General features: G+C 48.6%; 1 long non-coding RNA gene across 4 annotated transcripts; it reads left to right on the top strand.

Annotated features, from left to right (window-relative positions):
* Positions 1 to 59,001: 59,001 nt before the first annotated feature.
* On the top strand, positions 59,002 to 125,137 carry LOC138247281 (uncharacterized). 4 transcript variants are annotated; one of them, XR_011194407.1, is made up of 4 exons: positions 59,009 to 59,066; positions 74,463 to 74,647; positions 83,821 to 83,873; positions 124,948 to 125,137. It is a non-coding gene; the product is annotated as an uncharacterized lncRNA (long non-coding RNA). The 4 variants fall into 4 exon arrangements; XR_011194405.1 differs by lacking the exon at positions 83,821 to 83,873 and having other exon boundaries at positions 59,002 to 59,066; positions 74,475 to 74,647; positions 124,948 to 125,129; XR_011194406.1 differs by lacking the exon at positions 83,821 to 83,873 and having other exon boundaries at positions 74,469 to 74,647; positions 124,948 to 125,130.
* The last annotated feature ends 19,042 nt before the right edge of the window (positions 125,138 to 144,179 follow it).

Raw genomic sequence — 144,179 nt, 5'->3', positions numbered from 1 at the left:
TTTGTGATACTAATCATTGCCTATGATAAAGAACACTCAGTGCTTGTCACACACTAATTTCAAAATATGAATCAAAGGTCTGTTATTTCCATGTTCAATTGTAACTGTGATGTAACAATGATGACACCAATTACATATGAAAGTGAGATTTAATGCTACATGTACGAAAGAATTGTTTTGCGACTTGCAATTTGCGAGTTACAAAACCTTATGTTGAACAGTGTCAATGACAATGTTTGCAATTCGCAAGGGGGTCGCAAATGCCCTACCTCATGAATATTCATGAGGTAGGTTGCAATTTGCGACCCCCTTGGAAATGGCTGCCCTCACTGGGATGGTGGCCTGCTGGACACAGCAGACCACCATGTCTGTGACTGCTTTTAAATAAAGCAGTTTTTAAAAAAAAATGCAGCCCGTTTCCCTTAAAGGGAAATGAGATGCATTTCAAAAACAAAAAAATGTAATGTTTTCGTTTCATTTTTTCAGAGCAGGCAGTGGTCCGTAGGACCACTACCTGCTCGGAAAAACTTGTTTTTACTGCAATTCACCAAGGGGAAGGGGTCCCATTGGGACCCCTTCCCGTTTGCGAATGGGTTAGCACCAGTGTGACACTGGTGCTAACTGCAATTGTTTTACGACCGCATTCGCGGTCACAAAACAATCATACATGGGACTGCGACTCGCAATTAGGAAGGGAACACCCCTTCCTAATTGCGACTCGCAATCCCTTTTTGCCATTTGGTAAATAGTTTACCGAATCGCAAAAATTAGTTTCAACATACCAAAGTGCATTTTGCATGTCGCAAACGGCACGTTTCACTATTTGCGATGTGCAAAATGCTACGTACGTGTAGCCCTTAGTATATTAACCCTATGCTCTCAGTGTGGTTAAAACACTGAACTGTGTTCTTTACAATACTTACACGCTGCCCTGATGAAATCTAAATACTTAAGAATTGATTTTCATTCTTTATCGCCTGCTATATATCTATGATTGTGACTGTGTTTTAGAAAGTCTCATCAAGACCCAACGAGCAAGAAATACTCTGAGTTTCTGTAACACTTTAGGTAGGTCTCTCAGTAGGGTCACATTGACTTGGGAACAAGGTGAGAATACATGTAGATAGCATAGAAGGCTAAACACTGTATCTGGTTGCAGGTTCCATACTGTTTCTTGAAGATCCCTAGACAGAGGGGAGAGCCATCAAAAGCGGGAAAGGGAACTCTGGCAGGTACACCTAGTTTGTGGGAATCGCTGAAGAGTAGTTTTAGTATATCGGTTACATGAAAAGTGTTCTTTGACTAATGTTTAATTCTTCATAGGAGATATCTGCTCTTCATAGACCACTGCTAGTCATCCTGATTCTGCCAGGCGACATCCGTGTTTCTCTCTTGCATTCATCCCCTTTCCCTTGGAACTTTCCCATTTAGCACACGTAGAAGTAATTGGGAGGCACGCAACGTCTAGGTGGAGTTGGGAATAAGCAACTTAGGTCAGTGTTGTGTCTCTGTGGGATGAACAGGTTAGTGCTTGACAGTACAGAAAGCCCCCGTTTGATTTCCTGCCCGGAAACAATGGAGGTCACCCTAAGCCAATTTGACACACATGTTAGGAAACTTACAATGCGAAATCCATATTCTTTCACAACCATTGGATGCTCTGCAGGCCACTTCCACAGTCCAAACAACTTCTTTTTTGGAGCCAAATCAAAGCAAGCCCCGGAGAACGCAAAGTTGCAACAGTTCTTCGAGGGGCTGGTCAAGAACAGTCACCAAGTAATGCCCCAGTAATCCAGGTCACTATGTCACCTCCGGTACCATTAGCCACTCCAGAGCATTATGCAGGGGATCCTGCATAAATCAAGATATTTTTTAATCAATACCACCTTCATGTTTTATGCCAACCAGACTCATCTCCTGATGAGCAGTCTAAGGTGGCATTTGTCCTCTCGTATCTGGCCGGTACAGCTGCTTCATGGTCCATTCCTTTTGTAGTGCGGGATGACCCGTTATTATAAAACTATCAGACCTTTAAAGCAGAAATAAAAAAAATGTTTCACAAGCATACATTTATGCAATTAGTAGACTCAGAACTGCTTAATCTAAAACAGGGGAATAAAGACTTGCTGACGTATATCTGTGCAGTTAATAGATTGATGGCTGACTCGGAATGGCCGCAAGAAAAGAGGGGATCCTTGTTTTATAGAGGGTTGAAAGATGAACTGAAGGACCTATTAGTGCAAGTGGTAAATCCGTCTGACCCTTGTGAAGAGCTAATTGATTTAGTGGTTCAACTGGATCATCGTTTATCAGAGAGGCAGAGCGACAAAGGTCAAACTAGACACAAGTAAAGGCACAAACAAAAGCGAACCAATGCAAATTGTTACGATTAGAGGCCCACTTACTAAGGAAGAATGATAACGAAGACATGACCAAAAGTTGTGTTTGTATTATAGGAAAAAAGTCACTTTTTGAAGGACTGTACGGTCAAGCCCAAAAAACAGTCTATAGGGGCCAAGAGCTCTGAAAAAGAAAAGTTTGAGGGAAACTAAAACACCCGACTATGATGGAGACTGGTTGTTCGGGTGTAGAAATACCAGAAGTCTTCCACTTTTTGGCTCAAACTAGCTCCCAAGAGAATTACACCATTTATACATAGAGGTGCAGGTGGAATGAGTCTCTTCATATCATCCAGTTTCTCTCAAGCTCCTGGTGGATTCAGGGGCCACCGGAAATTTTAGGGACATTGCAATTGCTGAGAAGCTAGGAATTCCACTTCTGCCTAAGATCAGTCCAGATGTGGTTAAGAGTATCGATGGTAGTCCCTTATCTTCTGGTCCAGTCACGAAAACTACTTGTGAGGTGACAATCTACCTTTTCTCTAATCATAGTGAAACCATTCAATTCATTCTGATATGTGCGCCCCAATTCAAAGTCATACTGGGCATCCCATGGCTTCAAAAACATAACTCCATTATAAACTGGGTTACACAGAATGTTACCTTGCAGTCCCAATTCTGTAAAAACCACTGATGGGTGGAGGCTCCACCTGGTAAAGGTTTACAACAAGTATGGGGGATGCAGAAAAAGGGGAACACAAGTTTCCCTCAGAATGTCAAGATTTTGTAAGAGTCTGGGAGGGTGACGATTGGAAAACAGATTTACGGCCCAAATTTGCTTTGTACGAATATCTTGTCATGCCTTTCGGACTCTGCAATACCCCTTCCGCCTTCTAATATTTTATCAACAAAGCCCTAAATGACTTCATCGATCAGTGTGCTGTCAACTATATTGACAATATTTTAATTTATTCCAATACCTACGAAGAACATGTCACCCATGTCAAAGCCATTTTACGAGCCTTACGCCAACATTACCTCTTCGCAAAGCTAGAAAAGTGTAGTTTTCATGTTCAAGAAGTGGCGTTCCTCAGGTATATTCTAACCTTAAAAGGGGTACAGATGGACCCAAAAAGGTTGAAGCTATTGCTCAGTGGAAAGCCCTGCGAAGTGTCAGAGAAGTACAAAGCTTCCTGGGCTTTGCCAACTTCTATAGGCATTTCATTGATCACTTTTCCAACATTGTTGCTCCCATTACTAAAAGACTCTGTAAAGGAATAAAGATTCAGTGGGGAGAAAAGGCGGCTAAGGCCTTCCACCAATTAAAAGACAAGTTTAGTACAGCTTGCATTTTACAACACTCAGACCTTACTCAGTTGTTTGTGGTTGAGGCAGACAACCCTCAAGTAGCGGTGGGTGGGGTCTTGTCTCTACACGCTCACTGGACCGGGGAGCTCCACCCAGTGGCTTACTTTTCCCACAAATTGAATCCAGCCGAGACAAATTATTCAATAGCAGATCGCGAGTTACTATCAATAAAAAAGCCTTTGAGGAATGGAGACATTGGCCCTCATTATGACTTTGGCGGTAAATCCCACTTGCCGCCGCGGTGACGGATGCCAACGTACCGTCACGGAGGCGAACATCCATTCGCCATATTATGACAAACACACACTAAACCGACAGAAAACTGCCACAAACACATAACCTCCAGACCAAAGGTTAGTGTTAAACTGTCGGTACCAACACCCATACCGTTACGACAACAAAACAACGCCCTCCACATTATAATCCACAAATCACCACAGTGGACTTTCACTGGTGGTAAACCATTGGCGGTATACACCAGCGCGGTCAGAATGGCCACCCAAATATATAACAACAAAACATTGCCCAATACTAAAAACACACACCTGACACTGATACACATACTACACCCACCCACCCACAGCACTATAAAACACACACCCACATTACCCACAACCCTTTCTGAACATGAAAAATATCCAAGAGATAGTCACGCAAATCATAGACACAACTACACACACACCACAAACACCCATTCATCCGTCACGCACCCCACACCCCACCATATTACTCAACGCCCACGGCACAACACACACCACACAACACCCATGTCCCCACAAAGGCACCCCCGTTTCACTGATGAGGAGTTGCGGGTCATGGTGGAGGAAGTAGTCAGGGCAGAGCCACAGCTGTTTGGAGCACAGGTACAGCAAATCTCCATTGCAAGGAAGATGGAGCTATGCCGGAGAATCGTGGACCGGGTGAACACCGTGGGACAGCATCCACGAACAAGGGACGACATCAGGAAGAGGTGGAATGACCTACGGGGAAGGTACATTACATGGCAGCAAGGTACCAGCTCACCATCCAGAAGACTGGAGGTGAACCCCCACCTCCTCCCCCACAGCTCACAGCATGGGAGGAGCAAGTCTTGGCAATACTGCATCCTGAGGGACTCACTGGAGTTGCCAGAGGACTGGACACTGGTGAGTCAATATTTACTACCTATCCCCCCACATACTTGCATGCCACAATCACACCTCACCCTGACACCCATCACCCCACTCCATTCCCCCCCACAGTGCACCACCACAATATAATAACTTAAATGCCAAGCCCTGCATTCCATACCCACTGCATGAACATCCCTCCCAGCCCTGCATGTACATCCACCACCAACGCATACACAGCATGGAGAACAAACAATCCCACAATACATTACCATATACAAAGGTGGCAGGGCAACTGCAACGATATAGGGGAAGCTAGGGATGTAGAATATATCACAGGCATGTAGCATAAGGCACCATTTACATCCCCACAGGTGCCCTAGCCAATCCCAGCGGCGATAAGGTTCCACGGCTACCCAGTCCCCCACCAGAAGATGTCCCCAGTGATGACAATAACTCTGGACTACTGGAACTGGATGAACTCCCTGGCCCATTAGGGACCACTGGTCATTTGGATACTCCAGTCCACACCCAGTCCACCACAGAACCTCCCCCATCAGTATCCAACACCACAGCAGCCACCCAACATCCCCACACCTCTGTCCCCAGGACACGTCAATCAGCAGTGTGCCCATCTGTACAGGGACCCCAGTCCACACCTCACAGACAAGATAATCAGGGTCCTGGGGTCAGTGGCAGTGGGCACACCATTTAGGGGACACAGGCAGACAGGGAAACGCAGAGGACAGCTGTGCCGTAGGGGTAGGACAGGCCCAGGGAACCGACTGCTCAGGAGGCACTCACCAATGTCCTGGGGGCTTACCAACAATCCCAGGACAAGATGGGTCAGGTGATAGACATCATGCAGGAGAACCAGCGGCTGCAGGAGGAACACCACCAGGAGATCAGGAAAGAATTGCGGGCCCTCAACACCACCATGGTCTCTATAGCAGGGGTGCTGGGTGATATGGCCAACATAATGCACACAGCACAGCACCAGCGGGCCATACCACTAGCCAGTCAACTGAACAGCCCTCCACATCTGCTGCAGCTAGTGGACAGGAGGCCCTGGCACAGGACCCACAGGCCACCAGCACCCCTCCCCCTGCAGAAGGTGAACCACTCCGCAAACGTTTCCTGTGTCCCAGACAGACCCAGAGACACTTGCCAAGACCACGACCACCACCAGGAAATGAGACCCTCCTGAATGTCCTCCTTGTGTTCCACTCTGTCACCTTGTCCACTTTAAACTGCCATTGCCCCCCTTCATATAGCCCCTTGGACACTGGACCTGTGCTACAAACAGACTGGACCAATATCCCAGACATATCTCTATCATCACCCCATTCCATTGCACTATTCCTTCTATATTTTTCAATTCAATAAACACCTTTGAAAACAATTTGAGTAATAGTACTTTATGTGACAAAAAATGTGCAATAATTTTAACTTTCATCTTGTGCAATTGTCCTGAACTTTGTGATTCCATCTAAAAAATGGCCTGTAGCAGTTTGTAGTCATCACATAAGTACACAGTTGTAACCACACCAACATCTGCAAAATGGGAAGGCATAGGTGACAGTCAGTTGTGATGCTAAAGAAATGACTGCCATCATGCTACAGCCACACAGAAAAATAAATAATCAGAGGAATGGTCAGTTCCACTGTCTTACCTGTGTGCCATTGAAGTACTGCCATATGACTGATGTCCTGTTTTCCACATCCTGATCCTCTGCCTCCTCATTCTCACTGTCCTCAGGGACCACTGCTGCCACAGGAGCATTTTCAGCCTTCTCCTCCTGCAGATAGGGCACATGTCATCTGATGGCCAGGTTGTGCAACATGCAGCATACAACAACTATCTGGCAGACCTTCTCAGGGGAGGAGCAAAGGGATCCACCATCAGATGGAGGCATCTGAACCTGGCCTTCAAGAGACCGGAGGTTCTCTCAATTATTCTCCTGGTTTGCCCATGAGCATCACTATACCTATTCTTAGCCCCTGTCCTGGCATTCCTTCCAGGGGTAAAGAGCCACAACAGGCTTGGGTAGCCAGATTCACCTGCAAGAAGTAAGGGACAAACATTAGCCTTGCACAATGGTATGGGGGATGACTCCTGAAGCCAGACATTGACGTTCATTGGGTGGAGACTCATGCTCACCTATTAGCCACACCCTATGCTTCTGTAGTTGTTCCATCACATATGGGATGATGCTATTCCTCAAGAAGAAGGCGTCATGAACCAACCCAGTATACTTGGCAGTGACGTGGGAGATGTACTGGTCAGTCAGGCACACCATTTGCACATTGAGTAAGTGGAAACTCTTCTGACTCCTGAACACCTGTTCATTGGCCCGGTGGGGGGACAAATGCTGTATGTGTTCCATCAATGGCCCCAATAACATTTGGAATATGTCCCATTGCATAGAAACCAGCCTTCACATTGGCCAAATCATCCACTTAGGTGAAAGCGATGAAGCTGCACATGTGTTTGAGCAGGACAGCCAAAAAATTGCCAGCACTATTGAGAACATTGGCTGTGACATCCCTGCAGCCAAGCCCACTGTCACTTGGAAAGAGCCAGTTGCCAGGAAATGAAGCACTGGTACGACCTGCACAAGAGGGGGAATCCCAATGGGTTGACGGATATCGGATATCAGATATCAGATCAGGCTCCAATTGTGCACACAGCTCTGTGATTGTGGCTCTGTCCAGTCTAAGGGTGAGTATAATGTGCCTGTCCTCCAGTGTAGCCAAGTCCAAAAGGGGTCTGTACACAGGGGTTTGCCTCCTCCTCCTATTTCTCCGCAATGTTAGGTACATAAGGGACACAAGAGTGAGAAGGGAGTGACAAACTGAACAATGGAAGCACCACTTCATTGTACATTGACCATGTATGTAACTGGACTATGTAAATGGCGATGTATGAACAATTGACAGCAATGACGCAGTTTTCAATTTGAGAATGTTGAACTGCACCATAAAATGGTGACAGCCTGTCCTGTATCTAGGGACAGGTGGAAGTGATGTAACTCTACCGGCCTTGGGCGTCATGGTGGGACGCGGTCTTGCACCGCTGTGCTAATCCTCATTGGCTAAAATGGGGCTCTATGGAGTACTGTGTCCAATGAGCTTCACCGGGGGCGGTGACGGTGTACACCGCCGCAGATGTGACTGCCATTTTCTGACTGAAACCTCACTTGATTCCTGACTTTCCACAGGACAACACCTCCACTGCGTGTGTTGCTGTGACCTGAGACTGGAGCCTTCCATGGCCCGTGTGACAAGGGAAAGGGCCCCTGCCTTCACTTCAGAGGAGTTGGAGCGCTTGGTGAATGGGGTCCTACCACTGTATGGACAGCTGTATGGGCCTCCAGACCAACAGGTGAGTACACCATGGGGACGATGCATGCAAACAAGGTTGCATGGAGATATGTGTGCGCTGGCAGTGTGTAATTTGGGTGGGGGCTATGGCTGGTGGTAGTGCACATGCAGGGCTCCGGGTGATGTGTGTGCCATTTGAGGGGAAATGGTTTTTGTGGGCTATATGTGTGACAGGCTGGATTGTATGGTTAATGGTGTCCTCCTGTCTGTGTTTCCTCTGCAGGCCAGTGCCCATCAAAAGAAGGGATTGTGGCGTGACATCGCCAAGGACTTGTGGACCCTGGGGGTCTATAGCAGGTGGAGCACCCACTGCAGGAAATGGTGGGAGGACCTGAGACGCTGGGCCCAGAAGACCGCAGAGGCCCAGATGGGATGGCCTCCCAACGAGGGAGGAGTGCCTGTTGGAACCTGACCCCCTGATGTCCTGCATACTGGCGGTGGCCTACCCAGAGCTGGATGGGCGCTTGAGGGCAGCACAGCAGCTAGAAGGGGGTGAATACAGCGTGTGTAACACCCATCGTTGTTGCCTGGCATAGGATGCTGATGGTGGGCTTCAGTCAGTGGGTGCCCCTTAATGCCAGCTCATACATTGCTGCGTGGTCCAGCTCAGGGTAAATGGGTGAATAGCAAAATCTTGTTAGCTGGCTAGGTGGCATTCCATGTCAGACAGGGCTTAGTAGGTCCCAGGAGGGGTGCAGATGGCAGTGGTTGGCTCTCATCTTGCTGTGGTACCTCCCCAATGGGATGCCAGTGTGGTGCATACTGCTCAATCTTGGTTCCTGTGTGTGATGGTAATGTGTATGCCATCTGTGGTGTTGGTGCTGTAATTGACCCAGTGCTCCCTTTCTCTCTCTCCCCCTATTTTCTTCTGTCATTCTGTCCATGTGTGAATAAGCATCATCTGGCGGAGGAGCAGTAGAACCGGCGAGTTAGGGAGCGGCAGCCTGCGGGACCCAGGAAGCAGAGTCCAACGAAGCCGATGGGACCAGTGGGACAGAGGGCAAGAGGAGCACCTCGGCGGGGACAGGAGGTGACAACATTGACTCTGAATCCTCCTCTGATGGGAGCTCCCTGGTGGTGGCGGACACCTCTAGAACCACCCCAGCTACAGGTACAGCCACCTTCCCCCCATACCATCACCGTCCTCCCAGTAGCCTCCCACCCAGTTGGCCGTGCCCGCTCACCCAGGAGGGTGGGCATCTCCTTCACCCCAGGCACCTCAGACCCTGCCCCAGTGAGCCCTGCTGCCCTCAGTGAGGAGGCTATTGACCTTCTGAGATCCATCTCTGTAGGGCAGTCAACCATAGTGAATGCCATCCAGGGGATGGCATTCCAGATGCAGCAATGCAGTGCCTACCTGCAGGGTATCCACAGTGGGCTGGCGGCCCTACGGAGATCGTTTAAGGCTCTGGCCTCCTCTCTGATGGCAGCTAGTGTCCCTGGTCCTACCGTCCCCCCTCCAACTGCCACTTCCCAGTCCCAGTCTCCTCAACCCCAACCCATCCCATACACACATACAGACAAGCATGCACACAAAACATCACACAAGAGTGGCAAAGACTAGCACTGGCAGCAAACTTCAAGCCACAAATACTCACACAAACAACAGACAGTTGCACACACGACAACATCCACTGCGGCCACTGTCTCCCACTCCTCCTCCTCCTCCCTCACAGTCACATCCGCACTCACACCTGTATGCACTGCATCAACAGGCACCACCACCATCACCACATCATGCAGCACACCCACCTCACTTACAGACACCTCTACAACATCCTTCCACATGTCCTGTTTGTCCTCTCCCAACCTGTCTGCCCCCCTCCTAAGAGACACAACAGCCATTCACCTCACACACTGTCCATACACCTGCACCAACGTCCAGCAAATGTACACCCCCTACAACCACTCCTTCTGCCTCCACTCCCATCCCTCCTTCCACATCCCGCCCCAATGTCCCTAAGAAGCGTTTCCTTGCCTATCTTGACCTCTTCCCTCCCCCACTCTCCCCCGTCCTGCCCGTGAGTGCAGGGTCTCAACGACCCAGCCCAGCACCTCAGCCAAACAGTCTGCTACTGCTCCCACCAAAAAATCTGCAGCTGCCACTAAGGGGTCCCTGAATGTGACTGCAGCCACTCCTAGTAAGTCCACACCTCCACCTCAGAAAGGGAGGACTAGTGTGTCGAAACCTAAGGGACAGAGTACGGAGTCAGTGGAGGCACCTCTTAGACCTGGAGGCAAGGACACAAGTCACATGACAAAGGCCAAGGGGGCTTGTCACAAGAGGGAACACAAGGACCCCCTCCACCACCAAAGAAAGCCAAGGATACCCCTCTACCACCAAAGAAAGCCAAGGAGTTCTCTCCACCACCAAAGAAAGCCAAGGAGCCCCCTCCACCAGCAGAGGAACCCAAAGAGACCCCTCCACCAGCTGAGGGTAAGGAGACCTTCTACCAGCAGAGGGCAAGGAGACCCCGCCACCAACAGAGGAACTCAAAGAGACCTCTCCACCAGCTGAAGGTAAGGAGCCCCCTCCACTATCAGAGAAATCCAAATAGATCACTCCACCAGCTGAGGGTGAGAAGCCCTCTCCACCAGCAGAGGAACAGAAAGAGACCCCTTCACCAGCTGAGGGCATGTAGACCACCCTCCAGAGACTGTGGCCTTTCACTCCCCTCCAGAGACTGGTGGGCAAGGAGCCCCCTCCAGAACCAGAGGGCATGAAACCAACTCAAGCTGAGGTGCCCCCAACCCACCTTTTCCCTGAGGTGCCTGCCCATTTCCAACATGATGCCCGTGAACAGTGGAGTCCAGATGTTGTCAGGAGTCAAGTTGGGGCTTGGACTATGCCCTGTGACCATGTGGCCTTTGGAACTTTGGGATGTCCAGTGGCCCAATCTGTACATTGCTGTCTGCATTTTGATGTCATGATTCATTATGGTGGCTATTGGCAGCAAATTACAGTGTTCATACTTCTGAATTGTAGTCCTTGCTTTTTTTGCTCGTGGGTCCTGTGACAGTCGTTTTACTCTGCAGCAGGTTCTGTGTATGGTGTGTGTGTGTGTGTGTGTATGGTGTGTGTTGTGCGTGTGTGTGTCACTCCCCATTTCCTCCCTCCCTCCCTTGTGTGCTAGACAGCTGTACTCACCGTCGTCGTCTTTGTCGGCGTTGGTGCTCCAGGACGGCCATGGCGTGGTAGAGCATTGGGAAGACTTGGAGTTCCAGTTCCATGGTGGCCACAGAGCCCTCTGTGCCCCTGATGGTGACTCTTTTGTTTTCTGTACTGTGTTTCTGCCATGCTTTTGATGGCCCCGGAAATCCTGGCGGTTTATTACGTCATAATATATTGGTTCAGTACCTTGACTTCCGCCTGGCTGTATGTGGCTACCGCATGGGCAGTGGTGTTAACACCCTGGTGGTTGGTGTGATACATTGGCTGTCTATGGGAGCTATCATCGCCATGGTCATAATTTGGCGGTAATTACTGCCAGGCTGTTGGCGGTATTACTGCCACTTTAACAGTGGCGGTCAGTACACCACCAAGGTCATAATGAGGGCCATTACCTCCTAGGGAGTTTACATACAGTCACCATTCTGACAGATCATAGGAATTTACAATTCTTTAAAACCTCATGCGCTTTATCTGCCCGACAGTTGAGGTGGGCCCAATTTTTCAGTGATAATGATTTTCTGATCCAGTTCCAACCAGGTCATAAGAATGGAAAAGCAGACGCACTTTCTAGACTAACCCAGTCCACTAATGAACAAGTGGAAGAATCAGCTTTTATTATCTCTTCAGACAAAATTAGGGGGGGCATTATCCTTGATTCAGACTTTTTTTTACAAGAGGTGCAACTACAGCAGGAAAGTACTGCAGCCATAGAAACCCTGCAACACCACACTATAGATGTCACATGAGAAGTTAAATTTTGTAGCGCAGAAGTTATATCTATCCACAAAAAAATTACAATACAAAGAGTATGAATGGTGACATGCTGGTAAGCTTGCTGGTCACCCTTGGGAAAAAAATACCCTAGACATCCTCCAACGACATTTTTGGCGGCCATCCATATCCAAAGACCCAAATGCTTATGTTGCAAACTGAGCTCAAGAGAAAAGTTTGCACCAAGCTCCTGCTGGTCTTTTGCAACCCTTGCCTACGCCACCTGCAACCTGGCACACTGTATCATTAGACTTCGTGGTAGAATTACCAAAATCCCAGGCTGGGTTTACTACTGTTCTAGTAGTAGTAGATCATTTGACCAAAATTGAGCACTTTGGGGCTGATTCCGACCCTGGCGGGCCGGGGACAGCGGGAGCACCGCCAACAGGCTGGCGGTGCTCCCTTGGGCATTCTAACCACGGCGGTACAGCCGCGGTCAGAAACGGAAAACCGGCAGTGTACCGCCGGTTTTCCGCTGCCCATGGGAATCCTCCATGGCGGCACAGCTTGCTGCGCCGCCATGGGGATTCCGACCCCCATACCGCCATCCTGTTCCTGGCGGTTTTGGCCGCCAGGAACAGGATGGCGGTATGGGGTGTCGTGGGGCCCCTGGGGGCCCCTGCAGTGCCCATGCCAATGGCATGGGCACTGCAGGGGCCCCCGTAACAGGGCCCCACTGGGAATTTCAGTGTCTGCATAGCAGACACTGAAATTCATTACGGGTGCAACTGCACCCGTCGCACCCTTTCCACTCCGCCGGCTCCATTCGGAGCCGGCATCCTCGTGGAAAGGGGTTTCCCGCTGGGCGGGCGGGCGGCCTTCTGGCAGTCGCCCGCCTGCCCAGCAGGAAACACAGAATAACCGCGGCGGTCTTCTGACCACGCATCGGTATTCTGGCGGCTCCCGCCGGCACCGCGGTTACCGAGGCCGGCGGGAGTCAGAATGACCCCCCTTATCTCTCTAAAAACCTTACCTTCAGCCTTACAATTAGCCCACGTTTTCTTACAATCTATAGTTTGTTTCCAAGGGATTCCTTCGGTGGTAGTTTCCGATCAAGAGCCACAATTTGTATCCAAATTTTGGAAATACCTTTGCCAGATATTAGATATGGCTATCCACCTATCGTCCCGTCAACACCCACAATCAGATGGACAGACTGAGTCAACCAGTGTATAGAGCGATATTTACGTTGTCATCTTCTAAGCTCTGAAGTGAATATTCAGAAATTTAGCTGTGACTTAAAAAAAAAGTATGGTCTCCCATGCTTGCTTTTGATTTTGCCCTGTGTGGGTCAGGTCCTGGGACATTCACAAATTATAGGAGTGGGCACAGCGGACCACCTCCTAGGGATTATCAAAGCCCTGGTGACCACCACACAGCATGCCCCTGTCCCGAGTGCACCCCTGTGCCCCAAGGACTGCCACCTCCCTGGGGCAAAGCCATCTTAAAGTATGGGGGGCCCATGCAGCAACCCTTGCGCCCCAGGGACCGCCACCTCCCTGGGGCAATGAACTATTATGTATGCATGGGCCGGTGCTGCCCCACTCCACCCCCAGAGACGGCCTCCTCCCTGGGGCAATGAACTGTAATGTATGCAAGTGGGGCTGCAGATCTGCAGTTCCACCTTGAAAAGTTATCTGATGAAGATGCTCGAGGAATAAATACCACTGCCAAAGTTACAGACACACAAGGTCACTGAAGACATTACCACAGTGTCCTTTCACCAGCTGTAGTGTAAGAAATGCACTATACATATACCCAATGAGGTAGCACTTACTAATTAGCCAGTAGAAAGTACTCCAGTTGGGTAGAAGACATTCTGCTCAAAATGGTGGCTTCTTCTTGGATAAATACGCAGGGCAGGATTCATTCTGCCATGATGCTCATTTCACAGAAATCAGACCTCAACAGAAAGCACATACAGATATAAATAAATCAGGTGTCCAAGTTCAAGGTCCACTTCTGTGATGTACTAATCATCCTAATGTCTCTGCATGGTAAAGGCAAAGCAATTGTTTTTTCTCTACATTTCACATTGAAAAGTTATCTGTAAAACTTGATTGAAGCTTTTTACATACTTGCTTTTTTCGAGTCAATATCTCATGTGGTGACTGTGACGAGTGGGTTCTTTACACAGGGTTGGGTGGTTATAGGGGGTTGGCTGCAAGGCCTGGCCGCAAGGGGGGGTTGGGTTAATGTAAAGTAATTAAAATTACTTTATGTTAAAAAACCATAGAGGTTCGCTGAAAAAAACAAATGTTACAGGTATGTTACTGTTAGGAACTAGATTTTTTTTTTAAAACATAGAAATTCACTAAAAAACCCAAAGGTTACAAGAACGGTATAGTAAGGCTCACATTTTAAACGTACAAAGCGATAGAAATTCACCTTTTATAGTTAGGAGTTATTTCAAGTAACAATAATTTGTGCCTTAAGGTTTCTATGTTTTTGTATGTTTAAAATGTGAGACTAACTATAACGTCCCTGTAACCTTTGTTTTTTTAAATATATATATTACCTACTGGCAGTCACCAATAGGTAGGTATAGTTAGGACCATGTTTCCATATAAAAAGTGCATTTTGACTTGCCTATATCTTTGGCAGCGTTTGACAAACCTGAACACAATTTACCAAAATACGTGTACTGGTGATTCTGGTTGTGCATGGAAAGTTTGGGGGTGATCCGTAAAGCAGGGTCCGAGATAAAAGGGGGGGGGGGGGGGTTTAAAAAACATTTCCCATGTTAATTCCCATAGGACCTTTGAACATGACAACAGTCCAAACCACTGGATGGAATTACACCAAATTTGCCAGGAAGGTAGCTATTGGTTCAAAGATGTGCTTTTGGTTGTTTGTAACATTGCAATAAAATTGTGAATATCAGTGACAACAAAAAAACAATTGGACATGGTCCCCGGGGCTGATAATTGAAATCAAAAATGTGATAAAGGATCTAGGTGGAATTACCCTGACCTCATGGACAAGATATAAGGCTCTTTGTGGGTGAAATTATAACTTAATAATGATTTTTTTTCATTTGTGAATGTCGTAACTCTCATCACTGGCTCACTGTGTAACACTGCAACAAATTTGCGATTATCGGCAGCAACAAAAAAAATTGAAAGAGGTACTCATAGTCTAATAGATTCACTCAGAGATGTAGTTAGAAACCTATGTACCCATTCACTCACCCAGTTAGAGACTCACACACCCACTCACAGACCCACTCAGACCCTTGCACACATTCACAGATCCACTCAGACACTGATGCACCCACTTACAGACCCACTCAGAGTCTCCTGCACCCATTCATACACCCACTCAGACCCTCACGCAGCCATTCACAGACCTACTCAGACCCTCATGTACCCACTCACAGACCCACTCAGACCCTCATGTACTCACTGACAGACCCACTCACATACTAATGCACTCACTCACATACCCACCCAGAGCCTTTCACACCCCTTCACAGATCCACTCAGGCTCCGATGCACCCACTACCAATCAATCAATCAACATTCATAAAGAGCAACTTATCACCCGGGCGTCTCAAGGTGCAAGGCACTCACAGACCCACTCAGTCTCATACACCCACTCACAAACCGAGTCAGATCTTCTGAGACCATCATACAGCCACTCACCCACCCACTCACACACTGATGCATTCACTCACAGACACACAAAACCTCATGCACCCACTCACAGACCCAGCCAGATACTGATGCACCCACTTCTAGACCTGTCAGATACTGAGGGACCCACTCACAGACCCACTCAGACACTCATGCACACACTCACAGACCCACTGAGACCCTCATGCACACACTCACAGACCTACTCAGAATGTTAAGCACCCACTCACAGACCCAATCAGATCCTCTTGGAACCACTCACATACTGACTCATACCATTACACACCCACTCTCAGACCCACCCACACACTGTTGCACTCACTTAAGGGCCCACTGAGACACTGATGCAGCTACTCACAGAATAACTGAGACACTCATGTATGCACTCAGAGACTCCCTTAGACTAACTTTATCATACTCACTGAAAGACGTTGAGAGAGAGTTATGTAGTGAATGAGAGAGCCACTCAAAGTTTATTACATGCAGTGACATGCACAGTCAGAGAGTTGTAAATGAGTTTAGAGAGTCATTTTGAAGATGACCTTTATAGCCTAGTGAAGAAAATATTTTTTATATATATATATAGTTTAACATTTTGAATGGGCTGATGTGTATTGAAAGCATGCGTTTGTTTTGCGTATCTGTGAGTATATCATGAAAATCAGGACGTCCTCGCGAATTATTAAAAAAATTAAGAAAATATTTCTACAGGCAATGAACAATATTTTTGGGCAATAGGGTGGCCCTGAGAAGAGCCTTTGTGTTCATTATAAGTATGTGATAGCTAGATGTAAGACAGGAAGCAGAGTTTCACATTGGACAGAAAAACTCTGTTACCTTCATCTGTGAAGTGAACACAGTCACTTCTATATATACCATGCAGATTGTTATTGTAGCCACAGCTCATGTTATGGTCTCCGAGGAATGCAGGAACAGTTTTATTAATATGTTTCCTGGCTTTGTCAATCTGTAGACAGAATTGAGTTGACCACTTTCACTTCTACCTTTAGCATATGGTGGAGTACACCAAGACAGTGTGAGGGAAAAGTTTCATTAACTTAGCAAAGGTAGCCTTCATTAGGATTTCCAGTCCTACCCCAGTCAGTGTCAGTGTGTCCAGGTCATTACCACCACAGTGCACAATCATGAGGTCAGGGGGTTGGCAATCTCTAATACTTTTAACCAAAGGTAGCAATTGATGCCACTTTTACCCTCTCTGGATAATCCAATTATTGTCCAGATTAAGCAAACCCAAGTCCCTGTTAATGTCACTCTTTCTAGCAGCCTCCCTAGCCCAAAACACATAGCTGTGCCCAACAAGCCACACTCAAACCATTTTGAAGTGAAGCAGTAGTAGCAGTGAGGAGAAGGTTGTAGCTGACTGGTGCAGTTTTTAAAATGGGATGCAGTTAAAAAGGAGGTATTCTTCTGTTTTAAGAAAAAACGTCATTTCACTGGATGACGTGAATATGCAGGTGACTGAATATAGGTTGTGTCAAGAAAGGATTACTAACTAGTTCTATGATTGCCTCTGGTAAAAATAACAGATTGTAAGAGAGACTTGGATATGGTTTTGATTGTGTACAGTAAAGCACACCTGCTGCATCTCGTTTTGTAACTTGTATGCCCCTTCTGGAATATGCTAAGAACTTGTGACTACCTGATTGTAGTGGGTTTGTATGGAAACGGTGCTAAGAGTATTTTGGGGGAAGGGTGTTAAACAGAGACTTCTGTCTTTCTAAAAATTAAAAAGGCTTTCTACTCATTATTCTTTAAAAAGTAATTAATTTCCTAGAGAGGGTTACCTAATAAAGTATGCTATAGTCTTGAAGTCAGAAATCTACCAAGCTAAATCTGTTTTTGGATACCCGATTTTTCATCTCGATGATCGCAAGCAACTCATGATTATGGATAAAAAGCCTAACATAATGGGCTTCTTTAGAAAAGTGCATGAATGGATTAAGACATACTAACCATTCAGAAATGGACTTTCAAAAGTGAAATGTGAAAGGTATGTTTTTATTTGCTCACATCTGCAGTATCAGACAGTGCAAAGTTGGAAAGTTTGCTATTTGTAAGAGTGCTTACCAATTCTTATGCTTAGTTTTCACAATTCCTGAGACTATTGAATCTATGCAATAAGAGCAAAAAAAGTATTTAGGCAACAAACTCAATTTTCAGGTATGTGAATGACATTTAATTATGAGGAAAAAAATATTGCAAAGATATATTTCTATATGAGATGGTAAAAACAGAGTATGAAACGTATAGTTCCACATTGAAAGTAGCTGAGATGATCTATGAGTGGTAGTGTGAGTGGTTTTATAGATTTATTGATAGGTCACACACTTTTTCTAAGGTGCAGAGTAGCTGTGTGAGACGTTGGTTTATAATATGTTGTCATGGAACTGTATATTTTAAATGTGCTGTTTTACTGCATGCTCTAATTGATGGGAAAAAAGTGAAGACTAAGGCCCTCATTACAAGTTTGGCGGGTGAAGGAGGTGGCTCGCCAAACTCTTCCCGCCTTCAGGCTGCCTGTGCGGCCTGAACCCCACAGACCCTATGTAAGGAAATGGCTCCCTGTTGCAGTTACCCCCCACTTTTTGCCTGGTACTGATGCTGACTTGACTGAGAAGTGTGCTGGGACCCTGCTAACCAGGCCCCAGCACCAGTGTTCTTTTACCAAAAATGTACCACTGTCTCCACAATTGGCACAACCCTGGCACCCAGGTAAGTCCCTTGTAACTGGTACCCCTGGTACCAAGGGCCCTGATGCCAGGGAAGGTCTCTAAGGGCTGCAGCATGTCTTATGCCACCCTAGGGACCCCTCACTCAGCACAGACACACTGCTTGCTAGCTTGTGTGTGTTGGTGGGGAGAAAATGACTAAGTCGACATGGCACTCCCCTCAGGGTGCCATGCCAACCTCACACTGCCTATGGCATAGGTAAGTCACCCCTCTAACAGGCCTTACAGCCCTAAGGCAGGGTGCACTATACCACAGGTGAGGGCATAGGTGCATGAGCACTATGCCCCTACAGTGTCTAAGCAAAACCTTAGACATTGTAAGTGCAGGGTAGCCATAAGAGTATATGGTCTGGGAGTCTGTCAAACACGAACTCCACAGCTCCATAATGGCTACACTGAATACTGGGAAGTTTGGTATCAAACTTCTCAGAATAATAAACCCACACTGATGCCAGTGTTGGATTCATTAAAAAATGCACACAGAAGGCATCTTAGAGATGCCCCCTGTATTTTACCCAATTGTTCAGTGCAGGACTGACTGTTCTGTGCCAGCCTGCTGCTGAGAGACGAGTTTCTGACCCCATGTGGTGAGGGCCTTTGTGCTCTCTGAGGACAGAAACAAAAGCCTGCTCTGGGTGGAGGTGCTTAACACCTTCCCCCTGCAGGAACTGTAACACCTAGCAGTGAGCCTCAAAGGCTCAGGCTTTGTGTTACAATGCCCCAGGGCACTCCAGCTAGTGGAGATGCCCGCCCCCTGGACACAGTCCCCACTTATGGCGGCAAGTCCAAGGGAGATAATGAGAAAAACAAGGAGGAGTCACTGGCCAGTCAGGACAGCCCCTAAGGTGTCCTGAGCTGAGGTGACTCTGACTTTTAGAAATCCTCCATTTTGCAGATGGAGGATTCCCCCAATAGGATTAGGGATGTGCCCCCCTCCCCTCAGGGAGGAGGCACAAAGAGGGTGTAGCCACCCTAAAGGACAGTAGCCATTGACTACTGCCCTCCCTGACCTAAACACACCCCTAAATTCTGTATTTAGGGGCTCCCCTGAACTAGGAACTCAGATTCCTGCAACCTAAGAAGAAGAGGACTGCTAAGCTGAAAAACCCTGCAGAGAAGACGGAGACGCCAACTGCTTTGGACCCAGCTCTGCCGGCCTGTCTCCCCCCTTCTGAAGAAACTGCTCCAGCGACGCTCTCCCCAGGGACCAGCGACCTCTGAATCCTCAGAGGACTGCCCTGCTCTAGAAGGACCAAGAAACTCCCGAGAACAGCGGCCCTGTTCACCAAAGACTGCAACTTTGTTTCCAAAGAAGCAACTTCAAGACAACTGCGTTTTCCGCCGGAAGCGTGAGACTTGCAACTCTGCACCCACCGCCCCCGGCTCGACTTGTGGAGAAACAACACTTCAGGGAGGACTCCCCGGCGACTACGAGACCGTGAGTAGCCAGAGTTGCCCCCCCTGAGCCCCCACAGCAACGCCTGCAGAGGGAATCCCGAGGCTCCCCCAACCCCGACTGCCTGACTCTCAGATCCCGACGCCTGGAAAAGACCCTGCACCCGCAGCCCCCAGGACCTGAAGGATCGTAACTCCAGTGCAGGAGTGACCCCCAGGGGGCCCTCTCCCTTGCCCAGGTGGTGGCTACCCCGAGGAGCCCCCCCCTTGCCTGCCTGCATCGCTGAAGAGGCCCCTTGGTCTCCCATTGATCTACATTGAAAACCCGACGTGTGTTTGCACACCGCACCCGGCCGCCCCCGGGCTGCTGAGGGTGTACTTTCTTTGCTAACTTGTGTCCCTCCCGGTGCCCTACAAAACCCCCCTGGTCTGCCCTCCGAAGACACGGGTACCTACATGCTGGCAGACTGGAACCGGGGCACCCCCTTCTCCATTGAAGCCTATGTGTTTTGGGCACCACTTTGAACTCTGCACCTGACCGGCCCTGAGCTGCTGGTGTGGTAACTTTGGGGTTGCTCTGAACCCCCAACGGTGGGCTACCTTGGACCCAAATTTGAACCCCGTAGGTGGTTTACTTACCTGCAAGAACTAACAATAACTTACCTCCCCTAGGAACTGTGAAAATTGCACTGTCTAGTTTTAAAATAGCTATATGTGTTTTATTTGAAAAGTATATATGCTATTGTGATTATTCAAAGTTCCTAAAGTGCTTACCTGCAATACCTTTCATGCAAAGTATTACATGTAGAATTTGAACCTGTGGTTCTTAAAATAAACTAAGAAAATATATTTTTCTATACAAAAACCTATTGGTCTGGAATTGTCTCTGAGTGTGTGTTCCTCATTTATTGCCTGTGTGTATGTACAACAAATGCTTAACACTACTCCTTTGATAAGCCTACTGCTCGACCACACTACCACAAAATAGAGCATTAGTATTATCCCTTTTTGACACTATCTTACCTCTAAGGGGAACCCTTGGACTCTGTGCATACTATTCCTTACTTTGAAATAGTGCTTTTTTAGCCAACTTCCTACACCCTATTAGAAGTTCACTGCAGGGCTGGCAGGCAGAAACAGTGTTTACTCTCTCTGGCCCTGCGGTGAACAGGGTCTTAACATTGACGCCGGCTCCTAATAGACCTGGCGCCAATGTGGCGGTGCGGCGGGTGCAGCAGCACCCGTCGCACATTCCACTGCCCGTAATTTGGGCAATGGAATGCACAATGGGGCTGTGCATGGGGGTCCCTGCACTGCCCATGCCAAGTGTATGGGCAGTGCAGGGGTCCCCAGGGGCACCCCAACACCCCCATTCCGCCAGCCTTTCCATGGCAGTGTAAAACGCCATGGAAAGGCTGCTGGTCTGTGGACCCGTAATCCCCAGGACGGCGCTGCAAGCAGCCCTGCCCTGGAAGATGAAAACCACTGGGTCCGCCACCACAAGTCTGACGGTCATGCGACCGCCAGACTCGTAATAAGGGCCTTAGTCTTAAACTTAAACTTCACAACGTATTACAAGATATGACAGATTTACATGTGTCTACATGATGTGCTGACGGCAAAGAATGTATTGTATTTCATATAATTCTGGGACTTGTTGTCCTATTTGTTCCATTTTAAAAGAGGTCTACAACACTCAGGATTGAAAGGAAAATAAATAAATTTACTGCAGGTGTAAATGAAGCATTATTCTGTGAAAGTTGACAGGCATGTATTAGATATCTGTTATGGTAGGTGTTGAAAAATGATTGGGTAGTTTTCTATGTGCTTAGATGGTAAGATGTTCTTTAAAGAAATACCGAGTGAGATGTGTAGTACAAGGCTGTAGGTGTAGTTAAACATGCAGGGCCCAATTCACAAAAGTAAACTTAGACCAAAAGTCTAAACTTAGACCAAAAGTGTAAATTTAGACCTAAAGTCTAACTTTACTCATAATAAAGATAAACTTTGGTCTAAGTTTACACTTTTGGTCTAAGTTTACTTAGAAACTAAAAGTCTAAACTGAGACCAAAAGTCTAACTTTACTAATAGTAAAGTTAGACTTTTGGTCTAAGTTTAGACCAAAAGTGTAAACTTAGACCAAAAGTCTAACTTTTCTATGAGTAAAGTTAGACTTTTGGTCTAAGTTTACACTTTTGGCCAAAACCTAGATTTTTGGTCGAAGTTTACCTTCGTGAATCAGGCCAGCAGTCTATAAACATGGCTCAGGTCTACTAGTGCAGATGGTGTTTATGGTCTTACACTGCCAGGTTGTCATGTAAAAGCTATTTGTGAAGTATCGAATATGTTTTAGTAGATATTACTCATTTCTGAGACATACTATATATGTTATAAAGTATGGTGGTTTGAGCTGAAAATATGCAAGATTGTTTTTTGAGATAAATAAAGTATTCATGCACTTACTGGGCCCTAGGCAAAGTACTCTATAGCGTATGACACCCAAAAAGTAAGTGACGTGCATGTTGATAAAAAAGATAAAGCCATTATGAGAGGAAGTCCAACAGAAAGATTAATGCATTCAGGCATGTACTCAAAGACTATTGGCCTTTACCCATGCCCCCTACCTTCTCCCCCGCTGCCATTCCCGCCGTTTCTGCCAGCTCGCTTTCCCCACCCTCCCTCCTCCCACTTCGCCCCTCCCATCCCAGGACCTTCTTAATGGCGGTTACTGTTCAAACCCACTGAGACGGTCCTGTGCCAACTCCCCCGCTGCCCAAATGTCGCTGCCAGCCTCTTCCTACTCTGCTGAGTAGGTGCAGGGTGCTGCAGGGCAGTTTGCTGCCTTTTTCTGTCTGTTTTTGGCTTCTTTTCGCTTTAGTCTGTGCCCCCTGCTGCCTTTCCCACCTTTTCAGGTCATTCTCTTTACCCACCTGCCCTCCTCTCAGTGTGCCCCTCCCACCCAGGACCTGCTTAATGGCAGTCGAGGTGCAACCAGACAGCGGGTGCACCTGGCAGGGGAGCCAAAAGCAAGCCCATCTGTGCCCATCCATGCCGAGACTGCACCCAGAGCAAGGAAACCTGGCTCTCCCACCATCCGTTGATACTCTACTGTCGAACTCTGGGCCCTGGCATCTGCGTCTCCTCCCCCTGGATCACAGTCGGACCCTTCTCATGCCTCCAATGCCACTTCCCCTGCAACACCAAAACCCTCCCAACCCTCATGCTGCCACCTTCTAAGCCAGAGAAACAACTCGTTCCTGCTGCTCAACGCATGATCCCTTTGCAAAGATACCATAGAAATATGGGATAGCGCATCCACACACAGACCAGACCTGATGTTCATCACAGAGATCTGGCTCACGCCCGCCTCGGCCCCTGACATTACCTCCACCATCCCGCAAGGATTCAAACTGATCCACAAAGACCACCACAACAAGCACGTAGGAGGCATCGTCATCATACATAAGGACAACCTCCTGTGCACAACCTTCAAAAAGAGGTGTCATACCTCATGGAACACCTAAACTTCCTAATCCAAATTGTCACCAAAACTACCATCAGGGAAACTCGTGTAGAGACCCCCAGACCCTCGCCCTGCGTTCTGCAGAGACATCACTGACCTCATCGCCCCCTAGTCATCAACTCTACTGACTTCCTATTCCTAGGAGACATGAATTTCAACCTAGATGATCCCAGTGATCACAAAACCACCTATCTCCTGGACAAACTAAGCAAGATCGGACTCAAGCAACCACTCACCAGCCCCACACACCACGGGCCACTCCCTGGACCCATTTTCACAACCAGCGAAAAAATAAAGTTCAGCCACACAACAGAGCTCTCGTGGACTGACCACCACCTGGTACACTTCGCCATTACCAGCAGACCGGGACTGTCCAACAGACCCCCACCTTCCCCTCCGCTTAAATGGGGAAAAGTCACAGAGACCCAATGGACCACCACCCTCCAGGCCAGCAAATCCATCCTCTCCTGCAACCTCAAAAAAGACACAGGCAATCTTTCCAAACGAATCACTGAAAACACGATCCAACTCACTCAGGCTCTCTGTGATTTACTAGCCGACTACTTCCACGACAAAATCACAGCCATCTACAGAAACTCTCTCTCCCAACCCACCAGCATCAAACACCTATTGACACTGTCTGAGGACTCCACCAGCCATCTCATCACAAACTGGAAGTCGCTTTCTATCCAGGAAACAGCCACCCTAATGACCTCAACCCACTTCGACTCAACTAACGACCCCTGCCCACATTACATCTTCAACCTGGGCCGGAAGAAAATCAGCAGCATCCTCTCTCCCATCTTAAATGCCTCCATCAGGACTGCCACCATCCCGAGGCATGGAAACAAGCAGAGGCCAAGCCACTCCTAAAGAAACCCTACGTAGAGCCCAGCAAACTCAAAAATTACCATCCCATCTCTCTGCTTCCTTTCCAAGCCAAGGTCCTGGAAAATGTCATCAACAAACAGCTCTCTGAACACTTGGAGAAACAGAACCTTCTTGACTCCTCACAATGCAGTTTCCGATCCAACCACGGCACCCGAGACAGACTTTCTCGCCGCAACGGATGACATCAGGTTGCACCTCGACCACAGAGAGAAAGCAGCCCTGATCCTCCTAGACCTCTCCACCGCATTCAACACCATCTCCCATTTCACTCTCACCACCCAACTCCGACACATCGGGATCCGATGGAACACCCACAAATGGATCCACACCTTCATTACAGACCGCACTTAGAGGGTCCGCCTTCCCACCCTTTACCTCTGAACCTAAGAGCAACATATGCGGCCTCCCCCAGGGATCCTCTCTCAGCCCACACTCTTCAACATTTATGTGACGCCGGTGGCCAAGATGGTTTGTGCCAGTGGACTCAAACTCATCTCTTACGCCAGTGATACCCAACTAATACTCTCTCATTGCTCAAGACAATGCCATCCCCAAAGACAACTTCAGCAGTGCCACAATACACGTCGCCGATTGGATGAAATCCAGCTGCTTGAAACTGAACATGGACAAGGCGGAAGTGATCATCTTCAGAAACAACCGCTCCCCAAGGGACGACTCCAAGTGGCCCTCCATGCTTGGACAACCCCCGTCACTGACTGACTATGCCCGCAACCTTGGGATCATCATTGACAGCAAACTCACCTTCAAACAACAGATAAACACAGTGGCCTCCGTCAGCTTCCACAATCTCTGCAGGCTACTGAAGATCTTCAAATGGATCCCCATCAAAACCATAAAGAACGTCACTCAAGCCACTATCACCAGCAGACTTGACTACAGAACCCACCCTGCGTCGGACTCCCCACCCAGCTCATCCACTGCCTCCAGACCATCTAGAACGCAGTAGCATGAATCATTCTAAACCTTCCTAGAAGAATACTCATCACTTCCCACCTCAAAGGTCTACACTGGCTGCTAGTGCGCAAAAGATGCAAATTAAAAATTCTCACTATTGCCTACAAATCCCTTCAAAACATCGGACCCAAGCTAATCAACTGCAGACTCTCCTTTCACTAGCCAACCAGGGAGCTCTGCTTGACAACTCTCACCCATGTCCCGATAGTCTGACACAGCTGCTGCAGAGGGCGTTCCTTCTCCTACCTAGCTGCCAAGGACTGGAACGACCCCACCTTTGCACCACGCACACTCAATTCAAGACATGGCTCTTTGAGGAGTAGCTCAGACACACAACGACAACCATAAGAGCCTGGATAGCCCCAGAGGTGATAAGCTGCACTTTACAAATACTATGATTGATTGAATGATTGTTTTATGTACGCAGCACCACAAAAGGCAATTGCAGTCATGCTGGCATACCCCTCTATTATGTAACAGAGGCACTGAGATTTTTGTTCACCCACTTACATACAGATTTACAGAGCCATACAGGTGCTAAAACACACACTCTCATACTGGTGCATGCATTAAAACATCTCACAAGACTACTACAGGTGGACATCTACATTCAATGGCTTGTGTAGGCAAGTACTGACACAATCTTGTCATCTATACAGACAAATACCTCTTTAATCATGGGTGAGGCCTACTAGTACAGAGCTTGTGTGTGCTCTATCAGTTGTCAGTGATATAGGCCTGTAAAACCCTTTGAGAAGTCTCAAACTCATGTTTTAGAGCAAATATCTCACTAGTGTGATATGCTGTAGGTATGCCATCAATCATGCTTCAATGTGTTTAAGTTGTTAAGAAATGTACTTTTCAGTTTCAGAAATGTATTAATGCCCTCGGACTTTCTTAAGCCAAGCACTACATAGAGTACGTTACTCACAAAGAACTGATATTCATATTTCCAAAGCATGGATTCGCTGTCTCAGGCACTCAGAGGGTGATAGAGAGACTTTTATCTTCACTCATATACTCAGAAAATACTTTCATATGCAGCACTATCAACCCCAACTGCAGAAGCACTCCATGCCCATGTATTCACTAACACAGGCACTGAGGTGTTTATTTAGTCACTTACGTGACATTTACAGAGTGATACAGGTACCACAAAAGATAGTCACTTACTGGTAGATAAACTAAAACATCTTGTGCTGCTAATACAGGTAGACACTAACATGCCCTCACATGTCTTGGCAAGTAGTGACCAATCTTTTCATGTATCCAGACAAATACTGCTTTAATGATGGGTAAGGGCTACTGGTAAAGCGTATGTGTGTGCTCTATCACTCACTACTCAAATTATCCTGTAAAAGCCTTTTGTCAATTCTTAAACTCACGTTTAGTGTAAATCTATGAAGTGTGTGATGAGCTGTAGGTATACCATAAAGTATGGTCCAATGTGCTTAAATGAGTAAGAAATGTAGTTTTCAGTTTTACAAGCTTACTTGTGCTGTTGCAGACCCCTAAGCCAAGGAGTACTTACAGTATACCACTCACCAAGCAAGTGATATTCATGTTTCCAAAACATGAATCCTGTGTCTTAGCCACTGACGTAGGGACAGAGACTTCTATATTCACTCATATATTCGGTAAGTATTTATACATTCAGGACTATCAAAGGCAATTGCAGACACAATCATATACCACTGTATTCTTAAGACAGGCTGTGATGTATTTGTTCAGCCAATTACATACAGATTGACAGAGCGATAGAAGTACTAAAACAGACAGTCATATACTTGCAGATGAACTGAAACATCTGATGTAACTATAGATAGACACCTACATTTACTCAGATATATATAGGCAAGTAGTGACACAATCTACTCATATATCCAGACAAATACTATTTTAATCATGGTTGAGGCCTAATAGTGTGGACTCTATTTGTGCTCTGTGAATGGCCACTGAAGCTAGCCTGTGAAACCTCTTTATCATGTCTCAAACGTACAATTCAGTGCAAATAACTCACTTGTGTGGTATGCTGTGAGTTTAGCATCAACCATGGTGCAATATGCTTAAGTGATTTAGAAATGTACTTTTCAGTTTTAGAAATTTACTCATGCACTTGTAGACCCCTAGGCCAATCACTACATACAGTATACCACTCACTAAGGAACTGACATTCATGTTTCCAAAGCATGGGTCCTGTGTCTCTGCTAGTGACTGACAGAGCAACAGAGAGTCTTCTATATTCACTTCAGCTGTTTATGCTCTGTCACTGCCTAACTCAAGGTGGCCTGTAAAAGTCGTTTTAGGGAGGAACAGTCATAAGTATAAATTTCATAATTATTAGAATGATGTTATTGGTATTACAATAAGAGAACTGACTACATTGGCACATTCCTATTGAAAAAGTTTATTGTGAAAGTATTTAATTAAAACAAAAAATTTACTTTTTTCTAATTGTTTTCAGGTATCAATTTTTTCTTAACTACCAGCAGTTACAATGCCATTAAAAAGTCAGAGAATAAAGAAACAGAGACAACAATACCATCTCCTCAAAACTGAGAAACAAAAGCAACATGCAGAAACGTGAGAGAAAAAAGAGCTGCTGGTGAGAGAAAAAATATATTTCTTATAATAGTATGTGGTCAACTTGAAAGACAGAAAAATGAACTACATAAGAAACAAAGTTTTACATCAATTAAGAAAGGAGTAAAAGTACATGATATGACATGTAAAAAATCCTACAACGAGGAAATAAGAGTTAGAATGTTCCATTGCAGAGTAAGCTTTTTCTTTTGATTGTAAACTGGATGAAAACACTAGACAAAATAGTATTGAGTATGAGAAGAAAAAGCCAAAACGAGACTTATAAACAAAAAACATTTTTGCAAGTTTTTAAAGGTGAATGGAGACATACTTCTAGTACTGAGCCCTTGTTCAATGAAGAGAGATACTTGCAAGTGAACAGACTAGTGCATGCAGTTGATGAATCTGGACGTGGTTATGAGATAAAAGATGGTTCTCCTATTGAGAAAGAGGTAATGGTACCTAGAAATGTAGAGGAAGACATAGCTGAAGAGGTACAGTGGTACAGTGAAGGAATAGAGATGCCTCTTCATAAAAGTGGAATTGTAGCAGCATTTGTAGTATTCACCAGCAATCAATTGACTTAGTGAGAAATTTTATATGTATCTTTCCACTCAAAAGTCTTAAACAAAAGATTACCAATTTGCAAGGATTAGAGTAAAAAGATATAGCTAGAGTTATTAGATGTTAGTAAACTAAAAAGAGCAACAATATATCTAGTACAAAATAACTCACTACCATCAAGAGGTCAAATTGAAAAGGTGGGTCGATCAAGAACAGAACAAATTTATGAACACTACAGTATTCATCCTTTACATTCTAAAGAGATTATTGGAGATGCAAATGATCTGTTTCAAATGAAAGAAGAAAAGGGATCTCCATTAAGTGTCTGTGAGAAAAGCTTAGAAGCCTGTTGTTTTCCACATCTGTTTCCTACTGGAGTAGGCAGTAAGTATGATGACCAGCCTGTACAAATACCAGCAGCTGAATACAGATCACCTAGACTATATTTAGAGGGCCCTAGATTTCGCCAGTGTAGTCCCTGTATATTTCACCTACTATTTAAGAGCGACTTGTCTGGCTTATCTTATGCAGTAAATCACATTCTCAAAAGGAGTAAATCTTCAGAATTTGTCAGTAAGAGAATCTTTTGAGAAAGTTCATGGAAAAGATGAAAACCTAGAATACAACTTGATTAATTTGATGACATGTCAACATGGAACCAACCAGTATTGGTATCGGTGTCATGGTGAGTTGAATTAATTGCATGTTGAAAAACCTAGGAATACTTACTTGGTTTCTCACACTAAGTTACGCTGAGTATGCAAGGGATGACCTGTTTGAATTTTTACGAGAAGCAAACTCAAACATAAGAAATATCAATCTGAAGACACCAGCAGAACCCAGATCATTGGACCCTGCAAATGTCTCCATATATTTTAACCATGGATTTCAAGCACTGATTGTTTTATATCTGGAAACAACTGAACCTTCCTCTTGGCACAGTGACTGATTTGTTTTGACGCAAAGAGTACCAGTCTAGAGGTGTTCCACATATTCACATGCTCCTATGGGTAAAAGATGCCCCAAAGTTTGGAACAGACACTGATGAGTATCTTTTGTCTTTTATAGAACAGTATGTGATGTGTGCCATCCTAAAAGAAACTTCTGATAAGGGACTGAAGCAACAAGTTCTATGATTTCAAAAGCATAGGTATGGTAAATACTGTCAATGAAAAAACAGATCAAAAGCAAAGTTTTACACAAGATGTCATTTTGGATTCCCGCAACTTGTGATTTCAGAAAGAAGAGTGAACAGCTCCTTGTCTGCAGTGAGACACAGCCTGACACGGAAATCACTGAAAAATACGTACAATCTCAGAAGAGCAGAAGCTTTGACATACAAAAATGATTACAGCCCTGTTATTCTGAAGATGTGAAATGCAAATATGGATATGCAGTTTGTTGCAGATAATTCTATTGCTGTTGCTTAATACATGACTTCTTACATAATAAAGTCAGAAAAGACAGAGATGAAAGAAGTCTAGGAGGATATTTCTGCAGAAAAGAGTCTTACCAAGAAATTGTACAGTTTTAGTTTGAAAATGCTTTCCCACACAGAACCTTGATGAATGTGCAGATAGATTGAGCTCTGCAATTTTGTTCTCCAAGTCTAGAGGAATTGTGTGGGTAAGGCTAGGTATGACTATGCAAGTAGTCATAATAGAGCACTGAAGCCTTTCCCAGAATTAGAGTACCTTACAGAATTTGATCCTGACAGTACAGATAGTCTAAAGACTAACATATTGCATACATACTACCGAAGAGTCTTCATCTTCAACCCATGTGTCTTTATGAAATACTTACTCATTACACATATAGAACTAATGTAGATGAAAACGTAGAAGAATTAAAATTTGCAGTCATTGGATGGGACGGTTGTTTGTTAAGACACAACAAAGGAAGTTTAATTAATCACAGGAAGCGTAGTTTCCAAACTCAAGACAGAAGAGAGTTTTTCTACTTGGCACTTTTGCAACTGTTCAAACCATGGTGAGCTGAATCAAATCTACTTGGACACTAAGGGGGTCATTATAACCCTGGCGGTCGGTGTTAAAGCGGCAGTAAGACCGCAAACAGGCCGGCAGTAAAAATTTAGCAATTACAACCGTGGCGGAAACCGGCAACAAAGACAGCCACTTTAACACTCCGACCGCCACGGCGGTACAAACAAACAGCGCGGCGGTCACTGCCAACAGACAGGCAGAGGACAATGTAGCACCCACAGTATCACAACCTACCAATCTGCCACCTTTTCTGGGGCGGATTCACTGCGGATAAAAACACAGCAGAAACAGGATTCCGAAGGGAAAAAGCTCACCTCTACACACCCCACGAGGAACTAGGACACCATGGACCCGTAACTCTAAATTCTCCCTGCAATAGTCTTCCTGCTCCTCTACCAGGAGCACGAACGCCGGCGGCGAAGACCACGGTGAGTACTGCACCTACGACACAAGGGAGTGAAAAAACAGGGACACACACATGCAACACGGAACACCCCCACCCCCACCCTCACCCACCACAACACACACACTAATACAGCATGATACATCACAGTTACACTCCCCAAAAGAATGCAAAGACAATAGAAAATGAGTGTAGCCATTGTAATATAATAAAATCAAGTAGGCAAAAATATATATATGTACACCATTGACAAAATATACACCAAGCATAGTAGTCCGGGTAGTGCTCCAATTAAGTCTGTGGAACACTGGGCTCACACGGTATGGGCGAGGCCCACAGAAGATCCCTGACTATGACGGAGAGAACACTGCAGGGGCATCAGAGAGCAAGAAAACAGGCACCTCAGGGGGAGGGAAAGGGGGGGCACCTCAGCCACTTGAGTGCACAACGCTAAATCCACGAGGGAGCCACATGCCCATTGTTCAATCCTGGGGAGTGCAAAGCCACAGTCTCTCAAGTCTCTACAGTGGGTGGGTTGCCCACTGTTCAATCCTGCAGAGTGCAAAGCCACAGTCTCTCAAGTGGATAACAGTCTCCACAGGGGGCCTTGTGCCCAGAGTGCTTCATCCTGCTAAGAACAGAGGTAGTGGATGGATCTCTCCACTGGTTCTGGAGGGGGCCTTGTGCCCAGAGTGCTTCATCCTGCTAAGGACAGAGGTAGTGAATGGATCTCTCCACTGGTTCTGGAGGGGGCGTGGTGCCCAGAGTGCTTCATCCTGCTAAGGACAGAGGTAGTGGATGGATCTCTCCACTGGTTCTGGAGAGGGCATGGTGCCCAGAGTGCTTCAGCCTGCTAAGGACAGGGGTAGTGGATGGATCTCTCCACTGGTTCTGGAGGGGGCATGGTGCCCAGAGTGCTTCATTCTGCCCGTGACAGACTCAGTAGCGTCAGTGCCCTTGGCGCTCATGGGCCAACGGTGCTTGATACGGCGGGGCCCTGTTCAGCGGTGCTTGAGACGGCAGTGCCCTGTTCCGCGGTGCATGAGACGGTGGTGCCCTGTTCAGCGGTGCTTGGAGCGGCGGGCTCCTTTGCAGTGACTCAGCTGCTGGCAGTCCTTCATGTCCCAACGGGGCTTGTGCTGGTGGTCTTCTCTGTCCCAGCGGGGCTTGTGCTGGCGGTCCTCTCTGTCCTAGCGGGGCTTGTGCTGGCGGTACTCTCTGTCCCAGCGGGGCTTGTGCTGGTGGTCCTCTCTGTCCCAGCGGGGATGACGGCTGTGGCCTCCTGGGCAGCAGGGCTGGTGCTGGCGGTGGCCTCCTGGGCAGATGGGCTGGTGCTGGCGGTGCCCTCCTGGGCAGCAGGGCTGGTGCTGGCAGTGGCCTCCTGGGCAGCTGGGCTGGTGCTGGCAGTGGCCTCCTGGGCAAATGGGCTGGTGCTGGCGGTGGCCTCCTGGGCAGGTGGGCTGGTGCTGGCGGTGCCCTCCTGGGCAGCAGGGCTGGTGCTGGCGGTGGCCTCCTGGGGAGCAGGGCTGGTGACCGTGGCCTCCTGGGCAGCAGGGCTGGTGCTGGCGGTGGCCTGCTGGGCAGATGGGCTGGTGCTGGCAGTGGCCTCCTGGGCAGCAGGGCTGGTGCTGGCGGTGGCCTCCTGGGCAGCAGGGCTGGTGGCGGTGGCCTCCTAGGCAGCGGGGATGATGGTGGTCTTCTCCGTGTTGCTGCTCTTCCCAGACTTGCTGAGTTTCTTGTGCCCCTTCCCCACCTTGGAAGGTGTCGCAACTGACTCCACACTCCCACCTGTGCCCCTGGGAGCGGCTTTGGTGGCTGGAGTCTTCCCCCTCTCTCGCTGGGCACTGGCCAACTTCTGATGCTTCACAGGTGGGGGACTGTCTGTGCTGTGGCTCCGTGCCACACTGGCTGCCCTGGTGGCCGGTGCATTCCAGATTCCGGTGACTACAGGCACCACTGGTCCCGGAGATGTTGTGGCTGAGGTGCTAGTTCGGGACCTAGGAGACGGACGGGGTGGGGGAGGTGTGGGAAAGAGGTCAAGGTTGGATAGGAAAAGTTTTTGGGAGACAATGGGACGGGTAGCTGGAGGGGGTTTGGGAGTGGAGGAAGAGGTTGTGGTTGTAGGAGGTGTTCGTTTGCTGCCTTTGGGTGAAGGTGCATGCGCTGGAGGCTGTCGTGAGGTGGATGGCTGTTGGGTGGGTGTGTTCCTGCGTTTGTGTATCTTGGGAGGGGGCGTCACAGACACACTGGGAGATGACACAGGGGACGTGTGAATGGTAGTTGGGGTGGTGACTGCACGTGAGCGGGGTGTGGTGGTGGGTGTTTTGGTGATGGTAGTAGTGGCTGTAGAGGTAGTGCATGCAGGTGTGAGTGTAGACGAGACTAGGAGGGAGGAGGGAGACGAGGAGGAGGGGGATACAGTGGAGGCAGTGGATGTTGGTGTGTCTGCATGGGTATGATGCTTGCGTGAGTGCCTGTGGGATGTGTGGTGCTTATGTTTGCCTGAGCTTCCGTTGTGTGTTGACGTGTGTGCATGCTGGTCTAGAGGTGTGCTTGGGGTAGGCTGGGGTACAGGGGATTGGGTCTGGGTGGAGGAAGTTGTAGGGGGGAGGCTAGAGACAGGGACAATGGCTGCCATCAGTGCTGAGGCCAGAGTCTGAAAAGCTTGCTGAAGGGCTGCCTGACCCGAATGAATGCCCTCCAGGAATGCATTTGTTTGTTGCAACTGCCTTTCTACACCCTGGATGGCATTCAAAATGGTAGACTGCCCAACAGTGAGGGACCGGAGGAGGTCAATGGCCTCCTCACTGAGGGCAGCAGGGGTGACTAGGGCAGGGCCTGCGGTGCCTGGGGTGAAGGTGATGCCCACCCTCCCGGGTGAGCGGGCACGGGGAAAAGGCTGAGGGGCTGCTTCGAGGGCTGTGCTGGAAGGGGGGGTGGGGGCAGTACCTGTAGATGGGGGTGGCACAGATGTTGCCGCCACCACAAGGGAGCTCCCATCAGAGGACGAGTCCGTGTCGCTGGTCTCAGCTCCTGTCTCCGCCGTGGAGCTCCCCTCGCCCTCTGTCCCACTGGTGAAGTCCGATTTCGTAGTGTGGCCCTCCATGGCCATGTGGGATGCAGCCCCCTCGTGCTCCGGTGCCACTGCTACTCCACCTGATGATGCTAATGCACACAAGAACAGGGAGACCACAAAAAGGGGGGGGGGAACGACAGAAGAAAGACATGACTAAAAGCAAGGTCGCAAATTGTGCAAAGGGTGAGGTCCGGTGTCGCAAATTGCCTGCAGGTGGAACAAAAAAGTTTGAATACCCACTTCCTGGCCCTCGGTGATGACATCAGAACCAGGAAGTCACCAAATAGTACTGGGAGGAGGGAGGGGCACACCCAGCCCAAACTGCAGAGCCACTCCCAGGTGAGAGGAGCTGCAGCAGCAATGGAGAATGAGACACCCAGTGCTGGCAGGAAGAGAAAAATCAAGTTCTCTGACAAGGAGTTGGAGGTACTTACTGAGGAGTGCTGCCTGCACCATGACCAACTATTTGGCGAGGCAGCAATGAGTGTCCCTGACACCCCAAAAAAATAAATATGGCAAGACATCCAGGACAAAATAAATGCCATTGGGGTAAGCCTCCACACCCTGGATGAAATTAGGAAAAGGTGGTATGACCTTCGCTCCAGGACCAAGGAGAGGGTTGCGGAGCACATGAGGGAGATGAAGGGCACTGGAGGAGGCCCATCCACTGTTCCACCACCTACCGGACTGGAAACCATGGTGGAGACAACACTGGAGCCGGAGGCTGTACTGGGCATAGGAGATGTGGACAGTTCGGCGCCTGGAACATCAAAAAGTAAGTACCAAAATATATGTTTTGACACCCACAAATGCACTATACACACAATCCCAGTACACAGCAGCAGGCACCTCCAGACTAGCTCCATTCCAGTCTAGCAGCCTCTAGAATAGTGCATGATGGGCAATGTAGTACAGTATCCCAAATATAGACAAATGTTTATTATGAGGAAAAAAACAGATGTGCAAGACTGACAGTGCATCCCCTATGTCCCACAGGTCTCCCACAAGGCCCCCCCCCATCAGCTCAAACGTGCAGGGAGAGGAACATGGGCCAGCCCCACAGGAGGAGGCTGCCACTGACACAGCAGGGCACTGCAGGACAACAGCACCCATGGAAATGCCACCGGAGTCCATTGACGATCCTGTGCTGGATGTGGAGGCAGCAGTGGTAGCACCAGGGCCATTGCCTACGGAGAGGCACACACAGCCATCAGCAGGGGCAGTGTACAGACGCCACCGCAGAGTGCAGTCTGTGCACAGTGAGGATGTCGCAGATGTTGAGTTTGCAGGGCTTGAGGCATCCTTAGTACAGGTTCAGCGCCTGCAAAATAGACAGTTGAGGTCCATTAACCGGAACATAACAAGACTGCAGACCACTCTGACCCATTGGCTGGCTAATGTGGACAATCAGTTCCAAACAATGAACACACATCTGGGGAACCTGACACAATCCATTGACTTATTTGCCAGGGAACTGGTGGCTGACAGGGCACAGGCACGGCGCAGGTAGCGCAACACTGCAGCCCATTTCGACAGACTTGCAGCATCCATTGGGCGGCTGGCAACGAACACAACCTGCCTGTCAAGGTGCACTGCCAGCCTGCAGATTGAACTGGGTCATTTTGCTAGTGATGTGGCACGGGGAGTTGGCCGCATCAGCCATGCGGTTGATATAATGGAGACGAGACAGGCTGCAAGGTGCACAGGGGTTACCCTGCAGGACAGCGAGGAGGGCTGAACAATCAGCAGTGTTTCTGCCACAGATGCGCGTGTGCTGCGGAGCAGCAGTGTGCGGCAGGGCTCAGGGGACCCACCTGGAGTGATCCATGGTGGCCGCAGTCAGAGAGGGCTGTGAGCCACTGACATGTACTAGTACTGAGGCACATGAAAATAATGTGTCTGATTTGACTGTTTCCAATACCAGACTGTTGCATACTGCACATTTCTAACAACATTATAGTTTAGCAATAAAAAGGATTTGTTTGTTTGACTACACAACTGGGCTATGTGTATCTGACATTAGTGAGTGTGGTCACGGTTGCCACGTACCTGCCAAAGTATTGGGTTTCAATGTGGTTCCGTCTCTGTCTGCCCTCATTTGCGATGCTTCTATCCCCAGGCTGTCGGTGTGGTAGCTCTTGCTCCTCATCCTCTGTGTCTGTGTCTTCATGGGTAAGATGTATCCCACGTCTGGTGGCAATGTTGTGTAGGATGGCACAGGCGGCAACTATCTTGCATGCTGTTTCTGGGGCATACTGGAGTGCTCCTCCACTTTTGTGGAGGCATCAGAATCTTGCCTTTAACAAGCCAAAGGTCCTCTCGACTACAGTTCTGGTCCGCCGATGTGCAATGTTGTATTGCCTCTCGTTCTGATTGCCAGGTGTTAGGTATAGGGTGAGTATCCATGGTCTCAGGGCATATGCACTGTCACCTGTTTGACAAAAGAGGCAAATTTAGCAGGGCATCATAGGGTTACACAGTGACCTGTATGTAAGGCTTCAGAGTGTAGTCACCAATACCTAATAGATATCCTTCTCCAAACTCCCCACGTTCTAGGCGTTGGTGTATCCCACTGTGCCTGAATTTGTATGAGTCATGTGTATTCGCTGGATATTTAGCTACAATGCCAGTAATGACATTATGGGCGTCACATACCACCTGGATGTTTAGTGAGTGGGTACATTTCCTACTGCGGAACACATATTCCAGATTTGCGGGTGGACACATTTGTAGATGTGTCACGTCCACACACCCTATTACATGTGGGAAGTTGGCAATTCTGTAGAAGTCCAACTTGGTGCTGTTCATTTCTGCCTCATTCCTGGAAAGGTATATATATCTGGGCATGTGTGCAAGTATGACATCTAGGAAATGTCTGAAGAATTGTGAGAGGCCACTTGGCGATACCCCACCTGCCACTGCAATCACCCCCTGATAGCTACCCGAGGCCAAGAGGTGCAGTGAGCATAGCACTTGCACATGTGTTGGGATGGCGCTGCCGCGCATTGTCTGTCATTCAAGCTGAGGTTTCAGCAGTTCAATAATCTCACAGCACTGCTCAGTCTATATTTGTCATAAACCTCCTCCTCAGTTTAATGAAATAGTGTCTATCTGGTTCGGTTTATCCTCTCCTGTCTCTGCCTCCTGCTCCTCTGCTGGGCAGCCTGGACTCTCCTCCTCCATGCAATCACGTACAGTTCAGCCATTTTGAGTAGCCCAGATGCCTTCTGGGTCTCCTTTTATACTTTGGTTCTGGTTACCACCTGCTCTGAATCAGTGGTAATCTGGGCGTGCAAAACTGGCTTTTTGCGACTGGCTTTTGCATATGGTTTGCGACTTGCAATTTGCGACTTCCTGATTGCGGGGCGGAAAATCAGTTCACAAATTTTGCGAGTTGGTGCTGGGTCGCATCGCAATTTGGTGATCGGAAATGGGATTTTTGCATCCCTTTTCGGATTTTGCGGGGTCGCAAATAGCGATTCGGGCCATTTGCGACTCCCAAAACTTTGCTACATCTGGCCCTTATTTCTGATTTTGACCCAGGTATAATGATATAAGAACATTTTTTTAAAAATGCTTGTTTAGATTACTATAGTAAATATAGAAAAAACCACTAATTAATGAGTTGCAGTGAGTGCAATGCATAGTAACACGTATTTGTAGTGATCTACTGTGCAGCTTTGTTTTTTTTTTAATCCATAGATTGTTTTTTCCCCACTGTTTGAAGATGATGCTTTAAACAAACCACCATTTACAGTGAAGAACTAAAAAGGTGAGAACACTAAAATAATCAAAATGATACTTATATTGAAGTGTAATATAATCTTACAGTGTAATGACTAGTGGCATATTTGTGCAACTATGATGATTAATTACTAACAAATGTTTATCTTTTTTTTTCTAACAGCAACTGCAGCTGAACGGTGTTAGATGTGTCAAAACATTTTTCATAGCACAGACAAATAGTGCACAAATTCAATGAAGAGTGTTTTTAAATATAAAGTGCTGTTGGAATACTTTTGTATTAGTTTGTTTTGCCTCTTTTCTAGTTCATACCACTACTCACACAGGAATCCCTCTGCCATGGAGCCAGTGACATACATACTCTCTTTTTCATACGGGCAGTCACACAAACATACAAATCACCCATACAGGCTCTCATACAGTTGATAAATCATTAAATCATGCATAGATCACTAATACATTCATTCACTCACCCATACACCACTCATAGAGTTACTGTCTCACTCATACACTGTTGACACAACCTCTTCATCACACATACACATATACTCACTCACTCACTCACCCATTAACAAATTCATGCAAGTATTCAATCAGTTATACACAACTCATGCACTCAGTCAATCACCGACACACCACTAATGCACTCATTCAGTCCTCAATACATGTACTCATACAGCCAGTCAACCACTCATACACTAAGTATGCACTCACTGACTCACTCATACATGCACTCATTCATTTACTCACTCGCCCATAGATACACTCATGCCGTCAGTCACTCATATATGCACTCATATACTCAGGCACTCACTCACACGTCACTAATCCACTCACTAACTTGCCTATACATCCATTTATTCCTCAGGCAGTCACTCACAGACACTCTCATGGACTCTCTCTCTCACCCATACATGCTCTCATGCGCTCTGTCAATTACCCATACACCACATATGCACTATCAATCACCCATACACAAATCATGCACTCACTTACTTGCAGTACATGCACTTATCCAATCAGTCAGTCACATTTATGCTAATCTTGCACTCACCCATACATACACCTATTCAATTCCCCACACACCAGTCATGCACTCACTCACCTACACACACTCAGGCTCACTAACACATGCACTCATACACTCACTCATCTATTTACATGCACTCATGCACCTAGTCACCCATAGATGCACTCATGTACTCAGTCAATCAGCTATACACGACTATTGCTCTCACTCACTCATCTATACACCCACTCACATATCCTCTCACTCACCTATTGAGCCCTATGTGCACCCACTTACTGACCCATACAGGCATTCATGTACTCACTCCGTACATTTACTCATACACTCAGGCACTCAGTCACTCACCCCTGCATGCATTCATGCACTCAGTCAATCACCCATGCAGCACTCATTCACTCACTCACTTCCCCATCCATGCACTCTACACTCTTTCAGTCACCCATGCACCACTCACTCACTCACCCATACATGCACTCATACACTCACTTACTTACCTATACATGTATGCAAACTCTCAGTCAATCAACATACACTGCTCACACACTCACTCACCCATATGCCACGAATGCACTCATTCAATCACCCATACACCACTCATACACCCACTCACACACCCATTCACAAAGTGATACACTCAGCAATCACCCATGCAACACTCATGCACTGTCACTCACCCATCATGCCCTCATGAACTCAGTCAATCACCCATACAGCACTCATGCATTTAGCTAGTCACCCATACAGCACTCATGCACTCAATCACTTGCTTGTACATGAACTCATACACTCAATCACTCACCCATACACACACTCAAATACTCTATTGTTCACCCATGGACCATTCATGCACTCACTCCCTCACCCATACATGCACTCATTTACTCACCTATACATGTACTCATACACTCAATCACCCATACAATAATCATGCACTTATGTACTCACACATACAAACACTCATGCACTCAGTCACTCACCGATACACGGATTCATGCACTCAGTCCATCTCCCATACATCACTCATGCACTCACTCACTTGCCCATACATGCACTCAATCACTCACCCATACATGCCATCATGCACTCTTTCAGTCACCCATGCACCACTCATGCAGTCACTCACTCACCCATGCATGCTCTCATGTACCTACTCACTCACCCATAGAGACATTCATGCACCCACTCACTCACTCATTCATGCACTCAGGCACTAACTTACTCACCTATACATTACCTTATACACTCAGTGAATCACTTATACACTACTCATGCACTTACCTACTCACTCATGCACACACTCATGACCTCAGTCACCCATACACCACTCACACTCTCACTGTCACCAGTACACCACTCATGCACTCAAACACCCATAGACCACTCATACACTCACACATTAATACACACACTAATGCACTGTCACTCACCCATGCAACATTCACGCACTCACGCACTCACCCATACATGCACTCATGTACACAGTCACTTACCTATAGAGCCATTCATGCACCCACTCACTCATCCATACATGCACTCATGCACTCGCTCACCCATACATGCACTCCGTTAATCACCCATACACCACTCATGCAGTCACTCACTAACCAATACATGCACTCATGAACTTAGTTAATCATCCATACATACAGTTATACAATCACTCAGCCAGTTAGTGAGTCATATACTCAATTAATCAAACACCTAATATCTAACGCTATTTTACAATCATACAAACATTTTTTCTTATACACACACACATATATCTCATCTTTTATTAAACCAAGAAAGGTGGTTCTAAAGAGAACCATCCATTTGTTTCTGCTTTTTAGAGCGTTTTTTACATTTTTTGTGATTTTCAGAAGCTTTTGTTAACATTTTTGGTATTTGTTTTAAATAAAATGGCAACTGGACTATAACAAGCTCACTAAACCATCAAAAAACTGGAAATCAATAGGAAGAAACTAAAGAAAGAAAAATCAGCACATGGTTTTTGCAGAATTCTTCATCAGAGTTACAGACTGCTCGCCTGCAGTTAGTATCAATGTCTGCAAGCTGACTATCTAACTCTGGTGGCACAAATTCTTCTACAGATGGTTTTGGTCCACTGGAAAGGGAAGTTTCTCCAGCTCTTTGCTTTCTCACAGCTCTTACATACTCTCATACATCTGCGGCATGCCTTCCAATGGTAAAGCATGCTTGTTGCTGGGCATGAGCATTTTTTACTTGACCCCTTTGATAGTATTTTCTCACATATTGTACATTTCACCAGTTTGGTCACTATCTTCTCTCCTGAAGGGATTACAAAGCATGCCCAAGCAATTGACTTCTTCTTCTGGGGAGGTTCTTCAACTGAAGAAGATTCTTCATCTGGGTGTTCCTCAGACAGCTGAGAGTTACTAGTTGCCATTTTATTAGCCAAAATAATGAACAAAACTTACAGAAAACAGTAGATTCAGCAAAGCCAAAATCAGCTTCCTCTCCCACTGCAGGCTAAAACCAAATGGGAGACAGGGTGTGGTCTTCTCTACAATATAACTAAATTGTTTCTTGTCCAATGAAATCCCTTTATTTTGAGATCATGTGACAATCGCGAACAATTACATAATCGCGATGAACGAAGATGTTGCGATTAGATGGGAAGTAACCAAATAACATCTCTACAAATAAATTACTCACACAACTATTAGTTTCTGTACCACAAAAATACTGATGTGAAAGGTTAGATATGAAATCTGTTTATATGTAGTTTGAACTTTCTGAAAATATGCTGATTAAACAAAAAGAAACCAAATAATACCTTTACTATTGAATAAGTCATAGAATTAATAGCTTCTACAGAAAAACAATGACATACTGATGTGGGAGATTAAGAAGGAAACATGTTTATATATATTGTGAACGTTCCGGAAAGACGCCGAAATAGTCATTAATCGTGACACACTCGCTACTTTTTTTTTAAAGAAAAGAATGATGACATATATATATATATATATATATATATTTAATTAATTCAAAAAAAGTACACCCAATACCAATTACAATCCTACAAACTATAAACTATCATCCCTTAAAAGTAATATAAAATATATTTTTCCAGAGGATTATTGAATCTGTCCCTATTTCTCTCACAGCTGAGTATTGCAGACTCAGATTGAGGTGTGTCTTCTTTATTAGCATTTCTGGTATTGTATTTTACATTCATATGAAGTATATCAACCATGTGCACATTCATCCTGCTGCCCAGAAAAATAATCATTATTTTAAACAATATATAATTTAGTGATACACTTGCTCACTTCTGTATACCTACTGGCTATCTCTGGTAGAGTCACTCACTCACCCTTAAGCCACTCACACACAAACATAAACATCCATACAACCACTCACAGACCCATGTACACACTCATACACCCACTCACTCACTCACCTACTCAGACACTCACACATCCACTCACAAACTCAAAAGACACTCATACACCTATTATTACTCCCACTAAAACACTTATAAACCCACTGACAGACTGTAGGAGGCTGGACTGGCTTGTGGTGAGTACCAAGGGGTACTTACACCTTGCACCAGGCCCAGGTATCCCTTATTAGTGTATAGGGTGTCTAGCAGCTTAGGCTGATAGATAATGGTAGCTTAGCAGAGCAGCTTAGGCTGAACTAGGAGACGAGTGAAGCTCCTACAGTACCACTAGTGTCACTTGCACAATATCATAAGAAAACACAATACACAGATATACTAAAAATAAAGGTACTTTATTTTTATGACAATATGCCAAAGTATCTCAGTGAGTACCCTCAGTATGAGGATAGCAAATATACACAAGATATATGTACACAATACCAAAACTATGCAGTATAGTCTTAGAAAACAGTGCAAACAATGTATAGTTATAATAGGATGCAAAGGGGACACATAGGGATAGGGGCAACACAAACCATATACTCCAAAAGTGGAATGCGAACCACAAATGGACCCCAAACCTATGTGACCTTGTAGAGGGTCGCTGGGACTGTAAGAAAACAGTGCGGGTTAGAAAAATAGCCCACCCCAAGACGCTGAAAAGTGAGTGCAAAGTGCACTAAAGTTCCCCAAAGAGCACAGAAGTCGTGATAGGGGAATTCTGCAGGAAAGACACAAACCAGCAATGCAACAACGATGGATTTCCAGTCGAGGGTACCTGTGGAACAAGGGGACCAAGTCCAAAAGTCACAAGCAAGTCGGAGATGGGCAGGTGCCCAGGAAATGCCAGCTGTGGGTGCAAAGAAGCTGCTACTAGGCAGTAGAAGCTGAGGATTCTGCAGGAACGACAAGGGCTAGAAACTTCCCCTTTGGAGGATGGATGTCCCACGTCGTGAACAGTCGTGCAGAAGTGTTTTCCTGAAGAAAGACTGCCAACAAGCCTTGCTAGCTGCAAATCGTGCAGTTAGGGTTCTTGGATGCTGCTGTGGCTCAGGAGGGACCAGGATGTCCCCAATTGCGTCTGGGGACAGAGGGGGCATCGAGCAAGACAAGGAGCCCCCTCAGAAGCAGGCAGCACCCGCAGAAGTGCTGGAACAGGCACTACGAAGAGGAGTGAAACGGTGCTCACCCGAAGTTGCACAAAGGAGTCCCACGCCGCCGGAGGACAACTTAGAAAGTCGTGCAATGCAGGTTAGAGTGCCATGGACCCAGGCTTGGCTGTGCACAAAGGATTTCCGCTGGAAGTGCACAGAGGCCGGAGTAGCTGCAAAAGACGAGGTTCCCAGCAATGCAGTCTGGCGTGGGGAGGCAAGGACTTACCTCCACCAAACTTGGACTGAAGAGTCACTGGACTGTGGGAGTCACTTGGACAGAGTTGCTGGATTCAAGGGACCTCGCTCGTCGTGCTGAGAGGAGACCCAAGGTACCGGTAATGCAGTTCTTTGGTGCCTGCGGTTGCAGGGGGAAGATTCCGTCGACCCACGGGAGATTTCTTCGGAACTTCTAGTGCAGAGAGGAGGCAGACTACCCCCACAGCATGCACCACCAGGAAAACAGTCGAGAAGGCGGCAGGATCAGCGTTACAGAGTTGCAGTAGTCATCTTAGCTACTTTGTTGCAGTTTTGCAGGCTTCCAGCGCGGTCAGCAGTCGATTCCTTGGCAGAAGGTGAAGAGAGAGATGCAGAGGAACTCTGATGAGCTCTTGCATTCGTTATCTAAGGAATTCCCCAAAGCAGAGACCCTAAATAGCCAGAAAAGAGGGTTTGGCTAGTTAGGAGAGAGGATAGGCTAGCAACACCTGAAGGAGCCTATCAGAAGGAGTCTCTGACGTCACCTGCTGGCCCTGGCCACTCAGAGCAGTCCAGTGTGCCAGCAGCACCTCTGTTTCCAAGATGGCAGAAGTCTGGAGCACACTGGAGGAGCTCTGGGCACCTCCCAGGGGAGGTGCAGGTCAGGGGAGTGGTCACTCCCCTTTCCTTTGTCCAGTTTCGCGCCAGAGCAGGGCTGAGGGGTCCCTGAACCGGTGTAGACTGGCTTATGCAGAAATGGGCACCATCTGTGCCCATGAAAGCATTTCCAGAGGCTGGGGGAGGCTACTCCTCCCCTGCCTTAACACCTTTTTCCAAAGGGAGAGGGTGTAACACCCTCTCTCTGAGGAAGTCCTTTGTTCTGCCTTCCTGGGCCAAGCCTGTCTGGACCCCAGGATGGCAGACACCTGTCTGAGGGGTTGGCAGCAGCAGCAGTGAAACCCCTGAAAAGGCAGTTTGGCAGTACCCGGGTCTGAGCTACAGACCCGTGGGATCATGGGATTGTGCCAACAATGCCAGGATGGCATAGAGGGGGCAATTCCATGATCTTAGACATGTTACATGGCCATATTCGGAGTTACCATTGTGAAGCTACACATAGGTATTGACCTATGTGTAGTGCACGCGTGTAATGGTGTCCCCGCACTCACAAAGTCCGGGGAATTTGCCCTGAACTATGTGGGGGCACCTTGGCTAGTGCCAGGGTACCCACACACTAAGTAACTTTGCACCTAACCTTTACTAAGTAAAGGTTAGACATATAGGTGACTTATAAGTTACTTAAGTGCAGTGAAAATGGCTGTGAAATAATGTGCGCATTATTTCACTCAGGCTGTAGTGGCAGGCCTGTGTAAGAATTGTCAGAGCTCCCTATGGGTGGCAAAAGAAATGCTGCAGCCCATAGGGATCTCCTGGAACCCCAATACCCTGGGTACCTCAGTACCATATACTAGGGAATTATAAGGGTGTTCCAGTATGCCAATGTGAATTGGTGAAATTGGTCACTAGCCTGTTAGTGACAATTTGGAAAGAAATGAGAGAGCATAACCACTGAGGTTCTGGATAGCAGAGCCTCAGTGAGACAGTTAGTCATAACACAGGTAACACATTCAGGCACACTTGTGAGCACTGGGGCCCTGGCTGGCAGGGTCCCAGTGACACATACACTAAACAACATATATACAGTGAAAAATGGGGGTAACATGCCAGGCAAGATGGTACTTTCCTACACAACCCCCCCCCCAAACGAAGGACAATAAGACTAGTCATTACCTGATGGGTCTTCATTGTCTAAGTGGAAATATCTGGAGAGTCCATCTGCATTGGAGTGGGTACTCCCAGGTCTATCTTCCACTATATAGTCCATTCCCTGTAGGGATATGGACCACCTCAACAATTTAGGATTTTCATCTTTCATTTGTTTTAGCCAAAGTAGAGGTTTGTGGTCTGTCTGAACAATGAAGTGAGTGCCAAACAGGTATGGTCTCCACTTCTTCAGTGCCCAGACCACAGCAAAGGCCTCCCTCTCAATGGCAGACCAACGCTTTTCTCTACGGGTCAACCTCCTACTAATAAAAGCAACAGGTTGATCCTGGCCCTCAGAATTAAGTTGTGATAGGACTGCCCCTACTCCTAATTCAGATGCATCAGTTTGGACATAGAATGTTTTAGAGTAACAAGGGCTTTTCAGGACAGGTGCAGAGCACATGGCCTGCTTCAGCTCCTCAAAAGCTTTCTGACAGTTTGCTGTCCATAATACCTTCTTAGGCATTTTCTTTGAAGTGAGGTCATTAAGAGGGGCTGCAATGGAGCCATAGTTCTTTATGAACCTCCTATAGTACCCAGTGAGGCCTAAAAAGTCTCTCACCTGAGTCTGAGTAGTAGGGGGAACCCAATCTATAATAGTTTGGATTTTCCCCTGAAGTGGTGCAATCTGTTCTCCACCAACCAGGTGTCCCAGATAAACCACCTTCCCCTGCCCTATCTGGCACTTTGAAGCGTTGATAGTGAGGCCTGCCTTTTGCAGGGCCTCCAAAACTTTCCATAGGTGGACCAGGTGATCATCCCAGCTGGAGCTAAAGACAGCTATATCGTCCAAATATGCTGCACTGAAAGCCTCCAGCCCTTGCAGGACTGTGTTCACCAGCCTCTGAAAAGTGGCAGGTGCATTTTTCAATCCAAAAGGCATTACTGTGAATTGGTAATGGCCTCCAATGGTTGAAAATGTAGTTTTAGCTTTAGCATCTTCTGATAATTTGATCTGCCAATACCCTGCAGTCAAATCAAAAGTGCTTAGATACTTGGCAGATGCCAGTGTATCTATGAGCTCATCTGCCCTGGGTATAGGGTGAGCATCAGTTTTGGTTACCTGGTTGAGACCTCTGTAGTCTACACAAAACCGCATTTCCTTCTTTCCATCTTTGGAATGAGGTTTTGGTACAAGTACCACAGGAGAAGCCCATGGACTTTCAGAGTGCTCAACCACTCCCAGTTCTAACATTTTCTGCACCTCTTGCTTTATGCAGTCTCTGACATGGTCAGGCTGCCTATAGATCTTACTTTTGACAGGCAAGCTGTCTCCAGTATCTATAGTGTGCTCACACCAAGAAGTGGTACCTGGCACAGTAGAGAAGAGTTCAGAAAACTGACCCAGGAGATTAATGCAGTGGTCTTTCTGCTCAGCAGTGAGACAATCTGCCAGTACAACACCTTCCACCAGAGCATCTTGTTCTGTGGAAGAGAAGAGATCAGGGAGAGGATCACTGTCTTCTTCCTGTCCCTCATCAGTTGCCATGAGCAGGGTGAGATCAGCCCTGTCATAGTAGGGTTTCGGGCGGTTGACATGGAGCACCCTAAGGGGACTCCTGCAGTGCCTAAGTCAACTAAGTAGGTGACTTCACCCTTTTTCTCAACAATTGTGTGGGGTCCACTCCATTTATCTTGGAGACCTCTTGGGGCCACAGGCTCCAAGACCCACACTTTCTGCCCTGGTTGGTACTGAACCAAAACAGCCTTCTGGTCATGCCATTGCTTCTGGAGCTCTTGGCTGGCCTGAAGGTTTTTACTGGCCTTTTTCATGTACTCAGCCATCCTTGATCTGAGGCCAAGTACATAATCCACTATGTCTTGCTTTGGAGCTTTTAAAGGTTGTTCCCAACCCTCCTTAACATGTGTTAGTGGACCTCTCACAGGGTGTCCAAAGAGGAGTTCAAAGGGGCTGAAGCCCACTACTTTCTGGGGTACCTCCCTGTAAGCAAAAAGGAGGCATGGTAAAAGGATATCCCATCTCCTGCGGAGTTTTTCAGGGAGTCCCATAATCATGCCTTTGAGAGTTTTGTTAAATCTCTCCACCAGTCCATTTGTTTGTGGATGATAGGGTGTAGTGAACTTGTATGTCACACCACACTCCTTCCACATGGCCTTTAAGTAGGTAGACATTAAATTGCTTCCCCTGTCTGATACCACCTCTTTTGGGAAGCCCACCCTGGAAAAGATTCCCATGAGGACCTTTGCCACTGCAGGAGCTGTAGTGGTCCTTAGAGGAATTGCTTCAGGATATCTGGTGGCATGGTCCACTACCACCAAGATAAACCTATTGCCTGAAGCAGAAGGAGGGTCAAGGGGGCCAACTATGTCAACCCCTACCCTTTCAAAGGGAACCCCAACCACTGGCAGTGGAATAAGGGGTGCCTTTGGAGTTCCACCTGTTTTGCCACTGGCTTGACAGGTTTCACAGGACTTACAAAAATCTTTTGTGTCCTCAGACATCCTAGGCCAATGAAACAAGGGAACAAGCCTGTCCCAAGTTTTCATTTGCCCCAGATGTCCAGCTAGGGGAATGTCGTGAGCAAGAGTTAGGAGGAACTTTCTGTACTCCTGAGGAATCACCAATCTCCTGGCAGCTCCAGGTTTTGGATCCCTTGCTTCAGTGTACAAGAGGTTGTCCTCCCAGTAAACTCTGTGAGAGTCACTGTCATCCCCATTTGCTTGTTTGACAGCTTGCTGCCTTAGACCCTCTAGTGTGGGACAGGTCTGCTGTGCCACACTCAGCTCCTCCCTGGCAGGCCCCCCTTCACCCAAAAGCTCAGCAGTGTCTGCTTCCAGCTCCTCTGGTGTAGGTTCTGCACAGGGTGGAAATTCTTCTTCCTCAGAAGTAGAATCCACTGTAGAGGGAGGGATAGTAGGTAGTGCTTTACTTCTACTAGCCCTAGCTTTAGGGAGCACTTGGTCCATTGTTCCAGGATCCAAGTCACCCTGTCCTTTTTGCTTTTTGGCCTGAGCCCTGGTCAAAGCAAAAATATGCCCTGGAATGCCCAGCATTGCTGAATGAGCCTCCAACTCCACTTCTGCCCAAGCTGATGTCTCTAAATCATTCCCTAATAGACAGTCTACAGGTAATTCTGAGGCAACCACAACTTTCTTTGGGCCAGTAACCCCCCCCACCCAGTTGAGATTCACAACAGCCATGGGGTGGCTAAGGGTGTTGGTATGAGCATCGGTTACTTGGTACTGGTGACCAAGTAGGTGTTGTTCAGGGTGGACCAGTTTCTCTATTACCATTGTAACACTGGCACCTGTGTCCCTGTAGGCCTGAACCTCAACACCATTTATTAGGGGTAGTTGCTTTAACTTATCCATGTTAAGGGGACAAGCAACCAAGGTGGCTAAATCAATAGCCCCCTCAGAGACTAACACAGCCTCTGTGGTCTCCCTAATCAGAGCAACCCCAACTAAGTTACCAATAGTGAGCTCAGCTACTCCCTTGGATTGGCTATTAGTAGGTTTGCTCCCACCACCACTGCTATTAGGAGGAACACTAGGTGTAGCAGTAGGGGTTGTAGTGGTGGGAGGCTTGGTGCTTTTCTTTGGACAACTGGGATCTGTTGTCCAATGGCCTTTTATTTTACATAAATAGCACCATGGTTTATTTTCTTTGTTTTGATTAGAAGAGGATTTGGGTCCACCACCCCCACTAGAGTGTTTTTGTGGGCCTGATGAAGACTCATTTTTAGATTTGTCCCCACCCTTGTCAGAAGACTTACCATCCTTCTTCTTATTGCCATCTTTGTCACCCCCTGTATGAACTTTTCTGTTCACCCTTGTTCTGACCCATTTGTCTGCCTTCTTTCCCAATTCTTGGGGAGAGGTCAGATCAGAGTCCACCAAGTACTGGTGCAACAAATCAGACACACAATTATTAAGAATATGCTCTCTCAGGACCAAGTTATACAGGATTTCATAATCAGTAACTTTACTGCCATGTAACCACCCCTCCAAGGCCTTCACTGAATGGTCAACAAAATCAACCCAGTCTTGTGAAGACTCCTTTTTAGTCTCTCTGAACTTCATCCTGTACTGTTCAGTGGTTAAGCCATAACCATCCAGGAGTGCATTCTTAAGAACTGTAAAATTATTGGCATCACTTTCTTTCACAGTAAGGAGCCTATCCCTAACCTTTCCACTAAATGATAGCCATAGGATAGCAGCCCACTGCCTTTGAGGGACATCCTGTACAACACAGGCCCTCTCAAGTGCAGCAAACCACTTGTTAATGTCTTCCCCCTTCTTATAAGGGGGAACTATCTTGTGCAGATTCCTAGAATCATGCTCTCTTGCAGGATGACTATTGGGAATACTGCTGCTGCCACCATGGGTTTCTAAACCCAATTTCTGTCTTTCTCTTTCCACTTCTAAGGACTGTCTATCTAAATCCAGCTGTTGCTTCTTGAGCTTCAGTCTGGTTTGTTCCACTCTCAATCTATTGAGCTCCCTTTCTAACATTCTGTCATCAGGGTGGGTGGGAGGGACATTCCTTGAAACAGAAGTATGTTGAGAATGATCAGAAGGAGACCTGTTCCTAACAGAAGGCATCCTAACAGCTTGGTTAACAGAAACATCACTTCTACTATGGTGAGAAGGAATACTCTTGCTATGATGTGAGACCACACGATCAGTATGGTGTGACTCTACATCAGTTCCAACTATGCTAGGCTGTCTGGTTAGGGGCAGGCTAGGAAGTTTCTTTCCTGTATCTTTTTCTAGGGGAGTCCCTGGATCAGATTGTGAAACATTAGCTACTTTTTCAACAGAGTGGGCCCCTTTGGCCTTATCCTGTTCTATAAGCATGTTAACCAACAGTTCTCTGGGGGGATTCTTCTCTACACTTAAACCTCTCTCTATGCAGAGACTCCTTGCTCCTTTCCAGCTAAGGTGATCATAAGCAAGTTTGGACAGATCAACAGTTTGGCCTGTGCCAGACATTTTAGACAGTGTTTAAGTGATAGAAAAAGTGAAGAAAAAGTTTTTCTGAACTTTTGGAATGAAAGACAAATAAAAAAACTTTTTAAACTTTTTAAGAACTTTTAGAAAGTTTAGAGGTACTTTTCAGCACTTAGAAAAGAGTAAAAAGAGGAAATGCAAAACTTTTTGGTTAGGTGTACATACACTGAACTTGTTTTGTATATTTTTCTCTTATGAAAAGTACAGTGACAAAAGTGGTAAGTAGTTGCAAAGTACTTATCCCACCGCTGCACAACCAATGTAGGAGGCTGGACTGGCTTGTGGTGAGTACCAAGGGGTACTTACACCTTGCACCAGGCCCAGGTATCCCTTATTAGTGTATAGGGTGTCTAGCAGCTTAGGCTGATAGATAATGGTAGCTTAGCAGAGCAGCTTAGGCTGAACTAGGAGACGAGTGAAGCTCCTACAGTACCACTAGTGTCACTTGCACAATATCATAAGAAAACACAATACACAGATATACTAAAAATAAAGGTACTTTATTTTTATGACAATATGCCAAAGTATCTCAGTGAGTACCCTCAGTATGAGGATAGCAAATATACACAAGATATATGTACACAACACCAAAACTATGCAGTATAGTCTTAGAAAACAGTGCAAACAATGTATAGTTACAATAGGATGCAATGGGGACACATAGGGATAGGGGCAACACAAACCATATACTCCAAAAGTGGAATGCGAACCACAAATGGACCCCAAACCTATGTGACCTTGTAGAGGGTCGCTGGGACTGTAAGAAAACAGTGAGGGTTAGAAAAATAGCCCACCCCAAGACCCTGAAAAGTGAGTGCAAAGTGCACTAAAGTTCCCCAAAGAGCACAGAAGTCGTGATAGGGGAATTCTGCAGGAAAGACACAAACCAGCAATGCAACAACGATGGATTTCCAGTTGAGGGTACCTGTGGAACAAGAGGACCAAGTCCAAAAGTCACAAGCAAGTCGGAGATGGGCAGGTGCCCAGGAAAAGCCAGCTGTGGGTGCAAAGATGCTGCTACTAGGCAGTAGAAGCTGAGGATTCTGCAGGAACGACAAGGGCTAGAAACTTCCCCTTTGGATGATGGATGTCCCACGTCGTGAAGAGTTGTGCAGAGGTGTTTTCCTGAAGAAAGACTGCCAACAAGCCTTGCTAGCTGCAAATCATACGGTTAGGGATTTTGGATACTGCTGTGGCCCAGGAGGAACCAGGATGTCGCCAATTCCGTCTGGGGACAGAGGGGTCATCGAGCAAGACAAGGAGCCCCCTCAGAAGCAGGCAGCACCCGCAGAAGTGCCGGAACAAGCACTATGAAGAGGAGTGAAATGGTGCTCACCCGAAGCTGCACAAAGGAGTCCCACGCCGCCGGAGGACAACTTAGAAAGCCGTGCAATGCAGGTTAGAGTGCCATGGATCCAGGCTTGGCTGTGCACAAAGGATTTCCGCCGGAAGTGCACAGAGGCCGGAGTAGCTGCAAAAGACGCGGTTCCCAGCAATGCAGTCTGGCATGGGGAGGCAAGGACTTACCTCCACCAAACTTGGACTGAAGAGTCACTGGACTGTGGGAGTCACTTAGACAGAGTTGCTGGATTCAAGGGACCTCGCTCGTCATGCTGAGAGGAGACCCAGGGTACTGGTAATGCAGTTCTTTGGTGCCTGCGGTTGCAGGGGGAAGATTCCGTCGACCCACGGGAGATTTCTTCGGAGCTTCTAGTGCAGAGAGGAGGCAGACTACCCCCACAGCATGCACCACCAGGAAAACAGTCGAGAAGGCGGCAGGATCAGCGTTACAGAGTTGCAGTAGTCATCTTAGCTACTTTGTGGCAGTTTTGCAGGCTTCCAGCGCGGTCAGCAGTCGATTCCTTGGCAGAAGGTGAAGAGAGAGATGCAGAGGAACTCTGATGAGCTCTTGCATTCGTTATCTAAGGAATTCCCCAAAGCAGAGACCCTAAATAGCCAGAAAAGAGGGTTTGGCTAGTTAGGAGAGAGGATAGGCTAGCAACACCTGAAGGAGCCTATCAGAAGGAGTCTCTGATGTCACCTGCTGGCCCTGGCCACTCAGAGCAGTCCAGTGTGCCAGCAGCACCTCTGTTCCCAAGATGGCAGCGGTCTGGAGGAGCTCTGGGCACCTCCCAGGGGAGGTGCAGTTCAGGGGAGTGGTCACTCCCCTTTCCTTTGTCCAGTTTCGCGCCAGAGCAGGGCTGAGGGGTCCCTGAACCGGTGTAGACTGGCTTATGCAGAAATGGGCACCATCTGTGCCCATGAAAGCATTTCCAGAGGCTGGAGGAGGCTACTCCTCCCCTGCCTTAACACCTTTTTCCAAAGAGAGAGGGTGTAACACCCTCTCTCTGAGGAAGTCCTTTGTTCTGCCTTCCTGGGCCAAGCCTGGCTGGACCCCAGGAGGGCAGAAACCTGTCTGAGGGGTTGGCAGCAGCAGCAGCTGCAGTGAAACCCCTGAAAAGGCAGTTTGGCAGTTTGAGCTACAGACCCGTGGGATCATGGGATTGTGCCAACAATGCCAGGATGGCATAGAGGGGGCAATTCCATGATCTTAGACATGTTACATGGCCATATTCGGAGTTACCATTGTGAAGCTACACATAGGTATTGACCTATGTGTAGTGCACGCGTGTAATGGTGTCCCCGCAATCACAAAGTCCGGGGAATTTGCCCTGAACTATGTGGGGGCACCTTGGCTAGTGCCAGGGTGCCCACACACTAAGTAACTTTGCACCGAACCTTTACTAAGTAAAGGTTAGACATATAGGTGACTTCTAAGTTACTTAAGTGCAGTGAAAATGGCTGTGAAATAATGTGTGCATTATTTCACTCAGGCTGCAGCGGCAGGCCTGTGTAAGAATTGTCTGAGCTCCCTATTGGTGGCAAAATAAATGCTGCAGCCCATAGGGATCTCCTGGAACCCCAATACCCTGGGTACCTCAGTACCATATACTAGGGAATTATAAGGGTGTTCCAGTATGCCAATGTGAATTGGTGAAATTGGTCACTAGCCTGTTAGTGACAATTTGGAAAGAAATGAGAGAGCATAACCACTGAGGTTCTGGATAGCAGAGCCTCAGTGAGACAGTTTGTCATAACACAGGTAACACATTCAGGCACACTTATGAGCACTGGGGCCCTGGCTGGCAGGGTCCCAGTGACACATACACTAAAACAACATATATACAGTGAAAAATGGGGGTAACATGCCAGGCAAGATGGTACTTTCCTACACACCGACCCTCTCACACATCCATGTATCCACTCTGAATTCCAGACGGACAATTACACACCCTCTACCAGACCCATACTGCTACTCATACACCCACTCACCTACCTATACAGCTAGTCACACACCCACTCTTTAAAACGCTTTGGGTTGTACTTACTAGATAACATTCTCAAAAAAACTTATAAATTCACTAAAAAAGGTTACAGGGATGTAAGAGTTAGGAAATACAAATAAAAAAACCTTATAAATTCACTGAAAAAACAAAGGTTACAGTAATGTTGTAGTTAGGAAATAAAATTTAGAAAACCTTAGAAATTCACTGGAAAAAACAAAGGTACATTATAGTTAGGAAATATAATTGAAAAAAATCTGAGAAAATCACTGAAAAAAACAAAGGTTACAGGGACGGTATAGCTAGGTTCACATTTCACACATAAAAAACCATAGAAATTCAGCAGGTATAGTTACCTGAGCTAACTATTCCTTGCGTCTGCGTAATGTACTGCTTATTACCTCACATATTACATCACTCATGACATAGTCAGTGACATCACTCATGAAATCTCAAATGATATCATTGATGACATCATCCAGTGAGTGTAAGTGGTTGGATGGCTGTGTGAGTGGGTCCATGGATGAGTTAGTGGTTGAGTCAGTTGCTGTATGGGAGATTGAGTGGATGTATAAGTATCTGTATTGGTGAATGAGTGAGTCTGTGAGTGGCTGCATTGATTGAGTGACTGGTAGTGTGAGTGACTGAAGGACTGTGACCTTCACCATAACACTATAGTTTTTGTTTTATTTTTTCACTTTTCAGCCCTTTACGGGCTATCTGGGACCATGGGAGGGGGGTCCTCCAGGCCTCCCTCGAGGTCCCACTAGAATGTTTTTTTTTTATTATTATTTGCCCTTTACGGGCTATCTGGGACCGCAGGGGAAGCCTTAAAGCCTCCACCCGCTATTCCACCAGAATGTTTTGTTTTATTATCTGTCCTTTACGGGCTATCTGGGATCGTGGGGGGAGCCTCAAGGCCTCCCCCACTGTCCCATTGCTCAAGCAAGCAAGAAGCTACTTTTAATAGCAGCTCCCTGCTTGCTGGAAAAATGTTTTCATCGGTCTTCCCTACACACAGATTAAAACTCTGCTTTCTGACAGCAGGGCCTGTTTGACAGGCCATTTAGTTTGATTGGAGAAACGGTCCCAGTGGCTCAAATGTTGGCTGCAATTTGGAAGAGTTCAGGGTAGAGAGTCCCTGACCCCAAAGGGGGGAATATAAATGGGGTAAAACCATAAAGTGTGTTGTTAAAATGTGTGAAATTAACTTTTTTTGAAGATTTTCAAGATCCGCGGATCCAACCTGGGGGCTCAGCGAGGCCCCAGTTGTAAATCTGCAGTTGGATCCACGGATTTCATGAAACATCAAAAATATATATGTATATATATATATATATATATATATATATATATATATATTGATACACCCACTCAAAGACCCAGACAAACACTGTCACACTCATTCCACACCCAAACACTTTCATAGCATCCTTACACCCAGACACTCTCACACCCACACACACACACTCTTAACACCCACCCACGCACCCAGAGAAACACTCTCATACCCACTCTCACACCCAGAGACACACTCTCACACCCAGACAGACCATCTTACACCCACACTCACACCCAGCCACTACCTCTCACACCCACTCACACACACACTCACACAGTCTTGGCTGGCCACAACTTGACAGGGAAAGTTGTGGCTGTCATTTTGTCGATGTGGGGTTGGGTGATTATAGGGGGTTGGTCGGAGGGCTAGCCTGCACGGCCAAAGTTCGCACAGGCGTGGGTTTGGGTGGTTATAGGGCCTTGGCCAACCCCCACCGGACACAGCTGAAGGACAAGCACAACAGTGGTTGGATTAACATATAGTAATGAAAATTACTTTATGTTAAAAAAAACACAGAAATTCACTGAAAAAATCAAAGATTACAAGGCTGAAGGCTGTGCTTGGGTTTGGGTGGCTACTGGGGATTGGCTACAAGACTAGGCCCTGCAGCCAGGCCCTGTGGCTAACTCTCACTGTTCATGGCTGAAGGCTGGGCATGGCATGGGTTGGGTGGTTACAGGGGCTGGCCACCCTGAGTCCAGGCCCTGCAGCAAATATCTGCTGTGCATGGACGGGTGGTTATAGGGCCTTGGCTGAAGGCCAGGACCTGCAGCCAAACCCCGCCGGGCACGGCAAAAGGCTGTGCATGGCAGGGGTTAGATTAACATATAGTAATTAAAATTACTTTATGTTAAAAAAACACATAGAAATTCGCTGAAAAAAACAAAAGGTGACAGGGACATTAGTGTGGAAAGAGAATGTTAAAAGAACCTAGAAATTCACTTAACAAATCAAAGGCTAAAGGGACCTTAAAGTTAGGGTCTAAATTTACTTGCACAAAACCACAGAAATTATTCAAGTAACTATACATCATACCCTAAGATAACTACAAGTAGTGCCCGCGCCATGCACTGCTAATTACCCCAAATATTACAGCACTCATGACAACGTCGATAACGACATTAAAGATATTGATGAAACATTAGCAGTCAAATTATTGAAGAAAAACTGTGCATGGGGAGTGCGCAAGTTATAGCTACATTAGGGCTGCATATACCCACACAGGCTTGGTGAGTGAGTGTGTGAGTAGATGTATATTTTTTCCATGAAGCTCTGGATCTATGGGTTCCCACCATGAAAAGGCTGGTAAAAAGTCAGTGTTGAGGGCCACAGGGGAGCCCCTGCACTGCCTTTGGCATGGGCAGTGCAGGCCCCCCCGCCAGAACCCTCGGAATGCGCACTAGTCTTTCCTAGAGTGCTGTTGTGCCACAGTGTTGGCCTCAGACAGCCAAGGCCAATGCTGTGGCACTGTTTCCGCTCAAACCAGGCGGAAACGTCGTAATACGACTGGGGGTAGGCCATTGGCATGATGGCAGCCTCCTCCCCGTGGCTTTGGTGGTCAGGTCTTTCCAACCGCCAAAGTCATAGTGAGGCCCTTAATCTCCCTGTGCCTACAAGAAATGTAAGTGTCCTTGTGTAATGTAAATGGTGCTCATGTAAAGTGCTCTATTTAAAATGGGCAAAATAAATATAAGTGCTGCTTGTAGTAATACATTTGACGGTGAACTAACAATAATAGTAGAGGACAGCAACATTTCCTATTAGCAAATGAAAATTGAATCAAAACTGGAACACGAACCGCTCTTGAAATGTGTGAACACACAAAGAAAAATTGAGCTTCCGAATTGCAAAAATGTCAAAACTACACACCTGGGGCTAGTGGCCAACAAAGTATGCCTGTCTGTTTTCTTGGTCTTCAGTAAACTGAATGCTCATGTTTCTCTCATTAGAAGTCACAGGGGAGAATAAAAGCAGGTCTTTGTCAGCTATAAGAGGCAGATAGTCATTGGAGCTGCTACCAAACAAAAACAAAAACAACCTACTGAATGAATTATCTAATTTCTCTGCTTGGTTTGTGTTGGACTTGGCCCTTTTTGCAGGGTCATCCCCAAACAGTGTGCCTCTTTCCTCCAACTCTGACCTCTTGTTGTTGGCTCTAGGACTCTGAGCACTTTATCAATGCTGATCAGTGTTAAAGTGCAGGTGCTCTCCCTTCTAAAGTTGGTATGATTGGCTTACACCTAATTGGCACATTTAATTTACCTGTAAGTCCCTTGTACAGTGGTATCTCTATACTCAGGGCCTGTAAATTAAATGCTACTAGTGGGCCTGCAGCGCTGCTTGTGCCACCCACAGAAGTAGCCTTTCAAACCTGTCTCAGGCCTGGTAGCGCAGGGCCTGCGTGCACAGTTTACTGCTACAGGGACCTGCCATCTAAATGAAATGTATGTAGAAGGCTGGACATGTGCCCAGTTGTGTGGCCTGTCCTGATAGTGACAAACAGCCTATGTGGTTTCTCACAGCTGTGAGTGCTGCCTTGCTCATAGGATTGCATTGGAAATGCCCTGGCTTATGTCTAGGGCAGTGGTTCCCAACCTGTGATCCGGGGACCCCTGGGGGTCCGCAAAGCCTCCTCAGGGGGTCAGCGACTGCTCAGAAAACAAACTAATATTACCTAATTAGGTCCCCAGCTTTCAGTAATGGCTTAGTAGGGGGTCCCTGGATTCCAATAATGATTCAGTGGGGGTCCCTGGGTTCCAGTAATAATAAAGTGGGTGTCCACAAATGTGAAAAGGTTGGGAACCACTGGTCTAGGGGGTATTGTCTAATCTATGAGGGGTACCGTAGACATGTGTGGTATGGTTGTAATGGTAGTGAGAAACGCTGCTTACTGGCGTAGGTGGATTTTTTATTACCATTATAGAAATGCCACTTCTAGAAAGTGAGCATTTCTCTGTGCTTATGACTCTGGTGTTTTGCAGCTTGACTCCAATCCATGTCTGGGACAGAGTGAAAGCTGGGCTTTGTGCATACTGTTTGTACTAGGGAGGGTGGAGGTGTCAGAGCTGCATCTGCATATTGAATGATCTTTCTGGGCTGAGAAGGAGAGGCGGGGTCAGTGTTTAACTTGTAAATAAAAATCTGCTGATGCGCAAAGCCCTTATCTTAAACACGTGGCTGCTACAATTAAATGTGGGAACACGGAACACTTAGGCAGCGTAATCCTGAAGCCATCTAAGGTCTCTTCGATCCATTTAAAGTCACTCCCTGCCCCTTCAGCTCACTTTTACAGCTTTGTGAAAAACTGAGTATAAGTACAGGGGATTTTCCCCATGTTGGAGAGACACTTTTGGATTATTAACTTGGGCACAAAATACTGCTGGAGGGACTCACCAAGAACTGCCTTGGACTGCTGCTGTTGTGCTGACCTGTGGCCTGCTGGGTTACTAGGAGGAACTGCCTGACTGCAATCCATTACGTTGGTCTGTTTGTAGGTCCCTACCGCCCTGTGCTTCCATTCTTGTGGTCTCTAGGGTCTGGGTGCTCTGGCCCCTGCAACTTTTTTTCTTAAAGCACCTGGTGAGCGCTGAGTGTGTTGCTCCAAAGCGCCTGGTGAGCGCTGTTGTGCCTTCCGCTCCACAGTGCAGGAGAAGGAAGGAAGAACCATCAGCCGAGGAGTAACCGAGCGCAGCTGATGCGAGCTCGCCAAAGTGCCCCCAGGGCACAGGAGAGTTTCTGGCAGTGTCCCCGGGGCACAAACAGGAACTGCTTTCCAGAGGATCACAGCCACGGCCAGGCTGAAGAAAGAGGAGCCGGTGTTCTATCTTTAGCCGCTCCCCGTCCGAATCGGGTCGGCTCTATTATGTGTGCATGCGCACAACTGTGCGCATGCGCACCGGCGATTTGGTCAATTTCGCCGTCTGGAACTGCTCCCCTCAACGGGCACTTCGGAAGCGCATGCGCGCTTTGAATTTTTATCGCGGATGACGCGCATGCACATGCGCGTTTTTCATTTTAACGGTCGGCATTGCCAGGGGCACAACAGATTGCGGTCGGAGCAGCAGTACCGCGTTACAGACTCGTCGGAGCGGCGCTACCCCTTCTTTAAGGTCAGTACTCGTGCCGATTATATATTCTATATATATAATCTCGGCTTTCCTCTTTCACTAACTTTCTTTTGTGTCACTGCCCTTCTACTAGTTACCTGTTCCCGAGCTGCGTCACGGCACCTCATTGGGCCGTTAGAAGCAGCTCGGGACGCCGCACGCATTTTGTGAGCACTAAATAAATAAGACACTGCCTTCTTGCCAGGGGGTCTCCTTCCCTGAAGAAATGCAAACGTGGGCAACTGGTAAATCTGCAAACATAAAGGGGATTGAAAACCTGCATTGACTTTAACCAAAGGAGTCACTTGAAGTTTTCTAATAGCAAAGATATTTTCTTTCAGAGAGATACTGTAATGGTGTTCCAAGGTGAGCTGTGGAGTGTGTGGTTTTATTAGACTGTTATAAATAATGTTAGTATTAGGTATAAACTATATATTAATCAAATCTGTATTTGAAAAACACTTTTTTTTAAATTTAACTGGAATGTATTTGCACATTTTGTAGCAGCCTATATTATGATGTAATTGTATTTATATAACATTTACTACCCCCGACGAGGCATCAGTTGCATGTTTAAAACAAGGACTTACACATTCACAGTTCTTTCAGGGACATCCTACCTCATAGTACTAACAGGCATTGGCAAAGCCAATAGGTCTTGTCTACGCAAAAGTTATTGGCTTTGCCAATGTGTTTTGACCAGAGTGGCTGCTGTTTAGCATGGCTATAAGTTAGTGGCATAGTGGCGTGAAGTTCATTTAGAGTACAGTGCAGTGGGGTACTGTGCAGTTGTTTAGAGTGCATTTGCGTAGAGTGCAGTGGCATGGGACAAAGTAGAGTGGAGTAGAGTGGCATACAATAGAGTGGCAGAGTGCAGTAGTGTAGAGTGGTGCAGTGGCATAGAGTGCAGAGTAGACTTGTGTGGCAGAGAGTGCAGTGGCGTAGTGTTGAGTGGTGCAGTGCAGAGTTGATTATAGTGCTGTACAGTGCAGTTGCGTAGAGTGGATTGATGTAGAGTGGCATAGAGTGCAGTAGCGTAGAATGCAGTAGTACAGAGTAAATTGCTGTACAGTGGCGGAGAGTGCAATGTTGCAGAGTAGAAGGTAGTGGTGTACAGTGTAGTTTAGAGTGCAGTGGCATGTGGTAGAGTAGCATAGAGTGGCATACAATAGAGTGGCAGAGAGTGCAGTAATGCAGAGTGGTGCAGTGTCATAGAGTGCAGAGTAGACTTGTTGCAGAGTGCAGTGGCGTAGAGTGGTGCAGTGCAGAGTATAGTGCCTAGAGTGCAGTGGCATAGGATGCAGTGTAGTGGCATAGAGTGCAGTAGTAAAGAATAGTGTGGTGTAGACCTCTGACCTGCTTTAGGTCTAGAGCTCGCCCCCCACGTCCGCAGCACCACCCTGCTGTCTCGTGCCCCTGACCCCCGTCCACGCTGCTGCTAGCGTGTTTGAGGCCCTCCTCCACCCGCAGGCATCCTCCTGCGCCTCATCCCTGGTGTCTAGTGGGCTCTGTTTAAGCTTCACTTGACCCGTGTGCCGCTTTTCGCCGTCCTGTAAGTGTTTTTTCTTTTTGTTTCAGCGCCTTGCCTCCTTGCGCTTCTGCCCCCGATGTGCCCCTTCTGATTGCTGTACCCTGATTGTAATTTGTGCCAGAATTGTATTTTGTGACTGTTTTTGAACTTTTCCTTACTGTTTGTGCCTTGCTTTTTTCCCTGTTTTTTTTGCCCCTTGGGCGCTCCCCCTTGCCGATCTACCCTTGCCGCTGCCTCCCTGCAGCCTGCCCCCCTCGCGCCCCCATTCGCCGCTCCCTCCCGCCCCCCAGCTGATCCTCCCTTCTTAATGGCTGGCGCTGCGCGTCGCGAGTGAGCGACCTCTGACCTGCTTTAGGTCTAGAGCTCGCCCCCCACGTCCGCAGCACCACCCTGCTGTCTCGTGCCCCTGACCCTCGCCCACGCTGCTGCTAACGTGTTCGAGGCCCTCCTCCACCCGCAGGCATCCTCCTGCGCCTCATCCCTGGTGTCTAGTGGGCTCTGTTTAAGCTTCACTTGACCTGTGTACCGCTTTTCGCCGTCCTGTAAGTGTTTGTTTTTTCCTTTTTTTCAGCGCCTTGCCTCCTTGCTCTTCTGCCCCGGTTGTGCCCCTTCTGATTGCTGTACCCCGATTGTAATTTGTGCCAGAATTGTATTTTGTGACTGTGTTTGAACTTTTCCTTACTGTTTGTGCCTTGCTTTTTCCCCTGTTTTTTTCGCCCCTTGGGCGCTCCCCCTTGCGATCTACCCTTGCCGCTGCCTCCCTGCGGCCCCGCCCCCATTCGCCGCTCCCTCCCGCCTCCCAGCTGCTCCTCCCTCCCCCCTCCCTTCTTAATGGCTGGCGCTGCGCGTCGCGAGTGAGCGACCTCTGACCTGCTTTAGGTCTAGAGATCGGCCCCCACGTCCACAGCACCACCCTGCTGTCTAGTGCCCCTGACCCCCGCCCACGCTGCTGCTAGTGTGTTCGAGGCCCTCCTCCACCCGCAGGCATCCTCCTGCGTCTCATCCCTGGTGTCTAGTGTGCTCTGTTTAAGCTTCACTTGACCCGTGTGCCGCTTTTCGCCGTCCTGTAAGTGTTTTTTTCTTTTTTCAGCGCCTTGCCTCCTTGCGCTTCTGCCCCCGTTGTGCCCCTTCTGATTGCTGTACCCCGATTGTAATTTGTGCCAGAATTGTATTTTGTGACTGTTTTTGAACTTATCCTTACTGTTTGTGCCTTGCTTTTTCCCCTGTTTTTTTCGCCCCTTGGGCGCTCCCCCTTGCCGATCTACCCTTGCCACTGCCTCCCTGCGGCCCCGCCCCCATTCACCGTTTCCTCCTGCCCCCCAGCTGCTCCTCCCTCCCTCCCCCCTCCCTTCTTAATGGCTGGCGCTGCGTGTCCGCTCCTGGATTGCGCCCAGCGCCACCCCCCCTGGTCTTCACGCCCGCATCCCCAGCCTTCGCTACTCGGCCAGCGAACTCCTCGCCCTCAACCCTGCCCCATCCACAGCCTGCTTCCAGGCCACCCCGAAGCACACCAAAGGACCCTTCTCCTGCCGCACCTGCAAGTTCACCTGCAACAGAACAACGAAGCCTACAACAACCAACACCAACCACCTGAACTGCATCCTCCTCAACACACGCTCCGCACGAAAGCACGCCATCCAGCTCTGGGACCTGCTCGACACCACCGCCCCAGACGTAGCCTTCCTAACCGAAACCTGGTGGAACGACTCCTTGGCCCCAAACATCGCCATCGCCATCCCTGACGGTTACAAGAGCACCAGAAGAGACCGCACCAATGGAATCGGTAGAGGGATAGCCATCGCCCACAAATCCACCCTCAAGATCCACACCCACACGGAAGACACCCTCAAGACAGCCAAACACCTTCATTTCCAGATCCACACGGACCCCAACACTACCCTCAGAGGAACCCTCATATACCGTCCTCCAGGACCAAGAGCCCCCTTCAGCGACACCATCTCCGACCTCGCAAGCACCCACGCCCTCGCCTCAACAGACTACATCCTCCTGGGAGACCTCAATTTCCACCTGGAGAACAACAATGACGCCAACACCGCATCTCTGACCACCAACCTCTCCAACCTCGGACTCAGACAACTGGTCAACACACCCACCCACATCGCCGGTCACACCCTTGACCCACTCTTCTCTGCAAGCAACCACATCTCTTTCAGCCACACCTCCGAACTCCACTGGACCGACCACCACTGCGTCCATTTCACCTTCAAGAAAAACACCGAACACCACCGCACCCCACTACCACCTCACCGCGCTGGGGAAAAGTCACCATAGAAGAACAACTAACCAGCACCCTCGCCAAAAACCCACCACCCGACCCGGACTCCGCCGCCATCAACCTCCAACAATGGATCCTCAACTGCGCCAACATCCTAGCACCACTCAAGAGACCCACCGTCAACCAAGAAAAGAAAAAACCAGCCTTGTTCACAGACGAACTGATCACCTCCAAACGCAACTGCCAGAAACTCAAGAAAAAATGGATCCTCGAGCGCACACCCGACAGCCTTGCAACCCTCAAGGAAGCCAACCGCGAACACCACCAACTGATCTGACTCGCCAAACGCTCCCACTTCACAGAACGCCTTAACAACAACGCACACGACTGCAAGGAACTTTTCTGCATCGTGAAGGAGCTCTCCAACCCCAACGACGTCCCACCATCCCAGAAACTCTGCGACGATCTCTCCACCTTCTTCTACCAGAAAATCGCAGCCATCCACAACAGCTTCAACACCTCACCTCCCCCTGACCCCCACCCCCAACAACTCCTCCCACGCCGACCGCCTCACCACCTGGACCCACGTAGACATCGCCAAAACCCTAAAGACCATGAACTCCATCCGCTCAGGATCTGCCTCTGACCCCTGCCCACATCACGTCTTCAACAAAGCCGACGTCACCATCGCCCCCCAACTCCGCAAGATCATCAACCTTTCCTTCAACACCGCTACCTTCCCGGACAGCTGGAAGCACGCAGAAATCCAACCCCTCCTCAAGAAACCTACGGCTGACCTCAACGATCTCAAAAACTTCCACCCGATCTCCCTCCTCCCCTTCCCAGCGAAGGTCATCGAGAAGATCGTCAACGCCCAGCTCACCCACTACCTCGAAGACAACTCCATCCTAGACCCCTCCCAATCCGGCTTCAGACGCAACCACAGCACAGAGACTGCACTCCTCGCCGCCACAGATGACATCAGACAACAAATGGACAACGGCGAAACTTCAGCCCTCATCCTCCTAGACCTCTCCGCTGCCTTCGACACGGTATGCCACCGCACCCTACTAAATCGCCTCCACGAAGCCGGTATCCAAGACAAAGCCCTCAACTGGATCTCCTCGTTTCTCTCCGGCAGAACACAGACAGTCCGACTCTCACCCTTCTGCTCTGAAGCCACCAACCTCATCTGCGGCGTCCCCCAAGGCTCCTCGCTCAGCCCAACGCTGTTCAATGTCTACATGGCCCCCCTTGCACAACTGGCCTGTCAGCACAACCTCAGAATCCTCTCCTACGCCGACGACACCTAGCTCGTCCTCTCCCTGACCAAAGATCCTCACATCGCCAAAGCCAACCTCCACGAGGGACTGAAATCCATCGCCGAGTGGATGAGCAACAGCCGCCTGAAACTAAACTCCGACAAGACGGAAGTCCTCATCCTCTGTCGCTCTCCCTCGGCCTGGAACGACTCTTGGTGGCCCACCGCCCTGGGCCCCCCACCCACCCCAGCCAGCCACGCACGAAACCTCGGCTTCATCCTCGACTCCGCTCTCACCATGTCCAAACAGGTCAACGCAGTCTCCTCCTCCTGTTTCAACACCCTCCGCATGCTCCGCAGAATCTTCAAGTGGATTCCAACAGAAACAAGAAAGACGGTGACCCAAGCCCTCGTCAGTAGCAGACTCGACTACGGCAACGCACTTTACACAGGCATCCCAACTAAAGACATCCAACGACTCCAACGCATACAGAACACATTCGCCTACCTGATCCTCGACATACCCCGCCGATGTCACATCTCCCACCACCTGAAGGACCTCCACTGGCTCCCCGTGGACAAGAGGATCACCTTTAAACTCCTCACCCACGCACACTAAGGCACTACACGACACTGGACCCACCTACCTGAACACCAGACTCAACGTCTACGTTCCCTCACGCCAACTCTGCTCTGCCAACCTTGCCCTCGCCATCGTCCCCCGAATCCAGCGCAAGACCTCTGGCGGCAGATCCTTCTCCTACCTCGCCGCCAAGACCTGGAACTCACTCCCGACCTCACTACGCCAGACCCAGGAACTCCTCACCTTCAGGAGACTCCTCAAGACATGGCTCTTCGAACGATAGCAGCTGCCCCCCCCCGCGCCTCGAAACCCTAACGGGTACATAGCGCACTTTATAAATCTAATGATTGATTGATTGATTGATTGATAGAGTGCAGTTTTGTAGTGTCAGTGGAGTGGCACAGAGAACAGTGGTGCAGAGTAAAGGGCAGCGGCATACAGTGCAGTTGTTTAGAGTGCACTGGCGTAGAGTACAGTGGCATGGGACAGAGCAGTGTCATATAATACAGTGGAATAGAGTGTATTGGTGCAGAATGTATTAGTACAGAGTAGAGTGGTGTAGAGTATGGTGGCGACCAGTGCAGTGTTTCTCAAAGATTCTAAAATTAAATGGCCATTTTTCAGAGGATCTATACAATCTTGTATTGTCTGACATCTGCCCCATTACTGTTTCTTTCATGGAAAGAAGAATGACCTTCATTTGTATTACGGACATTTGAGATAAGTAGGTGAGGTACTGGTTAGTTGAGGTACATCATCATACTTAGTATAACTCACATATAGTATAGCTCCCCTGTTAATATAGTTGATGTACAGTTAGCAGCTGAACTTAATTGTGTATGGGCAGTCAATTTCTTCTTTCAGTTAATTGGTTAGTCCAGTCTACTGGTATTTTGTACGAGCATCTATCCTATCTGCTCAGTTTATATTTTTTTCTGTAGGACATATTGTTACAGTGGTTCAAAAATGAGAATCAAATACAATATCTGTATGTATTTTGCGTTTTGCTTATTGTCAAATGTCCTTCTCTTAAGGTTCACCCCCAAATGTTGGCCTTCCTACTCTTTCTCAGACTTTTTCTTGTTGTTGGGCCTCTGAGCACTTTACCACTACTAACCAGTGCTGAAGTGCATGCGCTCTTGCCTTAAAATATGGTGATGTATGCTTAACACAGTTGGCATATTTCATTTACTTATGAGTCCCTAATAAATTGTACTTACCTATGCCCTGGATTTGTAAATTAAAGGCTACTAGTGCGCCCACAGTAATGATTGCGCATCCCAAGTAGTAGGTCAACATAACTTGCTTGTCATTCCAGAGTCTTTGTGTGCAGTTCTAAACTTCCATTTTGATCTGTCAAGTTAAATCTTTCCAGGTTCAAACCTTTATTTTTAAAACATATGTAACCCCTTTAGTGGGCCTGGGACAGATCAAAGGGCAGGGGCAAGTTGGACGTGTATTTTTAATTTTAACCTGTTGTGGTAATACAAAAACTATTACAATTGTCTTTCATCACCGCAAGGCCTAACTTTCACTTAAGCTAACATCAGGGTTACCTTAAAGCAGCCTGTCTAATTTCGAATTGAAAAAAACAAAATTTGGACTTTGGTGTCTATGGACTCGCAATTCAAAATCACAACTTATGGTCAAGTCTAACATTAATTTGTGTGGCTGAAAATGTCACATTAATAAATTTGCCGTTTTATTTTCTTAAATATTTACTGCCTACTGGCATGTCTACATGTTTGGGTGGGTGACGCATCATCTCTTGTGCATTCCCTCCAGACAGGCACACGCCAAGGGAGCTCAGGTGTGACTGGATCATAAATATCCTGATGGCCCACCCTGGGCAGGATGAAATGGTGAAGCTGGCACATCTAAATGGGCTGGCTATTCTTCCCACACATGGATGCGTAATCCCCCTTAGCGAGTCTGCAACTAGTCACTGCACTTCCTGTCCTATTTGCACTTTCTTCAAAGGCCTCTTTTTTAAGTCTCCCCCATTTCAGAGGCACCACTGGGCATAATAATTGGACCTTTTTTTCCCTTTCACTTGCTGCTTTTCTGTCCTTTTCTCGTTTTTTCCCTCTTGTGTTTACCCCGCAATGGTGGTGTCCCAGCATCCCCACCCACCCCATGCAAAGCGCTTCTCCCACCTCCTTATCGCTGGACCACCGCCTCCATACCTCTCTTCCTTAACGACGGCCGCCACGCTAGTGCGCCACAGGGAAGCCTGTTTGTGCATGGACGCCAGCCAGCACCAGGGACCCTGGTTCTCACCCCTTCTGCTGGTTTAACGCAAGCACTCTACGTGCCCTAAACCCCATAAGATCATCAGCATGCCACCAAGCTGACCACATGTACAAACATCGATCATTTTCTTGCTGCGCCTGCTCCAGCATACTCCCAAGTACCACCTCATGATTCCTCACTGCTTCTTAACACATGCTCCCTCATCAAGCATGCACTACAAGTCTGAGACCTCGACTCAGCAGCTCTGGACGTCACCATCTCGCTATGAGTTGGATCACCCCTGCAGCTACCACGGACATTGCCACGGCCATTACGCACAACTACAAAATCATACACAAGGACAGAGCCAACCTTCCTGGAGGTGTCATTGCCATAATCTACTAGAACAACCTCCGCCTTTCATCATCTAGTCACATTCTGTCAACGCATGAGCATCTACATTTCCACATCCTGACCAACCGAAACACCTTCCTACGTGGCACCCTCATCTACAGGCCACCTGCACCTCAACCCCAGTCTTTACAAGACATTGTCAACCTCATTGCCTCTCCAAGCACTCACTTCCTCCTGTTACATCCCACTCTGTGATCTCAATTTACAGCTTGATACCCTCAATGACCCCCAATACATCAAACATCCTGTACGGCCCCACAATTCTCGGCATCAAACAACTAGTCATCGTCCCTACCCACAAACCCCTTCACATCCTCTACGCCATTCTCTCAGCAGGGGACAACCTCACCTTCATCCACACCTCCAAACACTGTTGGCTTGACCAAGTGCATCTACTTAACCCACTCAAACACTGCACGCCACCACATTCCCTAACCCCCTGGCAAACATTGGGGTATAGTCACGGAAGCACAGATCACTAAACGCTGTCAACCACTCCAATGAATCCGCAGGCAAACTAAAGCCCTGACTCTGAATGTGCAGCCAATGTAGCCCCCCTAAGGAAATTGGCATGGAATCTACATAGCAAAACTCCCAAGTGGTTTACGCAAGACCTACATCAATCCAAGCGCGCCTGCAGACGATTGTAATGTAAATGGAGCCTCCGCAAATCCACCAAACCGCACCGCCTGCAAAAATACAACGTACCACCAGAACATACGAGCCACCCAAAAAGCTGCATTTGAAGCATGCCTCAACACCAGCACTCGCAATATCAAAGAGCTCTTCATCCTTGTCAAAGAGTTCACGAACCGCTGGGCAGAAACCTCATCCATCCCTCCCTCCCAAGACCTCCGCAACGATCTTCCCCACCTTCTTTCACTGTAAGAACTGGGACATCTACAAAGGCTTCAGCATACAGAGCCCGCATTCACCGCTCAGCACCATGGACCTTGCTCCCCCACCAGATACGAACTGCTGAACCACCATTACTGTAGAGGACACCCAAAGAATAATGAACTCCATCCACTTGGGAGCACCCTCAGATCCATGCCCTCATCACATCCTCAAGCTTGTCATTCCCATCATTTCACCAGAGCTTTGCTGAACCATCAACCTATCGTTTAAGACTGCCACATTCCCCTCAGACTGTAAACACGCAGAAATCCGCCCGCTACTCAAGAAACCCAAAGCCGACCCTAGGGAGCTGAAGAATTACTGACCCATGTCTCTGCTCACTTTCCCAGCCAAGGTAACGGAAAAAGCCATCAACTAGGAACTCGTAGAGTTCCTCGAGAGACACCGTATCCTAGAACTTTCCCATTTCCGATCTGGAAGCAATCACAGCACCGAAACTGTACTTTTGGCCACCACCAACAACATACGCATCATACTGCACAGCGTAGGCACTGCCGCACTCAACCTTCTAGACCTCTCTACTGCATTCTAGACAGTCTCCCACTTCAGCCTCTGTGACAGGCTGCTCGACGCTGGCATCTGAGACAAAGCCCTGAGCTGGATCTGGTCCTTCCTCACCAGAAGAACACAGAGGGTCAGACTACCACCATTCAAATCAGAACTTAGACACTTGCTGCAGAGTAGCCCAAGGATCCACACACTGCCAGAAGCTTTTTAACCTCTTCATGGCTCGCTCGCTAAGATCATCAAACACGAGGTAAAGATAGTCTCCTACGACAATGACACCCAACTGATCCTCTCCATGTCGGACGACTCTGCTCAAGCCAAGATGCATTTTCCCAATGGGAGGAGAGCAGTCTGCCCTTGGATGGACGTCAGCTGCCTTAAGCTCAACTCAGACAAGAAATGCTTGTGATTGCCTACACCCCATTCTGCCTGGAACGACTCCTGGTGGCCCCCCCACTCATGTTAATGCCCCCGCCCACATTAACCAATTGCGTAACCTGGCCTTTACCCTTGGCTTCTCTATAAATAACACAACAAATTAACGCTGTCTCCTCAACAAGCTTACACACCCTCTGTAGGAAAATGCCTCCTTTTTGCAGTCCACAACCCCCACCTACCCCAAACACTTTTTTCCTGCTATTGATGCTGACTCTACTGAGTACTGAAGTGTGTTGAGATCCTGCTAACCAGGCCCCACCACCAGTGTTCTTTCAGTTAAAATGTACCATTATTTCCCCAAATTGGGACACCCCTCGCACACAGATAAGTCCCTGGTACCGACCTCCAGGACCAAGAGCCCCCTTCAGTGACACCATTTCCGACCTCGCAAGCACCTACGCCCTCGCCTCAACGGACTACATCCTCCTGGGAGATCTCAGCTTCCACCTGGAGAACAACGACGACGCCAACAGCGCATCACTGACCACCAACCTCTCCAACCTCGGACTCAGACAACTGGTCAACACACCCACCCACATCGCCGGTCACACCCTAGACCCACTCTTCACTGCAAGCAACCACATCTCATTCAGCCACACCTCCGAACTCCACTGGACCGACCACCACTGCATCCACTTCACATTCAAGAAAAACACCGAACACCACCGCTCCCCACTACCGGCACACCGCCGCTGGTGAAAAGTCACCGGAGACCAACTAACCAGCACCCTCGCCAAGAACCCACCGTCCGACCCCACCGACCCGGACTCCGCCGCCATCAACCTCCAACAGTGGATCCTCAACTGCGCCAAAACCCTCGCACCACTCAAGAGGCCCACCGTCAACCAAGAAAAGAAAAAAGCAGCCTGGTTCACAGACGAACTGATCATCTTCAAACGCACCTGCCAGAAACTCAAGAAAAAATGGCTTCTCGGGCGCACACCCGACAGCCTCGCAACCCACAAGGAAGCCACCCGCAAGCACCACCAACTTATCCGACTCGCCAAACGCTCCCACTTCACAGAACGCCGGAACAACAACGCACACGACAGCAAGGAACTCTTCTGCATCGTTAAGGAGCTCTCCAAACCCAACGCCAACGACGTCCCACCATCCCAGAAACTCTGCGACGCACTCTCCACCTTTTTCTACCAGAAAATCGCCGCCATCCACGACAGCCTCAACACCACACCTCCGCCAGACCCCACCCCCAACAACTACTCCCACGCCGACCGCCTCACCACCTGGACCCACGTAGATGAAGCCGAAACCCGAAAGACCATGAACTCCATCCACTCAGGATCCCCCTCAGACCCCTGCCCACACCACGTCTACAACAAAGCCGACTCCACCATCGCCCCCCAACTTCGTAAGATCATCAACCTATCCTTCGACACCGCAACCTTTCCGGACAGCTGGAAGCACGCCGATATCCAAGCCCTCCTCAAGAAACCTAAGGCCGACCTCAATGACCTCAAAAACTTCCGCCCGATCTCCCTTCTCCCCTTCCCAGTGAAGGTCATCGAGAAGATCGTCAATGCACAGCTCACCCACTACCTCGAAGACAACTCCACCCTAGACCCCTCTAAATCCGGATTCAGACGCAATCACAGCATTGAGACTACACTCCTTGCCGCCACAGACGACATCAGACAGCAAATAGACAACGGCGAAACTTCAGCCCTCATCCTCCTAGACCTATCCGCCGCCTTCGATACGGTCTGCCACCGCACCCTACTAACTCGTCTCCACGAAGCCGGAATTCAAGACAAAGCCCTCAACTGGATCTCCTCTTTTCTCTCCGGAAGAACCCAGAGAGTCCGACTCTCACCCTTCCGCTCCGAAGCCACCAACCTCATCTGCGGCGTCCCCCAAGGCTCCTCGCTAAGCCCAACGCTGTTCAACGTATACATGGCACCCCTCGCACAGCTGGCCCGTCAGCATAACCTCAGCATCCTCTCCTATGCCGATGACACCCAGCTCATCCTTTCCCTTACTAAAGATCCACACACCGCCAAAGCCAACCTCCACGAGGGACTGAAATCCATTGCCGAATGGATGAGAAACAGCCGCCTGAAATTAAACTCCGATAAGACGGAAGTCCTCATCCTCGGACGCTCCCCCTCGGCCTGGGACGACTCCTGGTGGCCCACCGTACTGGGTCCCCCACCTACTCCTGCCAACCACGCACGCAACCTCGCTTCATCCTCTACTCCGCTCTCACCATGTCCAAACAGGTCAACGCAGTCTCCTTCTCCTGCTTCAACACCCTCTGCATGCTCTGCAGAATCTACAAGTAGATCCCGACGGAAACCAGAAAAACAGTGACTCAGGCCCTTGTCAGTAGCAGACTTGAGTACGGTAACACACTCTACACAGGCATCCCAGCAAAGACATCAAACGACTCCAACGCATCCAGAACGCATCCGCCCTCTTGATCCTCGACATACCCCGCCGATGCCACATCTCCCACCACCTGAAGGACCTCCACTGGCTCCCCGTGGACAAGAGGCTCACCTTTAAACTCCTCACCCACGCGCACAAAGCACTACACGACGCCGGACCCGCCTACCTGAACAACAGACTCAACTTCTACGTCCCCTCCCGCCAACTCTGCTCTGCCAACCTCTCCCTCGCCATCGCTCCCCGAATTCAACGCAAGACCTCCGGCGGCAGATCCTTCTCCTACCTCGCCGCCAAGACCTGGAACTCACTGCCGACCTCCCTGCGCCAGACCCAGGACCTCCTCACCTTCAGGAAACTCCTCAAGACATGGCTCTTCGACCGATAGCAGCTGCTCCCCCCTCCCCCTCCTCAGCGCCTTGAAACCCTAACGGGTACATAGCGCGCTTTATAAATTTAATGATTGATTGGCAAAAGGTACCAGTGGTACCAAGGGCCCTGTGACCAGGGAAGATCCCTAAGGGCTGCAGCATGTGTTGTGCCAACCTAAGGCATCCCTCACCTAACACAGGCACACTGCCATTGCAGTTGGTGTGTGTTGGTGGGGATAATAAGGCAAAGTCGACATGGCATCCCCTTCAGGATGGCATGCACACCAAATACTGCCTTGGCATACGTAAGTCACCCCTCTAGCAGGCCTTAATGCACCCTGCCTTACGGCTTTATTCCACAGGTGAGGGCATAGCTGCATGAGCAATATGCCCCTACAGTGTCAAAGTCCATTCTTAGACATTGTAAATATAGTGTGTCCATATTAAGAACATGGTCTGTGGGTTTGTCAAAACGAACTCCACAGCTCCATAATAGCTACACTGAGCACTGTGAAGTTTGATATCAAACTTCTCCAAATAAGAAACCCACACTGATGCCAGTGCTGGATTTATTACAAAATGCACTCAGGGCATCTTAGAAATGCCCCCTGTATTTTACCCAATCCTTCAATGCAAGACTGACTGGTCTGTGCCAGCCTGCCACAGAGGGACTAGTTTCTGACCTCCTGGCGTGAGAGCCTTTGTGCTCTCTGAGGCCAGAAACCAAGCCTGCACTGGGTGGAGGTGCTTCACACCTCCCCCTGCAGGAACAGTAACACCTAGCAGTGAGCCACAAAGGCTCAGGCTTCGTGTTACACTGCCACAGGGCACTCTGGCTAGTGGAGATGCCCGCCCCCTGGACACAGCCCCAACTTTGGACGGAAAGTCCGGCGGAGATAATGAGAAAAACAAGGATGTGTCACCCCCTCAGCCAGTTCCACCCCTAAGTTGACCAGAGCTGTAGTGACCCCCTCCTCAAGGTCAGTAGCCATTGGCTACTGCCCTCCAGCCCTAACACCCTCCTACACTCAGTATTTATGGGCGACCTTGAACCCAGGATTTCAGATTTCCTGAAAACCTAAAGTACTGCTGACCTCAAAATACCCGTGGAGAAGATGGAGACAACAACTGACTTGGCCCCAGCCCTACCTGCCTGTCTCCAGACTCAAAGAACCTGCAACAGCGACGCATCCTGCGGGACCAGCGACCTCTGCCGACTCGGGGTACTGCCCTTCAACCCAAAGGACCAAAAAACTCTAGTGGATATGGGCTCTGTCAAACAACAAGGAAGAAACCATCTTTAAAGTGACACCCACCTCACTCCTGAAGCGTGAGTCCCCACCACTCTGCACCAACGCCCCCAGCTTGTGTCCAGAGAAACCAACACTGCAGCGTGGACCCCCAGGTGACTCCAACGACGTGGCCACCCTGAGACAATCTCCCTGCATCCCCACGGTGAAGCCTGCAGAGAGAATCCAGAGGCTCCCCCTCACCGCAACTTCCTGGTAACAGAGATCCCAACGCCTGGAAGAAGCACTGCCCCTGCAGCCCCAAGGCCCAAGAGGAACCAACTACCGGTCCAGAAGTGACCAGCAGGCGTCCCTCATCCTAGCCCAGTCGGTGGCTGGTCCAAGAAGAACCCCATGCCCCCTGGGTCCCTCCATTGATTTCTATTCAAAACCTGACACCTACTTTGCACACTGCACCTGGCTGGCCCTGTGCGCCTGTTTGGGACACCCCCCAACCCAGTGCTATACAAAACTCCCCGGGTCTGCTCCCAGAGGACGCAGGTAGTTACCTGCTAGCAGAGTGGAACCGGAGCACCCCTTTTCTCCATAAGCGCCTATGCTACTTTGACCTCTGCACTTGACCGCCCCTGTGTTGCTGGTGCTGGGTGTTTGTGGTTGACTTGAACCCCCAACAGTCGGCTGTCTATGCCCTGGAGACTGAACTTGTAAGTGCTTTACTTACCTGCTAAATTAACTTCTACTTACCTCCTACAGGAACTGTTGAATTTTGCAGTGTCCTCTTTTAAAATAGGTTATTTGCATATTTGCCAGAACTGTGTACCTTACTGTTTTCATTCCAAGTTCTATATTTGCTTATGCCAAGTACCTTACAATTTATGTACTTACTTGAATTCAGAATCTTGTGGTTCTAAAGTAAATTAAGAGAAGAATATTTTTCTATATAAAAAACCTATTGGTCTGGGGTTAAGTCATTGAGCGTGTGTTCATATTTACTGCCCGTGTGTGTACAACAAATGTTCCATTTAATACTTGTCTTTTAATTAAACATCACACGCAAGATAGAACATAGTGTGGCAAAATAATAGTCTTTTTTAGAACTGTAGTCTACAACTGTTTGTGTGGGCTCTTTGTCTCTTACCCACTATTATTCCTCAGTCTAGTGTGGTGACATACAGCCTGCTAGTCAATATGAGTCTTTAAAGTCACAACATAATCTGGCTGAGGTCTATGCGTTTTTGTGCCCTCTGTTATAAAGTTTCAGTTTTAGACACCCACAGGCTCTGCACCAGAAAGTTCAAGCTTGTACACACCATGGAAGATCCACAGGCAGCTATCAAAATGTTCTGCGCTTGTGTGACTAACGCCTCAACATTTGGTGCTGGCAAGGAAGATCAGGCTATGTGGGATCGGCTCTGGATGTGGATCTTCGCAGACTTGACGGTAAAGTGCCTTTGGCTTGGTATTTTTTATTTTTCAGTGCCAAGGTTTGTGCTGACTAACAGAAATGGGAGCGAGTCATTGGGAGGAATGGAGATGGCAAAAGCAACAGCAGTGGTCATCTACGTTTAGAAACCTGCGAAGCTCATGACCTGTTGCTATGTTCATTCAGTGTCTGATGGAGAGCTAATCTTCCTTGCTCCAGCGGGTGTTTCCATCTCTCTTCTGCACAAGCGCAGAGTAGGTTGTCCTACCTCCAGAGATAGGTTGTGGTTCTTTTTCTTTTTCATTTCTTTGTGCACAAAAAAAACTAAAAGGTCCTTTTTTTTCTTTTTTTTTTTTTTGGTGGTCAGTCAACAGCTACCTCCACAAAGACAATTTCTAAATGCACACCCTGGCTGAGGTGTTGTCAGTGCTCAAACAGGATACTTTATAGTAGTGCTGGACCTTCATAATGTTTATTCACACACCCGCATCCTGAATTTTTCACATGTTAACTGTGTTTCAAAGTGAGCAAGTAGCTTTTTAAGTTTACTGTGATCCTCTTTCGTGTCTTCACAAAACTGATGATGGTGGTGTCAGCTCATTGGCGTGGGACTATCGTCATCTTTGAGCACAAACAAAGGTTATCTTTCAGTGTTTCCAGCCTGTTTGCGGGTGCCTGACCGATCTTCCATGTTAGTCACCAGCTGTCGATAGTATTTCAAGCAGCTTGTTTCACTAGCAGCCTAAAAATGTTTTTTTAGAGCACACTGAAATCTTACATTTGTTTTTTGAGATTTTCTCGTGAACGCCATTTGAGCATAATCACTATGGCCCTCATTACAACATTGGCGGTAACACCAAAGGTCAGTGATAAACTTGCGATAATACACCGCCGCGCTCAAAATACACTCTCTTACAAAACACAACCACATTGGACAATTCCAAATACACGCACCTTATACACATACACACACCACTCCCACATCACCCACAAACCCTTACTACCTAAAATATTGACGAAGGCCAGAGAGACAGCACAGCAAAGATGACACCATACAGAGGCACAAAACACCATCACACACACATCCACGCACAAAACACCACACACCCCTAAACATCACCTCAGACATCACCCACACCACCCCATGTTCACCGCAAAGACACCCCAGGTTTTCTGAGGAGGAGCTCAGGGTCATGGTGGATGAAATCATCCGGGTAGAGCCACAGCTATTCGGATCACAAGTGCAGCACACCACCATAGCTAGGAAGATGGAGCTATGGCGCAGAATCGTGGACAGGGTCAGCGCAGTGGGACAGCACCCAAGAACACGGGATAACATCAGTAAGAGGTGGAACGGCCCATGGGGGAAGGTGTGTTCCGTGGTCTCAAGACACCACATCGCGGTTCAGAGGACTGGCGGCGGACCCCCACCTCCTCCCCCACAACTAACATGGGAGGAGCAGGTCTTGGCTATACTGCATCCTGAGGGCCTCACAGGAGTAGCTGGAGGAATTGGTAAGTCAAAGCTTTCACTACTTCATCCCCCACCCTACTTGCATGCAATCACATACCCTCACCCTCACCCCCCATCACTCCAACTCCTCACAGATGTCCCACTATCACAAACCACACATCCCAACACCAGGCCCTTCATGCAACAACAAAGCATGGGTACCCATCATAAATGCATGTCCACTGCACATACCCACACAGACCCCTAAACATCAAGCGCACAAGCTCCTACACAGGAATGCAACCACTGGGGTACAGGGTCACCCACCCATTGCACACCATGGAACACACAGATAAACTATGCCTTTAAACCCCCTGCAGGACCCCTAACCAACGTCACCGGACAGGATGTTCCAGACATGTCCACTCCACCCACAGAAGAGGCCCACATTGATGACAGCAGCTCTGTCCAACTGGATCTAGATGACCAGCCCGGCCTATCTGGGACCTCAGGACAGTCGGTTCCCCTCACACTGGCAGAAGCCACAACAGAGCCTCCCCCCTCTGGAAACACCAGCACCCACCGGGCCCATACCTCTGTCCCCATGACACGTCAAGCAGCAGTGTGTCCACCACTTCAGGGAACTCAGGCTAACCCACCACCCCAAGAACAGCAGGGACTTGGGGGCATTGGCAGTGGGCACATGGTTCAGGGGACAGAGGCCCAGGAACACAGGGGAACTGGGAGGGCTGCTGGGCAACAGGGGGAGGACAGGCCTAGGGAACCCACTCTCCATGAGGCCCTCCAACGTCATGGGAACCTATCACTATTCCCAGGAGACGATGGCAACAGTACTGTCCAAGTTTCAGGAGATCCAGCGGCTGCAGGAGGAACAGTATTTGGGGTTCAGGGAGGAACTCGGATCCATCAATACCACCCTGGGCACCATTGTAGGGAGTGCTGAAGGAACTCGTGAACACCAGGAGGGACACTGTGGCACAACAAGGGGCCCCTGACACTAGCCTGGACGATGAACTGCCCACCGCCGGCGCTAGTAGACAGGAGGCACCGCCACAGGACCTCGACACCAGCACCCCACCCCCTGCAGATGGAGAACCACCCCGCAAGCGGTCCCTGAGATCTAGGACAAAGACAGAGCACGATGCCAAGATCCCCGTCAAGAAATAAGACCACCTTGATTGTCATCCTATTGTCCCACTTTGTCACCCTGTTCAACCACCAACTGCCCCAGCTCCACTTCCTATGTCCCTTTGGACAATGCACCTGTGAAACAAATAGACTGGACTCTGCCATGGACGTTCCTCCATCATCACCCCTGACCATTTTACAGTCCCCTCCACTATTTAGCACTTAAATAAACACACTTAAATCACAAAACAATCTGGAGTCAGTCTGTGATTTCACAAATGTGTATTTGCAATAACTGAGGAAAATAGCAATATCCATTGTATTGTCAGCATACCTATGTCACACAGCTCTAGTCCATGAGGAAACATAGCAGAGGTCACACAGTGGGACCCACATCTGTGAAATCGAAAGGGAAAGTGACAAATCAGGGTCCATACACTGGGTGAAAGTGACAGACCGATGAGAGGTAGAACAAGTGTATCAGATGTAGCAGGCAGTGATGTCGTCTTACCTGTGTCTCACTGGAAGTATTGATGAATCACCTTGTTTCTGTTGTCGATTTCCTGTTCTGCTTCCTCGTCTTCACTATCCACAGGCTCCACAGCTGCCACAAGACCTCCTTCAGGACCATCCTCCTGCAGAAAAGGCAGCTGTCGTCGCAAAGCCAAGTTGTGCAGCATACAGCAGGCCACGATGATCTGGCACACCTTCTTTGGTGCGTAGAATAGGGAAACACCCGTCATGTAGGCACCTAAACCTGGCCTTCAGGAGGCCGAAGGTCTTTCTCTATAACCCTCCTAGTTCGCCCATGTGCCTCATTGTAGCGTTCCTCTGCCCTTGTCCTAGGATTCCTCACTGGGGTCAGTAGCCATGACAGGTTGGGGTAGCCAGAGTCATCTGCAAATGTTGTTACAACTGTTAGACACACACTTACCCTTAGGGGCAACCCCATTCCCAGACACCAAGTCACACTATATAGGGTCCATGTCCTCACTTAATAGCCACACACAGTGCCTCTGGAGTTGCCCCATCACATAAGGGATGCTGCTATTCCTCAGAATGTAAGCGTCATGCGCTGATCCAGGAAACTTGGCATTCACATGGGAGATGTACTGGTCGGCCAAACACACCATCTGCACATTCATTGAATGGTAGCTCTTCCGGTTTCTGTACACCTGTTCACTCCTGCGGGGGGGGCCAAGGCCACATGTGTCCCATCATTGACACCTATGATGTTGGGGATATGTCCCAGGGCATAGAAGTCACCTTTCACTGTAGGCAAATCCTCCATCTGAGGGAGCACAATGTAGCTGTGCATGTGTTTCAGCAGGGCAGACAACACTCTGGACAACACGTTGGAGAACATAGGCTGGGACATCCCAGAGGCTATGGCCACTGTCGTCTGAAAAGACCCACTTGCCAGGAAATGGAGTACTAACAGCACCTGCACTATAGGGGGAGATACCTGTAGGATGGCGGGTAGCTGACATCAGGTCTGGCTCCAACTGGGCACACAGTTCATGGATTGTGGCACGGTCCAGTCTGTAGGTGACAATTACATGTCGCTCTTCCATTGTCAACAGGTCCACCAGCGGTCTGTACACCGGAGGGTGCCGCCATCTCCTCACCTGCCCCAGCAGACGTACTCTGTGGAGGAGAACAGCGAGCAGAGGGTCAGCCAACACTGATGTACGAAAACACAACTTTATTGCACATAGTTTTCAGTCCGATATGTGCCTGTCTTAGTGTGTATGCAAGGCCTAGGTATGTGTGACGCATTTAAACATAATGCCATGTGGCCCCCTGAAATGGCGGCTGCCTGACCTGTAAGGTGGGACAATGGGATATGAGGTAACTGCGCTGGCGTTGTACACCGTCGCAGTTGGCGGTCGAAGACCGCGGCACAATCCTGCATTGGTTAACATTGGGCCCTATGGGTCCCAGGAGCCAATGACGATGTACGCTGGCGGTGACGGTACGCACCGCAGCGGACATGACCGCCATTTTCTATCTGTTCACTCACTTGATACCTGATGTTCAACAGGAGATGACCTACACTGCAAGTGCTGCTGTGACCTCAGTCTGGAAGAGACAATAGCTCATGTGTCTGGGGAAAGGGCCCCTGCCTTCACCACGGAGGAGTTTGAGAAACTAGTGGATGGGGTCCTCCCCCCGTACACGCTGCACTACGTTCCTCCAGACAAACAGGTAAGTACACTGTGAGCATGCTGTATGGGCAATGCCTGTGTGGATGGAAGATGGAAGGGGAGAATTAGGCGTGCATGAAACGACGGTGAGTGTATGTGTGTCATGGCAAGGGTAGGAATGCGGGCCAATGACTGTGACGGTGCGGACGGTTATATCTTCTCCTTTTCCCCTGTCCTGTTCCTGTAGGTCAGCGCCCACCAGAAGAAGGATATTTGGCGTGTCATCGCCAAGGAAGTCAGGACCCTGGGTGTCCACCACAGATGTAGCACCCACTGCCGGAAAAGATGGGAGGACATTCGCCGCTTGAGCAAGAAGACAGCGGAGGCCCAGCTGGGGATGGCCTCCCAACGTGGGGGGGGGGGGTGCCCGTCGCACCATGACACCCCTGATGTTCCAGATCCTGGTGGTGGCGTACCCGGAGTTGGATGGGCGCTTGAGAGCATCACAGCAGCCACAAGGGGGTGAGTACGCTCTCATTCAGCTGATTCAGCGCACATTGGAGGTGTCTGGTTGGGGGAGGTGGGCTGTGGGTACCCCTTGGCCAGGACGAGTTTTGTAGGCATGTTCCCTCCGTAAGGCAGGCTATATGGCACCCCACCAGTGTTAAGAGCCATCTACACCTAGTCAGGCTCCTGTGACTCATGTGTGCAGCAGTCGGGCATAGGCCTTGTACCCCATGTCCCTGTGATTAATTAGGGAACTCTAAGTGCATGGCGTAGTGCAGAGGGCTGCTGTGTCTGTAGTGTCCGCCAACTGTAGCGGTATTGCATGCACTGAACATGTCTTTCTTCTGTCTTCCCCACCTTTTTGTGGTCTACCTGTTCTTGTGTGCATTAGCATCATCAGGCAGAGGAGCAGTGGCACCGGAGCAGGAGGGAGCTGCATCCCACATGGCCCTGGAGGGCGAAACAGCGGACGGCGGGCGAGGGGAGTTCCACAGCAGGGACAGGAGCTGAGACCAGCGACACGGACTCCTCCTCTGATGGGAGCTCCCTTGCGGTGGCGGGCCCCTCTGTGCCCCCTGCATCTACAGGTACAGCCGCCACCCCCCCCCCCCCACCAGCACCGCCCTCACAGTAGCACCTCAGCCCTGCCCCTGTCAGCCCTGCTGCCCTCAGTGAGGAGGCCATTGACCTCCTCAGATCCCTCACTGTTGGGCAGTCTACCATTCTGAATGCTATCCAGGGTGTAGAGAGGCAGTTGCAACAGACAAATGCATACCTGGAGGGCATTCATTCTGGTCAGGCAGCCCAACAGCAAGCTTTTCATACGCTGGCCTCAGCACTGATGGCAGCCATTGTCCCTGTGTCCAGCCTCCCCCCCTCCAACTTCCTCCACCCAGACCTAATTCCCTGTACCTCAGCCTATCCCAAGCACACCATCAGACCAGCATGCACACACCTCAACACACAAGGGTAGCTCTGGCAAACATAAGCACCACACATCCCACAGGCACTCACACAAGCATCATACCCATGCAGACATACCAACATCCACTGCCTCCACTGTGTCCCCCTCCTCCTCGTCTCCCTCATCCCTCCCTGTCACGTCTCCACTCACACCTGCATGCACTACATCTTCAGCCACTACGTCCATCACCACACACCGCTCATGTGCACTCACCACACCACTACCAGTCACACATCCCCAGTTTCCTCTCCCAGTGTGTCTGTGATCCCTCCTCCCAAAGTACACAAACGCAGGCACCCACCCACCCAACACCCATCCACCTCAACAGCCTCCAGCCCATGCACCTTCACCCAAATTCAGCAGATGTACACCTCCTACAACCACTACCTCTTCCTCCACTCCCAAACCCCCTCCATCTACCCTTCCCAGTGTGTCTAAAACTTTTCCTGTCAAACCTTGACCTCTTCCCCCTCACCTCCCCCACCCCTTCCGTCCCCTATGGCACGGCTTTCCAGGTCACAACCCAGCACCTCAGCCACCACATAAACGGGAAAAGTGGTGCCAGCAGTAACCGGCTTATGGAGTGCACCAAGCAGCAAGGCAGCCAGTGTGCCAAGGAGCCAGACCACAGACAGTCCCCCACCTCAGAAACATAAGAAGTTGGCCACAGCCCGGAGGGAGAAGGGCAAAACACCTGCCACCAAGGGCTCTCCCAGGACTACAGTTGGGAGTGTGAAGACAGCTGCGCCACTATCCAAGGTGGGGAAGGGGCACAGAAAGAAAGGGAAGTCGCCGCCAACCTGCACGGCGGACAAGACCGCTTCCCAGGACACCGCCGCCACCAGCACTGCTTCCCAGGACACCGCCGCCACCAGCACGCTCACTGAGCCACCCACCGGCACTGCAGGCCAATGAGCGCCGGAAGTACCGCCGCTACTGAGGCTGCCACTATCACTGCCAGTGGACACGCCACATATGCCAGTGGCACCACCGCAGATATGGCTGCCAACCTCCGTGGTCAGTCATACGGAGCTGGTGGTCAGTTTCAGGGGCCTGGACAGATTCCATGGCCCACCGTGAGTGGAGATTCACATCCACTACCTCTGTCCTTGGCAGGATGAAGCACTCTGGGCACCAAGCCCCCTCCAGAACCAGTGGAGATTCACATCCACTACCTCAGTCCTTGGCAGGATGAAGCACGCTGGGCACAAAGCACCCTCCAGAACCAGTGGAGAAAAGCATCCACTACCTCAGTCCTTGGCAGGATGAAGCACTCTGGGCACAAACCCCCCTCCAGAACCAGTGGAGACTGTTATTCACTTGTGAGACTGTGGCTTTGCACTCCCCAGGATGCATCAGTGGGCAAACCACCCACTGAAAAGACTTGAGACTGTGGCGTTGCACTCCCCAGGATACATCAATGGGCATGGAGCCCCCTCATGGATCTGGCGTTGTGCACTCATCCGGCTGAGGTGCCCCCCCTTCCTTTCCCCCTGAGGTGCCTGTTGTATTTCGATCTGATGACCCTGCAGTGTTCGCTCCGTTTTGATTGGATATCTTGTGTGGGCCTCGCCCATGCATTTTGGGCCCAGTGTTCCACGGACTATGTATGTACAGCACATGGACTTTAATTCTTGGTGTATATATTTGTTAATGGTGTGTATATATATTTATGAGTACTGGATTTTTATTGATCAGAATAGTTACAATCATTTCCATTGTCCTTGCATTCTTCTGGGGGCCTTGGGGGGTGTAACTGTAATGTATCAACATGTATTTGTGTGTGTGTGTGTATGTGTGCTGTAGTGGGTGAGGGTGGGTGTGTTGCGTGTGTGTGTCACTCTTTTCCCTCCCCCCTCCCCTGTGTCGTAGGTGCAATACTCACTGTGGTCTTCGCTGCTGGCGTTCGTGCTCCTGGTAGAGGAGCAGGAAGACAATGGCTGGTAGAATATGGAGTTCCGGCTCCATGGCATCCTGGTTCCTCGTATGGTGTGTAGAGGTGAGCATTTTTCCTTCCAAGTTCTTTTTCCGCCGTGTTTTTGTTCGCGTTGAATCCGCCCCTGAAAAGGTGGCGGATTGGCCTCTAATGATACTGTGGGCGATACATTGTCTTCCGCCTGTCTGTTGGTGGTGACCACCATGCTGTCTGTTTGTACCACTGTGGCAGTCAGAGTGTTAAAGTGGCTGTCTATGTTGGCGGTTTCCGCCACGGTTGTGATTACATTTTTTTTACCGCCGGCCTGTTGGCTGTTTTACCGCCGCTTTAACACCGACCTCCAGGGTTGTAATGAGGACCTATAGGTTTGTTGACGATACAATATTCTTTTTTTCCCGTAATTACTTCTTACATAAGGGTTAACGAGCATCTAATCCTCTCTGTAGCCACACATTTAACTACCATCTATTGAGGCAAGCTGGTTCTCTTTTTCCAAAAGTGTTCACTCTTTCACGTTGGTCTAAATATTGTCCTGACGACTTTTTCTCTACCTCCTCATTCTTACATATATTTGACCCACAGCAGTCATTCATTGTACTAAACAACGCTAAATGGATGATCAGCTTTTATTTGCTTAATTGCTGTGAAAATTAGGCAAGCTGATGAGAGAAGAGGACCATCTCCAACTATCTTTTTCTTCCTATTAAAAGGTGCAATGCCTTAGCGAAGAAGCAGACTTCTGAAGGCTTATGTGCTCCTCCCACCACAGCGGAGGCAGCTACTGTGGAGAGATATTCTTATGGTATCCATTCTCAAAAAAAGAATGTGTGGGTGCAAATTGTCAATCAGAGGAACACATCATTTACCTTTGTTAACGTATATTCATCCATGTGATTTTATTTTTTTACTATTACGATGTTTAGATTTTCTTCAGTTTATATTTATTTTGTTATTGTAAAGAACAATGGATGCTACAAAGTACAACCAGATTCTGAATTTTATATACGCAGTAATGTGTACCCTGATGATCTCAGTAAAATAATGAAGCATGGATTACGGAGACTTTCCAAAAAAATCACCATTGATGGTAAGTTATTTTTCAAATTACTTTGGAATTAGAAAATTGTTATACATTCATACAATTTACTGTACTTGTTTGAATGAAGCTTCATGAATTGGTGATCCTTTCAATTATATTGATCTACCTACTTATGTGTTAACAAATGTTTAGTCTGATTCATTTCATTATATTTTATTTTTTTTAATGATTGTTAGCGCGTGTGTGTGTGTATATATATATATATATATATATATATATATATATATTACGTGCTTTTAATGTATCTCTCGTGCAACATCTGCAGTAAATAGAAATCGCCCTTTAAACGTTCTCATGTTTTTTGGGCAAATTAGGTGAAAAGGTGTTCTTTGTAGGAAAGGGGAAGAAGGCACAAGTTATCGTTGGTGACGAATTGGCAAAACACATTTTTAATAAGTTACATTCTTCACTAATTGGAGGTCACTCCGGAACTAACAAAACTAAAAAGAGTATTGGCAGCCATTTCTAGTGGCCAAACATGACTGATATTGAACAGTGGGTGAGTTATGTGTTGCTAATCTTTCAAAATAACTTCTAGGTAAAACATTTCTTTTCTTTTATGTTTTTATTGAGACATACTTGTAAAGCTAATGTTAGGCAAGTTTTTCATTCCTAATAAAGGTATTTTTGCACACATCAGTCATTTGAGCAATCAGACGCTTTTAAAGGGCGGCTTATCACCCATGGAGGCTCAAATAGCTGTTGCGGACGTGCTGCACACTCTGCGATCCATGTCTTTAGATCCTTTGTGAGCTGGTTCAGTGAGTCTGCATGTCTGAGTTTGAGTGGAAGCGTGTTTGACTGGGCTACAAGGTAAGAAAAGCATCTGCCTTCAGATGTGCTCTTCCTGATTCTGTAGATGGCAGCAAGGGTGGGTTTGGAGGATAAGATCTGCCTGGTGTTCTTTCCCTAACAGGTACCCACAATTGGCACGGCCCTGGCACACAGATATGTCCATTGTAAATGGTACACCTGGTACCAAGGGCCTGTTGCCAAGGAAGGTCTCTAAGGGCTGCAGCATGCCGTATGACACCCTGGATACCCCTCACTCAGCACAGACACACTGCTTGCCAGCTTGCGTGTGCTGGTTGGGAGAAAATGACTAAGTCCACATGGCACTCCCCTCAGGGTGCCATGTCAACCTCACACTGCCTATGGCATAGATAAGTCACCCCTCTAGCAGGCCTTACAGCCCTAAGGCAGGGTGTGCTATGCCACAGGTGAGGGAATAGCTGCATGAGCACTATGCCTCTACGGTGTCTTAGCAAAACCTTGGACATTGTAATTGCAGGTTAGCCATAAGAGTATAACGTCTGGGGGTTTAACAAGCACGAACTCCACAGTTCCATAATGGCTAAACTGAAATATGAGAAGTTTGGTATCCAACTTCTCAGCACAATAAATGCACACTGATGGCAGTGTGGTATTTGTTTTAAAATACACCCAGAGGGCATCTTAGAGAGGGACCCGGAATACCAGTCCGACTCCTAGTGCTAGGCTGACCAGTTTCTGCCAGTCAACACAACCAGACGAGTTTCTGGCAACATGGGGAGAGTACCTTTGTCAATCTGTGGCCAGGAACAAAGACTGTACTGGGTGGATATGCTTCTCACCTCCCCCTGCAGGAACTGTAACACCTGGCGGGGAGCCTCAAAGGCTCATGCCTTTTGTTACAACACCCCAGGGCATCCCAGCTAGTGGAGATGGACTCCCCCCCCACTTTAGGCAGCAAGGCTGGAGGAGATGATGAGGGAAACAAGGAGGAGCCACCCACCAGTCAGGACAGCCCCTAAGGTGCCCTGAGGTGACTCTTAACTTTTATAATTCCTCCATCTTGAGATTGGAAGATGCCCCCAAAAGCAATATGGATGTGCCCCCATCACCTCAGGGTGGAGGCACCAAGAGGGTGTAGCCACCCGCTACTGCCCCAAGACCTAAACACCCCCCTAAATTGAGTATTTAGGGGCGACCTTGAACCCAGGAAATCAGATTCCTGCAACCTGCACAAATAAGTTCTGCTGACCTGAAAGCCCCGCAGAGATCAAGGAAACACCAACTGACTTGGCTCCAGCCCTACCGGCCTGTCCCCAGACTCAAACTGCACAGCGACGCATCTGTCGGGGAACAGCGACCTCTGAGGACACTGCAACATTTTTGCAAGTTTTGAAAGAACTCTCCCTTCCCGCCGGAAGCGTGAGACTTCTCACTCTGCATCCAATGCCCCCACCCCGAGCTCCAGAAAACAAACACCGCAGAGGGGACTCCCAGGCGACTGCGATAACGTGAGTAACCTGAGTTGAATCTTGTGGTTCTAAAATAAATTAAAATATATTTCTGATGGATACAACTACCTGTGGATTCCTCACCTTATGAATTGGATCCTTGCGCCAGCATCCGACAGAAAGTCTTCTTCCTAGCTGTCTACGTCGACGAGGACGTCATAATGGCATGGCTCCACGTGACTCCGTCTGACGTCAACGTGCCAATAATAGGTCCTTGTCGGCGTACTGACATCAGTTTTCCTTTTTTCCGTGCCTTCGACGCCAATGGTTTTTCTTCCTGGCTCGTTGTTAACTGTAACGATTTTTGGTGGTTACAATGTCGCCTCCGAAGAAGTCCGGTTTCAAGCTGTGTAGAGAATGCGGGGGTCGGATGTCAGTGACCGACCCCCACTCGGACTGTATTTGGTGCCTTAGTTCAGAGCATGATGTGGAAGGTTGCTCTTCGTATCAGAGCATGAATCCAAAAGCTCTGAAGGAGCGCGAGGCGAAGCTCTTCTTAGCCAAAGCAAAGAAGAAGGGCCATAAAAAGGATTCCTTCCATGTTTCTCCCAAAAAGCATAAGAAGCAGCGTCATCATGACTCTCGGCGCCGTTCGGAGCGGAGCCGATCGAGGTCTCTATCTTCACGATGCCAGAAGACATGGGAGATGAGTCCTACTGTCACGCCTCAGCAGGAGAGTCCGGAGTTGTCACTGGTCCCTTCAGTTTTTGAGGTCGCTCAAAGTAGCCCTCACTTTTCGCCGGCGCCGAGGGATCCTGATATTCTGCAGGCAAACTATTGGACTTGGGTTAAGTCTTTTGAGTGTGTGTGTTCCTCATTTATTGCCTGTGTGTGTACCACAAATGTTTAACACTACCCTCTGACAAGCCTACTGCTCAACTACACCACCAAAAAATAGAGCATTCAAATTATCTAATTTTCCCACTATCAACCTCTAAGGGGAACCTTTAGACTCAGTGTGCAATATCTCTCACTTTGAGATAGTATATTCAGAGCCAACTTCCTACATACATCAAAATAGAACCTCATATATTGTAAATGTGAGGGTATCACACACATTATTTCCATGAATAGTAGTGAGCTGCTCCCGTGTTACAATAATGGAAAGACCTCCCAATCCCTGAAAATGAGATGTTAAAACTTTTAGAATGTAGACCAGTGTGCCAGTGACCTGGCCAAAGAGCAAAAGGCAGAATGGGAAGGGGAACAGGGTCATAGAGAAGCAATCCCCAGGAGAAAGTAGAGAAGAAAATGAACCTGCAAGGATAAAATAAGGATAAAGGAAGAGTAGGACGGTAGAAGAAAATGGGATAAGGTGAAACCAAGTAAGTCTTGGTTGCCTTGGAACTGAGCAGCCCTATATTTAACAACTTAGGCCAAGGTCATAATACATTCAATGGCAAGATTTTTTTGGCACCACGTGCCATACTCACAAATTCATCTCAACTCCCAGCCCGTCCTCCTTGTGTAACATTGCAACCAATTAACGAACATCACAAAAAAGTCATACTCACACTTGTACTTAGCTGTCCGTCCCTTGCCCCCTCCCAACTTGTTGCCAAGTTTTGATGCAGCTTTAACTGAAGTTCACTGGCTTCCTGGTAAGCTGGTCCCCAGTGCCAGTCTTTCCCCAAAACAAGACATCTGATCCCTTGATCCCAAGTGATAAGGCTCTGTAGCACCCTTCTAAGTCCCATAGTAAGTGTTACCTAGAGTGCCTCGGTACTGCAGAGGGTCGCTAAGAGCTGTACCAGAACTTGTTCTTCTCTAAGGGACCCAGCACTGACTTCATGCAGACTGCTTGACAAGGTGCCACCTAAAAGTGAAAACGCAACATAAATTATGGACTGTGTGCCATGTCCCCAAAACACTGCATGTAATATTTGTAAGTCACCCCTATAGCAGGCCTTATAGCCCTAAGGCAGGGTGCATATTATTATATGCGTGGTCATATCTGCAAGAGAAGATATGCCCCTGCTAGGTCTGTCGTTTCTTAGATATATTAGGTGAACAGGGAATCCATTTTAAATAGATGTGTTGGCCACTGATTAATACGAGTTGCCCAGCTCCATGATGTCTTCAATGAAAATAGGGATGTTGAACCTCTCATGTTTTATAAGCCCTGGCGATGGATTTATTAATGCACGCATCCAGAGTGTACCTTACAGTTTCCTCCTGAAAACATAACAACTGCTTCTGAGCTAACTGACCAGTTCTAGCCAGTTTGCCACCAACAGACTAGAGTGAGATCCAGGGGAGAGATCCTTTGCTCTTTGGAGGTCAGACACAAAGCTTCTCAGGGTGAGGTGTTGGACACCCCTTCCCATGGCATGATCTGCATTCCAAGACAGATCTAGTCTCTGAGAGGGAGATGCCCACCCCCAGACCCCATCTGGCACCTGGATATTCAGGAACATTAGCTATGTAGGAGGCATTTTGCATTTCGAGGCTGGACACACCCCTAGGGTGACCAGCCTGAAATGGACACAGCCTAGGAAATTCTACTTGTGTCTGGTGGAATTTAGGACCTCTGGACATGGTGTTGCCCACTCCCCACAGAAAGTGGTCATCTACAGGGTGTTGTGACTCCAGGGTATGTAGCTGTAGCAAAGTACCCTTATTGTGGCATGGTTACCCCCACTTTTTGCTTGTCAGTATGCTAACCAGGACCCCAGTTACTGTGCACTCCCCCTGAACATTTGTTTGCTATGACTTCATACCTCCCACATTTGCATACTGGTGCCCCCATGTAAGTCCCTAGTATATGGTGCCCAGGGCGGGGAGACACCAGGGGTTCCCCATGGGCTGCAGCATGTTATGCCACCCATGGGGACCTATGTAAAATGTGTTTGCAGGGCTAGCATTGCAGCCTGCATGTAAAGGTGCATGCACCCTTTCACTGAAGATGACTGCACCAGGTCCCTGTTAGTCACTCCTAAGGCAGGGCCTCCTAGCCCAGAGGGCCTGCTGCAAGTACCGATGTCGGAGGGCACCCCTGCATGAGCAGAGATTCCCCCACAGACTCATCTCCATTTTCCTGGACTTCATTAGTGTGGGGATGCCATTTCACACGTGTACTGGACATAGGCATGTTTGTTATCAAACGTTTCCGACTTGTAGTCCAGGAAGGCAGAACAAAATAATTTCCTTTAGGTGACGGAGGCAACACCCTTTGCCTTTGGGTAGAAAAAAGGTGCTAAATGACTTGGGAGGGGTAGCCTCGCCAAGCCACTGGTATGCTTTGATGGCCACCATTGGTGCCATCCTTTCATAAAACCAATCTGCACCAGTTGAGGGACCCCTAATCCCTGCTCTGTCCTGGAACTGAACAATGGAAATGGGAATGACCACTCCCCTGTCTATCACCACCCCAGGGTTGGTGCCCAGAGCTCCTCCAGATGGCCCTTTGATTCTGCCATCTTGACCTTAGGGTGGGCAGAGGCCTCTGGGGGCATCTTAGTGGCCATGTGGTTAGGTGACCAGTTCCCCTTCCAGGGCTATTTAGGGTCTTCCTCATGGGTGGGTTCCCAGATTCGACATGCAAGACTCCAGCAGGAATCATCTGCATCGTTTACTGAAACTTCTGGCCTCTCGAACCGCAGCTGGACTCCACAGGGACCTACAGTCAGCATCTACAGCTACGCCTCTGCTCTCCAACATTGTTTCTCTGGCTTCTTCTAGCAACTGCAACATTTCCCCGGCTGTGCATCATATGAGGGTGGCGAGTCTTCAGTCTGCCCTAAGAAGCAAACTTCCCGTGGAATGAAAGAGTCGCTCCTGTGCATCTGCAGGCATTCTGCTGCAATGATGACCGGCTGCATGGATCTCCTCTTCTATGGAACTGTGTGGATCCTGCATCACAGTTGGTGGTCCTTTGCGTCCTCCCTACTAGCTGTCCAACTTGGGTGAAGGTAGGACCTTCCCTTCTCCATGCATAATGTCTCTTGCAACTGACAAGGCTTGATGGCACTGCCTCCAGGGGAACTTCAGTCTTTGTGTTGCTCCTGTCCACATCACTCTTCCCTGTGACGCTCAGCCCTTTGCATGGTTATTCAGCGACGTGGGACTCCTTTTTAAGTGTCCTGCATGGGCCTCACCGTGACTCCTGTGCTCCTTGCCTGCGAGTCATCTGTGTGGGCTGCATCTTCTTCTTTGGACTCTCCGCACTTCCGAGGGTCGCTACGGACATCCCCTGTGGGTTTAGTTCCCTCTCCCCCTCACTTGGCCTTCCTGGACCCCAACAGCTCCACTGCTAGCAACTGCGATATTTTCCTTTTTCAGGTCATGTATGTGTTTTTTTTCACTCCACAGACTGACTGCAATCCTTCATCCAGCGTGGGACGTCGACCGCATCAGCCAGGAACTCTTCACCTGCCCCAGTGTTGACCGTCTTCTTTCCACCGTCGACCAACTCCTGCATCCACCTAACACCAACACCACACCACCCCCACTCCCCCTGGTCTAGAGTTTTGTCTGCTGTTTTTCAGTGTTCTCAATTGCTTTTTAAGCCTATTCCTGATTGTTACTGTACATGTGTGGTATGTTTACTTACCTACAATTAGAGTATTGCCTAACTAATGTTTGTATTACTCTAATAAAGAGCCTCTATTTTCATAGCACTGAGTGCCTTCTTTCATTTGTGTAAGTGCTGTATGACTACAGTGGTATTGCATGAGAGCTTTGCGTGTCTCCTAAATAAGCCTTGGCTACTTATCCACAGCTACCTTTAGAGAGCCTGGCTTCCTTGACACTGACTCCACTTCACTCATAAGGGATACATGGACCTTGTATAAGGTGATCATACCATAGGTAGTTAGCACACACCAGGCCAGATTCCTACAGTACTCCAGTGATTACTACCCTTCACTCGCAATACCGGTTCCCCTAAATTGACTATTTAGGGGAACCACTGATACAAGATTGTAGGAAGATGGCTCTGGATATGCTATATCAAATTGAGATATAGTCTGTACAGGGATTCACCAGAGTTTAGAGGCAACAAATATGATACTAAAGCTGTTTTGTTGTACTGTGGTCGAGCAGTTAGGCTTATCAGAGGGTAGTGCAAAGCATTTTTTGTACACACAGGTAATAAATGAAGCATGCTCTCAAAGCCCTAATTTCAGGGCAATTCTTTTTAGATACCAAAACTTGTTTTTGTCCATTTATTTCTAGAACCACAAGATTCAATTTGCAAGGAAAGCACATTTACAAGTAAGTATCCAAAATATGTATCAATACCTATTTGTTTTAATTTGGCAATATAAATGGCTTATGTGAATATAGCAAATATGTTTTAAAAGTTGACACACTGCAATTTTCAGGAACAGTTCCGTAGGGAATAAAAGAAAGTACAGTTATGGCGGTAAGTACCAGACCTACAGTTCCATTCTCTGGGGGATATAATACCATGGGTCTGAGTTTGAGTTAGTGCCAAGCACCCTCCACCAGCCACACGGGGCTGGCTTTATGCAGAGGTCAACGTTGCTGCCGGGTTTTACAGTGGGAACCTATGGCGACTGGGGGCACTCAGAATCAGGCCTGCTTCTAGGTAAGAAGCCTGATCATTTGAGGCTCACCACCAGGTGTTAGAATTCCTGCAGGGTGGAGGTGTGAAGCACGGACACAGTGTTGGCTTTGTTTCTGGCATACAAGAGCACAAAAGGTCTCACCCCATGGAATCAGAAACTTGTCTGTTCGTGGTAGGCTGGCGCAGACCCGTCAGTCCTGCATTAAAGGAATGGGTAAATACAGGGAGCATCTCTAAGATGCCCTCTGGGTGCATGTTTCAATAAAACCAGCACTGGCATCAGTTTGAGTTTATTGTGCTGACAAGTTTGATACCAAACATTCTAGACTTTAGTTTATGGATCTGTGGAATTCATAATGACAAACTCCCAGCCCATATACTTAATATGGCCCCACTAGACTTACAATGTCTAAGAATGGACTTAGACACTTAGGGGCATATTGTTCATGCAGGTATGCCCTCACCTATGGTATAGTGCACCAGTGCGCACAAGCTGCAATGGCAATGTACATGTGCTAGGTGAGTGGTCCCCAGGGTGGCATAAGTCATGCTGCAGCACTTGGGGACTTTCCAGTTAACAGGGCCCTTGGTACCGTGGGTACTTTTTACAAGGGACTTAACTGTGTACCAAGGGTGTGCTGTTGTGTGGACACAATGCTACAGTTTTGGGAAAGCACCCTAGTGCTGGGGCCTGGTTAGCAGGATCCCATCACGCTCTGTCAAGTTATCACCAATATCAGACAAAAAGTGGGGGGCAACCATGCCAACAAGGGCACTTTCCTACACAGATTCTCTGACTTTCTTCCATGACACAAAAGGAGTGTGCAACAAGACTGCAAAACCATAGACCTAAGAAGCACGACTGACGTGGTGCCAAGCCTGCTGCGCCTGGCCCTTGAGGAGCATCTGACCTGTCCTTCCACTGCAGGTTCCAAAAATCAGGGAGCGCTGTCCGTGCTTCACAAATCACCAAGAAGAACTCTTTTGGATTACATGAGCTGCTGCCCTGCATCTGCAGGCACCCAAGGAAGAACCATGAGGACCTTGACTGCCAAAAACCCAACACTGGGCAACATCACTGCAGCTGAGCTGCCTAGCCCGAGTTGAAGTGGTCCAGTGGTGTCACCATGGTCCCCAGGCCGTTCAGACACAGCCTACCCAGAGCTTGCCCTATGTGGACTTCCTGACAGCGTTTGCAGCCTGATTCTGCAGACCCCTAGCAACAGTGAGTGACAAAGACCCCATGTCTCAGGACACCTCTGCACCCATCTGCCCTGGGCCTAGGAGAAGAGGACCAAGGCTGTCCCCACATCTCTCTGCCTCGTGAGACCTGAGGCCACTTGTTGGCTTGTTCGGACTAAACCCCAAGTCGATGCCTATAGACTGTTTCTGCGGGGCTCCTTACAACCACAAGGAACTCCAGCATCAGACCTGATGCGATAAAACACCACTGCACCTGCACCCCACAGCCTGAGGTGAAGTGGATCGGTGGTGTCCCTACGTGCCTAAGGGTCTCAAGGTTCGAAACCCACGTGGGTTCCTCTGATGTGGACTCCCAATCCATCCCTCAAGCAACTTTGTGACCAAACCGGTCCCCATAGACTTACATGGGGCACTTGACGCTGAGCTGTACCCATGCACCCTGCTGCCTGAGGTGAATGGTCCGTGTGGCCGAAGTCCAGGAGATTGATCACTTAGTCGCTTTACTATACCTGTATGCAGTGCTAGTTCTTCCTTCATAGGATAACTTTAGCACATCTGAAAAATGCACTGTATCAAGTTTTGCAAGCTGTAAAAATTAATAAATCAAAATATCAGACTTTATATAAAAGTACATGTTATTACTATAAATTGGTGTGATTTCTTTCAGTGTGTGTCTCACTTACCGTAGGAGTCGCTTGACCACACTACCGAAAAAAGGAGCATTTGGGATGTAATTTGTTCCTCTGATTGCTTTGACTTTTTGCGCAGTGTACCTCGTTTTGGTTCACTATATATGCTGCTTCCTACAATACTCACATACTCATGCACCCAGTAATACACCCACAGAGGCACTCGTGAACTCACACAGACGTGCTCAGAGAATCCCCAAGCACTGACACTCACTGAGGTACTCATGCGCACACTCACAGAGCCACTCAGACTCAGCGACTCGTGCACCAACTGAGTCTCTCTGACCCAAACAGAGACCGGTAACTCCGCTCTGCACAAGTTGCCCTTGCTGCCACCCCTAGAATTGGTAACAATGCAGCCAGAGGGAGATCCTTTTCCTACATCGCAGCACAGACCTGGAACATGCTACCTCGCCAACTCAGTCAGTCCCCCTTTGTAGGAAGCTCACTCTTTATATACTATATCAAAATGACATGCACAGACTCCAGGTGTTCCACAGAGGCTAAAGTAGATACTACAAATGCATTTGTTCTACACACAGACACAATAGAAGAAGCACACACTTAATGACTAAACTACAGACCAGTAGGTTTTTAAATAGAAAAATAAATTTTGTTTATTTCTAGAATCACAAGATTCTCTTTGCATGTAATTACATCAATAGATATTATTTCACATATATATCAATAATAATACTTTGAATGGAATTCATATAGCATACAGTTTTTGAATAAATGCCAATAAAGCTATTTTAAATGTTGACACTGCAATTTTCAGGACACATCCTTGGGGAAGAAACTAAAGCACAGTTTTAGAGGTAAGTACTTGACTTAACAGTTTCAGTCTCTGGGGCTTAGGAAGTCCACAGCTGGGGGTTCAAGTGAACCCCAAGCTCCCAGCAACACTGGGCCGTTCGGGTGCAGAGGTCAAATTTGAGCCATTTTAAAGTGGGCTCCTACGGAGACAGGGTGCACTCTGAATCAGATCTCCCAGCAGAAAAGTACCTGTTCTTTGGTGGGCAGACTTGAGGGTAGGAGGGGGAGGGTTAGAGGGGCACTGTTGGGGCCACAAGGAGGCATCAAACGCACACCCTCAGTGGCACTATGGCAGCTGTGTGCAGGATGCAAACAAGGCATTGGTTTTCCAATAGATCTCTGTGAGGAGACCCCAGGGTCACTCAGATGCTGCATGTGAGGACCAGGGGGTCCCCTGGAGCAAACCCTAAGCTAGACAGGGAGGAATGTACCTGTGCTGGAGGTCGGGTTCTCTGGGGGCTGCGGGTGCAGTGGTCTTTTAGGCATCTGTAGGAGGCTGGCCTTCTATGCAGTGTGCAAAACTAGGCACACTATGCAGTGGGTCCAGGCGACCACACTTTGGTTTCCATGAGCAAAAATTAGACCACTTAATGCTACAATTTTTAAGGTAGCTGGTTGAGCAGTTAGGCTAATCCAGGAGATGTACTAAGCATTTGTTGTGCTCACAAAACCAATCATGCAGCACATGCACTCAATAAATAACTCGAGACCAGAGTTTATAAAAATACTTCAGTTGTATTTAATTTTTAAGACCAAGATCTTTCAAATACTTTTTTATATATTAGTTTTAAAAGTTGTAATAAAGTTAGTCTTTCTGCCCATAATTACGCATCATTGGAATCAATGTACAGTTACCATTCAAAATCGTACAATTGAGTTACCAGTCTCTTTTGTGTTTTTTTTTTTTTTGCAGGGTGGTCGCAGCAGTCAGTAGGCACCTTGCACCAGCCGGAGAGCCTCTTGCGGCTCCCGTTTCTGGCGGGAGCAGTGTAGGAAACGCTTTTGGCACAGGGCCACCTGTAGGGGCCACTTGGAAAAGATGGTTTCTAGGGGTCCCCTTGGGCTGTCGAGGTCGCAAGGGTTTGGGGATCAGTGGAGCACAGCTGGTTCCTTGTTGCGGGCGCAGAGCGGCCGGATGCGGGGTGAGATCCAGAGCTGTGCGCAACTGAGTCCTTTTATAGGTGAGTCTCTCTGGCTGCTTACAGGACACTGTGAGCATTCTGGTGGTAGGTCCCAGGGTGTTATTAAAGTCCCTCTACAGGGGCTTCCTCCTGATCCTTTCAGCTCTTGGGGAGCTGGTTTGAGGTTGTCCCAGGGAATTGGCGTAACTCGGCCACTGGAGGGCACAGTGCCACCAATCTTGGCACACTTGTAGGTCACGTCCGGGACGGTAGTTCGGGTGTCGTGGGGTCCGGCTGCAAATTCCGGTTGTGGACATATCGGCCAGCCAGTGAAGCGACCTTCACTGGCTTATTGGATCTTGCTTGGTTTTTGAGTGGTGCCTCCACTCAAAAGGGATATCTGGGGTGATTCTTTAAGCCTGGATATTACCTGGGTTTCTTGGGCTCGGTCCAGTGACCAGCTACTCCACAGCAGCAATTTGCAGGTCCTGGGTGCAGCAGGCAGGGTTTGGCGCCTTTTCTTGTGCAACAGGTCTGTAGTTCTTTTGCTTTGGATCTTCTTTGGTGCAGGTCTTCTTTGTATTTTGAAATCTGATTTCTTGTTCTAGGGATGTCCAATAAATACAGAATTTAGTGGGCGTTCTAGGGGAAACCTGGTAATGTCCAATGGGACACTTACCTATGGGTGGCTCCACCCACTTTAGTGTCCACTTCCTTTGGGAAGGGTGACTTCCCTAAACTTGATTGGCTAGTTTCCTTCATTTCAAGATGGAGGAAACTGAATTTGAGGGTCCACTTCGCAGACAACACCTTAGAGGTGGTGCATGCTAGGCCGCCACTCCTAATCTTTGTGTGGTTTCCCACCTTTGCTCACTCAAAAAGTGGGTGTTTTGCAAAGTGGCAACCCCTCAGATGCTAGCAGCAGGCCTGGAGGCTCGAGTTTCAGGGGCTGTAGCCCTTTGAAGCTCACTACCGGGGTTTTGCACGTTCCTGGGGGAGTAGTTGGTTAGCTCCTCCACCAAGGGAGGGCATTGGTTTATGAACCAGGGAGACTGGGCTCTCCACCAAGGTTTGTATATGGACTGTGTGGGTGTGGCAGGCTGGATGAAACCAGTCAGAAAATATGCCAGGATAGTTGGCTTTTGCAGGGGACACCTCTAAGGTGATCCCTGGGTACATTTTATTATAAATCCAGTACTGGTACCAGTTTGAATTTATCATTCGGAGTGGTTTAATACCAAACAACCCAGGGTTCAGAGTAGCCATTATTTTGCTGGGAATCTCGTGTTGGCCAGTGTCCAGCACATACATTAAAATGGCAGCTCTATTCACTCACTATATCCCAGGTTTGCCAGGGACACGGTGGGAACATACTGCTCATTCAGCTGTGCCCTCACATATAGTATGGAGTATCCTGCCTTAGGTCTCTAAGGCCTGCTATAGGGGTGTCTTACCCATAGTTAATGCAGTGTACGGTGGACCGGGCACACAGGTAGTGTGCCAAGTAGAGTTTGTATTTTAGGTTTGCAGCAGGAGACTGTCTGCTATGGCAGTGCTGTGCACATCTTGATGCATGTCCCTTGAGGTTGTCACAATCAGTGCCACTGCCACCAGGGGCTTATCCAAAGTACTGCATGCCCTGGGTACCTAAGTACCTTTTTACTAGGGACTTGTAGTGATAGCTAAAGATGTATCCAATCACTTTTAAAATGTTTTATGTAAAGAACACTGGTACCGGGAACCTAGTTAGCAGGATCCCAGTGCACTCCAGTCCAAGTTGCATTCGGAAACCAGGCAAAAATGTGGGGGTGTACTGCAATAAGGTGCCGGTCTCTCACAGTGCGGGTATATTCATCCAGTGCTTTCGCGTTCAGGGGTCGGGGTCCTCGGTCTTCCCTCTGCAGGCATCTTCGTGGGGGGGTCGAAAGGTCAACCCAGGGTGGGCACTTGCTCACAATCACCTGATGATTCTTTAGCTGGTTGGGCCAAGTGGTCACCCGCCGTAGGGTGTCTGGTGCAGGGTGGTCAGGACTCGAGTGTCTGGAGGTGTGCCAGAGTCCCTGGATGTTTCCTTCTTGGACAGGGCCACTGTCCACTGCAGTTCTTGGTCCTTTTGGGTGCAGGACAGACTTCTATAACTTGGTCGAAGTGGCTGGCCCCGCTGGATGCCTCACTGTTTTTGTGCAGGTTTTTTGAGGCAGTCAGTTGTTGTCTTCTCTGCTGGGGGTTCAGCTCAGCAGTCCTTCTTCTTTCTTGTCAGGTCAGCCTGAATCTCATGAGCTGGGTTCAGGTAAGCCCTTAAATCCTGGATTTAGGGGGGTTACAGGGGTCAGAGGGCAGTAGCCAATGGCTACTGTCCCAGAGGGTGGCTACACCCCGTTCTTGTGTCCACTCCCTTTGGGGAGGGGGACGCAAACCTAACCCTATTGGTTTCTGTTCTCCAAACTAAGATGGATGATTCTGCAGGAAGGGGGGGGGCAACCTCTGCTCTGGACACCCTAGGGATGGCCCTAGCTTTAGATGGCAGGGGGAGGGGTGAGTTTTGGGGGGGGTCACTCCTCCCTGCTTTCCATAATTTTCCTGATCACCTTGCTGCCAAAAGTGGGGCTTTGTCCGTGTGCGGACAACTCCACTAGCTGGAGTGCCCCATGGCACTGTAGCAAGAGGCTTCAGCCTTTGAGGCTCACTATCAGCTCCTGCAGGTGTGATATTGGAAATGGCCCTTTTTGCAGGGTTATCCCCAAACGTTTTGCTGCCTTCCTACAATATTTTTCTGGTCCGTTTTTGATGGTTTATTGTCTGTGCACTTCACCACTTCTAATCAGTGCGCAAGTGCTCCCTATAGAGCTTGTACCGTTTGGTTTATCCATGAGTGTCATATTTGATTTACTGGTAAGTCCCTAGTAAAGTGCACTAGAGTTGCCCAGGGACTGTAAATCAAATGCTACTAGTGGGCCTGCAGCGCATTAGTAGCCCTGTAACCATGGCTCGGACCTGGCACTACAGTGTTAGTGTGTGCAGTTTTAAACTGCCAATTCGACTTGGCAAGCTTACCCACTTGCCAGGCCTAAACCTTCCCTTTTTACTACTTGTCAGGCACCCCGAAGGTAGGCCCTTGGTAGCCTCATGGGCAGGTTGCAGTGTATGTTTAAGGGAGTACATATATGTAGGACCTTGACTCTGTATATACTATTTCAAATTGAGAAGTAGTGTGCACAGAGTGCAAGGGTTCCCCTTAGAGGTAAGATAGTGGCAAAAAGAGATAATTCTAATGCTCTATTTTGTAGTAGTGTGGTCGAGCAGTAGGCTTATCAGAGGGTAGTGTTAAGCATTTGTTGTACACACACAGGAAATAAATGAGGAACACACACTCAAAGACTTACTCCAGGCCAATAGGTTTTTATATTGAAAAATAGCTTTTCTTAGTTTATTTTAAGAACCGCAGGTTCAAGATTTACATCAAACACTTTAAATGCAAGGTACTTCACATAGATACTTTAGGAACTTTGAATAAACACAATATCATGTACAGTCTTTGTAGAAATGGCAATAAGCTATTTTAAGTGGACACAGTGCAAAAATCAACAGTTCCTGGGGGAGGTAAGTAAAGGTTAGTTTTGGAGACAAGACAAACACTTACAAGTCTCAAGTTTGGGGCATAGGCAGCCCACCATTGGGGTTTCAAGGCAACCCCAAAGTTACCACACCAGCAGCTCAGGGCTGGTCACGTGCACAGGAAAGAGGTATCCAAAACACATAGGCGTCTATGGGGAACAGGGGTGCTCCGGTTCCAGTCTGCCAGCAGGTAAGTACCCGCGTCCTCTGGGGGGGCAGACCACGGGGTTTTGTAGAGCACCGGGGGGAGGGACACGAGAAGGCACACAAGGTACACCCTCAGCGGCACAGGGGCGGCCGGGTGCAGTGAGTAAAGCAGGCATTGGGTTTTAGGTTGAAAACAATGGAGGAACCGGGGGGGGGGGGGTCACTCTAGCGTTGCAGGCAGGCACAGCGGGGGCTTCTCGGGACAGCCACCACCTGGGTGGGCTCGGCAGAGGGTCACGTGGGAGTCGCTCCTGCACTGAGGTTCGATTCCTTCAGGTCCTGGGGGCTGCGCGTGCAGTGTTGGTTCCAGGTGTCTGGTCCCTTGTTACAGGCAGTAGTGGTCAGAGGGAGCCTCTGTATTCTCTCTGCAGGGGTCACTGTGGGGGCCCAGGGGGGTCGTCTCTGGCTACTCACAGGCTTGCAGTCGCCGGGGAGTCCTCTCTGTGGTGTTGGTTCTCTGCATCTCGAGCCGGGGACGTCTGGTGCAGAGTGTAGTGTCTCACGCTTCCGGCAGGAAATGTGCAATCTTTGGAAGTTGTTTCTTTGTTGCAAATAAGTAGCTGGTTTTGAACAGGGCTCCTGTTCACAGGAGGTTCTTGGTCCTTAGGTTCAGGGCAGTCCTCTGAGGCTTCAGAGGTCGCTGGTCCCTGTCGGATGCATCGCTGTTGCAGTTTTCTTTGAGTCAGGCGACAGGCCGGTAGGGCTGGGTCGAACGCAGTTGTCGTCTCCGTCTTGTCTGCAGGGCTTCAGGTCAGCAGTCCTTCTTGGTTTAGGTTGCAGGAATCTAGTTTCCTAGGTTCTGGGGAGCCCCTAAATACTGAATTTAGGGGTGTGTTTAGGTCTGGGAGGGCAGTAGCCAATGGCTACTGTCCTGGAGGGTGGCTACACCCTCTTTGTGCCTCCTCGGAGTGGGGAGGAGGGCACATCCCTAATCCTATTGGGGAATCCTCCAAACTCAAGATGGAGGATTTCTAAAGGCAGGGGTCACCTCAGCTCAGGACACCTTAGGGGCTGTCCTGACTGGTGGGTGGCTCCTCCTTGTTTTCCTCATTATCTCCTCCAGCCTTGCCGCCAAAAGTAGGGGCAGTGGCCGGAGGGGCGGGCATCTCCACTAGTTGGGATGCCCTGTGGTGCTGTAACAAAAGGGGTGAGCCTTTGAGGCTCACCTCCAGGTGTTAACAGTTCCTGCAGGGGGAGGTGAGAAGCACTTCCACCCAGTACAGGCTTTGTTCCTGGCCAGCAACATGTCTGGTCTGTGGCAGGCTGGCAAAAACTAGTCCGCCTACACTAGAATTCTGGTTGGCATTCAGGGGGCATCTCTAAGATGCCCTCTGGGTGTATGTTACAATGAATTGCACACTGGCATCAGTGTGCATTTATTGTGCTGATAAGTTTGATACCAAACTTCCCAGATTTCAGTGTTACCATTATGGAACTGTGGAGTTCATGTTTGACCAACTCCCAGACCATATACTCTTATGGCTACCCTGCACTTACAATGTCTAAGGTTTTGCTTGGCCACTGTATGGGCATAGTACTTATGCCCTCACCTGTGGTAGAGTGCACCCTGCCTTAGGGCTGTAAGGCCTGCTAGAGGGGTGACTTACCTATGCCACAGGCAGTGGGAGGTAGGCATGGCACTCTGAGGGGAGTGCCATGTCGACTTAGTCATTTTCTCCCCACCAGCACACAAGCTGTGAAGCAATGGGCATTAGGGGCAATAGGATTAGGGATGTGCCCTCCTCCCCACAGGGAGGAGGCACAAAGAGGGTGTAGCCACCCTCCAGGACAGTAGCCATCGGCTACTGCCCTCCCAGACCTAAACACACCCCTAAATTCAGTATTTAGGGGCACTCCAGATCCCAGGAATCAGATTCCTGCAACCTGAAGAAACGAGGAGGACTGCTGACCTACAAGCCTGCAGAGAAGACTGGCGACCACAACTGCTTTATCCCCAGCCCTACCGGCCTGTCTCCAACTTCGAAAACCTACAACCAGCGGCGCATCCATCAGGGACCAGCGACCTCTGAAGCCTCAATGGACTGCCCTGGACTAAAGGACCAAGAAACTCCCTTGAACAACGGCCCTGTTCAAAACCAGCTACTTCTTTGCAACAAAGAAGCAACTTTCAAAGACTTCACGTTTCCCGCCGGAAGTGTGAGACTTCACACTCTGCACCCGACGCCCCCGGCTCAAGATCCAGAGAACAAACACTACAGGGAGGACTACCCGGTGTCTGCGAGCCAGTGAGTGACAAGAGACGACCCCTCCCTGAGCCCCCACAGCGATGCCTGCAGAGAATCCAGAAGCGCCCCCTGACCACGACCTCCAACAAGGGTCCGGCGCCTGGAACCAACACTGCACCCTCAGCCCCCAGGACCTGAAGGAACCAAACTTCAGCGCAGGAGTGACCCCGAGGTGACCCTCTGCCTTGTCCAGGTGGTGGCTGTCCCAAGAACCACCCCCTGTGCCTGCCTGCACTACTAGAGTGACCCCCCCAGGTCCCTCCATTGAAACCAGACGCCTGCTTTGCACACTGCACCCGGCTGGCCCTGTGCTGCCGAGGGTGTATTTTGTATGCCTACTTGTGCGCCCAATCCTCCCTCCCTGCCCCCCCCCAGTCTGCCCCTAAGGACGCAGGTACTAAATTGCTGGCAGACTGGAACCGGAGCACCCCTGTTCTCCATAGGTACCTATGTGTTTTGGGCACCACTTTGACCTCTGCACCTGACTGGCCCTGAGCTGCTGGTGTGGTAACTTTGGGGTTGCCTTGAACCCCCAACGGTGGGCTGCCTATGCCCCAGAACTGAGACTTGAAAGTGTTTTACTTACCTCCTAATCCAACCTTTACTTACCTCCCCCAGGAACTATTTATTTTTGCACTGTCCATTTTGAAAATAGCTTATTGCCATTTTTACAAACACTGTATATGATAGTGCTTTTATTCAAAGTTCCTAAAGTATCTAAGTGAAGTACCTTACATTTAAAGTGTTAACTGTAAATCTTGAACCTGTGGTTCTTAAAATAGAATAAGAAAATATTTTTCAATATGAAAACCTATTGGACTGGAGTAAGTCTTTGTTCCTCATTTATTGCCTGTGTGTGTACAACAAATGCTTAACACTACTCTCTGATAAGCCTACTGCTCGACCACACTACCACAAATAGTGCATTAGTATTATCTGATTTTGCCACCATCTTACCTGTAAGGGGAAACCTTGGAATTTGTGCAGACTATTTCATACTTTGAAATAGTATACACAGAGCCAACTTCCCACACATGGCCCCAGTGGTTCACACTCCTACTAAAGTCTTCTGCCCACCTCAAGGACCGATAGGTTTTGTGAATCCTAAGGACTTGCGGTTCTTACTCCCTATCAGTTGGTGGATACTGCTCAGAACTCCGAGGCTACAGCTCACTGTTAGGTGCCTTTGGATTCCAGATCATCTTCTGATCACCTGATTTCATTGGGCTGACTGGATAAGAACCGGTTTTTTCATCCATACAATGTGAGTCATAAAACTTCTTGGTACTAGAAATTGTTTATCCTCCAAATCCAGAGGGTAAAGTACATTGCGTATTTTGTTCCTCATCAGACAACCACATGAAGTCTTGTGTTTTTCCTTCACTTTCTTTTGCCTGTCATTGAAAGTCTTACTGTTATAGAAGTGGCAGCCTCCACTTCATATGTTCTGGAGAACGTAGCAAGGGTGAAAAGGACACTTTGTGATTTCATACCTGAAACGCCCCAAAAAGGCTCAACTATGTTGTCATTCTAAAGTCTGACCTAAGCAGGGGAAAAGGCTGTAGAGTGTTGTTTGCTGCCCCCAGTTCCCATCTCAACCAGACCTGTATTTTCCTACTTGTATCTTGTTGTATCATACAAAAGTTAAGTACTTCGAAATTGACTGAGGTTTACCTTCCATTAGAGAAACCTTTCAAAAGTCTGTGTATGGATACCTACCTTCCATAAGCGACTACTTTGCCATGCAATCATCCACAACATTTTTGTTCCACTACTTGAGGAAATCGGCGTAGTGACGTCCGTTCTTTTCTGTGCCACACGCTGATGTGGAGAAGAGATACCCTGTTAATTTTTTACGTGTATTGGACCCTTTTGTCTGTTTTTTGTGTTGACACTTGGCGCATCATGATGTCCCCGAAGAACGGGTTCAAGCCTTGCGAGGCCTGTCACCATATGATGTTGGGGACAGATCGGCATCCGGTCCGTTTGTGTTTGTAGTGCAACCCGAAGTTGTGCTTTGAGTGCCAGGCCATGCACCCGAAGGCTTTGAGGGAGCGGTCCCTAAAGCTCATGAAGGCCCGGCGCTCGACTCTGCATCGTTCATGGTGTCACTCATGAGGAGTGTCTTGAGATTGTTCGCGGAGTCACCACCACTCATCATCATAATATTCGTGTCATTCAGGTCAGAGAAAGAAGTCGTCAAAGAAGGCCAGGCGTTTTCCAACTTCACCGCATCGCTCAGCCGATGCGACGTGGGAGGAGTGTCCTTGCTGTGCTCCGCACCTCCCCAATTTTCCGTGAGCCAGGGCGACCCTTGCCAAACTCAAGGAGTTTTGAGGCCATGCGCCTCATATTTGGTCATTCTGACCCTTCTGTGGCACCTTCGAGGCCTAGGGGTTCATATGAGAGCCCTTTTGGTTCCACGCCAGCGTCTTTTGCCTCTGCCCCCAGTGGTCCCTCCGGATCCTTGCTGATCCTGGTCGTGCCATCGCGACCTTCCCCGACACCAGCTAGGCCATCAGTGCTTCTGACATTGGTGGTGCACACGATCGACGTGGACCCAATTCTTACCCACAATGACACGGAGAAAGAACGGTGCCTGCCGACGCTGCTTCTGACTTCGATGTGGTTCTCACCCCAGATTGGGTTTGGACCCTTATTACTATGGGTACAAATACAAGGAAGGATAGGAGGGGACGCTGGACCCTTTAGAATACCAGCTAGATAACCCTGATTTGGACTGGGCACAGGAATAGGGTGAAGCCAATGGTCTAGATACTTCTCCAGATGCTGGCATGCATTCTCCTCATACCGTGGCTACGGCGGAGGGAACCTCTTATTCTGTTGTGGTCAGTAGAGTGGCTGAGGTCATTGACATGGAGCTGTCCACTGTAGCGGTCAGGACGAATCTCCTGACGGAGGTGCTTCAAGCTGGGGCTTCTACCGCCGAGCCTCTCCTTCAATGAAGCCCTCATTGATGTCCTTCCGGGTACTTGGTCCAGACCCAGAACATGGGCTCCTGTAAACAGTAGAATTGCTCGCCCCCATCAGCCTGCTCCAAACGACCCTAAATTCCTGGCCCAACACCCCTCACCTGAGAGCCTTTTCATCCAGGCATCATTGTCATCTGGTGCATTACTTTCCACTCCCCCGGATAGAGAATCAAAGACCAACTTGGAAAGAAGATGAGGTTTTCTTCCTCCAGTCTGGCGTTGCGGTCGGTGAGCACTGCATGCCTTTTGTGCTGCTTTAACCACTGCTTGTGAGATACGGTCGTGCAAGTTCTGCCGCAGATCCTGGAGAAGACCCGGGCTAACATCTCCCAAGCCTTTGCTGATGGGAGAGATGCAGCTAAGTTCACCATTCCCTGTGAAATGGACACAACCAATTCTACAGGTAAATGGGATGCGTTGACGGTGGCCTTGAGGAGCAATGCCTGGTTGAGGGCATCTGTTTTTCCAGGAAATGTCCAACAGACCCTCATGGACATGCCCTTTGATGGCACCTGTCTCTTTGGGGACAAGGCGGACTCAGCGCATGAGAGGTTTGAGTGCCGGGCTATGGCTCGATCCCTTGGCCTCTCTGTTTCACCTCACCACCAACAGTCCATATTTTGCCCCTTTCGTGGCAACGGAACGGGCTTCCTGTTGGGTCCCTTTTACAGCCACCGGGGATGCAGAATCCTGCAGGCCCATGGGACAGGAAAACACAGGTTTGCCCACTCCACCCTGGTGCAGCCTCCAAACCTTCCTAGTCCGTACCCACCCTCATATACCAGTTGGTGGCAGGATTCGCATTCACCTGTCCCACTAGGAGACCATCACGACAGACAGGTGGGTTTTGCATATCATACAAAGGGGGTAATCCCCACCGGCCATGCCTCCATCTTACGGCCCCTTACCAGATGATCATCTGGCAATTCTCTGCTAGAAAGTCACGGCTCTCTTCGCCAAAGGTGCCATAGAGAGGGTCCCTGTGCCAGAAGTAGGTTGTAGTTGTTATTCCTGCTACTTTCTGGTGCCCAAAAAAGGCAAAGACTTATGTCCTTCGGGCCCTCATTCTGTTCTGCAAGAAGAAGTTCAAAATGCTCACTCTGGCTCATGTCTTGTCTGCCTTAGACCCAGGAGACTGGATGGTAGCGTTATACTTGCAGGGTGCATGTTTCCATATTCCCATCCTGCCTGCCCACAGGTACTGTCTACGATTCCTAGTAGATCTCGAGCACTTTCAATTTACTGTGATCCCTTTGGGCCTTACCAGCACCCCTCGGGTGTTCACGAAAGTGATGGCGGTGGTTGCAGCTCATTTGCGCAGGTTAGGGGTTTCGGTCTTCCCCTATCTCGATGACTGGCTGTTGAAGGCAGACACGCCCCAGAAAGTTGTCTCCCACCTTCAGACTAAGGCGAACCTCCTGCATACATTGAGGTTCACTATAAACATGCCAAAGTCTCACCTGACTTCCTATCAGATGCTCTGTTTAATCGGGGCTTTTCTGGACACAGTGCAGTTTCGGACCTATCCTCCCAAAAAGCGAATCAAGAATATTCATGCTATGATTCTGATGTTTCAGCCTCTATCCTGGCTTTCGATGAAAACAACTCAGAGGCTGCAGGGCCTCATGGCGTCCTGCATCCTGCTAGTGACACATGCCAGATGGCATATGCGGGCTCTTCAATGGGACTTAAGTTCCAGTGGGCACAGCATCAGTGTAATCTCTCCGACATGGTCTAGATCTCGGAGGGGACTGTGAAAGATCTGCTGTGGTGGCTTTGGAATCTGGATCTCTTGCTTCCCCAACCAGATATCTCAGTATTGACAGATGCCTCACTACTGGGATTGGGCGGCCATATAGGAGAGGCGTAGATCATAGGCCTCTGGTCTCATGCGGATTCTGGGCCCAACATCAACCTTCTGGAGCTCCAGGGAATCACGCTTGCATTGAAATCCTTCCCTCTCTCAAAGGGAAAGTAGTGCAAGTGTTCACAGACAGCACTACTGGCATGTGGTACTGCAACAAACAGGGTGGAGTAGGGTCCTGGACCCTTTATAAAGAGGCTCTGTGATTCTGGACACGGCTGGCACATCAGGGCATATCACTGGTGGTTCAACATCTGGTGTGATCCCCAAACGTCAGAGCAGACAAATGCAGTCATTGAGTCAGTCGATCTAGAATGGCGTCTACATCTAGAAAAGGTGCAAGGTCTCTTTCACAAATGGGGAGAGCCTTGGTTATCTGTTCGGCTCTGTAGAGAGCACTCAATGTCAGCTGTTTTGCATGTTGAAGTTTTCATGACTGCACTCGCTCTGCAACGCTTTTAGTCTTGAGTGGATCTCGGGCTTCCTTTACGCCTTCCTGCCAATACCACTTCTGGCCCAAGTAATCTTTGTGGCTCCAGACTGGGCACGGAGAGTACGGTATCCAGAGCTATTGAGCATGGCCACTGATCTTCCAGTCAGACTGCAAATTAGGGAGTCACTTCTGGTGCAGCAGCAGGGGATGGTTCTGCATCTGAAGCTGTCCAATCTTCGCCTTCCATGTGGCGATAGAGCGGCGGCAGTTGACGGCTTTTGACCTTCCACATGAAGTCTGTGAGTTTATCTTGGCAACCAGGAGTCCCTCCACCAAAATGGTATACGCTTGTCGGCATCAATTTGTGTCATGGTGTAGAAACAAGTCTCTTGATTTCCTCCACGACCCCCTCCCCCCACCCCCGCTTCTTTCTCTGCAGTTCTTTGGTTCATCATATCTTTCACCCAGTAGGGCTCTGCATTGGCACTGTTTAAAGGTTATTTGGCGGCTCTCAGCCTCCCTAATATTGGCGGACAAACATTCTCTTTTTAAGTCTCCTCTTGTGGGTAGATTACTTAATGGTCTTACCCATTTGTAAACCCCCCCCACTTTATCACGCCTCAGTAAGACCTTAATGTTGTTCTTACTTAGCTGATATGTGCTTCCTTTGAGCCATTACACAGCTGTTCTGTGCGGCTCCTTATTCTTAAAACTGCATTTCTGATGGATACAACTACCTGTGGATTCCTCACCTAATGAATTCTCCCCATGCGCAGCATTCAACGGAAACTTCTCTCTAGCTCTGCACGTCGGCGAGGACATCACAATTGCCCGGCTCCGCGTGATGTCATCGTGGCAATAAGAGGTCCTTGCCGCCGTGCTGACGTCAGTTCACTTTTTTCCGTGCCTCCGATAACGGTTACTTTTCTGTTACCTGTATCATTAGCTCTTCGGAAGGTATACTTTGTGTATTTCCAGGATGTCGGCTCCGAAAAAGTCGGGGTTCAAGCCTTGCAGGGAATGTGGAGGTTGCATGTCTGTGACTGATCCGCACAACGATTGTCTTTGGTGCCTCAGTTCCGATCACGACTTCCAAGAATGCGGATCCTGCCAAAAGATGAATACCAAGGCATTGAAGGAACGCGAGGCAAAGCTTTTCTTGGCAAGGTCCAAGAAGGAGAGGAAGCGGCACCATCGGTCCTCTTCTGGAAAGTCATCCCATAAGAAGTGACGTCATCGTGACTCCCGACGTCAGTCCAGAAGTCGGTCGAGGTCTCCATCGTCCTGGCACCAAAGGTCTTGGGAAGTGAGTCCGACTGTGTCCCCCTCAACCTGCAACGCCGCAAACGTCCCCGGCCCCGTCAGTCTTTGAAGTTGTGGATCCTCAGTCATCTGGCTTCGCCGGTGCATCCTGAATCTGAAGAGTCCAGCCCGGCACCGGCTCCACAGGCTTATCCTTCGTTCCCGGCTCCGGGTACGGATCCTGCGGCATTCCTTAATGCCATGTTCCAGATTTTTCAAAATATGGCTCCGGGAGGTGGTGCGCCGGCAGGCCCCACTGGTCCCCTGGCTTTCAATCTCGTTCCAGCTCCATATAAACCGACGCCGTTTATACCATTTTGTTTGGCTGGAAATTCAAGTCAGGCCCCTCTGCCGACAGTGCAGCCCTCGACGTCGAGGGAGAGACCTTTGATGCTGGTGTTGGTGGTGATGGGGTCGGATGTCGGCATCGGATGCGGGTGCCTTCTCCATGGCGCTGATGGATCCATCTGCGGCGGCGGTGGATCCGAAGAACCTGTCATGATGCCTTCCCGGCGCCATTCACAGGCGTTGCTCTGCTCCATGACTTAGACTTTTAGAGGAGAGGGAATATCAGCAGCAATTCCTCGAAGAAGGGGAGATCACTGACCCCCAGGGTGATTTCCCTGGGTTGGACACAGCAAGTGGTCTTGATACCTCTCAAATATGATCTGGCCTCCCCTGATGAATATACAGAGGAGGCAGCCTCTTACCAATCTTATTAGGAAGGCCGCAGCATTTCTGGATCTTCCTTTACCGACGGCGCAGGTGAAGATTAACCTTTCGACTGAGGATTTGCATTCTGCTACAGCTGTGGTGGATCCTCTTTTACCATTTAATGAAGCCCTGATGGATCCGATCGAAGAGGTTTCGAAGAAGCCTGTTTTTTTCTTTGGCTGATAGTAGGTCGATGGCCAGGCATTATAGATCTGCGCCTGGGGACCCGGAGTTTTTATCCAAACACCCTTCACCAGAGAGCTTGGTGGTGCAAGCATCCTGCTCTTCGAGGTCGGCCCCTGGTTCGTTTCCGGGAGTACCCTCAGACCGGGAATCCAAAAGGATAGACCAATCGGCCAGGAAGGTGTTTTCTTTTTGCAGCATGGCTCTAAAATTGCCAATGCAACATGTATTCTGGGCAGGTATATCCATGCCATAATGGATGCGACGAAGACTGTACTTCCGGACATGTGCCAGGACTTGTGTAGTCTTCTTTCGGACGCTCGGGTGGCGGCTACACAGGTTATTCAGACAGGGCTGGATACCACGGACTCTATTGCAAGAGCCATGGGGACTTCCGTTGCCTCCAGACGACATGCGTGGTTACGCACTTCCGGATTTTCGACAGACGTCCAGTCTATGTTGCTGGATCTGCCCTTTGATGGGGCAAAACTGTTTGGTTCAAAAGCGGACTCTTCGCTAGAGCGCTTTAAAGAATGTAGGGCCACAGCTAGCTCTTTGGGTCTGCAGGCTGCTGCTACCCCATTTCGATCTCTTAGACGGCTGCATGTTTTTGGAAGAGGTTCTTCCTTTCGTGGGAGATCGCAGCAGTCCTCCAGCCTCCCTTATCGCTCATACAGGGGGCGGGGTAGAGTCGGCACAAGAGGTGCCACCCAGCAGCAGCACCCTTCCTCTTCCGCTGGAGGGTTACCTCAAGGAAAGAAGCCCTAGTCCTCTCACCATTGTTTCTTATACCTCTCCGGTAGGGTTTCACTCTTTCTTCCCATATGTGAGTCCATAACAGACTTCATCAGTTTGGTGAGAATGGTTACGCCCTTCCCTTTCGGGAGATTCCGCCTCACTTCCCTCCCCGTCTTTCCTTTTTGTTCAGAAGATCATCTCTTGCTGTTACAACAGGAGGTTCTCTCCCTATTATTGAAAGGTGCAGTGGAGTTGGTTCCAGAGTAAGAAAGGGATCAGGGGTGTTATTCCAGGTACTTCCTGATCCCCAAGAAGGATGGTCATCTGAGGCCTATTTTGGACCTGAGGATTTTGAATTGGTTCCTCAAACAGGAGAAATTAAAAATGCTGACTCTATCACAGGTTCTTTTGGTGTTGGACAAGGAGGATTGGATGGTGTTGGTCGGCTTGCAGGATGCTTATTTTCACATTCCCATTCTCAAGTCGCACAGGAAGTATCTCCGGGTAGGATCGCAGCACTACCAGTTTGCGGTCCTTCCTTTTGGTCTTACTTCCGCACCACGGGTCTTCACGAAGGTGATTGCAGTTGTTGCAGCACACCTCAGGAGAAAGGGAGTAGCGGTATTCCCTTACCTGGACGATTGGTTGATCAAAGCTGAGTCTCCGGGGCTTGTGCTGTGTCATCTGCAGCTGACAACCCAGTTGTTGTTCAGTCTGGGTTTTTCAATAAATGTGCCCAAGTCTCACCTAGAGCCCTCTCAACGTCTCCTGTTCATAGTGGCAGTACTGGACACAACATTGAATCGAGCCTTTCCTCCGCCACAGCGGATACAGGACATTCAGGCGCTGGTTCCAATGTTTCAAGAAGGAGCAGTCGTTCCGGTTCTCAAGGTCCTTTGTTTGCTCGGTCTGTTCGCTTCTTGCATTCTGTTGGTCACGCATGCACACTGGCATATGAGGGCTCTTCTGTGGTGCCTCCGCAAGCAGTGGCTTCAGCACAGAGGAGATCTCGGGGAATCGATAAGGGTCTCCAGAGACACTGTAGCGGATCTCCGATGGTGGGCTGTGGAAGGCAACCTTTCTCAAGAGAAGCCATTCTCGCAGCCAACTCTGGTGGCCACGGTGATAACGGATGCCTCCACCGTAGGGTGGGGAGCTCATCTGGAGGATCTGGAGATCAAGGGTCGTTGGTCTCCAGTAGAGCCAAGGTTTCATATTAATCTGCTGGAACTGCGGGCGATTTGCTTGGCCCTCAAGTCCTTCCTCCCTTCCCTTTGCGGTCAGTCAGTTCAGATTCTGATGGACAACACAACTGCGATTTGGTATATCAACAAACAGGGGGGTGTAGGGTCGTACCTTCTTTGCAGAGAGGCTCTGCGACTCTGGTCCCGGGTGCGGGACCATCAGCTTTGTGTAGTGGCAAACCATTTGGCCGGGGTCCTAAACGTACATGCGGACAAGCTCAGTCGCTTCTTCTCGGACAACCACGAGTGGTGTCTGCATCCGGATCTAGTTCTTTACATCTTTCGGATGTTTTTTTTTCCCTGAATAGACCTCTTTGCCACTCGAGAATGCGCATTGTCAGTTGTTATGCAGCCTCCAGTATCCGATGCAAGGAGCGTTGGGGGGCGCGTTTCAGATGTCCTGGTGCAACCAGTTGCTTTACGCGTTTCCACCCATACCCTTGATTCCTCGGGTTTTGAGGAAGATTCGGCAAGACCGGGCCCAAGTCATTCTGAAAGCTCTGGATTGGCCGTGAAGGGTGTGGTATGCAGACCTTCTCCGACTCACTGTACCCGCCGCTCCGTCTCCCTCTCAGGGCAGACCTCCTTTCGCAGGGGCAGGTTCGACACACCACCTCCAAAGCCTGCAGCTTCATGCCTGGCGCTCGAACGGGGCAACCGGAGTTCCTTTTCTCTCCCACCAAAGGTGGTGGACGTTCTTTTATCAGCCAGACGACACTCCACCAAGTTGGTCTATGCAAGTAGGTGGGCTAATTTTGTTCGTTGGTGTGGGGAGAAGAAAATGTATCCCTTAAGTGCCCATCTTTCTGATGTTTTGTTGTTCGCGTTGTCATTGGCTCAGCGTGGTTGTGCTTTGCCCACGGTTAAGGGCTATCTTTCGGCCCTTTCGACTTTTTTTATATATTCCAGATCAGCCCTCCCTATTCAGATCTCCTTTGGTTGTTCGATTTTTGAGGGGGCTTACTAATAAATTTCCTCCCAGGCCTTTTATTATGCCGCAGTGGGACTTGAATTTGGTGTTGACTTCCTTGCTGCCCATTAGGATATTTGTTTTTCAAAACGGTGGCCATCACTTCGGCTAGACGTGTTAGCAAACTGCAGGCTCTTTCTGCTCACCCGCCTTTCACCACTTTTTATAAGGATTAGGTGGTTTTGAGGATCAGGGTGGCTTTCCTCCCCAAGGTGGTGTCTCCATTTCACTTGGGACAATCAATAACTCTCTTGACGTTCTACCATCTTCCGCATCTATCTAAGGAGGAGGAAAGACTCCATCGTCTGGACCCTAAGAGGGCTCTCAGTTTTTATGTCGACAGGACAAGAGAGTTCCGGTTGGATGAACAACTCTTTATTGGATACGTGAGGAAGGGGAAGGCCGTCCACAAGAGAGCGATCTCCAGGTGGGCCGTTCTTCGTATTAAAATATGTTACTCATTGGCAAAGAAGGATCCTCCTGAGGGGATCAGGGCTCATTCCACCAGGGCCAAGTCAACCTCATCGGCTTTGGCCAGAGGTGTTCCGATGGTGGACATCTGCAAGGCTGTGACTTGATCTTCCCTCTACACCTTTGTGAAGCATTATTGTTTGGATGCAGAGGTGCGAATGGATGGCAATTTTGCGCGGTCGGTGCTGCAGGATTTCCTGGTTTGACCAGACGGACACCCTCCGAGGTGGTACTGCTTTGGGACTCTATTCATTAGGTGAGGAATCCACAGGTAGTTGTATCCATCAGAAGAGCAAGTTACTTACCTTCAGTAACGCTTTTTCTGGTGCATATATTAGCTACCTGTGGATTCCTCACGGTCCCTCACGCCTCCCCGTTGTCTGTCTGGTCATACCAGGATCGGCTTGGGTGTGCACTTCAGTTTCAATGTTTCTACATATGTATATATGTTTATAGTTCACATTCAAGTTATTTTCAAGTTTGCAAACCATTCATGTTGGTATGTGCCCTTATTTAAAGAACTGTGCAAAAGTTTTTAGATGAAGATTCTCTATAAAGTTTATTCTTGTTAATCTTAAAGGGTGTAGATTGTCGATGTTCTTTATATGTTTCAAAGGCACCTAAAAAATTGCATGAACTGACGTCAGCACGACGGCGAGGACCTCTTATTGCCACGATAACGTCAAGCGGAGCCGCGTGGAGTCAGGCAATTGTGATGTCCTCGCCTGACGTGCAGAGCTAGAGAGAGAAGTTTCCGTCTAATGCTGCGCATGGGGAGAATTCATTAGGTGGGGAATCCACAGGTAGCTAATGTATCCACCAGAAAAAGCATTACCAAAGGTAAGTAACTTGCTCTTCTGGTTGCCGTGATCTGTGCTCGCTGGGTGAGTGAGCTTCAGGCTCTTTCTTCTAAACCCCAGTTGTTGTCTGTTTTCCCTGACAAGGTGGGGCTCCATACGAGGGCCTCATTCCTTCACAAAGTGGTCACGCCCATTCATGAAGCCCAATCCATCACTTTCCCTTTTTATTCACTCCCACATTCTTCTCACGAAGAGGAGAGACTCCACCGTCTGGATGCAAAAAGAGCCTAGGCATACTACCTCAATCTTACCAAAGATTTCGGGTTGGATGATGAACTCTTTTTTTGGGGGGGGGTTGGGGGGGCGGACGAAGAAAGGGAAGGCGGTGCAGAAGTGCAACATCTCACGATGGGTGCTTCTTTGCATCAAAAAGTGCTACGCTTTGGCTAAGAAGTTTTTTTTTTTTTTAAATACGTATTTATTTTTATTTATATTTTTGCCAACTTCATAGGGATTCGAGAGGTACCCATAGTTTGTGGGTTCCCCTGGAGGAGAACAATAATTTATCCCAGACGACTCGGAGAGGCATCGGTCGACTGCACCATCGGCTTCAGTGGGGCCTATTCACCCAAGGTCTGATTCGGACCCTTTTTCCTATGGGGAGGAATTGGATGGATCCCTGGACCATTATGAATACCAGGATGACCATGCTGTGGACTGGGAACAGGATTTGGGCGAAGCCAGAGGTCTGGATACTTCTCCTGACGCTGGCATGCTGTCTCCTCCTACTGTGGCTACTGCGGAGGAAGCAACTTACAGTATGGTGGTCAGTAGGGCAGCTGAGGTCCTCAGCCTTGAGCTACCTACTGTGGAAGTCAGGTCTAATATCCTGACTGAGGTGCTTCAGCCTGGGGCTTCTACTTCAGAACCCCTTCTCTCATTCAATGAGGCCCTCACCGATGTCCTTTTGGGTACATGGTCCAAACCCAACACAGGGGCTCCTGCCATTGGCCTGCACCGACCGACCCCAAATTCCTGTCCCAACACCCCACTCCTGAGAGTCGTGTTATCCAGGCTTCCACTTCTTCAGGCGCATTCCCTTCCGTACCCCAGGATAGTGAATCCAAAAGGCTGGAACAATTTGCCAAGAAGTTGTTATCTTCCTGCAGCCTCGCACTGCGGTCTGTGAACACTGCATGTTTTTTGTGACGTTATACCCACTCCCTGTGGGTTACAGTTGCGCAAGTCCTGCCGCAGATACCGGAGGAGGCCCGTGCTATCGTCTCCCAAGCAGTGAAAGATGGGAGAGATGCAGAAAAGTTCACTATCCGTTGTGGGCGGGATAAGAGAGACTTTCTGGGCAGATCGGTTGCAACAACAGTGGTCTTACGGCGCCATGCCTGGTTACGCACTTGTGGCTTCTCGGGGGATGTCAAACAGTCACTCATGGACATGCCCTTTGATGGCACCCGTCTCTTTGGAGACAAAGCGGACTCTGCCTTGGAGAGATTCAATGATTCCCAGTCTACGGCTCGGACCCTTGGTCTTTCCTCCGCCACTCGCCCACCGCATTCAGCTTTTCATCCATTTCATGGAACACGGAAGGGGCACCCTGTCATGTCCTCAACCCAGCCATCGTGCCACGCACGCTGGGCAGCCTATGCATGGCCGAGGTCGCGGAATTCCACGTGGCTGTGAGACAGGGAACCATAGGTCTGTCCATTCCACCTCTGCCCCCCCCCCTGCAGTCTCCAAACCCTCCTAGTCCGTCCCGTCACTCCTACCCAGTTAGGGGCAGGATCCGCCATCACCTGCCCCACTGGGAACTTATCACCACTGATGGGTGGGTTTTGCAGATCATTCGGAAGGGCTACTCCTCCCCACCCTCCTTTGGAATCTGCAGCACCACACATGCCACCATCCTTCCATCATCTTCCGGAGGATCATTTTGTGCTTCTCCACCAGGAAGTCATGGCTCTCTTGGCCAAGGGAGCTATAGAAAGAGTCCCTGTGCCAGAAGTGGGTCGTGGTTGTTATTCCTGCTACTTTCTTATACCAACGAAGGACAAGGGCTTACATCCAATCCTAGACTTTCGGGTCCTGAACTACTTCCTCAAGAAGGAGAAATTAAAAATGGTCACCCTGGCTCAGGTTCTTTCTGCCTTAGACCCATGAGACTGGATGGTAGCGTTGGACTTGCAGGACGCTTATTTTCACATCCCCATCCTGCCTGCCCACAGACGTTACCTACGATTCATGGTAGGTCACGAGCACTTTCAGTTTACCATGCTCCTTTTCGGCCTTACCAGCGCCCCTCTGGTGTTCACAAAAATGATGGCGGTGGTTGCAGCTCATCTGTGCATCTTAGGGGTCTCAGTTTTCCCCTACCTCAATGACTGGCTGTTGAAGGCGCCTTCTCCCCAAACAGTCGTCTCTCACCTTCAGACTATGGCGAACCTCCTGCACAAGCTGGGGTTCACTATAAACGTGCCGAAGTCACACCTGACTCCCTCTCAGACGCTCACTTTCATTGGAGCTGTTCTGGATACAGTGCAATTTCTCACTTATTCTCCAGACAAGCGAGTCCAAGACCTTCAGGCTATGATTCAGATCTTTCTTTCAGCCTCGGTCTTGGGTTTCGGTGAGTGTGAGCCTGCTGGGCCTCATGGCCTCCTGTCTCCTGCTAGTACACATGCCAGATGGCATATGCGCACTCTGCAGTGGGACCTAAAGTTCCAGTGGGCGCAGCATCAGGGAAATCGCTCAGACATGGTCCAGATCTCGGAGGGGACTGCGAAAGACCTGCAGTGGTGGCTTTAGAATCCAAATTGTGTCAACAGCAGATCCCTCTCCCTTCCCCAACCAGATCTCTCTATAGTGACAGATGCATCACTTGTGGGTTGGTGTGGCCACATGGGAGAAGCAGAGATCAGAGGCCTCTGGTTTCCGGCGGAGTCGGGCTCCACATAAAAATGCTGGAGCTCCGGGCTCCGGGCAATCAGGCTTAGGTCAAAAACATTCCTTTCCTCTCTCAAAGGGAAAGTGGTGCAGGTGTTCACAGACAACACTACCGCCATGTGGTACTCCAACAGACAACGCGGGGTAGGGTCCTGGACCCTTTGTCAGGAAGCACTACGCCTCTGGACATGGCTGGAATATCAGGGCATTGCGCTGATGGTTGAACATCTGGCAGGCTCTCAACGCCAGAGCAGAGAAACTCAGCCGCCGACGCACAGTCGATCATGAATGGCGTCTCTATCTGGAGGTGAAGCAAGGTCTCAAGTGGGGAGAGCCTTGGTTAGATCTGTTTGCCTCCGCAGAGAACACGCAATGTCAGCTGTTTTGCACGTTGGAATTTTCGAAGACGGCACTCGCTCGGAGACGCTTTTCATCTCGAGTGGAGCTCCAGCCTCCTGTACGCCTTCCCGTCTAGCCCTCTTCTACCCAGAGTTCTCAAGAAAATCAAGTACGACCGGGCCCAAGTTATCTTGGTGGCTCCGGACTGGGCTTGAAGAGTGTGGTATCCAGAGCTATTGAGCATGTCCATCCATCCTCCACTCAGACTGCCTCTTTGGGCGGATCTTCTGTCACAGCAGCAGGAGACGGTTCTCCACCGGCACCTGCCCAACCTCCACCTTCATGCGTGGAGATTGAGCTGCAACAGTTGAATGCATTTGCCCTTCCACCCAAAGTCTGCAATGTTTCTTGGCAGCCAGGCATCCATCGACTAAAACTGTATATGCCTGTCGTTGGAATAAATCTTGTGGCATGGTGTACCAACAAATCTGTTGATCACATTTGTGCCCCTCTGTCAGAGGTTCTTCTGTTCATTATTTAGCCCAGCAGGGCTCTGCTTTGGGCACCCTTAAAGGTTGCCTGATCAGCCCTCACTCTTTAAATCTCCTATTGTCAGTAGGTTCTTAAAAGGGCTCACCCACTTATTATCTCCCACTCCATTTATTATGCCTCAGTGGGATCTTAATCTTGTACTGACTTATTTAATGTGTACCCCCTTTGAGCCAATGCATAATTGTCCCTTGCGGATCCTCGCATTCAAACTGTCTTTCTTTGTCGCTATCACCTCTGCTTGCAGGGTGAGTGAGCTCCAGGTGCTTTCTTCAATGCCTCCAAACTTGTCTGTACACCCTGACAAAGTGGTGTTACGCATTAGAGCTTCATTCCTTCCTAAGGTATTTACACCATTTTATGTAGGCCAGTCCATCACTTTGCCTACCTTCTACATACTCCCACACCCTTCCCATGAGAAGGGGAGAGACTCCACTGTCTGGACCCAAAAAGAGTGTTGGTGTTCTACCTCCATTGTACTAAAGATTTCCAGGTGGACAATCAACTCTTTGGCTATGTGGGTGCTAAGAAAGGGAAGGCGGTGCAAAAGCATATCAGCTCTCGATGGGTGCTTCTTTGCATCAAAATGTGCTACACTTTGGCTAAAAAGCAACCTCCTGAAGGCTTGCGTGCTCATTCCACCAGAGAAATTGCGGCTTCCACTGCGTTAGCACGCGGAGTTCCTGTCCTGGATATCTGTCGGGCAGCTACATGGGCATCCCTGCACACGTTTGATAAGCATTACTGCCTGGATAGTCAGGTCCGTCGAGGCGGCTACTTTGGTCGTTCAGTCCTGCAAGACTTTCTAGTATGATCTTTGTTCGCAGCCCACCACATAGGATGGCATTGCTTGGGTATCAATTCTAAGGTAAGGAATCTGCAACTAGAAGTCTCTATCAGATGTACAGGTTAGTTGCCTTCGGTATTTGAAATATCTGGTGGGAGACACATTCTAGTTGCAGCTTCCTTACCGCCCACCCATCCTCCCTGCTTTGCGAAATTATTTCTGGGGACAGGTGTTCCACCCTTTCAGGTCCTTAGCTCTGTCACACCAATCTCAGTGTTCTTAGCGGCTCTGCGCTCTGGCGTGGAAAGTCGTTAAAAGAAACTGACATCACTGCGCGAGGGCGGCGTCAGTGTACTACTCCAGACGTCATCAAGGCATCAGTCGATGCCTGCGGAGTCGAACAACGCCACCTACAGACGCCCAAGGGTATTGCTCGAAGAAAAATCTCCAGAAACAGTCTAACGCCTGGGGGGAAATTCTAAGGTAAGGAATCTGCAACTAGAATATGTCTCTACCAGATATTTCATTACCGAAGGTAAGTAATTTGTACTTTAGGCCATTTGGGAGCTTGCATAAGGGGTCGCACCCCTTATCAGTATAAAGGTTTAAAAAAAAAAAAAAAAAAAAAAACCTGGTTTCTAGTGGCTTCTGCCCCCCACCCCCTGCCAAAAGGGGCAGATCGGCCTAATTAATAAAGGCCAATCTGCCCCCTGGGGGGGGGCAGAAATGATCTTTTAAAAAAATTGCTTGAGGGGGGAACAACCCTTGCCTAAGGGGTCACTCCTGTTCTCAATATAAATAAAAGCATCCCTGGTGCCTAATGGCTTCTGCCCTCCCTGGGGGCAGATCAGCCTATTTCTGATGGATACAACTACCTGTGGATTCCTCACCTAATGAATACTCCCATTGCACCAGCGTTCGACGGAAATCTTCTTCCTAGCTTCTGCACGTCGACGAGGACGTCACAGTTGCCCACGCGACGCTGTCTGACGTCATACAGGCAATAAGAGGTCCTCGCCGACGTCAGTTCACTTTTTTCCGTGCCATTCGAAACGGTTATCTTAGAGGGAGCTACTGTTGCTGTTCGACAGTTACAGTGTGTTTTTTGGATCTATTTTTTTCTTTGAGATTACAATGTCACAAAGAAAGTCAGGATTCAAGCCCTGCCGTGAGTGTGGGGGCAAAATGTCGGTAACTAACTAAGACTGTTTGTGGTGTCTTAGTTCCGATCATGATGTTGACAAGTGCGATTCGTGTCAACATATGAATCCTAAGGCCCTGAAAGAGCGCGAGGCTAAGCTTTTTCAGGCAAAGTCGAAAAGGTAGGAAAAGAGACATCATCGAAAATCCTCGTCACCGAAGTCTCATCGGCGTCATCGGGACTCCCGGCGTCATCGAGAATCACGGCGCCGGTCGAGTAAAGAGAGGTCGAGGTCACTATCAACTCGACGTCGGAAGTCTTGGGAGGTCAGTCCCACTGTCACTCCCCATCCGTCGACGCCGTTGCCTTCTCCAGCCTCACCGACTTCGCCCGGGTCATCGGGCCAACCACCTTCAGTGTTTGAGGTTTCGCAGCCTCAAATATTTTCTACGTCGTTGCAGACGTCGAGGTCGGTGTCGCCTTCGAACCAGGCACCCCAGTACCCGGCTTTCCCGGCCCCTGGAGCTGATAGTACCGCATTTTTAAATGCAATGTTTTCCATCTTCCAGCAGATGGCTCCAGGTGGTGGACCGGCTGGTCCTTCGGGCCTTTTGGCCTTCAACATGGGTGCTCCGGCTCCGCTTCGACCGGCACCCTTTATGCCCTTTCTCCCCCTGGGGAACGGGGGCTCGGCGCCGGTATCGGCTACGGTGGCTCCTGAGACTTCGGCTCCGGCGGCTTCGATGTTTCAACCAGTGGCGCCGTCTAGACCTCCTGCAACTCCGAAGTAGTCTTCTCTCCATGCGACTCCTCGATCGGCGTCGTTCTTCAACATCAGCTGACGCCATGTCGACGCCAAGGATAGAGGAGAGGCTGCACTCGAGGAGGCTTGCTCTCCGCCTCCTTGAAGAGCAGGAGTACCAGAGACAAAACATGGAGGAAGGAGAGATTGAGGACTCTCGTGAGGGTCTCCATGGGCTGGACACTGCTAGTGGCCTAGATACTTCCCCCGAGTGGGACTTGTCATCTCCTGGGGAGTATACAGAAGAGGCGGCCACTTTCCATTCTGTTATCAGGAAGGCAGCTAGCTTCTTGGATCTTCCTTTGCCGGTAACTGAAGCCAAGCAGAATTTGTTGACAGAGGTGTTGCACCCGGCCTCTACATCGGCAGAACCACTTTTGCCGTTCAATGAGGCTTTGCTGGACCCTGTTTTGGAAGTCTGGAAGAAGCCGGGGTCTTCTTCAGCTGTCAATAGATCTGTGGCTAGGAGGTATCGGGCTGCACTGGCTGACCCTGGTTTTCTTACCAGACATCCAACACCTGAAAGCTTGGTGGTCCAGGCTTCCTGCTTGGCAAGGTCTGCTCCTGGCTCTTTTCCATCTGTGCCCTCGGATAGAGACTCCAAGAAGATGGACATGGCATCCAAAAAGGTGTTCTCTTCATGTAGCATGGCATTGAAGTCCACCAATGCTACATATATTTTAGGAAGATACATTTATGCCCTGATGGACGAGATTGCATCAACGCATACGGAGGTCCCTCAGGGGCTGTTAAATCTAGTATTGGACGCTCAGGCAGCTGCAAATCTGGTTATCCAATCTGGGTTGGATACAACTGACTCCATTGCTAGGGCAATGGGCACTGCTGTAGTTACGAGGAGGCAGGCTTGGCTTCGTAACTCATGATTTTCCTCTGATGTGCAGTCGACCCTACTGGACCTTCCTTTTGTTGGGGACAAGCTCTTTGGTGCCAAGGCGGATTCGGCCTTAGAGAGGTTTAAGGAGAGCAGGGCCACGGCCAAGTTGCTGGGCTTGCAAGCCACTTCTTCTGCCTCCTCCAGATTTTTTAGGAGGTTTTGAGGATTTGATCGTGGCTCCTCCTCCTCCTCCTCCTTTCGAGGGAAATTCCAGAAGCCTACCTCTGCTCTTTCCTATAGATCTTTTAGAGGGAGTGGTAGGGTCCGTACCAGGGGAGCCTCTCAGCAGCACTCTGCCTTTTCCTCTTCCTCTGGAGGGGTGCAGCAGGGGAAGCAGCCTTAGGCTTCCACCAATTCCCACTCACTCCACTCCTGTAGGGGGGAGGTTACTGAATTTTCTCCACAAGTGGGAGGTCATAACTTCAGACTCCTGGGTTACCAGCATTGTGAGAAAAGGCTACACCCTTCCCTTTTGGGAGTTTCCGCCCCCCATCCCGCCCGCCCATCTTCTTGTTCAGAAGAACACCTCCTGTTGTTGGAACAGGAGGTTCAAGTTCTCCTTTCAAAGGGCTCGGTGGAGTTGGTTCCAGAGCAGGAAAGGGGTCAAGGTTGTTATTCAAGGTACTTCCTGATTCCCAAGAAGGATGGTCGTTTGAGACCAATCCTGGACCTAAGGATCTTGAATTGGTTCCTCAAACAGGAAAAGTTCAAGATGCTGACCCTAGCTCAGGTGCTTTTGGCGCTGAACAATGGAGATTGGATGGTGTCTGTCGACTTGCAGGATGCTTACTTTCATATCCCGATACTCAGGTCACACAGGAAGTATCTCCGTTTTGTGGTGGGGTCGCAGCACTATCAGTTTGCGGTCCTCCCGTTTGGTCTTACTTCAGCACCTCGAGTCTTCACGAAGGTGATGTCGGTGGTTGCGGCAGAGCTCAGAAGGAATGGGATAGCAGTATTTCCTTATCTAGACGACTGGTTGATCAAAGCCAGGTCTCCGGAGCTCATGTTGCATCACCTGCAGTCGACAACCCAGTTGTTGTTTGACCTGGGCTTTTGGGTGAACATGCCCAAATCTCACCTAGAGCCCTCTCAGCGCCCCCTGTTCATAGGGGCAGTACTGGATACAACATTGAACCGAGCCTTTCCTCCGCCTCAGCGGATTCAGGACATTCAGGCGTTGGTTCCAATGTTTCAAAGTGGAGCAGTCATTTCAGTCCTCAAGGTCCTACGTCTGCTCGGTCTGTTTGCTTCTTGCATACTGTTGGTCATGCATGCTCGCTGGCACATGAGGGCTCTTCAGTGGTGCCTCCGAAGGCAGTGGTCTCAACACAAAGGGGATCTCGAAGGCTCGGTGAGAATCTCCAGAGATGCTGCCATGGATTTGAAATGGTGGATTGCAGACGGCAATCTTTCCAGAGGAAGGCCGTTCTCGCAAGCTACGCCTGTGGCCACAGTAATAACGGATGCTTCCACTCTAGGGTGGGGAGCTCATCTGTGGGACCTGGAGATCAAGGGACTATGGTCTCCAGTAGAACAGGTGTTTCATATCAATCTGTTGGAGTTACGGGCTGTACGTCTGGCTCTCAAGGCCTTCCTCTCGTCCCTTCGTGGTCAGTCGGTTCAGGTCCTGACGGACAACACTACTGCGATGTGGTATATAAACAAACAGGGAGGGGTAGGGTCGTGCCCTCTCTGCAGAGAAGCTCTACGGCTATGGTCCTGGGCAAAGGACCATCAGATTTGCTTGGTAGCGAATCATCTGGCCGGAGTCTTGAACGTATGTGCGGACAATCTCAGTCGCCATTTCTCGGCCGTTCACGAGTGGCGTCTCCATCCAGATCAAGTCCGGTTAATCTTCCAGATGTGGGGGTTTCCTCGGATAGATCTGTTTGCCACCCGGGAGAACTCGCACTGCCCGTTATTCTGCAGCCTCCAGTATCCGGTACAAGGAGCTTTGGGGGAAGCGTTTCAGATGACCTGGTGTGACCAGTTGCTTTATGCGTTTCCCCCCATACCCTTGATTCCTTGTGTGTTGAGTAAAATTCGCCAAGACCGGGCTCAAGTCATCTTAATTGCTCCGGATTGGCCAAGGAGGGTGTGGTACTCGGACCTTCTCCAACTCTCACTGTGCCCTCCGCTCCGTCTCCCTCTCAGGGCAGACCTCCTCTCACAGTCGCAGGGGCAGGTTTTACACCCCCACCTCCAGAGCCTGCACCTTCATGCCTGGAGATTGAACGGGGCAACCTGAGTTCTTTCTCTCTCCTGCCTGATGTAGTGGATGTTATCTTATCGGCCAGGCGACACTCCACTAAATCTATCTACGCTAATAGGTGGTCTAAATTTGTGGTTTGGTGTGGAGAGAGGCAGATTGATCCCTTACGTGTTCATTTGTCAGATGTTTTATCTTTTGCTTTGTCTTTAGCACAGAGGGGTTGTGCAGTGGCTACTGTTAAGGGTTACTTGTCTGCCTTGTCAGCCTTTCTTTGTCTTCCAGACCAGCCTTCTTTATTTAAATCACCAATAGTACTTAGATTCTTGAAGGGCCTTATGAATAAAATCCCTCCAACTCCTTTCGTTATGGCTCAATGGGATTTGACTTTGGTTCTAACTTTCCTTATGGGGGTCCCCTTTTGAGCCTATGCATTCTTGCCCCATAAGAATATTGGTTCTTAAAACGGTTTTCCTGGTTGCAATTACCTCTGCAAGGAGAGTGAGTGAGTTGCAGGCTCTATCGGTAAAACCCCCTTATACATCTTTTTATGGGGATAAGGTGGTGTTGAGGACGAAGGCTGCTTTCCTTCCGAAGGTTGTTTCACCCTTTCATTTGGCCCAGACAATTACTCTATCCACGTTTTATCCTCTGCCTCATCCGTCAAAGGAAGAAGAGAGACTACACCGCTTGGACCCAAAGAGGGCGCTAAGCTTTTACATAGACAGGACAAAGGATTTCAGGCTGGAGGATCAGCTTTTCATCGGATACGTGGGAAAGAGGAGAGGAAAGGCAGTCCACAAGAGAACACTCTCCAGGTGGGTTGCTCTTTGCATTAAAATGTGTTGCTCTTTAGCAAAGAAGGATCCTCCTGATGGTATAAGAGCTCATTCCACCAGAGCTAAGTCGGCCTCTTCGACCTTGGCTAGGGGTGTTCCTGTGGTCAACATCTGCAAGGCCGCAACTTGGTCATGCCTTCATACTTTTGCGAAGCATTACTGCTTGGACTCTGAGGTCAGAAGGGATGGCCATTTTGCACGGTCAGTGCTGCAGGATTTCTTGGTTTGACCATTCAGGCACCCACCACCGAGTGCGGTACTGCTTTGGGACTCTATTCATTAGGTGAGGAATCCACAGGTAGTTGTATCCATCAGAAGAATGAGTTACTTACCTTCGGTAGCGACTTTTCTGGTGGATACATTAGCTACCTGTGGATTCCTCGCGGTCCCACCCGCCTCCCCGTTGCCTGTTTGGTCTAACCAAGTAATTCTTGAGTGTGCTCCTCTTGGTTTTGAGGATTTGTATATATTATGTATATATGTTTATATCTATATATATAGTTCATATATTTATTTACTTGTTTAAAAAAAAAAATGGTAGGTTGAATTCTCAGAATGATGTGTTTGTTTGGAATATCATTAAATATTACTATTGTTCTTTCATCTCAATGGCCTATTATTCTCAGGCACGTAAAAAATGTTGGCACTGACGTCGGCACGTCGGCGAGGACCTCTTATTGCCTGTATGACGTCAGACGGCATCGCGTGGGCAACTGCTCGTCGACGTGCAGAAGCTAGGAAGAAGATTTCCGTCGAATGCTGGCGCAATGGGAGTATTCATTAGGTGAGGAATCCACAGGAAGCTAATGTATCCACCAGAAAAGTCGCTACCGAAGGTAAGTAACTCGTTCTTTAATAGCATTATGTCCATGGCAGTGAAGGGGTTAAGGACATGAAGACAACACACGCTTTAGCAAGAGGTTTCTGTTGACCCGGTGACAAAGTTGATGCAGGATACATTTGGGACTTTCCTATGGTAGTAGTATGACTATTTTGCCATTAACATGCTTTTGAATACTGTATTTGAGATTTAAGGTGACATTGCTATTTGCGTGCCCTCCACTTGAACGTCATATTGGTTCTGCATGGAATAGTTATAAGGTTTTTTTTCTCTTCTAGGGAATGACGGCTCCAAACGGGAATGAACAAGAAGGAACTGACCATTTTTATCTCACGAAGAAAGAGGGGACATAAACATGGACTATGTTATGAATTTAGCGTTTGATAGGTTATGTGGAATACCCCTTCCCTAAGATTTCTGTGAAATAAAGGTTTTTTTTTCTAATTGTAAAGGCTGCTGATTAATAAAATGGACGAAGGAAATGCATAATCCATGGCTCAGGTCTTGAGATTGAATCATAGTTCATAATTTCATTAATTATCAAAAGTAAATGTGCTTTGCTAATGTGTCCCTCATTAGTGCTGACCTACCATTAGTATTTTTTTGTGAAAGCTAACTACCCAACTGCATCTCCAATAACTTTTTTTTAACCAGTTTTAAATTGCATTTTCAATATCACAATCTTGAATAAATTACATCTATGAAAGTTACATTATCATTAGTAAAATCCGCAATCCAGCTACATCGTCATTAATAAAATAGTTTTAAATCAGTATCAGCAGGAGTCCTTGGTTCAGTCCTTAAACAGCAACATTGGAAAAAACAAGTCATGTGTTGATGTTAACTCACATTCTGCCATTACCATAAGTGCTATTCAATCTTCCTATCTCAAGCAGGTACTGCAAACATTGAAAATCAACAGTGACATCCATGAAGCTATAATGGCCACTAGGAAGCTATTCAGGGACATCAAAGGGTGTAACAGAAGGGTGTTGTCACTCACCCATGGACAGGCTGGAAGGGGTTATGTTGGAGGTGTGGGAATGTGGATAAAAGGGGATGGGGGAGGAGGGGGTTATGTCCCCGCCAGGGTAGGTTTAAGTACGGGCCACCAACTCTTGAATGTGTGCAAGTCAAGTAATAGTGCTTCCCATTCCACATTTCTGGGGTATTTGCGTAGTCCTCATATTTCTTGCCTCCTGAGCTCCTCTCCCTGTCCCCACTTCAGTATTGCCGCACACCAGTGGGCTATATCTAACAATACCTGGGCTTTCCAGTGCATGGCAATTAGTCTGCATGCTATCAGCAATGCTTGGTTTATAAACCGGTTCGCAGCTTTATCTGTTTTTGAGCACCTGAACAATCCCAACAGTGCAACTTCCATTGTGAACACATCCAGTCACCTCTCAGCAAGTTGGACACTGACACCCATAAGGTTACAGACTGAGCAACTCCAGAATATGTGCATCGTGTCAGCACCTGCATGTTGGCATCTCGGGCAAACAGAGGAGGACCCAAACATTTAGGACAGAGTTGCAGGAGTGAGGTAAGCTATATGAAATATATTATGCAGGATCTTCTGAACTTGGTATTCTGCATCATCCTGGGGTATGTAAGTACTGTTTCCAGTATTTCCTTGTCGACTCGCCACCTAATCCCCACTCCCTAAGGACTACATTTAACAGGTTGTGTGCGGTGTATGCTAGTGCACAAACAAACCCGGTGACAAGTCTACAGCCTCAACCCATTATATACAGTGTGTGTATGAGAGGGTGCTTATGGGGTTGCCATGGAGCCAAAGATGGCAGCCGTGGAGTAACTTTGCTCCAGGACCTGAATGCCGCAATCAACATTAATCCTGCCATTACACACACACACACGACACACACACAGACAGACACAGTGCTGCATCAGACTGTCGACTGGCCAGAACCAACCTTGCATACCATACCGGGGCATGCCCGGCACAGGGGGAGGGGGAGGGTGTAGGGAGCTGGCTACTACAAAGACCACAGCTGACACTAGCAGACTTTTACCCCACGGAACATGATTTTAGTCATCCTGCATACAGTGATCCAGCAACGTATTGGCGCGGTAGACTGGGAACACACCATAGGTAAACCGAAATCACCAAAACCTCACCCCGTCCACCCTATCCCACACTCCATCATGGGGAGGAGCCTTGACATGGGGCAAAGACCTCCAGCTCTCCACAGGACTTGGGTGAAAAACAGGCCACCATCCTACTTACCAATAAATCCTCTTGCTCATCAGTAGAAGCGCACATAAAGGAGATATGTGTGGAATTTGGTCTCCTTCAGAAGGACCTGCGAAAACTGGCTTCCCGGTTCACCAACACAGAACGTAATATCACAGAGATGGTACCACAGCTGAAGACCCAAAAACAGACCACCCAAGACCTTCTGGACAAAGTGAAGCATGCCAATGAAACTCATGACCAGGTTGTGACCCTGCCATTAGCAGACTACCTGTAAAAACCAAAGACCATGGGCCAGCCCATCCACTTCTTTCGTCAACACTGTAGGCGGCTTTTTAATCAGTCTGCTCCACACTATTAACGAGGGCTTCCTGAGGCACCGTACTGCAGTATCTCTCAGATTGCCAGCCTAACTCTAGCAAATACACAGCTCGAATCCACTCATAAGGGGACAAACCTTGATAACTGCTGGTGTGGTGGTCCCCTACAAGAACAGAAATCACCCTGCCTACAGGCTGGATAGTACAATTGCAATCTGCCATTCTTCAGTATGTATCACTCTGACCTACACAGCTAACTGGCCACCCCTATAAATATCTGTCGCCTATTCAGTGTAATAGACCAGGCATCCCCACTATATACTAGATCAGCCTAATAGTCTGTATTGATTGACTCTTATGGAGCACCTGTTTGCCACCCTATCATCCTTCGTTCTAGGTCCATGCCTCCTAGCTTACAACAAACTACTAAACATAGACCTCTCTTCAAGGGTCCAAGTGGGCTGCCTAATATTGCCCCCCTTTCCTGTTGGTCGTGGCTAAACAGGGTTGTCCCATCTCCCCAATCCTGTTCTCCATATCCATGTAGCCAATGGCGCACTGCCTCAGTTGGAAGAGCCCTGTTTGTGTGGGGTGGAATACAGCTGCACGGAGGAACTTAGTGTTCCTTTACGCAAATTATGTTCTACTTTACATCTGAGACATGAAAATCGACACATCCTGTTCGACATCTGCCTTTCAGGACTTCGAAGCGGTGACTGGGCTCCAAGATAACTAGGGAAAATTCTATACTTTCTTGTTCCGAGGTGAAACCCCACACCGCCAGCATTGCCCCTACACCCTTAGCTTGGAAGTCCACAGCCTTCCGTTACCTGGGGTTCCACTTCACCACTTGCAGGAAGACAAATTTGAGGGCAACTCTGTCAGCAGCTCCCCAGAGCCCTCACCGGCAAGATTGCATTCTCAAAGATGATAATCCTTCCCCAATTGCAGTATTTTGTCATTGTACCAGCCTTTCCACCATACCACTTCTGTGATCTAGATCATTTGATGGGGGATACAATCTGGAATGATGGGTTGACAGTGGTTCAGGGAGGTTTGAGGGGACCCATGTTTCGAGTCTTACTACCTGGTGGCACAGCTTGATTGGGTGGCTCGATGGCTGGTGGGCAAAAACACATTCAAGATCACCACTGATGATGCCCTGCTCCTTTCCTGGATGGTTGCCGTGGAAATGTCTAACCAGAAACTTTCGCCTAACAAACAAACCAGATTGCTCCATATGCCCCTAACATTGCAATACAGGGCCTCACCAGCGTGTAGGGCTCATTGACAAGAGAGCAGCTACCAGACTGGCAGGCACACTCATTTGACACAGTGGAAGACCTCTGCCGGGACGGCCAGCTTTTGACCAGGACTATGCCATCTCCCAGGACAATTCATCCCATACTGATGCCTGCTGCCTCAATGGACTACCTATGGTAAATCCTTACAGAAAAAACTAGACACAAAGTTGTTTGTACAATATATCAAATGGTACACAGGTGACATCTTATCATTTGGCTTTGTAAAGCCATTGGAACACTTTGACATACCCCTGATGCAACTTAGGCAGTTCTGTATGGAGAACCACAGGAGGCATTTTCATGATCATCAATGTGCCAGGGCCCTGGAATCACATAAGATGGTAAGACATAAAGCATGCTACAAGAATAACCAATAAGTGCTTCTACATAAGGGCTACCTCAACCCCTCCCCCCCTTAACAGAATATTCCTAGTGGCACACCTCACCTGCCTGAGATGCTCTTTCCCAGTGGTGCACCTTCAACACATGCTCTAGTCCTGCTCCACATTGGCACACTTTTGGGACAAGCTGCATAGCACTTTGGCCACAGTCCCATAACTTAATGCACTGAAAAAATGGGACGCCACCGCACTAGGATTATTCCCATTGATGGAACCAACACAAAGTACAAGCCAAATTTGCTAAGCTGGCCCTCTTATTGGCCAATTGCCTCCTCTCTTTGTATTGAAAGGCCCCGCAACTGCGTCACAGGCCCATGGCAATTGGCAGTGTCCTGCTAGGATGAGGCAGATAGGCTTGCACTACACTGGTTGTAGGCCGGCTGTATCAGACAGTGCCCCATCGCAGCAGCATGGCTACAATATAAGGCCCTTACAGCAGGTGTTTCCCCTTGAAAAACCCATAACTCACTAAACCACAGCCTTACCCAATGACAAAGTGGAACCTTACCCATGCCAACGGGAGGCCCCATATTGATGAAGGCATCACAATTTTATCAGTTTACCCACACAACACCTCTCAATTCCCCAGTCAGATGAGAACTTCTCTTGCAATGCCCCTATGCAGGTGTACACATCACAAAGGAGAACCGCCACCTTTCTCCTCAATCCACCCATCCCCTCCTGTTAAAGCAACCTCTCATGTAACTACCCTTTATGTGCTCACTGTCACCAGGAACTTCATACAATTAAGAGGCCTGAAGGACAACCGACACATGGCCAAAGTTTGCCTTTCTGCTTCCAATTAGAGAGTTCAGCTCTTTTCCAAATAATTATTTCTGTTTATTTCCCAACACAGCACTTATTACATACAGCGTAACTCCGAGTGCTCCTGAATTCCTTGACCAGCAGCCTTCCACCATAGTTAGCCGCCCTCAAATTGCAAATCGTACCAGGCAATTTCCACTGCCCCAACCAGACAGCCCTCACAATGCAGTGCACATGATACCCCAAGCTGGAGTACGGCCACCCTCGAGTGACGTTCCCATGCACACGAGATTGCATGGTACCTACATAGCTGATAGCTATGTATTGCATGATGTAATTTACTGCCAAATTTCCTTTTCCACTGTATAAACTATGTGTAATGTGTTGTTTGTTGCTGTACTGGCATATTGTCTGTGATGGCCCAGAGTATTTCTATGGTGGCCCAGCAAGCGCCCGTATGCCAAGAAATGACCTACTGGAAGGGCATGTTCCTCCTGTAAGCATTTATAAGAAAATAATGTACCCCCCTGATACAAAGCAACTAGTGTACTTATGCCTGCCTCTACCCAGGCCCTCGTGCCCACGCTACCAAACATTTTTCTGAATGAGGTTATGTAGCTCAGTGGTATCTCAAGCAAAGAATCTGCGTGATGTATCGCAAGCTCTGATTAAAACTCTCATGTGATCAGCAATAATCCATTAGCATCATGTGAAAGCCTGTCCTGGGGGAGGAAGATCCGCTAGACCACAAAGTGTGCTCAGGCTGCTGTGGGAGATTCAAGTTCTTCTGTGTGATGGCCTGACAAACAACTTGCCGACCAATGCACCTGGGCCGCCAACTAGTAATGTTCAAAATCTGGAGCCCCAAATACCCCTTAGTCTAGGGACAACTGTAGTTTACGGAGTGCAATGTGGCAACTCCCCTTGTTTTGAATGAAACTCCTTATGGCCAAGTGTAATGGATGGGATGTGCCTCTGGGTGACACAGACCAGGAGGTTATAGGAAAAGTAAAGTAGCAGAGGGAGCATTATCATCTTAGATAGGGACACTCTACCTTGCAAAGTGCTCCAAAAAGCCATGTGGGGATGCGGGTTGCTATGCTTCTTATAAGGTTGTCATCTATTAGATACTTTGTCTCGTGATAGATGTTTATGCCAAGGTATCAAAACGTCCGGGGCGCCTAACACAAAGGATTGGAATCCACAATGAAATGCTGCTGGGGACAGTTCGGGTGCAGCATAAACAAGCATGATTTGGCACAGGTCACCCCCAGGCCAAAAGCAACATGAAACTCCAGGGGTATGTCTTGGATATCAGCTATGCCCTACTGTATGTTTCGGATGTAGAATAATGCATCATCTGCATATAACAAGACTACATGAATCTCCCCAGACAATGGGATACTCCAGGAACGCCCCTGCTGTTGGAGCCTCAGGGATAAGGGCTCCATTGCGAGCAGAGGGGACAGCGGACAGGCTTGCCACATTTCTCTGCTCACTCAGAAACAGGGGAAGATACACTGGCCAATATTCACCCGCACTGTGCGTTCAATGTATATGAGTAAAATTAACGCATCTAGTCATCCCTTGATGCCAAAAGTAGTCATGGTCAAAAACGGGCAATTTCAATCCACTATATCAAATGCTTCATGCAAGTCCAGCACCAAGCATGCAGCAAATGGCCACTGGACCAGAGGAAGCTTCATTACCCTGTGCAGAAGGTGTATATTTAAAGTGGTGGTGGACCTACCTGTGTGCACCAGACGTGGCATGTGTTCACACAGCCTGCCCGCTATAACCTTGTTCAGGATTTTATAATCAGACCTCAACATAGAATGCGGGTATTAAGAGGCAAGCTCCATGGGGTCTTTCACAGGCTTGGAAAAGGATACTAAGATTTGCGGAGGGTGGGCAGAAGTCAACCGTCCGTTTGGAACTCTTGTTAAGGTTTGAGGACTTTCAGGGCTAAAAGGTGCTTGTAGACTTTGTAGAATTAGATTTGGAATCCATACCCAGTGTTTTATGAGTTGCTGTGCCCCGCCTGACACCGTCTCTTTCTCTCTTGAAAGGGGTGCGTTCAGATCTTCCCTATCTAGTGGACGACGGACTACTAAGTTGACAGACGAAAGAAAGTGACATATTGCAACCTGACTGTCCATAATAGAGGGTCATATGCGGTCTGATAATGCATAGTAAATGCCTTGTGAATCTGACTGATTTGTGACAATTGCTGGTGAATCCCTGATTATCGTGATCTGTGTGGGCAGGTTCATGCTGCGCAGGAGCCAGGACAATAAACATCTGCATACTGCTTCGCTTGGTACGCACGGATGTCGAGGTGTTGTAGTTGCTCACTCATTTGAGCATGTCTATGCAGTGCCTTAATCATTGCACCCAGCATTGTACAGTCAGCTTGGGCCGTAGTTTGCAGTGCACCCAGGGATGTCTAAATACAGGACATGTCACTGTGTGGGCCTGCCTTCACCCCTACAACCGCATGGATGCAGTGACCTCTGAGGATAACTTTCATCGCTTCCCAGTCAATTACCTTGGACACAGATGTTCCCCAGTTGTCGAGTAGGCTATGGGAGAGTGTCTCTGCTGTTGTGTCACAGAATACCTTATCTCCAAGCATGGTGGGCTGTAAATGCCTAGTGGGAACCTGTGACTATGACACACCCCACTAAAACTGTACCTGGAGGGGATTAAGGTTGGATTAGGTCTTCCCCCAGATATTCTGCATTGATGCCAATAGCCTAGTAGCTGTGACACAGAGTATCCAATCGAATCGGATACGCAAAGCATGTGGGGGGGGAGCGGGAGAATTAAAGGAACATTCCCTAGAGTCTGAGTTCAGCAATCTCCTTCAGTCCAACAAAGTCCAGTGTTGAAGCCTACACCGGGGAGTATGGGAGTTGTAGGTGGGATCAATCACGCTGTGGGTCAACTACACACCTAAAGTCAATGATACAGGGGATGTGGGCCCATTTAGTGAATATGGAGAACAAACGTGAGAAGTAGGCCTGCTATGTTGAATGGAGGGCCCTAAAGCTTCCTAACAAGACCGTCCTCCCATCTAGTTGCCCCTCGACCAGCATGGGACCGCCCTTCAGGTCAATTTTGATTACTGTGAGCCTGAAGAGAAGACCTGGTCTAAGCAAGATTATGGCTCTGCAAGCAAAGCCAGACTATGTGGTACAAAACATTTCCTTCTACAGCATTTTTTATAACGGGAACCCTCCCCTCCCATGATATGAGTCTCTTATAGCAGTGCAATTTGAACACCCCATCACCTAAGATACTGCTGAACCGCATGTCTGTTACGTGTGGAGCCCATACCATGGACATTCTACCTGATTATGCTAAGTTTAGACATGTCAGTATCCTAAGTGGGGAGAGTGTGGGCTCTGTAGCGGATCATAAGCCACATCATCACAGTTATACAAATCTGTAAAAAAAAAAGAAATTCCTACCGTGGACAGCCCTCAAACATTATGATCACCTAACAGTAAAAAAAAAAAAAAAAGGCCCATGGATGAAAAGGTCCTGCATGTTACCAGCATGCATCATGTTTGCTAGGCAAGGGGGGTAGCCAGGCTGTCTTCAGTTTCCACAGTGTGTAAGCAGTCTGCAGTTCTTCTCTCTCTGGTTCAGTTGGGACGACCTGTTACTACAATCTGATGAATACAGATTACTTCACCTGAGGTTCTTGTTGTGATATAAGCTCCTCTGCTGTTTCCCTTGTCAGCTCCTGCAGGGTTGCTGAGACCATGCTTTGACATCGGCTATGCCATCGTCTGAACAGTAAACAAGGGGTGAATGCAGTCTGCCCACAATGTAACCTCCAACCTCAAGTCTGGGTTTGTCCCTCCTTTGCCTGTTCTGGGGTAGATGCCCCTTTGAATCCAGCACCACCATGTTTGCGTGCCCAGTGCTTCTGGCGATGCGATGTTTGTGCCTCATGTTGTCGGCATGGCAGTGAAGGGAAAGCGGATGTCTCAACCCAGTCCCAGGCATCCATGGGCTTGGTAAAGCAGTAACTTTTAATTCAAACCATGGCCTTCAGTTTAACTTGAAAAAGGAGGGAATAGTGGAGGTCAGCCTGCCTCAATCTGCACGTCACCCCAAAAAAGGGAGCCCTGCGGCACTGCACTGATATAATCCGGGAAGAGGAATACTGGCATTTTTGTAACGGAATGGCTTTGCTGTTCTAGCTGAGAGCCTGTGCACACCACTTGACCAGCAGCAATGTCAGCCCCTGCTGCACTCTACACCCAGTAATATATGTTGTAAGACCCGAATTACCCCACGTAGCAGAGGGGGACAGGCAGTCCCAGTGTTGCACTGGCAAATACTCAAGTGTGGTCACTATAGGCCCTGGGGAAAAATGGGTGGCAGCCCACACCCACTTTCAGTCTGCACTCCTTCGTGAAGCCCGCATTGGGGTTGTTGGTCGAAGTTCAGGCCCACTGGGTCGCCGGGATTCTCAGTAACTGGTATCAACCAAAGTCTGTTCACTGATGTGTGGTGCAAGCTCCTATGCTACGGCAGTTCTATGTAAGATGCTATCTAAGGTCGCCTATGCCCTGAACTCCCCCGGTATCAGGCATTGCTGTGGCCAAGAGTTTTGTGGTGGCGGGTGGGTCGCAAAAGGGAAGCGGCCTGCTTGGTCAGTTAGCATGACACCAGCACACTCTGATCCCCAAACATTCCAATTCCTGCTTGGGGGTCAACAGCGGATTTGTCAATAATCTCCCACAACTAGTCTGCTTTACCAGCAGAAAAAAGATGTGGAGGGGTATATGGTGGAGAGGTAAGCCAGTGTATAATACCATTGAAAAATGATCATATAAGCTATTTTACAGTGGGATAAGCTTTCTTAAGTTTTAGGTATGTCTCGCCAAAGGGGTTCCAATTGCTTAGACAAAATGCCATCTGCAGTGGTGGTCTGCCTGAAAGTTTGAAATGTGTGGGTTTGAAGAGGTGTAGAGTGTTGAATGGTCCGGTATGTATTGGAGATTAGTCCTTTAGACCCGTCATATGCGCTCACTAATTTTTCAAGTCAGTATAGGATATGGTAGCCCCAGAATAATTGGAGGGGTGCAATGCCCAATGATGCAGCTGGCAGTACTGTAGCCTTGTTGTTTCAGGGAGAGAGTAATAAGCCTTACACTGTTCAAATGACTTAATGGAGGCTCCCGCAAAGAGGTCTGTTAATTTCCTACACTCCTCTGCCTCCAAGCTAGTAAATAATGGAGGCAGTAGCACAAGAGTGAAATCCGGGTTGCGTGCAATTGGAGTGTTGGAGGAGGGGAAGGTAGTAAGCCCTCACCTATTCCCAACCTGTCTCATATGTCAAGTAACGTCCTAATGGGGGGTAGCTATGTAGGTGCTGAACAATGAAACGTGCTTGGGTAGCCAGGCTAGAACCCAGTGGGGCTAGCAGTCCACTGACAGATCCATGTGGAACCAGTGTTGCGGCCAACTGGCCTGCGTCCAAGGTGGCAGTGTGGGAGTTAGGTTAATACTCCAATATCATATTGTGTTAAGAGCCCATTGGATCTACTAGGGCTTGCATATCAGGGAGGTCCTTCTTGGGTATAGTTAAATTGAGCAGTATTCCATGTAGGGGCGTGTGCATGGATCCAGCCCCCCTCCATATACGCAAGACTCCATGTTCTCATAATTTACTCAATGATGGGTTGGCCACTAATTAAACCGGGCCCTTAGTTGAGTGAAACAAGTCCAGTGCAGAGTTTCTTAGCAACATAAAAAACTCCAGTTGTCTGCACATAGGATTCATTCTGCAATCTCATTTTGCACTTATCAGATACAATCTGTGACAGATGATTAGCCCTATAATAAAAACACAATTTAGGAGACGCAGGCCTTCAGCCTCTGTGTGAGCCTACAGTTTAGTCCTCCGGGTCCTAGGTTTAGTTGACCCCCAATACGAATTGTTTTATCATTCTTTCAACACTCGTCAATAAAGATTTAGCAATTGTAAGCCACAGCATACCATGGACATAACTAAACCTTGATGAAAAGGTAATTTTTATAATCCTTCCATGAGTTATTCTTTCCGGGGGGAGGGGGTGGTCTTGATTTCTCTTTGCCATGTTCTAGCAACAGGGCATCAAAAACTCTACCTAGACCTTTTCTGCCAGAGCGTCCATGTAATGTTAGGTAATAGGACGTTTGAGTATTGCAGATTTAGAATTTCAGAGGGCTCACACAATAAGGCTCTGTAATGTACCCTGGCAGTCAGACTCACCGAAGAACAAAATAGCCATCTGACATGACATCATCATGTCGGAAATATTTTACAGATTGCCCAAAAAAGTGAGGCCTGTTAATATAGGATGGACATAATATGTATATTTCCACGGACTTTCAAATTGGTTAGCTTCTACTGTAACCTGGCAATATCTGTACCCCAATCAGGCGGTTGACCATAGACATGATATATTTCATCTCTACTTTTATTAGTGTTATCTACATGTTGATGAATAAAAATCAGTTCTAATATGAAATATTTTACATTGGGTGCCATGTCTAGTAGAGTAGTGTTAAAGGTTGAGATCTTCATATATAATTAACTTCCTTAAGAATCGTGGCAAGTGTGTCTGTTTCTGCCCTTGAAAACACTAGACCACTTTCAGCCATATTTCCAACACCTGTATTGACGTATGAAAGTTTACGGTTAGCCTCTAATCTGACATGTATATTTTTCTCCACAACAAGTTAAACTCTGATTTAACTAAAAAAGAAAACAAATAAAAACATTTAAAATGATATGACGCAAACACATGTTCACCAATAAATGAAAATTAACACACAGTCTCAGCATCAGTCGCTGCAAATACAGTTATCAATGATATTGGAGGATTACCCACAGTCCAACCGTCATGATCTCTGGAGGTGGGGGCGTGAGGGGTGGTTAAAAACCCATTGCACTCAAAGATGTATCTAAAAATATGAAGTAAAATATGTTTGGAGACCGCCCGCCTCAGACCAGAATTCCAGCCCCTTGGACTCTAATGGTCCTTTTCACTCACCCGTCGGAAAGACTGGAAGATCTGCCCTCATTATACCTCCAGGGAACACAAAGATTACGGGACACCAAAGGTGTTGCAAAACAAACATTGGCAAAATCAATAGATCTCACATATGCAGGGGTGGAACCTCCGTTAGGTCGGAGGAGCATCGCCCCCGCCAGCAGCAGCAGCTGCCAAACCTCTACAATACAGCAATAATGAACTATGTTTATTATTGTTGTATTGTAGAAGGGGTGGGGCCACGGGCCCTGACGAGCACAGAGGGGGAATACTCAGTACTCCCCCTCAGTACGCATGTATGTTTAGCCGGCCGTCTCAGGCTGGGCAAACATACATGCGCACTAAGCTCTATCCAATCCAGCAATGCAGTGCTGGGTTGGAGAGAACAGGCAGACTCTCGCAGTCTGCCTAGGAGCACCCTGGCTTGGCATTCCCCCAAATCTGAACACTTGTGTCATGATGGTAACATTTAGATTGGCTGCAGGGCAGGCTGGGAGCCTGTGCCTGTTGCCAAGGAAAGAGGTGATGCTTGGTGGTGGTGATGGCGGCAGTGCATTCAGGTAAGTTTTTTTTCTTCAATTATTAATTTTTCTTCACCCCCGCACCAGCCGCCCCCGCCACGCACTGCTCCTGCACATATGTAAACTATATTGATTTAGAAGGAGTGGAGTGGCATTGTGTTGCATGGCACTGTGTGGAGTGGAGTGTAGAGGAGTGAAATTTTATTAAGTGGACTTATGTTATGTTGCAAGAAGTATAGCGCACTGACTGAAGTGGAGTGCCTTGGCTTGGGGGAAGTGTGATTTTGTGGCCTGGAGTGTAGTGTATTGTCATTTAGTGGACTAGCATGGTTTGAAGTAGCATTGTGCAACATGTAAAAGAGTAGCATTGTGTGGATTAGAGTAGTGTGGTACATTGTGGGATGGAGTGGCACTGTGTGGCTTGGAGTGTACTGGAGTGGCATTAAGTGGTGTGGAGTTGCACTTAGAGGAGTGGAGTACGGTGCCATTGTGTAGAACAGGGGGCCTTTAAACTGGGAGGTGGGTTCCCCTGTGGGGGCCTCAAATGATCCCAGGGAGGTGAGGCACCAGGCTATGGCCAAGAGAAGCATTATGCTGAGAACCGTGCTGTGTCTTAAGCTGAAGAAAATGAGCAGTACATGCCTGACCAGAATAGTATGGTTGGCATCATGTATTTGATTGCATTTTTTATAACAGTAACACAAGTTATCTGCAATATTTAAAAAAGTTTAAACATTGCACATTTAATAGAATAATTGTGAAAAATTTGGTGTGGGTGTGTGTGTCTGTGTGGGTGTATGTGTCTGTGTGGGCCTGGGGTTAAAAAGTTTGAAGATCAGTGGTGTAGGGTGGAGTGGCTTAGTGCTGGTGGAGTGGAGTTGGTATTGTGTGGTGTGGTATTAAGAGCGGTGTAATTGTGTGGTGTAGGGTGGCATTGTGTGGCTTGGAGTATAGTGGCATTGAGTGTAGTCATTATGTGGTGTGAGGTGTGAAGTGGTGAGGCACTGAGTATAGTGAAGTGGCACTGTGTGGCTTGCAGTTGCATTGAGTGGAGTGGAGCCATACTGGAACCCACAGATATACATGGACTTATGAGAAAAAGAGGAATAGCAATATTCCGGCCATAGACACAGAGGAGTACACCAAGTACAAAAGAGGACTCCATGTTGGAATTTGAATAAGACACTATTAAGTCAATGCAGTAGCAGTAGGACAACAATAAAAGGGCAAAATAAAATGCAAAGAGTGCAAAGGAAACACACAGACCCACCAGCCAAGACATAACCGACAACAAGCATCGAGTGACAGTGCCTAGGCACCGAGCTGAGCAATGAAAAGGGCAACTGCAGACCAAAAACAGTGCTAGGAGATGGTGGGGCAGAGAAGGAGCCCTGCTAAACAACAAATGACAAGGCATCAACTGGACTAGCAAGAACAGCTAAGGTCACACAACCAAGGGCAAAAAGAGGCCTACCACTCTATGTGAAGAAAGTTACATAAACACAAACCAGGCTTGGCTACTATTGAGTCTCCAACAAGGTAAGTGCAAGAAATGCATCCCTGCAAGAGTGAGCTACACACTAATGAAATAAACTATCATGAGGTGTGAATAAACTGTCATACAGCATGAGCATTGATACATTAAGACAACAGCTCAGCTATATAAGTAAAGATAGATGCAAATGAAGCACCTTGCAGCTGATGCACGTCTCAAAGGAGTAAGTCTGTGTTGATTGCGGTAGATAGGATTGAGGTATATCCGGGTAGGCTGCAGTAGAGTGCACTGAGATACACTGGAATGGGGTAAATTGGGGAATAGTGGATTGGGGTATACTGGAGTAGATTGGAGTGGAGAAGTTTGAAGTGGGTTAGATTATAGTGGAATAGTGTAGGTTGGAGTGGAGAAGAATGGGGTATAGTGGAGTAGATTGACGTGAAGTATATTGTAGTGGAGTATACTGCACTAGACTGTAATGCTGTAGATTGGGGTGGAGTGGGTTAGATTGCAGTGGTGTGTGGTACATTGTTAGTGGGATTGATTGGAGTGAAGTGGGGTAGATTGGGGTTAAATACAGAGTGGTAAAGGGGATTAGAGTGGAGTGGGCTAAACTGTAGTGGAGTACAGTGGGGTGGATTGGAGTGAAGTAGAGTGGGGGTAGGTTAACATGGAGTGTGATACACTGGAGCAGAGTATATTGGGTAATTTAGAGTATGGTAGATTGAAATGGAAGGTTTGAGTGGAGTGGCATAGATTGTAGTGCAGTGGAGTGGGGTAGATTGGGTTGTATTGAATTGGAGGGGAGTGGGGTAGAATGGAGTGTAGCGGTGTGGAGTGGAGTGGCGAGCCATGTCATAGAAAGTCTTAAGGTGGAGTGTCTTGGAGTGGAGTAGCACGGTATGAAGTGAGGCTTGCATGGAGTAGAAGGGCATAGAGTGGAGCAGAGTGTTGCAGAGTGAAGTGATGTAGAGTGTTGTAGGAAGGAGTAGTGTAAAGTGGAGTGGTGTGGTGTTGCCCTACGTAGGAAGCTTATGCCCAGATGTTTATCCTGTGGTCACTGTGCCACTGAATTCAAGCTAGCCTGGCCCATAGGTGGTGATACCCTAAAAACGGTCCCAGAATGCTTGTTTATGGTCCAGGGAGGATCTGGCCTGGCATTTCAGGCTGGACTGTTCTTGAGCAGTAGGGTAAAAACTGCTTTGCATATGGCAGGTTCCAAACTGGGGTGATATGGTGGCATGGTGGGCAAAAGAAATGTTGTAATGGGATGCTGCCCGAGCAATTTCCATGGGCCGGGGTTAATTCAAGCATTCCATCCATCACCTTGTCGTTTTTGCATCCGGTCCAACAGCAAGCAATGAATAGGCTACAAACCCCAAAAGGTAAGCTGTATATATTGCAGAAGCAGTAAATGCACTGTGGGTAGTGCAGACCTAAGAATGGAGAGGAGGTGACCCCTAAGACATCAGACGTACGTACACTCCTAAATCCCATACATTCTTCCAGGCACCTGTGGAATTCAGCTTCCCAGAGTCCCAATAAAAACATAAAAAGAAAATGTAACGGGATATGTATAGTCTAACACACTAGCTTTGGTCCAGGGGTCCCCCTGGGACTCCACCAGGGCTTAAAGGTATTTTGTTTTTAAATCTCTGCAAAATCTGCGGCTGGATCTGTAGATTTTGCAGAGGTTTAAAAAAATGGTCCCCCAAGTTTCACAGTTATTTTGCCCCAGGGTTGGCCAGGTCCTCAGGGCATTATGGCTTAAAAATAGGATGGGGGCACACAGGATCCCCCTTACTAGTGCTTCTAGAAGCCCCAGAGACCACCACCTCCCCAGGGCTAAGCTTAGTAACTATGCAAGGGCTGCGCCTAGCCCACACACCCTGGAGACCACCACTTCCGCAGGGCTAAAAGTAAAATAATATGATAGAGGTTAAATATAACTTGTGCACTCGCCGTGCGCTGATAATTAACCCATATATTAGAGCACTCATTACATCTGTTATAACAAAATTGATGTGTGGCCATAACATTTGTAGGAAAATGTTCGATGACATAACTGCATGGCGGAGCGGAGGTTCTAGTTACTGTAGCATGGCTGGGTGCGTTGCGCTGACTGTGGACTGTACGGCCTAATGGGGGAACAAAACCTCGTTGCAGCAAGCTGTACAGTTAAGTAGTGCGCCAATACTTCGCAGGCCGGGCACCTCTTTATTTTATAACCTCCGCCCCGGACAACGTATGGTGTCACAGAGCAGGCAACAATGTAGGGGAGAGCCCGGGTGATTGTCTACTTCCCCCCCATGTTTTAGTGAACTACTACAAAAACATTCACCCTCGAACAAGGCATATGAATAACAATAACAACCAGGGATACAAAAGAAAAGAGAGAGAAAGGAAAAGAAGATAACAGCAGGAGTTATTGGCTGTACACGCACACCAGTCACTTTTCTTTTAAACACATGAAGTCTCTTAAGACTTTGGCTGGGGTCAGGGTTGGGCAGCAGGTGGTACCTTTCACTTCTCCCGCTCTGCTTCAGCCCTCGTGCGGGTCCCCGATATGGGGAACAGGACCCTTCGAGATCTCTGCTGGGACCTCCGTCACTTCCTGGTCAGCATTTATCTGGAGAACTTGGCTGTGAAACGTAGCCTCCTTCAAGCTCTTCGCCACTCTCCTCCAGCGGGTCAGCTCCTGAATCGCCATCCCGAGGCTCCACCCTCCAGAACCACGACACATTCCGGGTCACCTGACGCCCCACTTTTGTGGCAGCAGGGATGGTCCCAGCGTTCTTCTCGACTATCTAGATGTCAGGTTCAAAAGGGGTACGGAACTTCCAACCTGGGTGGCGATCCTTCAGAATGACGGATTCCCCCACTTTCAGGTCAGAATGTTTCGCCCTTCTCCTCTTGCTGGCCTAGACATTGGTCTGTTTTCGCTTCTCCTGCGTCTTGAGTATATCCAATTCAGTAGGTTGCCACTGCTCATCAGCGTATCTGCAGTCCTGTGGTGGCGAACGAAACATCAACGCTGCCGGGGCACACCCCGTCGTGCTATGGGGTGTCTGCCGGTATGCCCTCAGGCATATCTTGGCGTTCTCTTGTTGACTTACTCCAGTTCGTAAAGCGGGGTTCAAGGTCCACATGAAGTGCTCAACATCCCCGTTTGCCTGGGGATATTGAGGGGTAATTCACCAGTGTGATATGGCGAACAAAACCTGAAACTCCTGGCCGTGAAATAGAGGACCATTGTCCATTGTTATGTCCTCCAGCAGACCCAGGAGAGCGAAAACCTTCTCCAAGACAGGATGGACATGCTCAAATGCCGTGGACGTCACCAGTTCCACCATCGGGAACCGGGCGCACAAGTCAGTCATGACAGCCGTCAGCCAGCCATCAGGAAAACTACCAAAATCCAGGCTTACCCGGGGGCTATGGTCGAGTGCTGGGCGGTTTGGTCATCACTGGAGCAAGGACGGGATCTCGAGCGGTGATCGCACAGGGATCACCTGTTGGTATCAGGTCATCTACCATGTCGTTCATCCTGGGGAACCACACCTTCTCACGCAAACAGTCTTCGCTGTCCCCTGATGACCCTGGTAAGCTAATTCTACAACTCTAAGGTGTAGACTGCGGGGTATTACTAAGCGCTGGCCCTGGAGAGGAAGACCTTCTGGACTCACAGAGAGCTCCAGCCCTCACATTCCAAATTCACTGCATTGTCTTGCGCTCCTCAGAGTCAAAATCGTACTTCTTGTCAAGGAAACATTTGCATGACCAATTGGCTCAGCCGATGACTGCATCTCGGATTGAGGCGTCAGTGATCTCCGTCACCATCAGCGCTGTGGGACATGCTAGGTTCACAATCATGTTTACGAAACTCTCTGTCCGTCCATCCTCCTCCTCTTCTTCTACCTGCGAGCGTGGCCGCAACGGATGGCGTGATAAGTAATCTGCAGGATTGTTGACTACAGGCCAGTAGACAATGTAAAACCGGTAGGGCTGGAGGAGCACCGCCCACCTTTCAATTCTTGGCGGGGCAATTCGGGCCGTGCCCGCAAAGAGGGATACCAGTGGTTTGTGGTTGGTAACCATCATAAATTTGTGCCCTCAAAAATACAAGTTGAAATGCTGACAGGCCCGTCGTATGGCCAGCGCTTCCAGCTCAATTTGCGCATACCGGGCGTCCGTTGCCGAGAGGGCCATGGCGTCCACTGCTGGTGGCTCTGTCCTGCAGCAATACGGCTCCGAGCCCAATGGGGCTGCAGTCCACCATGACTTCCGTTTTCTTGTGCGGGTGGAAGTATGCCATGACCACAGAGTCCAACAGTGAACTTTTGACTGCTTGGAACGCCTTGTCCACTTCTATGCCCCACTCCCACGGGGTGTTGGCCTTCGTGAGCTGTCGAAGAGGTTCGGAAAGTGTGGCCAGATTGGGGATGAACCTCCCATAGTACGTTGCCATACCTAGGAAGCTCCTGACTTCAGTGGCGTTGTGAGGTAAGGCTGCTCCTTGGATGGCCTCTAGTTTCTTGGGGTCAACCTTCAGAAGTTCCCTTGAAAAGATGTAACCAAAAAAAGTCAATGGAGTTGTGGTACAAGGTGCATTTCTTCCGGTGCAACGTTAGTCCTGCTTATGCTAACCTCTGGAGAGTGGCTCTCAGCTGTTTTTGATGTTCCTCTAACGTGTTGGAGAAAATTAAGATGTCGATTAATGACGCCGGTCAAACCGGACAGTGTCTCCCGTATGGCATTGTGGAAGATATGCACGGCCGAAGAGCCCCCAAAGCTAAGGCACTTGTAACATCGCAGCACCACCTGGCTTGAGAATGTGGTGACGTTACGGCTTTCTGGGGTTAGCTCCTGCTGATGGTATCCCGAGTATAGGTCCAACTTAGAGAACCACTAGGCCCTGTTAAGATCCACAACAATATCATCCATGGTGGGTGTGATGTGGCGTTCTCAATTTATGGCAATGTTGGGAAGGCGCATGTCCACACACAAGCGAATGGTGTCAGGCTGCTTAGGCTTTGGGGCGATGACGAGTGGCGACACCCAGGGCGTCGGGCCGGTCACCTTCTCTATGACCCCCACTCCTCAATTGTCTGTAGTTCACTCTCCACCTGGGGTCGTAAGTGGAAAGTCACCCGCCAGTGCCTTAGGGCAATGGGTCGTACTGCAGGATCAACATGTAACTGGAACTACTTTCCTTTCAGTTTTCCTAGCCCCTGAAACACCTCCGGGAAATGGGCCAGCACCGCCTCAGCCAGGGAGTCGTGGACATGCCGGGCGAAAAACACTAGCTCCAGGTCTTCCACCGTGTGGCATCGGAGAAGGGTTCCTTTCTTGCCTTCCAACACATGGCATTTGGCATGTGTCGAACGGCGCTCACTACCAACAGTAACCTCTATCGCCCCTCGCCGGG

This window comes from Pleurodeles waltl, chromosome 7 (genome assembly GCF_031143425.1).
Source record: "Pleurodeles waltl isolate 20211129_DDA chromosome 7, aPleWal1.hap1.20221129, whole genome shotgun sequence".
NCBI classification, from domain to species: domain Eukaryota; kingdom Metazoa; phylum Chordata; class Amphibia; order Caudata; family Salamandridae; genus Pleurodeles; species Pleurodeles waltl.
The sequence above is the reverse complement of the archived record's forward strand: the minus strand, read 5'-3'. Positions and strand labels throughout refer to the sequence as shown.